At 42.8% G+C, this 144,179-nt stretch overlaps 2 protein-coding genes across 3 annotated transcripts; both read right to left on the bottom strand.

Annotated features, from left to right (window-relative positions):
* Window positions 1-24,580: 24,580 nt before the first annotated feature.
* Window positions 24,581-57,920, bottom strand: EDEM1 (ER degradation enhancing alpha-mannosidase like protein 1). 2 transcript variants are annotated; one of them, XM_058437194.1, is made up of 13 exons: window positions 57,856-57,920; window positions 57,226-57,359; window positions 49,963-50,035; window positions 45,420-45,523; window positions 42,900-43,071; window positions 41,676-41,859; window positions 39,602-39,776; window positions 37,541-37,661; window positions 36,547-36,717; window positions 34,235-34,308; window positions 33,284-33,380; window positions 30,993-31,196; window positions 24,581-28,689 (listed from the first exon to the last, which is right to left on the bottom strand). In XM_058437194.1, the coding sequence occupies exons 2-13, from the start codon at window positions 57,345-57,347 to the stop codon at window positions 28,600-28,602; spliced, it is 1,587 nt and encodes a 528-aa protein (XP_058293177.1). In that variant the 5' UTR covers window positions 57,348-57,359; window positions 57,856-57,920; the 3' UTR covers window positions 24,581-28,599. The 2 variants fall into 2 exon arrangements, with proteins under 2 accessions (XP_058293177.1, XP_032005447.1); XM_032149556.2 differs by lacking the exon at window positions 57,856-57,920 and having other exon boundaries at window positions 57,226-57,834.
* A 5,826-nt stretch (window positions 57,921-63,746) lies between these two features.
* On the bottom strand, window positions 63,747-124,285 carry ARL8B (ADP ribosylation factor like GTPase 8B). The gene is given in 8 exon segments (XM_032149555.2): window positions 63,747-66,902; window positions 71,002-71,072; window positions 71,330-71,397; window positions 72,665-72,758; window positions 73,188-73,261; window positions 74,825-74,905; window positions 123,991-124,164; window positions 124,166-124,285. Coding segments are annotated over 8 exon segments (732 nt in total). The 3' UTR covers window positions 63,747-66,852.
* Between the last annotated feature and the right edge of the window lie 19,894 nt (window positions 124,286-144,179).

The raw sequence follows: 144,179 nt of genomic DNA, 5'->3' as shown, positions 1-144,179 counted from the left end.
ATTACCTAGGTTTTCTTCTAGGGTTTTTATGGTTTTAGGTGTTATGTTTAAGTTTTTAATCCATTTTGAGTTAATTTTTGTATAAGGTGTAAGGAAGGGGTCCAGTTTCAGTTTTCTACACATGGCTAAACAGTTTTCCCAACACCAGTAATTAAATTGGGAATCCTTTCCCCACTGCTTATTTTTGTCAGGTTTGTCAAAGATCACATGGTTGTAGATGTGTGGCGTTATTTCTGAGGCCTCTGTTCTGTTCCATTGGTCCATGTATCTGTTTTGGTACCAGTACCATGCTGTTTTGGTTACTGTAGCTTTATAGTGTAGCTTGAAGTCAGGTAACGTGATGCCTTCAGCTTTGTTCGTTTTGCTTAGGATTGTCTTGGCTATATGTAGGCCAGCACAACTTTCTTAAGCCTTATTTGGGATAAAAAAAGATAAGCTCTCCCTGCTATGCAGGAGAACATGTAACAGGAGCAAGTGTGATTTTTAAATCAAGAAGTGTTCAGTAGAGGGTTTGCAAACATTACGTATACTCTCCCTTTATACAGACAGATATGCAGCCCATCTCTGGGAAAAGACACAGAAACCTTTGGGAGACCCCATGAAAGGACTGTTAGAAAATGACCATAGTCCATTAATTCCATCAACTGCCCATGAAATGAAAAAGTAATTACATAGTCAGCCAGGTAGGTTGGCTCATACCTGTAGTCCTAATTACTTGGAGGCTGAGAGGGGAGGATTGCCTGAGTCCAGTAGTTCAAATTCAGCGTGGGCAACATAGCAAGACCCCATCTCTAAAAGTAATTTTTTTAATTGTAAATAATTCCGTAATGTTGTCAGGGGTCTCAAGGTAAGGGGTTTTTCTGAGGGGAACCCCATGAAATTTGCAGATAGTTTATATAAGCCCTTGATAGGATCCAAGAGGATGCCAGAAATCACCTCTATACCTTTACAGGACTCACAATTCAAGACGCCCATTGTAGTCAAAACTGGAATAGCCAGGATCAGTGAAAACATGCTAGATCAATGGAAGAGGCTGTGCACTACTATTCAGGAACAATGATAACGGCACCACTCATTTTTCATAGTGACATCGGTAAGGACAACAAAGACTTTTTACCTAGACCCCTTGCTGGCAACAAAACATGAACTGGAAGGATCTGCTACAATGGTCCTGAGACTTCACATCAGGCAGTCCACTTATATTATCTGCCTGGAAGGGATGGTATTAACCCAATGTCTCTTGTGAAAAGGAATGACATCCAAGGTACTTCCAAGTTTCCAAACAATAATAAATGATACAATCTGCTGGCTCAAGCACTTGCCTCAGACAGCTTTGAATCCCAGCATAATACTATCCTACAAGACCCTAAGAAAGTCATGTTGACCTCTTTGAAACTCATTTTTAATAATCTGTAAAATGAGGAGTCTGGACAAACATAAAATGTATTTCTTAGAATACCAGAATCCCCTGAGAGTTAATTCCAGCACATACCTAATTTCTTATAAGACACTTCATAGATCAGACCAGAAAAAGGGAAAAATCCTGTGATCAAATAAATTTGGAACATGCTACATATTGAATCACCCTTTAGAAGAATCACAAGATGTATTGACATATAAAGATTCTGATAAGTCCTGCATTAAAGAAGCTTGTTTCACTTTGTTTAACTCAGCATTTCCAAAACACGGTTGATGACAAAATTCATTAGTACTCCAGGAATGGTTCCATAAAACCCATTTCTGGAAATGCTGGGTTTTGTTCATTTATTCATTCACTAACACCTATTCTCTTAGTCTTACCAAATTCCAGAATTCTTTCATTCAACCTTAGTTTCCTTGTTTGAATGGAACATCTGCCAAGGGATTTATAAGGGAACAAATGGAGTCAGAACTAGATCAGAGACACAACATGCTTTCTGCTAAATTTGACTGTGGGACAGCCCCAGGTCTTATCAATAGGACTGTGGTTGCAAAAATATTGGCCAATGAGTTCTCCAGGAAAAAAAAAAAAGCTTGGGCCAGGCATGGTGGTTCACACTTGTAATCCCAGCGCTTTGGGAGACTGAGGTGGGCAAATCACCTGAGGTCAGGAGTTTGAGACCAGCCTAGCCAACACGGTGAAACCCCGTCTCTACTGAAAATACAAAAATTAGCCAGGCATGGTCATGTCCACTTGTAATCCCAGCTACTCGGGAGGCTGAGGCAGGAGAATCACTTGAACCCGGGAAGCAGAGGTTGCAGTGAGCCAAGATCACACCATTGCACTCCAGCCTGGGCAACAGAGCAAGACTCTGTCTCAAAAAAAGGAAAAGAAAGGCTAACAGAAGCACTGAGAAATAGTTTTATCATCATGCTGATGGTTCCTATCTTTCCTGTTATGATGTACTACCATGATTCAGTCACTGCCTGGTTCACCAAGGTAAACCATTCTTCCTTAATAGCCCCCCAAAATAGCAATAATGTTCTTCTCTTTCCCAGAAGTAGACAACTCTGAACAATTTTCTATTGCTTTCCTGTGAACTGAATATTTACCTTGCTGCACTCCAGATAAAATGACTAATCCAAAGAGAGCAACTAGGTTTCAGACCTACTCTCTCAGTTTCTTGGACTTCAGGGGGGAGACGGACGCTGAGGCTACATCCAGAGTCATCAGCCAAGAGCACCGTGATTGATTAATGATGTCTGCCAAGGATCAGGGGGCAAAGACAAAAGCCTCTGATTTGTGGCCCTGGCTCTGAACTAAGATAAGGTGAAAGCCAGCATCTGGAAACAGAAACAACAGTACAATTACAAATATCACCACAAAACTCAGTCATATATTAACAGGGGAAATTTAAACAGATGCTCTGTGTGTGTGTGTGTGTGTGTGTGTGTGCTGTGTGTGTTTACTATTGCTCTCTTTACACCACTAGCACTCAAGAAAAAAATTTGTGAAAAACAAGTTCGTTTTATTACACTCCCAGATTCTGCTACTGATTCTAGTGGGACTGGAGTTAATAAACCTCTGAGATGGAAGATTGAATTGTGGTTGCTACAATCCCCATTTTATTTCATTACAGAAAATATGTACTCGCCAAAAGTAACTTTATTATTCTTCTGACATCTTTTATCTAATTCAGAAATGGGCAATTTCAGCCATGAAATGAGCATGCCACATGCCAACATTTTCAGAAGTTGGGCAAAGCCCTGAGAGCTGGTGTGTGTGGAGGAGCCATACTTTGCCCCACTGGATGGAAATATACTCCCGGTGGCTGTGAGATCAAGTTCACAGGAGTGTGTTAGTGACAGCTGCTTCCAATGTTCAGTCACTACCTCGTGTTGAAGGGGGCAGGATTAATTGAGCTGCTCTGGTCCCTGCTTGATTTTATAGCGTTTGGGGAGCACCTTGAGATCAAGCAGTGAACAATTACTGACTTCTGCCCCTCAGTGCTCAGAATCTCCAAACTGAGTTACAGCATCAGGGAATCTAGCCATACATAAGGCAAGAAATTTCAGGAGACCTAGGTTCTAGACCAGCGCTGTCCAAGAGTTGTTTCTGCCACAGTGGAAATTATTCCCTAAACTGCAGTGTCCAATATGGTAACCAGATGTGTCTACTAAACACTCCTAATGTGGCTGATGCCACTGAGAAGAGGGAATTCCTAATTTTGTGTAGTCTTAATTAACATAAATTTAAATAGCCACTATGTGACTTTGGTCAATTTACTTAATTTCTCCAGCGTTCAGTTTTACTTCCTACAGACCTCCCAAATCCATCCACTTCTTTCCATGCTTCTGCTGGCACCATCGTTCTCCAATTCCAGCGACACAGGCTTTCTGTAGCCTGGATAGCCAGAGCGATCTCCTCATTAATTCTTTTTCCTGACTGTGAATGGTGATCACTTGATAAAACTAAAATTGGGTTTTAAAAGTCTGTCATTGGCTTCCCAGTGCTCTCCAGAGAAAGGCCACAATCGTTTACATGGCCCATTGATGAGGCTCCGTGTGAGTGGTCTGGTCCCTCCTGTCTCCCCAGCCTGAACTCTCACTGTGATGCCCTCACTCTCTGGGCTCCAGCCACTCTGGCGTTTCCCTGTTCCATGAAGTCCATGTTCCTTTCTTCCCCAGGATCTTTGTACATTCCTCCTTTCCCATTCTGTCCCCTCCCTTATCCTATTCTCTCCCTTTGCACATATTAACTCTTTTACAACCTTTAGAACTCAACTTGGCTGCGGCAGGTCACGGTGGCTCATGCCTGTAATCCCAGTACTTTGGGATGCTGAGCGGGGCAGATCACAAGGTCAGTAGATCAAGACCATCCTGGCTAACACGGTGAAACCCTGTCTCTACTAAAACATACTAAAAATTAGCCAGGCGTGGTGACAGGCGCCTGTAGTCCCAGCTACTCAGGAGGCTGAGGCAGGAGAATGGCATGAACCCGGGAGGCGGAGCTTGCAGTGAACTGAGATCGCACCACTGCACTCCAGCCTGGGCAACAGAGTGAGATTCCATCTCAAAAAAAAAAAAAAAAAAAAAAAAAGAACTCAACTTGGCCGGGTGTGGTGGCTCATGCCTGTAATCTCAGCACTTTGGGAGGCCGAGACAGGTAGATCACCTGAGTTCAGCAGTTGAAGACCAGCCTGGCCAACATGGTGAAACCCCGTCTCTACTAAAAATACAAAAATCAGCCAGGTGTGGTGGCACATGCCTGTAATCCCAGCTACTCGGGAGGCTGAGGCAAGAGAATTGCATGAACCCAGAGGCAGAGGTTGCAGTAAGCTGAGATTGTGCCACTGCACTCCAGCCTGGGTGATGGAGTGAGACTCCATCTCTAAATACATACATACATACATAGAACTCAGCTCAAGCATTCTTCCTCTCCAAGGAAACTTCCAGTTTTGGTCTCTACTGTCTGTCATACAATTTCTTAGAGTTGTAGTCCACCCCTTCACAGACCATCATCTGCCAACTTTAAGTTCATTGCTCCAGTGATAAGAAAAAGCACAACCTTGTCAGAATCTCAGTAGCATCTCAGAGTGGAAGGGCAAAGTTGGAATATTTAGGAGATTCGGGGGACTGGTTTAAGGAATTTCCTTCAACACAAGGTCTGATCGGGTTTAGGCAAAGTTCATAACATAACTGTTTCAAATTTGTGGACACAGCAAGGCAAGGCTCTTGAAGCTGTCTTGAAAAGTCATTTGATAAGCCTAGTTAAGGGAGCTGTTGCCTTGAGAAAGGGTTAGTTACCCTAATGAGAGCTAGTTGAGAAGTCTCTAATATGGATACATGGATTTTCTATATATCTATTTGCAACTTCAGCTTCCAGGACAAGAGTTTCTTGGAATGACAAGTCATGTTAATATGGACAGTCAACAGGAAAGTTTTGTTAAAGAAGAGATGAGCTGGGTGTTTGTAGATGGCACTAGTTCTCAATACCTATGAGAATTTGTAATTTTACAGTTTGGTGATTATTGTATTTGCAGTACATCTCTCTCTCTCTTTCTCTCTCTCTCTGTCGGCTACAAACTCCATGAGAGCAGGGACTCTCTGCTTTTTGAGTCACCATTGTATCCCAACACTTGATCCAGGCATGATGTCTAGCAATAAATATTTAACAACTAAATAAATAAAGAAACATAAGGAAGGAGCGGACCAGTGAGATTTTCTATAGGATAAGAAAGTTAATTATGAAAAAAATGCTGGGAGGAGAAAGAGGTGATTATTTAAGGGGTAGAGGGAAGCGGCACAAAACAAAGACCATGCTGCTTGACTATCAGGTGTGTTTCTGGCTACAGAGACTCTCAAAACCCAGAGTTGCTTGGCTTTCTGCCTTCAGCATCCACAGCTGCCTATCTCCGTCCCTCACTCTCTCTTCCTGGGTATCTCCACCCCCATAGTATCCCCCTCCCACCTCGCCCCTTCCTGTATCAAAACCTTAGATTGATCACATCCCATCCATCCCCATAAACCAACGTCGTAATAGCCTTTCTCCCAGAGGCTTCTTCATCTGCAGCTTCATTTCCTTTTGGAGAAGCAAAGCCTTTTCCCCTAATAAAGGGACCTCAGGCTGCCTCTTTCCCCAGCCTCAAGTAAGCAGAGGATCATTCCATAGACCTGCACTAAACCTCTTCTGTGTGTACAAGTACTCCTTGAGCAAGCCTGAGGCACAGAACTGGGCTGATGACACTTCTGGCCATCTGCAGAGATCTCTGCTGACAGGCATCCAAGTGGTGAAAGGCCTTATAAGCAATATTGCAGTCCTTCCTGTGCTAGAGGGTTCGCTTGTTGGTCTCAGCACCTGTGCTAGCAGATTATAGTTAGAATCCCCACAAGTTTACAAAGAGACATCTATGAGTGCATTGCTGCTAACGTCCACATTCGCATCCTCCAGGTCTAATAAGAATCCTGAATTAGGCCTCTTCCCTTTGTAAAAGACAGAAACCCAACTCAAACAAGCTTAAGCAAAAGACGAGACTCTTGGTGCCCATTTCTAGGAAGTCCATGTATGACTGGATCTGGGGCTGAAACTCGTCCGGAGGAGACTGTTTCTCCATTTCCCTGGCTTCGTTAACTTCGTTCTCAGCCAATCTCTGGGCTTATTTGATCCTGTCTATTCTCAAGCTCCAAAGGGAAATTTTCTTTATCATTCTGTGTCTACCTTAATCACTCCAAATACACTCTGAATGTCCCTACCCAAGTTATATGCTGACCTGTGCACCACTCATCTATCTGACCAACCTGTGCAGCAGTGTTTGGGCACCCTTGGTTGGCAGCCCCACCCAGACTACAGAGGGTGAGGAGGAGGCGGTGCTCCAAGAGAATGAAGAAGAAAAGACCAAAGAGTGACAGATGTCCACTGCTCTGGTGCTTCCACAGTGTGGCCTAAAGACCAGCAGCAATGGCATCCTTAGGGTGCTCGTTAGAAATGCAGACTCCCAGGCCCCACCCCAGACCTGCTGATTCTGAATCCCTGGGAATGGAGTCCAGAATCTGCATCTGAACAAGGCTCCCAGGTGATTCCGATGCATGCTGAGGTCTGAGTGCACAGTTCTACTCACTGTTCAGAAGTCACAGGCTGAAGAGGAGCAGTTGTCCAATGGGCAGTCGCTCCTGGAAGCACACATCAGAAGTCTTGAAACAAGGCCCATCCAGCATTTCCATAGGCTTTTCCATCATCTAGTAATCACTAAATGGGCCCTATTACGTGTCAGGCCCTGAGCTAGAGTCTACAGATCCAGAGACAGATATGAACCCATCTTAGTGATCTAGAACCAAAGGTTTTCAGTCTAGAACGAGCTTTTTTTTTTTTTTTTTTGAGATGGAGTCTCCCTCTGTCACCCAGGCTGGAGTGCAGTGGTGCGATCTCAGCTCACTGCAACATCTGCCTCCTAGGCTCAAGTGGGTCTCCTGCCTCAGCCTCTCGAGTAGCTGGGATTACAGACATGTGCCACCATGCCCGGCTAATTTTTGTATTTTTAGTAGAGATGCAGTTTCACCATATTGGCCAGGCAGATCTCAAATGCCTGACCTCAAGCGATCCACCTCCTCAGCCACCCAAAGTGCTGGAATTACAGGCATGAGCCACCATGCCTGGCCTAGAAGAAGCTTCCTTTATTAATTAATTTTTTTTTTTTTTTTTGAGACGGAGTCTCCCTCTGTCACCCAGGCTGGAGTGCAGTGGCACGATCACTGCTCACTGCAGGCTCTGCCTCCCAGGTTCACGCCATTCTCCTGCCTCAGCCTCCCAAGTAGCTGGCACTACAGGCGCTCCCCACCACACCTGGCTAATTTTTTATATTTTTAGTAGAGATGGGGTTTCACCATGTTAGCCAGGATGGTCTCAATCTCCTGACCTCGTGATCTGCCCGCCTCGGCTTCCTAAAGTGCTGGGATTACAGGCGTGAGCCACCGTGCCTGGCCTGGATCAGTTTATATACAAATCTTGGTAGCATTATTCATCACAGAAAATAATGACGGCAATCAGGATAGCCAATCATAGGAGAATAGCTAAATAAATTATGATTCATTTGTGAAAAATCATATTTATGACTAGTTTTTAATGGCCTGGGAAAATGATTTCCATATAATAGTAAGTTTTACAGAAGCACAATACAGGCTTTGTCTGTTTCCACCTCCCAGAACTCTTTGTGCTAGTTATCCACTGCAGTGCAGCAAATTACCCACGAACCTCGCAGCTTAGAACAGCACCACTGATTATGTCACAGTTGCTGTGTGTTAGGAATTCAGGAGCAACTTGTTTGGATTCCCTGGCTGCGGTTCTCTGACAAGGTTGCAATCATCTTAAGAATCAACTAGGCTGAGGTGGGTGGATCACTTCAGGTCAGGAGTTTGAGAACAGCCTAGCCAACATGGTGAAATCCCGTCTTTACTAAAAATACAAAAATTAGCCAGGCATGGTGGTGCACGCCTGTAGTCCCAGCTATTCAGGAGGCTGAGGCAGGAGAATCACTTGGGCCCAGAAAGCAGAGGTTGCAGTGAGCCAAGATCACGCCACTGCACTCCAGCTCTGTCTCAAAAAAAAAAAAAAATCAACTAAGGCAGGATCAGCTTCCAGGCTCATGCTGGTGGTTGATGACAGGATGCAAGTACTCACCAGAGGCCTCCTTCCGTTCCTCACCACGTGGACCTCTCCACAGGGCAGTTCACACCATGACAGCTTGCGTCATCACAGCAAGCAAGCAAGAGGGCAAGAAAGAGCGTCAGCAAGACAGAAGTCACAGTCTTGGATCCTGAACTTGGAAGGGACATGCCATCACTCCTGCCAAATTCTGTTCATTAGAAGCACCTGCTCATAAGGGTTCATCCTGTGAAAGTCCTTGCAGGCAGCGTCGCGGTTCCTTCCTGTGCTTCTGGGTTAGCCCATTGACCTCAGGAGTCACGCTAGCAGTTTTGTACTTAGGGTTCACATGAGCTTACAGAGAGCGCCTGAGATCCAGCCCACACAACAGAAGAGGGGATTCTACAAGGCCATGAATACCAGTAAAAGGAATCGCTGGAGCTATTGCAGAAACAGCCTGCTTCACCTTCAACTGTCAGCCAGAGGCTGCCACCAGCAGGAAGCTCTCCTGGTCTTTCCCATGACCTTTGGTAATGCTTAGAGAACAAAGCAGGTTTTCAGCACCTGGTGGTCTTCACTGAGCCAGAGGCCTGAGCACACGGAAGCAGCAGATGCAAACAGTGAGAAAAGAATTAAACATTTAGAAAGCTTGCCTCATGTAAACACAGACTGAAGCTCACCAATATTAGAGAAGCACAGATTAAGCAGCCAGAGGAAATTCTGGTCCCTAACTTGAGATTAAACGTCCCCAGAACCAGGGGCTCAGCCAGGACCAAAAGTGACTTTTTCACAGATCGCCAAAAGGAAACAAAATAGATACTCAGAAAGGTGATGCTGGGAGGCTCTGAGCCCCACCCAGATCTGCTTTCCTGGGAGGGCACCCATGCTTCCCCATCCCCACGCTGCCCACTAGGAGTGTTGGCCACTAATGGTGTACAGTGGCCCCTTGTCCTCAAATGTCAGAAACCCACTCTCCCAGAAAGTTGCATACACACCCCCACCTGGGGTGACACCCTGCCTGGCAAGGAGATGGTGCTGTAGTTCAAGGTGAGACCACCCACATCCGCATCATTGCATAGCTCCCTGCCCTTAACTATCCTGCTCCCTCACTCTTTCACGGGCTTTTTTCCCCGCCAGAAATCACATACATCCAAGTCCCTGTCTCCAGCTCTGTTTCTAGGAAACTGAACTAAGGTAGCGATAAAAGATAGAAGATGCAAGGCAGTATTGAAAGAGCTGGTCCTCCAGGATGTATGCCAAGAGCTAGAATATTTGATTAATCATAGCTGGTAAAGGCCAATTGTAACAGAGGTCAGTGTCGGGAAGTGCAAAGAGCGGTCCTATAAGGAGTATTTGTTATTGTTAAGTGAACTGGCGTTACAAACTCAGGGAGAGAAACATTGGAAGAGAGCTGCTCAAGAATCGTGCTGCCATTCTTCTTATGAGTCTCAAGGTGGTAGATTGATCCCAGGCCATCCCTGAGGGGTTACAGCTAGTGGCTGCCAAGAGGATCATGTCAACAAGGATTCTGACCCTCATCTTCAGATCAGTTAAAAAAGAAAAAGAAAAAGCAGGATCAGGCCAGGCATGGTGGCTCACGCCTGTAATCCCAACACTTTGGGAGGCTGAGGCGGGTGGGTCACCTGAGGTCAGGAGTTTGAGACCAGACTGGCAAACATGGTGAAACCCCATCTCTACTCAAAATACAAAAATTAGCCAGGCATGGTGGTGGGCACCTGTAATCTCATCTACTCAGGAGGCTGAGGCAGGAGAATCGCTTGAACCTGGGAGGCAGAGGTTGCGGTGAGCCAAGACTGCACCATTGCACTCCAGACTGGGCGACAAAGTGAAACTCCGTCTCAAAAAGCAGGATCAATTAGCAATAGTTAACCTCAATGCAGGAGTGAAGTGCCAAGCCTGCAGGCTTTGAACAAGCCATCTCTGGACTGTAGATGGGAGAACTAGGCTTTGGAGTCTGGGAGGTCTATGTTAAAATTCTAGAACAACTACTTCCTAGCCCTAGGGCCTCAGGCAAATATTCACCTTCTCTGTGTCTCCTGTATTCGTTTCCTACAGCTGCTGTAATAAATTACTAGAATTTTATTTTTGAGACAGGGTCTTGCTCTGTTGCCCAGGCTGGAGTGCAGTGGCACAATCTTGGCTCACTGCAACCTCCACTTCCTGGGCTCAGGTGATCCTCCCACCTCAGCCTCTCGAGTAGCTGGGACTATAGGTGTGCATCACCACACCGAACTAATTTTTGTATTTTTTATAGAGACAGTGTCTTGCCATGTTGCCCAGGCTGTTCTCAGATTCCTGGGCTCAAGCAATCCTCCTGCCTCAGCCTCCCAAAGTGCTGTAACAAATTACCATAAATTTGGTAGCTTAAAACAACACACATGTATTCTCTTACAGTTCTGAAGGCCAGAAGTCCAGAAACAGGTAGATCAGGTTAAAGTCAAGGTGTCGGCAGGGCTGGTTCCTTCAGACGACTTGGAAAGAATTCTTTGTTTAAGATGAGGTGCGGCACACCAGATCTTAGGGTGGAGGTGGCTATACCTGACATTCATGGGGTGGGGGCTGGCCACACCAGAAAGGACCAACCCTGTGATTAGGGTGGGGCCTTTGGCCAAGCTGTATCAGTTGACCTAAAGTCTGAGTTCAACCACGTAGGCCAGGAGTCCCCAACCCCTGGACCACAGACCAGTACCAGTTTGTGGCCTGTTAGGAGCTGGGCCGCACAGCAGGAGGTGAGCCTTGGGTGAGCGAGCATTACCACCTGAGCTCCACCTGCTGTCAGATCAGCAGGGGCATTAGATTCTCACAGGAGATCAAACCCTATTGTGAACTGTGCACGCGAGGAATCTAGGTTGAATGCTCCTTATGAAAACCTGACGCCTGATGACCTGAGGTCAAACAGTTTCATCCTGAAACCATCCCCCCAACCCCACCTGTGAAAAAACTGTCTTCCATGAAACTGACTCCTGGTGCCAAAAAGGTTGGGGACTGTTAAGGTAGGCAATCAATCAATCAATAAATCAATTATGCTTACATAATTATGCCCTGATAAAAACTCTAGTCACCAAAGCTTAGGTGAGGATTCCTTGATTGGCAATCACACATCAATGCCAGGAGGGCAAAATAGAAGAAAACAATATAATTTTTGCATTTGCAACTCTTCCAGACTCTGGTCCATGCTTCTCTTCTTTTGCCTAATTAATCTTTATCTGTTTCTGGGTATAAGCTGTAATCATGAGCACACTAGCTTTCAATGAGTTCCACGAGTCCCTCTAGCAAGTTAGCAAACCTGAGGGTGATTTGGGGAGAGGATTTCTCCAACTTTGTAGCTGGCTGAAATTCCTTGTGTTTTGTGTCAGAAGTGAGGGAGGTCTTGTGTAGAAACTGTTCTCTCAATCTTTGCATTTTGGTTAACTCCAGGCAACTACTTACTAGCTCTGTCTGTGACTTTGGACAAGTCATTTCTCTGTGCATCAATGCCCCAACTTTGAAATGGGGAAATCTGATGGGGTCGTGGTGAGTATTAAATGAGTTGTTATAAGTAAGCACTCAGAGGACTGACTGTTGCCATGCAGATTAAGCACTAAATCATGTATCCTTAATGGGATGACATCACCAAAGGGACAAAAATGGTTCTTGGAGGCAAAAAAAAAGAAATATTATTTTTCTGTACTAAACGTGGATCTACATACAGTACATAAACAAGTATATAGTATATCTGTTGTATTAAAATTTGCCAGGTGCAGTGGTGCACACAAGAAGTCCCAGCTACTTGAGAGGCTGAGATGAGAGGATCACTTGAGCCTGGGAGTCCAAAGCCAACCTGAGCAGTATAGTGAGACTCAGTCTCTAAGAAAATTAATTTTTAATTTGGTGGGAGATTAGAAGGGATTAGGAAAAAAAAAACTATAAAAAAGCCTCCCAGAGGGCGGTCAATAAAAAAAAAAAAAAAGATTAAAAAGCACGGTGCAAGATGGATGCTAACAGTGAAGATGGTGGTGACAGATAGAGACCAACTGCTCCAAGTGGCTAAAATGCAGAAATGGGCTATTTCTGTTACTTGGGCAGATTCCCAGTCTAAGGACTGGTCAGTCTTGATTGCTTCTCCAGAGCCCTCACCCCATGGCACCCCCATCTCAGGCTGCCGAGGTTGAAATCTGGTTGGGCTGTTCTCAGCTGGAGGAAGTGCTGCCTGCCTCCTCCATCTGAAGCTCATTTATGCACGGCCAAGCCTGGCAGCTCTGCTCCCTCATCTCCACCCCTGTTTTGCATATTATTAAAAGCAAATCATTTGGATGTCTGCACTGAGAGAATTTTACTTCTGTCATCATATAAATCTGTTCTGAAATTGATGGATGTGGAAAAAAAAAACCACAAGCAATGTAAATTGGCCCCAGAATGACTGACTTTTCTGTAATTCTGAGACGAGAGAAAGTGCTGCCCTAAGAAGGTGTCATCTATTTGCACACAATTTAGGTTAGAAAGAGAAAATCCTTATCAGTACCTTATTATACATCTCTCAAGCCAGCCACAGAAAACACAGTGATTTGAGACAATGAATATCATCAATGCTGTGAATTCGATGTAATTGTATTTCATTGAGAAAAAGAAAAATGTCTCTACTCGGCACACTTGTGCACTGTACCATCTGGAGTATCAGAATAGAGAGAAAAAATAGACCAGCCACTCATTCTGTCATTGGGAACTCAGTCACGTGTTTCCTAAACACAAAACGTGAACACCATGAGGCTAAGGTAACAAAAATCAGCTTGACAGCTTATTATTTTCCGGAATCCAGCCACTGGTTCCTGAACACCCACTGCTGGCCACGGGCTGAGAGCCTCACAGGTTCTCTCACTTTCCTGCATCCTCTCAATCAGCCCTTCTTGCAGGGGAGGCAATTGACACCCTGAAAGAGGCAGACACAGGTGTTGAATTGCATGTTCCCTGGGTTTAGTATTATGACCCTTTGAGTTTCAAAGGACTGAAACACATTCTGCCGAAAATGTAATGTATGGGCTCAAGAAACTAAAAACTCCAGGAGTAAGTGCTTCAGGCATGCCTGGATCTAGTGCAGCAGTCCCCAGCCTTTTTGGCACCAGGGCCAGTTCCGTGGAAGATAATTTTTCCACAGACCCAGGGGTTGGGGGTAGGCGGGTGTGGTTTTGAGATGATTCGAGCACATAACATCTATAGTGCACTTTATTTCTATTATTATTACATTGGAATATACAACGAAATAACTATACAACTTGCCATAATGTAGAATCAGTGGGATCCCGGAGCTTGTCTTCCCGCAACTAGACAGTCCCATCTGGGGGTGATGGGAGACAGTGACAGATCATCAGGCATTAGATTCTTATAAGGGGTACACAATGTAGATCCCTCGTGTGCACAGTTCACAATAGGATTCGTGCTCCTATGAGAATCTAATGCTGCCACTGATCTGACAGGAGGCAGAGCTCAGGGGGTAATGTGAGCAAAGGGGAGTGGCTGTTAATATAGATGAGGCTTCACTTGCTCACCTGCTGCTCACCTCCTGCTGTGCAGCCCGGTTCCTAACAGGCTAGGGACCGTGACTTACCAGTCTGTGGCCCAGGAGTTGAGGACCCTGATCTAGTGGGGTCTGTAATGAGGACTCTCCCTTCCTCTCAGCCTCACTTTCTCTAGGTAGCCTTTGTTTCTCAGGGAGCCTCCTCCCTCTCCGTAGTCCCCAGAAACCCCAAGCCCCAAGCCTCACAGCCCAGTGACATCAGCAGTTATGAAGGAAGGTTTTTCATTTCTCTCTTTCCAGTAGTGTCTAGGAAAAGCCCCAGGATTGAATCTCCTTTAGGCAACTCGTGCCCAGTACAGAAGCATTCACTGCTAGAGGCAGAGAGATGAATGCTTTGATTGGCCAGAAATGGGCCATATGCCTATCCCTAAAACTGTAGGGGTAAGGAGGGTGGAAACTTTTGAATTGACAGGGTGGGAAGAAAATCAAGGTGCTTTTCTCAGAGCAAGGATTAAAGGGCAAACAGAGATTCATGCTTTATATCATCCAAGAAAAAGCAAGTGGCCCCCTCTTCTCTTTGCACGTTCCCCTCTCCCACACCAAACATTATATCCTCTGATTCTGCTTTGCCCTCAAAGCTATTGCCACTCTGGCATTATAGCAGGTATTTATTTTTTCATTCATTTCTTCATGTATTTATTCAGTCACATCTGCATGTATTCATTCATTTCTGCATGCATTTATTCATTTATTTATTTCTGCATGTATTTATTTCTGTGAAGGCATAACTCATCACTATATCCCCAGTACCCAGAATACCTGGCACATAATACCGTTTAGTATTAGTTGAATAAAAGAATGAATGAATCAGAAACACTGCATTAGGTCATTCTGGGACTGCTATAAATAAATACCTGAGGCTGAGTAATTTATAAAGAAAAGAAGTTTAATTGGCTCACCGTTCCACAGGCTGCACAGGAAGCATGGTGGCCTCTGCTCAGCTTCTAGGGAGGCCTCAGGAAACTTACAATCATGGCGGAAGGCGAAGGGGAAGCCAGCACTTCGCATGACCTGAGCAGGAGGAAGGGAAAGTTGGGGGAGGTGCCACACACTTTCAAACAACCAGATCTCACTAGAACTCACTCATTATCACAATGACAGCACCAAGAGGGACGGTGTTAAACCGTGAGAAACCACCCCATTATCCTTTCACCTCCCACCAGGCCCCTCCTCCAACACTAGGGATTACAATTCTACGTGAGATGTGGGCGGGAACACAGATCCAAACCATATCAAACACCAATCTACCTCTCAACTATAAATATATGGTTTAGTTGACAGGGCAAGATGGATGGGACAATGAGTGATCAGCGGTCAGCACATCTAGTAGGTGCTTAATAAAGGTTCACCACCTGCACACTCAGAAGAGTGGAGCACAACCCCCCCCCCCCACCCTTATCCCTACCAGCGTAAGGTTGGAAGAGACTAGATTCCAAGATCTGTCAGGGTTAGGAGGGTTTCTGCCACTGGCCCGAGGAATCACCTGGAGTGCTCGTTACAGCACAGGTTGCTGGGTCCCATCTCAGAATTTCCCATTCAATGTTGGGTGGGGCCTAAGGGTTGCCACCACTGCTGTTGTAGCTCCAGGAACCATAGTTTGAGAACCGAGCCTCCCTGCTGTCAAATACAGCATTTCCTAATAGTTATTCCCAAGGTGATGCAGCACCTACTGAATGGCAGAGAGTCCTTAGGAAGGTGCAGCAGGGAGCCACCTAGAGGAGCCAGATTTGCAAACTAAATTAAATTAAAGTGTGATTAAATCTGTCCCCGAAGATAAGCCTTTGGTGCAGTTTCCCCTAGCAAACTCCCAAGGCTGTGGTTCTCAAATTGTGATCCTTTGACCACTCACTTCAGAACCCCCATCCCTCACCCCTGGGAGACAATTCAATGTAGATTCTGTCCAAGCCATCCAGCAATTGTTTAGCAATCATGCCAACCACTGCCCCCAAGGACCATAGGGTTGTGCCAGAACCCTATAGGTCAGAAACAAGTGTTCTGTGAAGTGCTGTCAGAACCAGGCATAATGACAACAGAGGCAGCTGATCAGAGGGCAAAGGAGGAAGAAAGGGAAAAAGGATTTGCTCAGCAGACCCATCCACCACATGCCAGGCCCTTGATACACATAGTTGCTTGAATCTCCCACAAAACCCTGTGAAATAGCTAGAATTAGCCCCATTTACAGATGAGGAAACTGAGACTCAGAGAGGTTTACTAATTCACCCAGCTAATGAGCACAGTCCAGATTTAAATCTAAAACATTGACTCCAAATCCTGCCTTCTGTCTGCCAAATGGGTTAATGGAAACTGCAAGCAGGGCGGGAACTAGTAAGAGGCTCTAGGAGATGAGGCGCCACCGGACCAGAAGCTGCCAACACCCAGAGTAGAAGCTAGTGATGAGAGGCTGCAGGGAGGAGAGGCTGCAGGAGCGTTCGTCTCGGGAAACTCCTAATTGTGCAAAATTCTGTGAGTGCTGAGAGACGCTGGGAATCTTCCCAAGCTGTGTCTTCAACCTGATTTCATATCAGGCTGAAAGCAGCTTCGTGGGATGAAAATTAAACCACTCAATGCCGAGGAAGGTGCTCTTCCCAAATAATAGGTCTCCATTTCTCCCTCTCCTCACTCATTCTTGGTACTGAAATATTACCACCCAGCTACGCAATTTGTGGCATTTCCCTAAAGCTCAGTTTTATTCTCTGGAAAATGAGAATACTGAGACATCACAGTATTGTGAGTCTTTTTTGTTTGCTTGTTTTGTTTTGTTTTAGAGACAGGGGCTCACTCTGTCTCCCAGGCTGCAGTGCAGTGGCATGATCACAGCTCACTGCAGTCTCAAACTCCTGGGCTCAAACAATCCTCCTGCCTCAGCCTCCCAAAATGCTGGGATTACAGGTGTAAGCCACCATGCCTGGCCAATTGTGTTAACTGTATAATACATACGAAAGAGCTATGATCTTCGGACTAAGACCCTATAGAGATACACAATGTCATCATTGTGGTCATCACTATTACTCATGTTTCAATTAGCAGCACAAACCAAGATTTAGAAACAAGATCTTGAGGACCATGAAATTACGTTTGTGCACACTGTCTTTAAAACATACAACACGGCCGGGCGTGGTGGCTCACTCCTATAATCCCAGCACTTTGGGAGGTCGAGGTGGGCGGATTACCTGAAGTCAGGAGTTCGAGACCATCCTGGCCAACATGGTGAAACTCCATCTGTACTAAAAATACAAAAATTAGCTGGGCATTGTGGCGGGCGCCTGTTATCCCAGCTACTCGGGAAGCTGAGGCAGAATCACTTGAACCCAGGAGGCAGAAGTTGCAAGTGAGCCGAGATTGCCATTGCACTCCAGCCTTGGTGACAAGAGTGAAACTCCATCTCAAAATAAAACAAAACAAAAAGAAAACATACAACACTATTTTCTTTTTCTGTACCACTGGGTTTGTCAAACTGTATTTTTTAAAGGCACCATTAGAAAAAGTGAGCAATAGTGGTCTCTTGTGGAAGTGAGCAGTATTGCAACCATTTTTTATAACCTAAATGGCAAAGGACTTTTTAAATTGACAATAATTGTACATATTCATGGGGTATATAGTGATGTTTTGATGCACATAATGTATAGTAATCAGATCAGGGTAATCGGCATATCCATCATCTCAAACATTTGCCGTTTCTTTGTGTTGGGAGAGCTCAATAGCTTCCATCCAGCTATGGGACTCTATACATTATTGTTAACTGCAGTCATCCCACGGGATATTTTTGATGCCCATTGGTGGAAAACGGCCCATTTTCAGAGTGGATGGCTTATGAAAATGCATGCATAAAATCTTAGCCTATATTTAAGAGCCTTTCCTTGGGAGCAGGAAAAGTTTTGTTTTTCCTGTTGGCCGGCAGCCTTCCTACTCTGTGCTCTCCAAGCCACCCAGGTGAGCCTGAGCGTGTTCAGGACATAGTCTTTGAGATTCGGGGGTCCAGCAAGTCTCGCTGGCATTGCGTGGTGCACATCATTGTGTTTTCATTAAACGCTACTGTTGGGGCTCTGAAAACAATACCCCAAAAATGAAGGCCTCAGAAGCAAAACTTTTTCTCTGACCTTCTCTTGCCCTCCTTTCTCTCAGTTCCACCGCCCTTGCCAAGGCTAGCCATAGAAACTAGAATCCCTCTTTTCCAAGGCAGGCCATAGAAAGAACCCTTTTTCCCCAAAGTCACCCATAAAACTTAAAAATATTACTCTAACTTTCCCTCCGCCTTTCTGTGTAAAAACCAGCCATAAAGAAATTATCGGGGCCAGGCGCGGTGGCTCATGCCTGTAATCCCGGCATTTTGGGAAGCTGAGGCAGGAGGATTGCTTGAGCCTAGGAGTTCAAGACCACCCTGGGCAACACAGTGAGATCCCATCTCTAAATAAACTTTTAAAATATATATTTTTAAAAAAACAAATAAAAAAATTATCTGGCTGGCTGCACTGGCTAACCCCGTAATCCCAGAGTTTTGGGAGGCCAAGACGGGAGGATTGCTTGAGGCCAAGAGTTTGAGATTAGCGTGGATAACATAGTGAGACCCTGTCTCTACAAATAATAATAATAATAATAATAAATATGTTTTAAAAAATTACCTGACCTACCTTCTTTGACTGCAGGTCCTAAGACCCCTATTCCAGAGAGGGTCCTGTCCCACACCCAGAAGGAAAGCAATGATGCACAGAGAAGCCAAGAAGAATCTAGACAGACAGGCCTTGCTGGGCTCCTCCACTCAGTCTATTAGCATTAGCTCAGAACTTTTTTATCTTTATTTCAACAAATAAGGCTGATAGGGTTGATTGGCTGGAAAACAAGGACTGGCTTAGCCAATTAAGTTATAAGATGCATACATTCTCTAAATTGAATGAGCTAGAGCTACAGCTCTAAGGTTTTGTTGCAAATATGGTTAAAGGAGGTGACAAGATAAAGGCACTTTAAAAAACTATTCTCAGAGATGTGTTGAAGTCAATAGTACAGTAGACCCTTGTACAGCATGGGTTTGAACTGTGTGGGCCCACTTAATACACAGATCTTTTCAATAACTACATTGGAAAATTTGGGGGGATTTTTGACAATTTGAAAAAGACAAATCATGTAGGCTAGAAATATTGAAAACATTTAAGAAGTATATATGTCGTAAATGCATAAAATATATGTAGCTACTAGTCTATTTTATCATTTATTACCATAAAACACATGTGAATTTATTATAGTTAAAATGTATTAAAACTTACATGAACACACTGTACATTTATGTAATTAAATCTAAAGATGCAGTATTAAACCATAACTGCATAAATTAACTGTAGTATATGCTGAACTACTGTAATAATTTTATAGCCACCTCCTTTTGCTAATGTGGTGGGTTCAAGTGTTGCATATATCTGCTTAAAATACTGGTAGGCTGGGCGTGGTGGCTCACACCTGTAATTCCAGCAATTTTGGAGGCCAAGGCAGGAGGATCACTTAAGCCCAGGAGGCAGAGGTTACCATGAGCCAAGATGGCACCACTGTACTCCAGCCTTGGGAACAGTGGGAGACCCTGGCTAAACACACCCATGCACACACACACACACACACACACAGTGTGATCCCTTCCACCTCTGCCACTCCTGAGACAGCAAGGCCAACCCCTCCACTTCCTCCCTCTTCTCAGCCTATTCAACGTGAAGATGAGGGTGAAGACCTTTATGATGATCCATTTCCACTTATGAATAGTACATATTCTTTCTCTTCCTTATGATTTTTAAAATACTACTTCCTTTTCTCTAGCTTACTTTATCGTATAAATACAATATATAATATATACGACATACAAAATATGTACTAGCTGACTGTTTCATTATTGGTAAGGCTTCCAGTCAACAGTAGGCTATTAGTGATTAAGTTGAGTCAAAAGTTAACACGAATTTTCCACTGAGCAGGGGTTGGCATCCCTAAGTGTTGCTCAAGGGTCAACTGTATTTTTAAATTTCCCAGCACATTCTGAGTGTTTCAGGTTACGTGGGTCTCTCTAAATAAAACAACACGTACAATGAATAATCATTTGGTATGTTTTGGAGGGCCTTTCTGGAATATGTTCCAGAAACTACAAAAATGAATGACTCTAATAGCTGAATAACTACCTTTTTGCAAGTCAGTGTTTTCCAAGTCTGCTTACAACAAAATTGAAAGAGAGCCTAATTTATCAGCACAGAATTCTTAAAAAATAGGTTCTTATGATAAAGTATTATGTAAATTTTGACATTATTCAGACATACAATTAAGATATTTATATCTATGTATAGATAGATATCCATATGTAATATCTATAATAAAAACTCTATTTCCGTGCACTTATTTGTATGAATACATTACATCCATAAAATAAAAAATAAGGGCCAGGCACAGTGGCTTATGCCTGTAATCCCAGTACTTTGGAGGCCTGAGGCAGGAGGATCGCTTGAGCCCAGGAGTTTGAGATCAGCCTGGGCAACATGGCAAGCCCCTATCCCTACAAAAAACACAAAAATTAGCCGGGCATGGTGGTGCACACCTGTAGTCCCAGCTACTTGGGAGGCTGAGGCAGAAGGATTGCTTGAGCCCAGGAGTTCAAGGCTGCAGTGAGCTATGGTTGCTCCACTGCACTCTAGCCTGGGCAACAAAGGAAGACCCTGTCTCAAAAAAAAAAAAAAAAAGGAATATAATTCATGCTGAAACCCATCTCATTCCAACAGTAAGCAGTATTCATCCATAGCCATACAATTCAATTAAAGAGGTGGAAAAAAAAAACTCTGTCATTTAACAAAAGGAAACTTTTCTAATAAATTTTTATTTTGTTAATAACTATCAAAATATATATGTTGTTTATATAACTAATTGTAATGTTAGCTCAATTCTAAAGATTTTTTTAATACTTAGAAACTTATGAACATAGAAAATTGTTAAGGATTTTCTAGAATTGTAATATATTAAATCAGTATAAAATTCTGTAGGGATGAAGAAATGTAAATACTAATTCAAGCAGAAAAAGAAACAATCTAAAATTCCCAATAAATAAATTGGAACATATTCTTTAATAGGTGATAGTGGGTAAAGAATTACGATGGTTTATAGATTTCAATGGTTATATTTAAATGGGTTAAAGTTTTTAAAATGTCAGTATTTACCCCCAAAATCAGTTTAGGGTCGTCCAGATGGGTTTTCTAAAAATGGCACCTGGCTGTCGTTCTTTTTTGGTGCCTTATAAGCAGGCATTAAGCTTTTCAAATGATCAGGTCATTTTCTTCGAGAATTTGACCAGCCCATCATTGAAGGGCACCCAGCCGTGGAGCAGAGCTTCTTCAAAGCACCCCACGATGAGAGACTCTACCTTGAAAAGGTGGATGTTTGAGAACCAAGCTCTTTAAAGAGGAGCTCTCTGTGGAGCGGGGCAGTGTAGGTCCCCAAAAGTAGCCTTCTTCCTACTCCCCGACACAGGCAGAGAGAATATTCTGAATTGTGGAGAAAGGGCATTCACAGTGTGCCTTCTGGGGTCTTCATCCCTTGCAGCTGCAGAGGGCCTGGTGCTGGGTTCCTGGCAAGCCAGAATCAGGTGCGCAGCCCAGTCCCAGACTCATCCCTCCAGCACTGGGGAGGGGCTATCTGGGTCTCCCGCCAAAGGTTGAGCTACTCCCTCTGAGGAGAGACAGCGACATGCCTTCTCTTCATACGGGGGTAGAACCAAACCATTCACAATGGCACCATGAAAATAAGTAATTCAAATTTAAGCTGTTGGAACTTTTAAATATTTCAAGCCTTAAGGAAATGTGATTATGGGACCTGAGTTCAGGCATCTGTAACCTTTATTTTTCTGACTATAGATTACCCTTCTTCCTTACCTACATTGTTTTGTAGGAAGTGACTAAATGGCACCAGGGAAGACTCCTTCCCTCTTCACTGTTGATCTTCACTATAGATTACCTTCCCTCTTACCATTCTCACACAAAGACTTCATGACTATCACACTGTCTTAAGAAGGAATGTTAAATGGACTCTTAAATTGGAAAGGACATGAAAATAAGCTGTACAGAAAAGAAACAAAACTGTAACAAATTAAAACTGTTGTAACTCGTAAACCATCCTTGTACGGAATATGTTTTAATCCTACTAGATATCTTTGTCTTCTACCTATGGAAGCAAGACCTTAACTTCTAACTTGGGAGCACTGACCCCATTTTTCTGGAGTCTGTGTTCCCTGGATAACTGGTTATTCCCGACTTTGGGCTCTAATAAACTCTTAATCATATATCTAATATACTTAATCATAGTTTCTGAATTTCGCCATTTAAGGTTGACAGCATGTAAAAGAGAACCTCAGGCTGTTGCTTCCAGCTGGTTCAGCTGTGACAGGAAGCAGATTGTTTACTTTCCAGTGTCCTCTGCTGGAGAAATGGAATCATAGCATTTACTGCTCAGGACTTGAGTGAGGTTTGAATGTAACAGGATTTTAAACCATATACACATGCACATGAGTGCACACAAGCACACAGACACACACACACACACACACACAGAGCCAGAGCGGGGAGGGACTGTTCATTCTATAGGCCACTGACTGCTTAGCAGACTGTGCCAGACACTTAAGCACAAAGACCAGGGGTACTGGGGCACAGGTACCACCACACCCAACCACTCTGCACCTCCTGGTCTGGATTTCTGAGTTAGGGAGACATTAGCATACTTCCTTGATTAAACTTTAAGAAGAAAAAAAGAAAACTTTAAGGGACAAAGAGACATAACCTTTAAACATTTTAGCAGCTGCCACCTCACACGCTGACAAATGTAGCTTCTAATTCATTTTGCCATCACAGGAACCCTAGGAGTTGATGCGCTATCATCTCTGATTTTAAAAGTGAGGAAACTGTGTGAAGGTGAGTGCCTTGACCCAAGCCACACATCCAGGACAAAGCTAGGAGGCCTGCCCAGCCTCCCCATGTCCAGTCCATGTTCTCACTCTTCCTCCAGCATCCCTGTTTCAGCCCTAGGTCTGATCCTGGATGTCAAATCCAACTGGACCATAATTATAGGAAACACGTTAAGTGCCTTACACATATTAATCTACCCAGTCCTCACAACTATCCTATGAGTATGGGCTATTATTATCAACCCATTTACTAGATAGGAAAACTGAGGCCATCAAGTCTGTAACTTGCCCAAGGCACACAGCTAAGTTAGGGGTAGAGGTGGGATTGTACCCAGCACGGTGTGGCCCAGAGTCCCCCTACTCTAGCAGACACTGACTACGGCGTTCACACAGGACTGCTGGGCTCCACTTGCTCCACAGATGGCAAGAGCCTGGTGCTCCCACTACTGAGCCAGCCTGGAGCGGGAAAGGCAGGAAGGCAAGAGCCCTGTGGCTCTTGATTTGGTCCCTTGGCCCACTGGACTTGCTTGGTTTTGTCAAGATCACAAACCCACGAGACTTCACAAACACAACCCCACCACCCCTCACAATAGTAGAGCTCAATGTGAGCAAGGTTCCTCCAGCCTTGAGAGTCTCTCCTTCGCCCTATCATGCTTCGTGTCCTTTAAAAAGGCCCATCAGGTGTGGTGGCTCACACCTGTAACCCCAGCACTTTGGGAGGCCAAGATGGGCGGATCACCTGAGGTGAGGCGTTTGAGACCAGCCTGGCCAACATGGTGAAACCCCATCGCTACTAAAAATACAAAAATAAGCCTGGGGTCGCAACATGTGCCTGTAGTCCCAGCTACTCAGGGAGGCTGAGGCAGGACAATCAGTTGAACCCAGGAGGCAGAGGTTGCAGTGAGTCGAGATCCTGCCACTGCACTGCAGCCTGGGTGACAGAGTGAGACTGTCTCAAAAAAAAAAAAAAAAAAAAAAACCATCAGAATTGTCTGTGACCAAACCTGGGACACAGATGTCACAGAGCAGGAGCAGGTCTCTTCCTCAAGATCCCACCATGGTCCCCGGTGGCAACACAGGGAGAGAGGCCAGCCCTCCAGAACCCTCCACCCACACGCTTCCCATGGGCCACTACACCCACACAGATCGTGAAGTGCCACTGCTCTCAGAGGTGAGGAGAAATGAAGCGCCTTGCTTAGATAACACAGAGAACTGGTTTTAGATCCCAGATACACTCAGCTAATTGGCAATAAGAATAGACAATGAACTCAGTGGCCGAGAGAAAGGAGGCTGATGCAGAGGGGAAGGCCAGGGCTGGGACAAAAGTCATGAAAAGCAGTTCTGACCCGCATGTGAGGGGCATTTAATGGAAGAGTGTGACATATAAAAATGTAGTGGAATTCCATGAGGGAGGTATTACTTAGGGCTTAGCTATAAAAAGCAAGGTTTTATTCATCTAGATGGCCACTTCCTTTAGAGATTTTTCTCCCATTTGTCTTGCATGTAATGTGTCTACATAAGAATGTAAAAGAGAAACAAGATGATAGCTCAAAAAAATATTTTAATAAAAATTACTCATAAAAATCCTAATAAATTTTAAAGAGCAAGATATTCCTTATTACATTTATAAAAGAACATTTGGTCCTTTTGCAAAAAGATCCCTTTTAATTTAAATACATTTCTTATTTACAGATTAAACATAAAATATCATCTACAGTCGCAAAGCGTATTGCACATTACAGAGAGAGAAGCATTTGTGTATTTCCGTAAGTTTTCCCAGTTCCCAACTCTATACTTTTTTTGTAAAAAGATTTGCCTTTCTTATGCAAAATAAATAAAAATGCAGCTTGTGTTTTGCTATTTAAAATTAAAACAAAATAACCTTTAAAAATACTATTCCTCTGCCTTGCAGAAAGAAGGAAGAGGGTATAGAATCAGGGAGTTCCACAGGTACTTGACATTTTTACCAGATTCACATCCAGATTCAAGCGGGAGCATAACCCTGAGCCCTGTGAATCCTGGGACAAAGCCCAGCCCGTCCCACCTCCTCGCTTTCCCAAGGGGTCCCTGCCCTGCAGGGAAGAGGCACTAGAATAGGAGCTGGATGCTGGGAATGGACAGGAAAGCTCAGGATTTTCTTCTAAAGTTCCTGCTCAGCCACCCTGTGGCTAAGGTAATCACTCAGCCCTACCTTTTTCACCAGCACTAAATTTGAAAAAAGATTTTTGTTTTTGTCAACAGACAAAAAAAATTTATCAAAGAGAAAGGCCTCTGGTGCCCTCCAGAAAGCAGAAAGGAATGTCTCATGTTGAGTCTACACAATCCAAAGAGGAATTACAGGTGGTAATCATTCAGTAAACTGAACTAAGAAATCATTAAGAGGGATATTTTTCTTTGGTGGGGAGAAGGGGGAAGGGGAGGAGGAGACAAGGCCCTCAGATTGCACAACTGCACTGACCAAACCAGGTACTTCCTACAGACGCTCCTCTAATAGTCATGTGCACAGACACCATCCTGGTGCATTTTTCTTTAAATACATAGAAAATTATTTAAGTGTCACGTGCACAGTCCATGATCTAAAACAAGAAAAGCCCTGAGGATTCAGTTACAATGAGTAAGTTCCGGCACAAGCGCTGCCAAAAAAAATTTTTTTTAAATGAAGAGAAGATATGGATACAGAAGCTGGTTTTTCACAATGGCCAGTGCAAATGGAGAGCTAGCAAACCCTTCCTTGCCACCTGTTCTTCTAGAAGGGATTCCCCGATCACATCAACTAAAGTAGCTTAGCGTCCCCTGTAATGATTTGAAAGTTTGTTATGAGAGAATTACACTTTGTCAAGCCATCTATAAGGCAGCTTTCTACAACAGTTCTGCAAAATGTTTCCACCACATTGAGCAAAGCTGACACTAGACACTAGCTACACGTGGGAACAGGAAGATGGGCCAGGCTCAGAGCTGCCGCAAAGGATGAAGTCCACTCAGATTTGAGGCAATCCTGGGGCAAAGCACTGAGCAAAGCAACTTCTCTGGTAATCTCCTCCTCAGCCATTCTCTATCCAGTATTTCAGAACACAGAACAGAAGAAACTGCAAAAGCCCTGCAGGATATATCACAGTTGTTAACATTCTGACTTTCAAAGAAAAAAAAAAAAAAAAAGTAACCTTTGAAACTGGCTCAAAGAACCTTCTGGCATCCAGCCCCACAAACCACTGACTACACAGCATCAAACTTTGGACTGGGTAGTCTGGAAGCTCAACAACCGGGATTAATATGTACTAACTCACTTACCCTCAGTCTCACCCACTGATATTAATTCCAGTACCCAGGAGTCAAGTGGGTTTGTGACTTAACATAAAACACGTTTCCTGACAGCCTGTGGCCCCTGGGAAGCACCTGCAGCATTCTGTAGTCTGCAAGCATGAGATACCTATTCCCTATTCCAGGAGCATGAGGAGGAAGGAACACCCAGGCTTGCTCGAGTGACAGGCAAAGCGCCTCATTAAGAGAACACTGGAATGCTTACCCACCACTGCCGCCACAGAAGCCAGAGCAGGAGAGGAGGGGAGCACCAAGAGAAATCACAGGCACGAAGAACTCACCTCCTTCTCTGAGATGCTCTATTTTCCCAAATGGGTCACTAACAGTCCCACCTGTCTGCCCAGAGACAAAGGTACAAGTATGCTCGTGTGTGTGCACGCATGCGTGTGTGTATTTAACATTTTAAATGAATCAGTGAAAACATTTGAAATACATATATTATTCTCAAAGTTTTCTATTCAGTAGATGGGACACTGTTAATAAACAGAATAATGCTTCTGAAATGAAAAAAGGTAAAATAGAAGCATTTTTTCTATTTTAAAACAATTGGTGTAACAAATGTTTAAGAGATAGAGATGGCACGTTTATTACTGAAAATACTCTTTTCAAAAATCTCAAAAGAACTGAACTATATATTTTTAAAACCATAACACTTAAAATTTTCAAGAAGGAATAAGATTTCTCCCTTTTGACTAAAAATGCAACATAAACTTAGACAGTGTTTATTTCTAGCTTTGAAAAGATGTACATGAAATCCTTAGAGGTGGGAAAACAGTGACAGGTAAGAACCATGGTACATGAGGCTGGAAGTTTTAGGGATTTCCTACCCTTTTTACTAGAATGCGTTTCCACCCATGACGCTTCATGGAAGCCAGACTAAGAGTCAACCCTGCTGCACTGTGTAAGAGTAGCAGGTGTGTATCAGTGTGAGTTCAAAGAGAGATGTTCTGGCTAAGAAAATAATAATAAAAAAAGAAAGAAGGTATTTTAGCACAACTTCCTCCTTCTACATGCTTACTTTTACAGGTTGAAAGGCAAAGACTGGCCAGGCAATTTCCATCCCCCTTTCACCACGGTCTCACCATGTGGCTAAACAGGCCTCCTCAAATCATAGCAGTAGCTGCGACATCCAGTGGCCCAAACCAAAACCAATATAAGGCACTAATCTAAAGCCTGTATTACAGAGAAATGGCTCAAGGATGCTAAAAGTCACGTGATCATTTCTTTCTCCCTGATTTAGCTAATTGGCACTAGACACAGGAAACAAAAACAAAACAGAACTCTAACCCAAATATGGTCAGAACTGAGAATCCTTGCTTAGGAAATATGAGAAAGATGGAAGCTCAGACAATCTTAGGCATTGTTCTCTCCCTAAAAGTCACCTGATTGTGGAACTATGGGAGTTCCTCAGGTAAGTTCATATTCAAAATGCAAAATACCATCCAAAAGATCTGTCAGTTAACCTCTTCGACCATAACATAATAACTTAAGAGACTATCTGTTAAGAATTCTGGTTAAAACCATTATTCTTAAGCAAATAATTTGTAACACTGTAAAGATTACTTGAGGCAAACATGAAAAACTGGATGATTTTTTTCTCCCATGTGATCCAAAATCATGGCTGGATATCAGGGGAAGAGCCCAATTATCTAACAACAGAAAGGATGACATTTTCAATGCAATTAAGTAGGGATACCAAATGAACCACAAGCCCTTTTGCAGAAATTTCATTCTCAATCCTCTAACAAAGTAGCTAGCCAGGTACAGTGGTGCCCACCTGTAATCCCAGCTACTCAGGAGGCTGAGGCGGAAGGATCACTTGAGCCCAGGTAACCCTGTCTCAAAAAAATAAAATATAATAAAAAAAATTTTTAAAGACATAGCAATACTCCAGTATAGCAGGTGCCAGCAAAGTGAAGAGACTTAGGTTCTAAAGTATAAAGCTGTGAACATCAATCCAAAGATGCCCCATGTATTGTGCTTATAACATCAACATGTCATAAGAGGCCAATTTCCATGTATCTTCTCTCTTCAAATTATATCCTTAACAGGGCATTTTATTGAACAGGAGAGAAACACTGAAGTGTGCAAGGATTAACCAGATGTGGTGAGGTGCTGCACAGAAATTCATACACCATCATGGACAGCAAGACTTCTGTCCCCTTCCATTTCAGGCTGGATTTTGGCATGGTCTGGCTTCGGTTGTTAAGGTCTGGTTCAAGATGAGGCCTCACAGAGAGCAGATCAAATCAAACCAACCATCTGGTCAATCTGTCGCATGTAGATGCTCTTTAAGGGCAGGGAGTACCTCCTCTCATCAGGTACACGATTGCACTAGAAAGACAAAAACGAGGGAAAATTAAAAACTCATATGTTGCTCTCTCAGGAAATGTGACTGGATGACTTAAGCCAGGGTTTCTCAGCCTGTGAACTACTGACGTTTGGAAGTAAGTAACTGTTGTGGAAGCTGCCTGTACACTGTAGGACGGGCAGCAGCACCCCTTGCCTCTCCCACTAGGTGCCAGTGGCAACTCCTATGCCTCAGTTGTGAAAATCAAAAACGTCTCCAGACACTGTTCCAATGTTCCCTGAGAGCAAAATCACCCTCAGGTGAAGACCACTGACATAATTTAATATCCTCACTCACTTTATAAAGAAATGGCAGATCCAGGGAGGCTAAAAGGCATCACAGCAACTGCTTAGTGGCCAGGACTGAAAGCCACATCCCTGGGGTCCTTAGTCCACCCAGAATTTCAGAAAACATTTCTGCTATTTGAAAATACTTTGTTTTTCTGAGCTATGTTTTTCTCATTCACAACTAAACGCTAAATGCTTAAGACTACTATTTTTTTTTAATTAAAACCCCCCCACCCCCACCACTTTTTTTCCTCAAAGGAGATGCACATCTTGAGAACTAACCAACTGTGACATCCCTGGAAGCAGTTGTCTAAATACATTCATTATCCACTTCATCTCCAAAGAAACATTTTCCCCATGCCCTATAGTTGAACTTACTATGCCCTGCTCCTCATCCCCGGCAAGATCAAGACTGGCAGGTCCTTCCATTGGTCCCAACTGCCCCCGCACAGCCCACATCTCTATGCTTCTGCAGGTGCTACTGCTTCTGCCTGAACATCCTTTCTGGGATACCCCTTTTCATCCTTCAAGGATCTCCAGCAAGTGACCTCCTAAGGGAATCCTGCCTTGATTTTCTCTGGAGATTACTCCCTACCCTCTGTGTTTCAACAGCACTACAGACAAACGCCTAGGATGGAAGTGGATTCCCCACTAGGCCATGCCCCTATCCAGAACTGGAAGCCCTTCTGAAGGCCTGAATCCCTGGTGCCTGGAAGCATGGGATCAGATCTATCAGTGAATGTGGCAGGTCAGAGATATCTCCTTCCTAAAAGAGATGACACTGCCTGGGTCCAAATCCTGGCTCCACCGTGGGACCTGAACCTCTCTGTGCCTCCCTTTCTTCATCTGTAAAATGGAGATGTTAAAAGTACCCACCCCTCACAGGGCTGTTGTTAGAAGTAAACGGATTAATGTATGTAAGCATTTAGAGTGGTGCAAAGGTTAACCCTGGTATGTGTTTGCAAGTGCTGGCTGTTATTAACTCTCCCCCCTCTCACTCTCCTTCCCCTTCCTCCCGATTATGCTTTGTCCACTCAATCAGCGCTCCATGACTGATGGAAATGGGGATGGGGGTGGTTATCTACACTCTGGCCTATCGATTTACTTCATAGACTGATGGTGAAGAGCTTCACTGGGGATTCATGGAAAAGCACTGAAGCACAGTCTGCGATGAAAGGGTGCCCCTAACGCCAAGGCAACCCATCTGTGGGGAGGCTGCCGAATTCCTGACCACCAAGGCCCTGGGGGATAACAAGATTTGAAATTTTGACTGATCTGCATTTCCCTATCCTCACTTCCAAATCATCCTATTTGATTCAAATCAACACAACTACCTGATACTTTCACTAGGGATGCAAGGACTTCCATTTCCAAATTTTTCCTGCCACTTCTCAGGACAATCTAGGCATGTGGAGTAAAGCCCTACTTTAAATGAATGTGGGTGTTTGCTGCACTTCGAAGTGCATCTTCATTGGGACCATCGTGACTACCACCGCTTTTTTTCCCTTCTGCTGCTGGTAAATGATTTTGCTGAATGTCTTCCATTCGCCCCTCCAGGTCCACTGATGGATCATATCAACAGGCTCCCTTGGCCTCCAGCTTCTGCCCCAGGCAGCCAAGATGCTCCAGCAGGCAACCAGGGGAGCGGGGAGGGGTCACATGTTGACTCTGCCGGCTCCCTCCAGACAAGGCCACGCAAGTCAGATCTGAGCGGTGGCTCCTGCTGAGTGGTCGCTCCTCCCACAAGACTCCCCCCTTCTAGGATCCTGTAGCCACTCTCTCCACTGGCACCTGCAGCCAGCAGGGATGATGCCGCCGCTGCTCCTGTGGTTTCCCCACACCCTGACAACATCTATGTAAATGGTGTCTTCAGGAGGTGTTTTCAAATCTCCCAATCCGTGTACACCATCAATTTTCTGTCAGGAAGTCTGAACAACTAAGGAATTCATAGTATTTTCTCTTCCTCTATATGCAAATCACCCCTGGAAAAAGCAACTCACGTTGGAGCTGGAGTTGATGACTTTTAACTCGTGAGGTCTCGGCCTGTGCACAGACTTTCCCCCTGGGTCCTGCCCTCCCTCTTCAGAGAAGAATTCCTTCCATGGCAATTCCCGAAGATGCTCATCCACAGATACAATGTGTCCCTCTGTTGTGAACATGTATCTGGTTCCAGACTTGTGTACTGGATTGTCTTCATCAAACAGCTAGAGGGAATAGAGAAAAAGATACAACCAATAATTGTAGCACACTTGGAACTGAATCATAGGGGCGTGTCCCAGCTACTCAGGGAGTAGAATTTGCTTGGGCCTCATGCTTCTCAGTGACAACTGGGTGAAAAGGAATTGACTGACAACTGTGGTGCCCAACCCAGGCTGCAAGGCAGAATCACCTGCTTCATCTAAACTCAGATACTTAGACCTGCCTCTACCCTACACATATCCTGCCCATACACAGAGACTCAGAAATTCCAAGGCTAAGGCCCAAGCACAGGTAGTCTATAAAAGTTCGCTGGATGATTCCCATGTGCTACCTAAGAGTTCTCCTGCTGGAATTCTAGAACTACACCCAACTTCACACACACCTAGACCCTGAACTGTAAATGCTGACAGGGAGGGACCAAGTTTTATCCACCGCCATATCCCCTGGGCCTAGCACATAGCCCAACACATCTGCCAACATTCACTTCACTTCTTGCACAACAAGGGTTGGGCTCTGAAGACGCAATGGTCACAAGGCACAATCCTTTCCCTCAATGGTGCATGTGACATGGAACGAAAAAGCATCTAGAAAGAACATCTAACCCAATATGGGATGCAACAGTGCAGGAGAAGGCAAGTGTTCTGTGAATGTTGAATGAATGAATACCTAGAAACTCTCTGAAACTTTATTGGTCACCTAAACTATTTCAAGATGAGGAAAAATGAGATTCAGTGCAGCTTGTCAATGTTTACACAGTAACAAGAGAAGAACAGGGCAGACCACAGGTTTTCCTCTCCCCAGACTCCAGGTTCTTTCACCTAGCACACCCTACAGGGTCATCTTCCTTTTACTCTAAAACTCGCCCTGTTAACGTCCTTCTGACACCATTGGCTGCTGGATGGAAATATGCAGCTAGGCTCTGACCAGCCTGATTTAGCAGAACTGAGCCACCTGCACGGAGAGCAAGAACCACTGCACACACAGGAATCGACAGCAGGACAGCTGTCTTCCCCCTGGACAGACCACACAGGCTGCTGGTGGACATACCTCTGCAGTCATCTGTGAAAAAGACACCAGACACAGAAGAGTATCGTCTTAACGGATTAGACCAGCAGCTCCAAAACCTGGCTCATGTGAAACCACTGGAGGCACTTGTCAAAATGACAGATTTCTGAGCCCGCTTATTCTAAAGATTCTGACTCAACATGGCTGTCACCTTAGCAAGGGCCCCAGGGTGATTTGGACCCAACTAGCCCCAGGCGTAGGAACCACGGAACTAGATAAACACAATTTATCACAGCTGCTTCTATCTCTGACCCTCTGCCCAAGTTCTCAGTTGCCATGCTATCTTCTAACCTGGAAATCCTGCCCTCTGTTTCTATGTGGCCATACTGAGGAAAGTGGCAGGGGGCATGAGAGCGGCTGTGTGCACGAGGCAGAGCGGTGAGGTGAAAAGAACACCAGACAGGGAGTCAGGACACAGTTCAGTTCACACTTCACCTCTGCCACAGCCACTGCCATACTTCGAGCAAGTCGCCTGACCTCTGCGTAGGCTGTAGTTCTCGTGAGGGAAATAATGAACATATGAACATTAGGTAATACCAAAGGTTTCATCCAGGTCCAGAAATTCTCTCTCTCTACACACACACACACACACACACACACACACACACACAATCATGTGCCTGAGGATGTGTGTATGGACAGAGACAAGGCTGAGCTGCAGGTCTTGGCCAAGATCACATACATCAAGAGAAGTGAAAAGCCATTATGAACACACCTCTCTTCCTCAGAGGCATCTTCCCCGACCACCGCACTAACGCTGGTTCTGTATCAATCGTTACCAGCATTTCCCACAGTTTGTAATCATAAGTTCAGTTCTTGGTTTACTTGACAAATGACTTTTCAACAAAGTTGGAAACCATGAAAGAAGACAGTAATACCCTTTGGTTCTGACAGCATTTGCATCCTGGGGATGCACAATGTCCAGCATGTAGCTGTGCCCAGTAAGTATCTGTCAGATGGAAGACTATGCGAATGCTTGCTCTAAGCAATACTAAATATTCCTGGGTTCATCTTGCAACACACATACCAGATACAAGTATTTACAGGTCTCACTGAGAAAGAAGCTCTCCATCCGGTCTTCTGTGGACTTGTCAATGACGTGATGCAGCGTGGCGTACCCACACCTACAAAACAATCATCCGGTCAGTCCTGCCTCTCTTCCTTCCCACCTGCTGATTCACTTAAAAAGCAGAAACATTCTCTTATCAGAATAATCAACCAGTCATCCAGCACCATTTGAAACTATGTTTACATTGAAGAGCTCTCCTTTTTTATAGCCTGGGTTGTTTGAAAATTTACTTAGCAAGTGCTTTTGGCTGCTAAATTATCAGGTGAGTTACAGGGTGTGGGCGTGGTGGCAGGGTGCTGGCCAGAAGTGTAACATGGCACCAAGAAAATGACTGGCAACAAATTTAAAAGGACTAATTTAAATTTCTAGTCCTAATACTCGTAGAATTGACTTATTATTGAGAATTGACTTATTATTTAAGATAGTACTTTAAAAAAAAATGATATAGTAGGTAAAAAAAAAGCATGTCACAAAATTGAAATATAGAGTATGTTTCTTATATATACATATATACACACATCATATATAAAATATATTTAAAAGATTATAAGTACATACATTTCAATACTGAGTACAGTTTTCTCTGTATGTGGAGATTACAGTGATAATATTCTACTGCTTTATATTTTCTGTACTCCCTAAACATTTTAGCGTATATGTTATTATATAACTAGAGGAAAGAAGTTAGAATGAACACCCATAATCTGCTAGAACCTCACAGAAAAAAAAGGGCAGTTCTCACTACAATGGAAAGGTTCTACTAGACCAAAAGGTAAGCAATTTCCCTGTAAATGTAACATTAATGACCTGGTTCTATAAATTAAAATGCAAACTAGGATATCTCCCCAAAACAATTTGAAATAAATTAAAAGTGGCTGACAGAAAAAGGTAGGAACTTAGAAAACTGACTTGACTTTTGTGTACTTTTCCAGACTCTGCAGAATATCCATTCCTACATGGAGGTAGAAGGGATTCTTGGTTGCCTAGAGAGAACACGAGAGAATGTGATCCAGCACGGGCTTGGAAGACATGCCATCGACAAACATCATGGTGACTGCGGGGCTTCCCCATGGAGACGAGTCGCCAGCCAAAGGAAGAAACAGGGCCCAGGTCATTTATCTTGCAGGGTCACAACGGTTAGAGGACTAAGGTATTCCGTCAGTTCACATCAAAGCGTACCTGTGACTTGTTTAACTTTAGCCAGGGGTAAGACCATCTGTTCCAGGGTAGAACAATAATCTACTTTGGTTGCCATCATGATTAGAAATAAAACAATGCCCACCCTGACAGCACCATTATCTGAGAACAAATCCAATTTCTATCTTGCCTCAGAACTCTCCAGAAACTTAAGACACAGGCACAGGAAAGAGGACCTTGCCACCATTCCAGTTATGGCACCATGAGGAAAGGCTGATGGGAACACGACTTTCCAAAGTGTAAAAGGAGGCCGCCACCCTTTCCTCTCTAATCACCCTGAGAAATCAGTCCTCAGTTGCCTACTGTTCTCACACATGCTCTTAGATGGTTTTACTAGAGAAAAAAACTTCTCTGGGAAGATAAGCCTTTATCCAACAAACAGTTTAAAAGTTGGAGATCTTTAATTCATGCCTAGTGCCAGATTGCAGCAACAAAGAAAACAAGGTTAGCAGTCTCCAGATTAAAAGTGCACAGGGTGTGGCTTCGGAGGGTAAAGCTGTAGAGTGCAAGACATCTCTGTCAACGTGAAGGAGAAGCTGAAAACATGAAAGAAGCAGTGACAGAAACAAAGAGGAGTAAGCTCACAGGCCACAGGACTAAGTTTAAGAGGAGAAATCAGCCAGTAACTGGCAGGCCATCCTCCGTGTACAGCCTTCCTACTGGGCTCAGACAGGCCAAACAGGTGGCTATTATCTTTTCCCTCTTTCGAGAGGTTACCTAAAACTCATGAGGTCCCTTTTTAGGCATGAGGACTACTACCGGTTTCACAGGATTTCTTTCCCCTTTTTTCATCTGAAGCAAATGGCAAGGATTTGGTATAAAAAAATTGTTGAATAAATAAATTCAAATCTTAGTGTTAGCTCCACTACCAGACTTTCTAAAACTCCCCACTATCAGAGTTTCTAAAACTCCCCACTATCAGAGTTTCTAAAACTCCCCACTATCAAAGTTTCTAAAACTCAGGCACTGCTTGCTAGGGCTGGCCGACGGTGGGCATCTGTTACAGGCCTACTGAATTTCACCAAGGCCAGTTTCTTGGTGAATTAACCACTCGTGCTGCTGTGCATGTGAATGGAGGAGGACTCTCAGTGTGTATATATGTATGGCATGCACAGAAGTATAAATATCTGGCTTCAACCGTCAGGAAGAAGACATTTCACAGTTAAAGTCACATTCCCTCTGCCACTGAAGTAATTTCACAAAGGATGAACACTATTACATATCTATATACACAAACATTAAAGAATAACAGGCATCCAGATGAATCCCAGATGATCTCCTTTATAACCAAGAAAATGAATGTTCTTTTTGTCTGAAGAGTTGTTACACAGACCGGGGCTCCACAGTACACTGATGCAGAACTGCATCCTAAAAACGAGTCTTCTGGTCAAATACATTTGGAAAACACCTTAGTACAAAATCTTCCTCATGAATACTTAAAGATGTGAGATATAAGTCCTATGGTAAAAACATGATTCAGCTTTGTAGAATATGAGGTTAAAGGCCGGGCGTGGTGGCTCACGCTTGTAATCCCAGCACTTTGGGTGGCCGAGGCGTGCGGATCACGAGGTCAGGAGATCGAGACCACGGTGAAACCCCGTATCTACTAAAAATACAAAAAAAAAACTAGCCGGGCGTGGTGGTGGGCGCCTGTAGTCCCAGCTACTCGGAGAGGCTGAGGCAGGAGAATGGCGTGAACCCGGGAGGCGGAGCTTGCAGTGAGCCGAGATTGCGCCACTGCACTCCAGCCTGGGCGACAGAGCGAGACTCCGTCTCAAAAAAAAAAAAAAAAAAAAAGAATATGAGGTTAAAAATATATTTGACTGCAGATGCCTTCTCTGTCCTGTGAAGTCACGAATGACACTGAACACTAACAAGACTACAGATAGGGGGTAACTCGATCAGAGTCACTATGAAACAACATAACCCTAAATCACTCAGCAAATGTTCATTAAGAACGAACTGCTGGGGTCAGAGGAGGCAGTGAAAGGAAAAAACAAAACAAAAACACACAACTCTAGTACCTGGTAGAGGAGATATGTAGATTCCACTAACTCTGGTCTCAGTGGGTAGAAGAGAACGTCAGGGGCCTGCAGCTGCCAGTTATACCTCTCAGGGAGGGCACCATATCGTTTCCATATGGCATAGTAGAAGGCATGAAGGCAGATGGCATCTTCCACATCTCCTATCAGCACCTAAGGAGAGGACACAGGTCATCAGGCTGAGATACCATTCCTAGAGTGACAAGACATGGTACAAAGGGCCTGCCTGGGCTCTCCTCTGCCCCCGAGTTCTTACTTGACCTACACATACGGTTAAAGACAAAACCAACCCAAAAGTGACAACCCAGACAAATAAATGCCCTCCCTATCTGGCCACTAATGCCAAATTGATGTGAACTGCACACAGAAAAAGAGATTACGTGTACTAATGAACAAGGAATAAACAACTGAGTGATGGATTATCCAAAAATCACACACAGCCCAGCACAGTGCCTCATGCCAGTAATCCCAGCACTTTGGGAGGCTGAGGTGGGCAGATTACCTAAGGCCTGGAGTTCGAGACCAGCCTGGACAACATGGTGAAACCCCGTCTCTACTAAAAGTACAAAAAATTAGCCAGGTGTGGTGGCAGGCGCCTGTAATCCCAGCTACTCTGGAGGCTGAGGCAGGAGAATCTCTTGAACCCGGGAGGCGGAGGTTGTAGTGAGCCAAGATTGCGCCACTGAACTCCAGCCTGGGAAACAGAGCAAGACTTCATCTCAAAACAAAAACAAACAAACAAAAACAAAAATCACACACAGTCACTTCTCAAGCATGGTTTTGCACTTGTGTGGAATGGCTCTGTTCAATATTCTGGAGACTAATTTCACTAACAGAGAGATGAAGACATATAGTGTTAGTGACCTCCCAAATCCAAAGGAGACAGAGAACGCTCAGGGTATTAAAAAAGAAAGAAAAGGAGGGAGAAGCCCTTTTTGGTGATTGGTTATTCTTAGGAAATCTGATGGCAAAATACCTGCAGTCCAGGGAAAAAGGCCTGCAGAGAGTCAATCCAGGTGTTCATCAGCTGCCCACTGAACATGTTCACGTTGACATAGAGTGGCGGGTCTCCTTCTCCTTCGTTGCAGGCTTCCCGCCTGCAAACCCAAGCAGCACATTCAATGGTGAAAAGAAAGCTCACTGACAGATCTCTCTACCTCTCCAGCAGCCGCTAGTAGTTTCATTTAAATGGAATTAACATTAATTTTTTCTCCTAACTCATTCCTTAAACCTTTGGAGACAGACTGCCTTTAACTATCTACATTAGACTCTAGCAGAAGATAATATTTACCACAGGATCAAAGTTCCTAATGCAGCCATTGTAATATGTCAGGATTTCACAGTATTCTGCAGAAAGCACTTTGAGCTTTGGGTCTAAGAGCCCTGCCACATAAGAGAATTCAGTATACCGTATGGGCCTATGCTGGATTTCACCTGAGCAGAAAAGCTTGGTTCTTTTGGTACAAAGAGTCTCTTCTCTATTAATGTCCTACAGCATGGGCCTGGAGAAATGCATCAGAGCAAGACCCTTGGGGAATACTGCTCAATTTAGTTTGTGGCTTTGAAAAGCAAAAATAAATAAATTCCACCCAAAAGGCCCCTTACTTAAACACAGCACATATAAGTGGTTCCTACAAAAGCAATGTAGAAATGGACCCAAGAAAATCCAAGCAGGAAGCTCAGCAGCTGTAACTTACACTAAAACTGGACACTTAACATAGAAATACATACAAAGAAAGACCTGGGGGCCAGGTGTGGTGGTTCACGCCTGTAATCCCAGCACTTTGGGAGGCCGAGGCGGGAGGATCACGAGGTCAGGAGTTTGAGACCAGCCTGACCAACATGGTGAAAGCTCATCTCTACTAAAAATACAAAAATCAGCCAGGCAAGGTGGCATGCAGCTGTAATCCCAGCTACTCAGGAGGCTGAGGCAGGAGAATCGCTTGAACCCAGGAGGCAGAGATGAATCGCTTGAACCCAGGAGGCAGAGGTTGCAGTGAGCCAAGATCGTACCACTGCACTCCAGCCTGGGCAACAGAGCAAGACTCTGACTCAAAAAAAAGAGAAAGATCTGGGAAAGAGAGTGACACTACATAGAAGCCACTGTAGCTTCAAATGGCTCTCTCTCTCCTGTCATCCTGGAGGCACAACAGAAAATGGTGAATAACGTTTTAAACAAACTCAGAGAGAAAAAAAAAATGTGGTAACTGTCTTTTCTATCACCAAGTATAAAGACCAATCCTAACAATTCTTTGGAAAGTAATAGAACCAAAACATTGTCCTGCATTGCAGATCTACCTGCAATTAAAGCCACAGTTAAACACTGGGATGTGTCAGCCCCTGTAGTAGCAGCAAGTCTCTAAGACGGCCCCCGAGAACCTCTATTCTTGCAAGTCACACCCTTGCATAGCCCCCTCCCACACTGAATGTATCATTTTGATCTGGGTGACTAATGGTCTGGCAGAAGTACTGGTATATCATTCCCAGATTAGCCATGAAAGCACTGTGGCTGCCATTTTGGCCTCTTTCTGTCTTTTTCTCTCAGATCACTCACTCTGGGGGAGGCCAGTGGCCATGAGCTACCTACAGAGAGGCACTCTGGCAAAGAACTGAGCCCTCCAGCCAACAGCCAATGAGGAACTGAAGCCTGCCAGCAACAGAAGTGAGCCTGGAAGGGGATCTCCCAGCACCATTGGGCCTTGGCATGGCTGTGGCCCTGGCCACCAACTTGACAAGAACCTCAGGAGAGATCCTGGGCCAGAGTGACTGGCTCAGCTGCTCCTGGATTACTGTCCCTAAGAAACTTCATGAGATGATGCTCGTTGTTTTAAGCCACTAGGTTCTAGAGTACTATGCTATGCAACGACAGAAAGCTAACAGCTCTTGGTGCCCCCAGATGACTGACAAACTAGGAGAGGTGGTAAGATGAGGGCAGAGATAAACAGACCCTGTGATTATATGTTAAAAAAATACAAATACTTCAGAATGCATTCTATTTGCTTTACAAGGCAACAGAGGAGATGTTAGGGAGACATACCCTCTTCTTAAGTAGTTCTGAATACTCTGATATGCAGCATTAAACATTTCTAGGTCTTCTTTTTCTCCAAAGAGAATGTAAGACTTCAAGAGGTATTCATAGAAGGAGTCCAGCCCGGCACCCAGGCCACTCTGCTTTCCAACCCAATGGCCCGTCTGAATGTTCACGACATTGCCTGCAAAAATAAACAAGGCTCTTGAGGTCCCAACTGCCTCATCAGAGAGGACATGGATGGAGACAGGCCACCTACTCCAACCACACTGCTCCTCAGCACCTTTATCCTTGCCATACAGGAGAAGGAGTGGCTGCTTGGACCTAACATTTTTATCAGTCTTATCACTAACTTAGCCTAGACATCTTTCTAAATATATAACGTTTACTGACACAAACACGGGGATAAACATTTAATGCAAAATAAAAATAGGTTTGTCATTGTGCTTTTCCAGATTGACAATGCATTTCAAAACCCAAGAGTTTTTCACAGACTTTAAACCCAGTACTGCCATTCTTGGGAATTTATCCAAAAAAATATTATTTTAAAAAGAAAAAGTGGCCAGGCATGATGGCTCACACTTACAATCCCAGCACTTTGGGAAGCTGAGGCAGGTGGATCGCTTGAGCTCAGGAGTTCGAGACCAGCCTGGGCAACATGGTGAAACTCTGTCTCTACCAAAAATACAAAAAATTTGCTGGGTGCAATGGCAGGTGCCTGTAGTGCCAGCTACTCAGGAGGCTGAGATGGGGGGTTCACTTGATCCCAGGGATCACTTGAGCCTGGGAGGCAGAGGTTGCAGTAGGCAGAGATTGTGACACAGCATCCAGCCTGGGTGACAGAGGGAGACCCTGTCTCAAAAGACCAAAAAAAAAAGAAAAGGGAAAAAATAATTTTTTTAATAATAAAAACAACAACAAAAGTGGTTATTATGAATGCAAGGCAACAACTTGGAAACAACTGATCTGCCAACTGTCAGGCAGAATCAAAATATTTGTTTATATTATAATGAAAAATATATAAAAGTTACAAAGGCCAGGCTGAAAGGGTCTATGGAAACCTAAAAAGTTGACAATCTGAAGTGATACTGGTCAACTATTTGGTGATAGGCTGACAATTTGAGTGAGTTATTTCTATTGCTGTTGTTAAATACAACAAATGTATACATAAATTTCAGAACTTAAGACAGTTACATGAGTTAAAATAACACCTAGGCCGGGCACAGTGGCTTACACCTGTAATTCCAGTACTTTGTGAGGCCAAGGTGGGAGAATTGCTTGCGCTCAGGAGTTTGAGACTAGTCAGGCAACGTAGTGAGACCCTGTCTCTACATAAAATAAACAAAAGTAGCTGGACATGGTGGCACATGCTGGTTGTCTCAGCTACTTGGGAGGCTGAGGCAGGAGGATCATTGAGCCCAGCAGGTGGAGGCTGCAGTGAGCCAAGATCACACCACTGAACTCCAGCCTGGGTGACACAGTGAGACCCTATCTCAAAATAAATAAATAAAATAACACCTTGAGTTAGCAAAATACTCATAATTAGTGAAGATAAATGATGAGTACACATGGGTCATTATTCATCATACTTTCTACTACGTTCTGAAATTTTCCATAATAATTTTTAAGTAACATCTTGACCAAACATTCTCAAGGGAAAAAAACCCCACCTCATACAGGTTTAATCTGGACTTTCAATCGACTACCATAGGCCCAGATTTTTTAAAAGGAAAAAGCTGCTCCATCAGTAACTCTAAATTCCTATATTTAGAACCTTATATTGAAGCAATAAAATCTGCCTCAGAGGCAGTTCTTTTTATGGCATTTCCATTAACAATAATTTTCAAGTGGAATATGCCAGGGGATCCAAATCAGAAGGGAGCCCTCAAACACAAAAGCTTTATTCTTTTCCATCAGACCATGCAGCCTCTCCGCAAAGCGTCACATAAAGAAATTAGATACAGCTGACACAATTCTTGCTGAGTTGTCAATTGAGTTGAAGAGTGAAAAGGGTGCAGAGCCCAGAGAAGATGAAAGGGGACCAAGCAGTGTGCAGTCCCAGTGGCAAGTAAAGGTGCCACACCTAGTAATCCTGTATCGTTGCTCCGGAGGTTCCAAAGGGCTTTCACTGCTCGTCTGGCCACCCACTCAAATGTGGAGTCCCCCAGGAGTCGACTCAGAATCCCGAATTCCACCAGGAGGGAACCGGCTCCCGCTGTGCATGTCTCATTATTGGTGTCAGGAGGAACTCCTGTCTTTAGATTCACCTGGGGATGGGAAGAGACAAGGACTGTGACAAAACTCAAGGAATCGACAAGGCTGAAAAGCCGGGTCTCAGAGACTACACTCAGCTGATAAACCAAGCTTACCACGGTGAGAGTCAGCTCTCTGCCTTCCAAGATACATCTGAGGTGAATACGGGAATTAAATTTAAAACACACAAACAAGACAGTAAGAACAGCAGAGCCTTGCTTTATCAATAAGAGCAAGTCTTCAGGGAATGGCTACACACTTCACTAAACCTTCTCTTTCCAGCAGGTTTTCTTCATGGTAACAAAGGCACCAGGCTTTAGGGTTAGAGACAAAGGCAAACTATAGAATTTCTTCTAAATTTTAAATGAACCACTATGAACTCACTCCTGCTCAGCACCTAAACAAACCTCAAACTGGGAGAGAAAGGAGGCACTACCAGAATATGACAGCCAGTTTCATCATGAAGACTCTGTGCTCTGGCAGTTCTCAGCCAGTTACCTAAAAGGCTGACTCAATTCCCAGAGGAGTTCTGGGCTTGGCACATCAGATGTCACAAATATATAATCTAATTCCAGATCCTGGCATTTAAATCAGCAGCTAACTTGCTGGTCTGTGTTGCCTTTATTTGAAAGATCCACGTGAAGCATTGAAAAGAACACTCACTGAGTTCCCACAATACCCATGTGAGGATCTCTGGGAAAACAGACCCAAGTCAGAGATGAAGACAAACTCCCCACACTGCTTTGTAGCAGAGAATGTAAATCACACATGTAAATGGACTTAAGAATACTGAACTTCACAGAACATCAACTCTTTAAGGGGAAGGAACAAGTCAGATATATCACTGTTTGCCTTTCATACAGTGGATGCTCAGTAAAGGCTGAATAAATTTTAAAGTATTTACATCATATTTAAGGCCAAATTCTTCTAAGGACACTGCTTTTCTCGTCTACCTCCATCCCATTCCTTCTCCCAAATAAATTAATAAACAAAGAATTTTAATTCAGGAAGATAGTGAATTGTCAAACACAAAGGGTCAAACCAGTCTACCCACCCGAGGATATGGAATCCCTGTCTTGGTGTTTTCAAAAGCAGGGAGGAGCCGCACTGCCAGGTCATGGGCCATGTATAACAACTCATTATCATAGTCTTTAATTGTCATGTCACCAAAGGGCTGCTTGGAGTCAGTTATTATTCTGTGAGCAGAAAGGAGGCTTCCCAGGACCCTAATAACAGGAAGAACAAAAAGATAATACAATCATGTTGCTTGTAAGTGCACATAATCCAATTCAGAAAGACAGAAGTATGTTCATATCCACATAGACTCAGAACTGCCTGACATCAGAGAGACCTGACTTAATGGCCTCTTGAATTCCTTTCTAGCTCTAAAAATACACGATTGATTTTTGTTAACCATATTACTAAAAGAGAGAAAGGGAATAATTTATCCGAGACTACCAAAAACAATACTATTTAAAATATTAACAGTTTTGGTAATCTAAATCTTAGGGCATTAAGAAAAGGGAGTTGGCTGAGTGCGGTGGCTCATGCCTGTAGTCCCAGCACTTTGCTAAGGGAGATGCATCTCTCGAGGCCAAGAGTACAAGACTAGCCTGGGCAACAAAGCAAGCCCCTGTCTCTATTAAAAATAAAAAAAAATTAGCCAGATGTAGTGGCACACACCAGTAGTCCCAGCTACTTGGGAGGCTGAGGCAGGACGATCTCTTGAACCTAGAAATTGAAGGCTGCTATGATCATGCCACTATACTTTATCCTGGGTTAACAGAGCAGTACCCTATCTCTTAAAAAAAAAAAAAAAAGGGGGTGTACTAATTGCTCTCAGAATAAATATTACCTATTAGTATTATTAAATTACTCTTGATTTATTTCACTTGGGGAAAACACTCATAAAAAAAACAGAAGCTGGGCATGGTGACATTTGCCTGTAGTCCCAGCTATTTGGAAGGCTGAGGTAGGAGGATTGCTTGAGCCCAGGAGTTCAAGGCTGCAGTGAGCCGTGATAGCACCACTGCACTTCAGCCTGGGCAACAGAGCAAGACCCTGCTCTAAAATGAAAAAAAATTTTTAATTTAATTCAAATTAAAAAAAAAAAAACAACAGAGAAAGGTAAGACAACAAATACTAAGTAATTTTTGTTGTTTTGGCTGCCAAGCAACTTCCTTAACACCGTAACATCTGGTAAAGAGGCAAGGTGAAGAGGAGGAGGAAAAAATGACCTACTAAGAGGCAGCAGGCTACCAGCTTATACCTACGTCCTTGTAGACCCATAAAGTCCCATTCTAAAGATCTGAAGTAGACTGTGACATATGTCAGAACAAAGGTTTTCACCAATTTAATTTTAAATAAGTATTACATCTGTGAACTGGAATGCTATGCAGTTAATACAATTTTCAAAAGATGTAAACAGGAAAATTACCACAATATATCAAAGAAAGCAATACACAATATACTAGGTATGCAGCATGATCCCAATCCATTAAACAGAGAGAGAAAAAGAGAGAGAAAGAGAGCGAAATACAAGTGAGAGATACACCTAACAAAGAAATATACTAAAATGGTAAGCGGTGATTTTCCGTGGGTGGTAAGATGGGAAACTCATTTCCTTCAGAAATATGTAGGGGTTGTCCTAGGACATGGTGAAAGAAGGAAATGAAATCAGACTATAAAGGGAAACCATGAAATTCTGTACTAGACAGACACCTATTTTACACCCCCGTTAAAACATAAATGTGGCCGGGTGCGGTGGCTCACGCTTGTAATCCCAGCACTTTGGGAGGCCGAGGCGGGCAGATCACGAGGTCAGGAGATCGAGACCACGGTGAAACCCCGTCTCTACCAAAAATACAAAAAAATTAGCCGGGCGTTGTGGCGGGCGCCTGTAGTCCCAGCTACTCGGAGAGGCTGAGGCAGGAGAATGGCGTGAACCCGGGAGGCGGAGCTTGCAGTGAGCCGAGACTGTGCCACTGCACTCCAGCCTGGCCGACAGAGCGAGACTCCGTCTCAAAAAAAAACCATAAATGTGCCCAGGCATGGTGGCTCACACCTGTTATCCCAACACTTTGGGAGGCCAAGGCAGGCGGATCACTTGAGGTCAGGAGTTCAAGACCAGCCTGGCCAACATGGTGAAATCTCATCTCTACTAAAAATACAAAACTTAGGTGTGGTGGTGAGTGCCTGTAATCCCAGCTACTCAGGGAGCTGAGACATGAGAATGCCTTGAACCTGGGAGGTGGAGATTGCAGTGAGCCAAGATTGCACCACTGCCCTCCAGCCTAGGTGGCAGAGACTCCATTTAAAAAAAAAAAAAAGAGTTTAATCTATAAAAACAAAACAAAATGCAAATGTGTCTTTCCCTTCAGTCTGGAATGTGATTACTTTGAAATAATTGTTCCAGTTTAGATAGATATGAACATGAAAAATGCACACTGCACCCATAAAGCCCATATGGACTCCCTGCCTGGATCTTGTGGCGAAAAGACCCTCACAGGTATTTTTTTCTTAAAACACATAAAAAGAAGTCTCCAATTCATTATATGAATATTCAGTATTTTACCTTATCGTGGCCTCAAAGACTTGGACGGTGGAATCTTTGTCAAATGAAACTGTGTTGATCACTAACTTGACTGCTTTCTGGAACTCGGATGAATTTCCCATTATCTTTAAAAAGAGGAACACAGGTCATTACAGCAACTTGAAATGAAACTGAGGCTATATCATCACAGCAGCCCAGTCACGTCACCTAAATGTCTGTATGTGGTTTTGTTACCATAGGAGTAGAAACACAAGAGATAGAAAAGCAGTTATTTCTTAGAATATATTCCCAGCACATGGCAGGCCCATTTCCTCCAACTCAAGAGTCCTATCTGCAAAGGACAAAACTGTGAAAGTAATTCCTTGTAAAATCATTGGCACTCCTCATCTTCCCAACTCCACTCTCCAGCAAACTTCACTATGATCTTATTTAACATGCCAGGCATTGTGGGTTCTAAAACTTCTGGCAGATATACAAATAAATCAGAAAACTGAAGAAACAAAACTATGTCTTTCTCTCTGCTCCTCAAATAAAGCAGCGGCTTGGGTGCTTTGCTCCCAGGAGACCAAAACATGTGGAAAATTGAATGAACTTGTTGCTTGTTATCCAGATGTCTAAACCCTTCAAGAAATAGTGGTAATATCTTTTGGAGCACAGGATAAAACCAGTGACTGATTTAAAGGAAACAAAACATATGAATAATCAGCTCTATGTCCTTTTTAAAAAGTGATCTAGAATTATGATTCCTATTTTGGGTATGTAGGTATGATGTCACACTAAGCTACTCTCTCCTATGTGAAGCACAGTTGGGCATCAAACTTTATAGATTAACCTGAATCAAAATTCTTTCACTCCACTCAAAATTTTATGACAACCTTGAGACTATAATGACATCATAAAGACACACTGTGAAAGAAAAATAAATTTCTGGGACCCCAAAATCACTAAACCAAAGGGAAAAGTCAAGCTGGGAACTGCATCAGGCAAACCTGCCTCCCATTTTATTCCTAAATAAGATAGCTACATAGATTTAAAAAAAAAAAAAAAAGCTATATATGTTCCTTACAATTTACCTACAAGGAAATTCCCTGTGGGCCTCAAGATCTTCCCCTCAAAACAATTCTGCTGAATTTCACCCTGGCAATGTAAATTGACAGTTTATCTTCACAGGTATGAACAAAGGACAGAACTCAGTCATCCCTCTGCTCACCCGAGAAAGATGCATATCTGATTGCTTCCTCTGCCCTAGTGTTTATGCAAAACTGCAGATTCACTAAGCCAGGCAAAGGCATAAGTGACTATTCCTCTACCTTTGTGACAGGTAAATTGTATATTCAGTGAAAGGCTAATCAGAGAGTCAACCAGCTGGACACGGTGGCTCAGGTCTGTAAGCCCATACTCAGGGATGCCAAGGCGAGCGGATCACTTGAGGCCAAGAGTTCAAAACCAGCCTGGCCAACATGGCAAAATCTCGTCTCTACTAAAAATATAAAAAATTAGCCAGGCATGGTGGCACATGCTTGTAATCCCAGCTACTTGGGAGGCTGAGGTACAAGAACTGCTTGAACCCCTGGGAAGGTGGAGGGTGCAGTGAGCCGAGATCTCACCACTGCACTCCAGCCTGGGCAACAGAGCAAGACTCTGTCTCAAAAAAACAAGAAAAAAGAAATGTAACCATTTGTCTTTTATCTGCCTATGACTTAGAAGTGCCCCCTCACCCCACCTCCACCACTTCAAGTTGTCCCACTTTTCTGGACTGAACCAATGTACATCTTACACATACTGATTGATGTCTCTTGTCTCCCTAAAATGTATAAAACCAAGCTGTGCCTAACTACCTTGGGCGATTTCATCAGGACCTCCTGAGGCTGTGTGATGGGTGTGTCCTTAACCTTGGCAAAATAAACTTTCTAAATTAACTGAGACACTACTTCTTTCTTCATCAGACATTACTACTTTCAAGTATGTCTTATTTCCTAATATTTACTCGTCTGTTACATTTTTTCCACCTCGTTATTTTGCTGTAACCTACAGAGTAAGTAGAGACATTTCTAGCTTTCAGTTCTTTCTTTTTAGAAGATGATGCAATAATGCTGCAAGTTGCATCCAATGGTCAGGGGACTGCTATCTTCACAATGTTTCCCTAGCACATCTGTTAAAGCCTATTTAAATGTTAGCAAAAGAAAAGGAAAACTTCAACAGAAGTTAACACCTGAAAAATAAGCCTGAAGCACTAAAGGCCGGATATTCTACAATGAAAACCACAGAGATGGGTCTGTTTCCTAACAGATGTTTACCAGCAACAATATCTGGTAAAGCTGCAGGTGCTGACATGAACTCAAATCAAGTGAGGATGGTGAAGGAGGTCAACAACTCTTACTTATTGTAGTTTATCATTATGGTCAGATAGCTACAGAACCCTGAGTAACTATGTTCTGAAATCACACACTCATGTTTGAAAATGGCTGAATGGGACAGGGGAGCTAAATGGGTTTGTTTGTTTGACTGTAGGACTTCTCAGAGTCTTTAAAATGCTGATGGGCACTGTGGCTCTCTAATAGTGGGACCAGACATACAGAATTTCTCAAGTTCATTTAGAAATAGAACTCTTCTTTCAGGGAGTAAGTATCTTTGGAATCTGTGTTGGGAAATGCTTCATTAGTCAGAATTCATTTTTTGAACACACATTTGCACTGCTACTATGCACCAGACACCATTAAGTGTGGGGGAAAGTATTATGAACAACAGAATAGCAGGCAAGGTAGAGGGATAAAAAAACAAAATGGGGCAAAAAAAAAAAAAAAAAAAAAAAAAGCTAGCTACTCGGGAGGCTGAGGCAGGCGAATCACTTGAACCCAGGAGGTGAAGGTTGAAGAGAGCCAAGATCACGCCACTGCACTCCAGCCTGGTGACAGAGCGAGGCTCTCTCAAAAAAAAAAGAAGAAGAAGAAGACAAAGCTCTCAGGGAGAAGGAGTAAGCTTTCATGAGCTATACGTGAGTCTTAGGACGTTTCCTTTAAGCAACACTTGTAGGCTGAGTCAGCCTCTGGTATCATCAACAAATTAGCTCTAAGGTCGAACATACTTGTCTGGGCACATTTTGATCAGTGATGGTAAATGACTGAAACAGAGCAGCAATAACTTCAGAAGGAGATATGGGGAAACTAAGTTGCTTTGTAATTTAAATTATACTAAATCAGTACCCCAGATTTCCTATTAGACCAAGGGCCTAGTCCTATTTCTACCACTTATTTATAAAATGAGGACGTAGAATGATCTCTCAAGCTCTTTTCAAGTTCTAGTAATTCTACTACTAGCAAGATACTAGACAATCATAATGCAAACTTGGCTAGCACATTACCCAATTCTTTTGTGTGTGTGTGTGTGTCTCCAGAGATGGAGTCTCACTTGTTGCCCAGGCTGGAGTGCAGTGGTGCAATCTCAGCTCACTGCAATCTCTGCCTCCTGGGTTCAGGCATTTCTTCTGCCTCAGCCTCTTGAATAGCTGGGACTACGGGCGCCCGCCACCATGCCCAGCTGGTTTTTGTACTTTTAGTAGAGAAGGGATTTCACCATGTTGGTCAGGCTGGTCTCAAACTCCTGACCTCAGGTGATCCTCCCACCTCAACCGCCCTAAGTGCTGGGATTACAGGCATAAGCCACTGCGCCCGCCCCCAATTCTAACTCCTAACAGACGGCTTTAAACTCTTCTATGGCATGTTAAAAGAAACAAGAACAAATAAAAGTACAACATTTGGGCTAGACTGCAATAAGAAATTTCGCATGGTAAAGACTTGCTGGACAATGAAGGAAAGCAAAGAGGTTGTAAAATCACCTTTACTAAGATTTTAAAACAACACTATGCTGGAATACAGTCCCCTGGAAACTGCTTTAACGGCAAAAGGTGAAGCAGATGAAGCACACAGACATGGCACCATGTACCGAGTGCCATACTGCCTTCAAGGTGCTTCTGCATATCTGCTCAAAGGTCTCTAGTTCTCCAGAGTCAATGAGCAAAACCACAGGACGAGGCGGTAATGCCAGCACCCACGTTCGCAGCTCAGACATGGAGTGTCCACAAAACAGGAAGTAGCAAATCAAAGAGAAGAGTTTCTAGGGAGCCCCACATAAGGACTGGCGCTAGGGCTCCAACTTGCTCTTGGGGGAGCCAGTGGCTAGATGATATTTCAGGGTACCTGCCAACCCTGAGATCTTCTCTCTTTTACTCCTGGAATACCAACTACTGTAATTATCAATATTAATGAGCTTCTCTATGGGTTCTTTTATGGAATAAGATAGAAACTGGTTAAAAAAAAAATAGGTTCCCTAAAATCAATCATATATTTCTTCTCCTTTTTTTAATGGAATCACATTTCTCCTCATTTAACCTTCAACACTTTTCTTGTTCTCCCCATTAAGGTCATTAAAATAAATAAAAGTTATCAAAGCTAACGATACATGTTGACTTATCAGGCTCCCTGGAATTCCATCTGCTGGAGGGAACTAGGGATAATCAAGTCCAAAACACCTTAATTAATTTTTTTTAAAAAAGGTGAACACTTACTGCAAGTGTATCCAATGCATCAACAAGAGTCAATGAGTAGTTCCCTAGTACATCATTGATGTTCAGATTTGAACTGAAAAAGAAAATTAAAATTAAACAAAAAGATTTTATTTCAAAAGAGAAGACAATAGAACTAAACACCCATCAGAAACTATAATTGCCAGCAACTCTTATTTATTCAGGAACTAATTATGGGTGAATTAATATGGCAAAGGTCTTTCTACCCCCAAAGCAACACTTTCTATGGTGTCCATAAGTAGAATCGAGTCACAGAACTGTGGAGACACACTTGTACCAGAATGGAAAGAATGCTCACAGGAAGTCAGGAGGCGGTGAGTCATCTCCTCTCTGAGATTCAGGTTTATCACCATAGACAATCTCTTTGGCCCTGTCCAACTTTAAAAAGCTCTGATTTCACAATCATTAGGAACTAAAGGAGAGCCCTTGTCATATGACCCACCTGTAATACTTTAATACAGAAATTAGACACCACAGCCTATATTACACACAAAAAGAAGTAAATAATTGACAGTGTCAATATTACTCATCTGCCCTATGGTTGGGGGTATAAATTAACTTCTTTACACCATTTCTTCATTAATAACTCATCCAAAGGGTCTCCATTGTTTCCATTAATTCTGAGATATCATTTAACATGAACCAAGGCAGGAATTAAGGCCTTTCTCCCTTCTTAACTGGAGCTACATAAACGTTTCTGCCACACACCTCTCACCCTCATAATCTACACCAATTTTCCATTCTGAAACAACCTTAAGAAACCAACTTCAGGATGACGAGGGTGAAGCTCCTCAGGCACTGTGGTATTTCTTTGTAAAAAAAAAAAAAAGGTCAACAACAAAAAAACTAATACATCTGGGAGAATAGGGATGAAGAACTAGTAAAATAAAGGACAGTTTGAGAAATTCTGGGAATTTCATTTATTTATTTGTCCCATTCCCCAAAATCCAGAAAATAAGGGCAGAAGCTTGGAAAAAATGATAGTAAGAGAAGACATAAGACAACTGTTTAAAGATTTTATTAGCAACCAAAGCAAAAAAGCTCCAGTTTTATTTCCAGCAAGATTTATTGATATCTGCAGTCTTCCATCATATCCCAAAGCACTTTATCTGCTCCTTGGATCACCCGAATGGGTCCTTATCTCACTTTCCAGTGAGAGAAGCTTCTGCTGCACAGCACCTCTCGTGTTGTGATGGCCTGCTATGCTCTCTGAAAGGCCTGTGCCTCAACTGGGGGAAATGGGGCTTACGAGAAAGAGGCATAACAGCTCCAATGTCTGATTTTATTTGAACCCTCCAGTTGCCTTGTTTTATGCTGTTATGCCACCTAATCTAAAGCAAAGAATTTATAGTAAAATTTTAGGCTGGGCACGGTGGCTCACACCTGTAATCCCAGCACTTTGGGAGGCGGAGGTGGGTGGATCATCCAAGGTCAGGAATTCAAGACCAGCCTGGCCAACATGGCAAGACCCTGTCTCTACTAAAAATACAAAAAGTAGGTGGGAATGGTGGCAGGCGCCTGTAATCCCAGCTACTAGGGAGGCTGAGACAGGACAATTACTTGAACTCAGGAGGCGGAGGTTGCGGTGAGCCGAGATCATGCCATTGCACTCCAGCCTGGGTGACAAGAGCGAAACTCCGTCTCAAAAAAAAAAAATTTTTTTAATACTTTTTTTGAAACAAGATATACATGGGGGCTATAGTCTAGGAACTAGGGCTATCTCATTTCCTATAAGCTGGGAAGTCAGAAAACTGCTTGGCTGGAAAATTGTACCTGTTTCTTCTATTTGTTGATTTTCTGGAAATAAACTTACACGATAGCAAAAGGTCCCCTCAAAGCGAGAGCTATGGATTCAAATACGCCTCTCAAGCGCAAGTGACAGCCAAAAAGGATACAAAAAGCGCAAGGGTTGCAGGAGGGTCTCAAAGGAGACAGGGAGATCCTTGTGCCCAATTCTGCCAACTCAAGAATGTTCTGCTGTGTGTAAATATTTCACTATGTTGCTCTGCTGCTTGGAAACAGAATGGGCTTTAACAGCCCACCTCATAAGAAAACAGCTCCCTCATCATGGAGCATCGAAGCTAGATGGTAATCAGGAGAATCACATGTAACTCCCCTCTCCTGAGTCACACCCAGATCTGCGGCATGTGTCACTCTCTCCACCTGCACAGGCCCATGGAAGGAAGGTACTCACTGTGAGCACTGAACTCCTTTCCATGTTTTATTGTGCTTTGCCTTCTAATCTGTAACTAAAATAGACCCAGTTTTAAAATATTCCTTTTACAATGCCCAGTCACTAAAAATTAATGAGTTGCCACAGTAAAAAAAAGAAAAAAAATTACTTGCAGTAACTGTGGGGTTCCTTCTCTCCACTCTAGTCAGACAAATCCTCTCCAAGATCTGGGGTATTCATTAGAACACTTTTAATTCTTTCTTTCCAAATAATTGTTACATCCTCTTTCAAAATGTGCCAAAATGAGAGGGAAGTGGGAGTGAGGATGAAGGAAAAAAAATAAACACCATAAAACTCTCCTGGCCTAACAGCATGAAATTATTATGACTCCATTTACGCCAGCCCACTATGCAGGTAAGACTCTGGATTTGTTCTTTGTAGATGTTCTTGTCCATGTCCAGCCTAACCTGATACCGTTAAGTACATCAAGCCAAGAACTCAGTACCTTTCCCTGTAACCAGCTGGCTGAACCGCATGACTAAATGCTCCACTTACTTCACCAGGTACAAATGTTCATGGCATTCACCCCACTGTAAATTTTTAAGGTTCACCTCAAAACATAAAAGATGGAGAAAACCATGGCCTTTGATAGAAAATTTTTGATTATGTAGCTAACAAAATCAAACATGTGTTTTTAAAAATTCCCACATATACTTAACCTGTAACAGCTGTTCAGAAATCTACCTGGTGTGGTGTAGGCACAGAGATAACATAAGAAAGTCCCTGCGTTCAAGGGATTGGTAATCTGGAGAGACAAGACAAAGGGAAATGCAGATGAATACACAACAGTACTCCATTCTCAAATAAGGTTAAAATGTGGAATCGCAGCTCAAAGGAAAGGAATCAAAAGGAGAACTGAGTAAATAAAGGAAAATCATCTTCAAACAGTTAGATGGCGTCACGGAAACAAAACGAGCCTGACTCTGAAAGAGGGCAGGACTTTCCAAAGAAAGAGGAATGCAGAGGAGGCCATCTTGAGCTAGGAGTACCTAAGCATTTGAGGGGCCGATATTTGTTTGGCTTAATTTGAGATTTGCTTTGTTGTTTTAATAGCAATACAGTTGAGAAACACTGAGAATGGTCACATGCCCAAAAGCCAGAACTATAGTTAACCTTTCACAGGATTACAAAAATATAATATCCACATTTACTCAAAGAAACTTTAAATTTGGATCCTCCAACCCAAATTGAGGATGTGAGAAGAACTGACTTTGCAGTTATCTGTAGACAGAAAGATCTGCTCTTTTTAGAGTGTTCAGGTTTTATTCACTTCATGTTAACTCCTTACCTGACACCTCCCCAAGAACAAGTCACATGTACTTGAGGCAAGATAAGTTTGGAGCACATATGACTACAGAGAAACGGTAAGAGTGTTTTGCACCGATATTTTCTATGTATACTTTTTATATAATACTCTAATGGCAAATTCACTCTTGTTGAATGAATCATTAGAATACATTTAGCTTTTTAAAATCTGAAAGATTTTTGGCTGGGCTTGGTGGCTCACACCTATAATCTCAGCACTTTGGGAGGCCAAGGCGGGAAGACTGCTTGAGGCCAGGGGTTTGAGACCATCCTGGGCAACAAAGTGAGACCCCACTTCTACAGAAAAATTTGTTTATAAAAATTAGCCAAGCATGGTGGGGCACACCTCTAGTCCCAGCTATTCAGGAAGCTGAAGCAGGAGAACTGCTTGAGCCCAGGAGTTCAAGGCTGCAGTGAGCTATGATTATGCCACTGCACTCCAGCCTGGATGACAGAACAAGACCCTGTCAATTAAACAAACAAAAAATACGAAAGATTTTTATTACAGATTATTTAGTTTGGGGATGTGAAGTACCCTCCTGTTTCAAAGCCAGCATGACAATACTCTGGTTCTAAACTTTCCTCAAGGCCTAGTATTCGACAGCGTAACAGGAGGACTACAGTCAATGATAATTTAATTGTACATTTTAAAATAACTAAAAGAGTATAATTGGATTGTTTGTAACACAAAAGAAAAATGCTTGAGGGGTTGGATACCCAATTTTCCATGATGTGATTATTACAAATTGCATGCCTGTGCAAAAATATCTCAAGTACCCTATAAATATATACACCCACTATGTACCCACAAAAATTAAAAATAAATTTTTAAAAAAATATTTTAAAAAAAATAGCAAAGCCTGGGAGGAGTTAAATTGAAGGAGAGTACAAAAAATTAACTTTTCCACTCTTTGTAAGTGGCAAGTGTGAGGCGTCTATGCAAGGCTTCTTTGGCCTCCTCAAAGACAACAAAGGTTTACCAACCAACAGGCCTACCCAGCTCAGGGCACAACCCTTCCCTAATGCCATCCCCACCTCCTCAATGCTTCTAACACCCTCTTTCCAATAACATATTTGTCTCAAAGCAACCTGACCTTAACTTATGCATAACCAAACCAATGCATAACCAAACCAAAACACTCATCAGCAGCCTTCATCCTGAAATAAAGGCCAACGGCATACCATACCACGAAGACCAGCAAGTTAAATCAACCACCACCTTACTTTGCTGGGAAGAAGGGATTCTTAAGGTTCTCCAGAAGCACTTTTAAGGTTCATTAAGAAAAACATTAAAATATCATGGGGCCGGGCGCGGTGGCTCACGCTTGTAATCCCAGCACTTTGGGAGGCCGAAGCGGGCGAATCACGAGGTCAGGAGATCGAGACCACGGTGAAACCCCGTCTCTACTAAAAATATAAAAAATTAGCCGGGCGTGGTGGCGGGCGCCTGTAGTCCCAGCTACTCGGAGAGGCTGAGGCAGGAGAATGGCGTGAACCCGGCAGGCGGAGCTTGCAGAGAGCCGAGATTGCGCCACTGAACTCCAGCCTGGGCGACAGAGCGAGACTTCGTATCAAAAAAAAAAAAAAAAAAGAAAAGAAAAACATTAAAATATCATCAACTCACTCTCCAAACCATCATATTCTCAAATGAAAGTGTTATCACAATTCCCCGTTAAACTGTTTTCAACTTCAGTCCACCTGATAAAAGGTAATCTGAGAAACAGTCTGTAAGCAAGAATAAAGGCATTTATTGAAAGTGCTCTTTCCCTTCTTGTAATACCAAGAGCACTAGTGGAAAAGCACAAATTAAGATCCAAAATATGTACACATACTATGATTGCAACTATGTAAAACATGCATAGACATATGAGCAGGAACTAGTGGCAAAGATAAATTTAAAATCACTGGTGGGATTTTACGATTTTTTTCAAACTTTAATGATGTTGATTTAAAAAGAGAAAACACCAAAGCATGATGTAGGCTGACAACAAAAAAAGACCACAATTTAATGAAGTTTATTCCCCCCCCCCAAAAAAAACTGAGATAGAAAGAAAATACATTTATAGGTATAAAGTCCCCTCTAGTTAAGTGATCCAAATAATTCATTCATTTCTTAAAATCTGGAAAGGCCATGGCCGGGAGCGGTGGCTCACGCCTGTAATGCCCGCACTTTGGGAGGCCCAGTCGGGTGGATCACGAGGTCAGGAGATGAGACCATCCTGGCTAATATGGTGAAACCCCATCTCTACTAAAAATACAAAAAATTAGCCGGGCGTGGTGGCACGAGCCTGTAGTCCCAGCTACTTGGGAGGCTGAGGTAGGAGAATCACTTTAACCCGGGAGGCAGAGGTTGCAGTGAGCGGAGATCGCGCCACTGCACTCTAGCCTGGGCAACAGAGCAAGATTCCGTCTCAAAAAAACAAAAAATCTGGAAAGGCCAAATCCTTTTTTTTCAAAATGTAGTATTTTTTCTCAAGAAAACTGAGATAGAAAATACACATACGTATAAACGCTATGGTTAAGCAAGAAAAACTCATTAGTTTCCTAGAATTTTGAAAAGGCTCAGTCCTTTGAATTTAGCCTGGGATGTGTCCCCTTGCTTAGGCAGAAATCATGCTCTCAAACTGCAATTTAAAACATAAATGTGCAGATAACCACATCATTTTGAAAACCCAAGTCCGTTTACTCTATAGGCTTCCTTATCAGAACCTAAGGACTGGACTCCACTGCTTTCCTCCAGGTGAAGGAAAATGCTTGCCCCAGACGGTGCCAAGACACTGAGCAAACCAACTCCTCCACTCCCATCCAGGGGAGGGGAGTCACCTATTTGGACTAACAGGGTCTATGGCAATGCACATTCCTTCCCTACAGGTAAGAGGTCCTTAGCTGGGTGTACTGCCCTCTTGGACTTTGATGTCAACAGTGGTGACCCTTGGAGCTCAGCCTTTGCAAACAAGGCTGGTGGACAGGGAGGACTGGCTGACCTTCCCTGACAACCACGCCACCAGAGGCGGGGGATGTATAGGACAGATTGTACAGGGCGATGACGTTGACAGTCAATTCGGCATCCAATGAATTTCACCTCAAGTATATGGACCCCAAAATTGGGCCACATAGCTTCCCTACCCACCACCTATCTTCAGCCTAAGAAGCAGCCCCTGTGAAGGAGAGGCTGTAACCCGTTCTGCCTCAAACTCAATGGACGGCTTTGGAGAAGTCAACTCTTGGCTTTTTACATAGAAAAGACGTGGGTGTGGCAATCTGATGGAGGTGGGGGTGCGGGGTAAAGGCTTGTTCTGAGGCTGCGTTTACACGGGGAGCATGGAGATTTCATTTAGAGTTTATGCCCACCCGGAGGAAGGGCTCGGATGGAAGTGGAAAGCCCTCCAAGCCAGCCCTTGGCACTGCCACTGTCCCTTCTGGTCCTGAACCTCAGTTTTCTCATGTGTAAGACACTGAGCTGGACAGCAGTTCTGAAGTTTGGAGACTCCGGGAGAATCAGGAGAGGAAGGCCACCGGCCCACCCCGCACCCTCAAGCTCGGGGGTCTTCACAGGGACTCAGGGGGGACACGGCGCGGGGGAGCTGCCCAGGACCCTAACGGCCCTGGCGCCCTCGGGGGCCCCGGAGGACAGACGGCTGCACCCCGGCGCAGAGGGCGGAAGGAAGCGCGTGGGCACGCGGCCCCGGGCGTCGGGGGCTACTCACGGGTCACCGCGGTCGGGCCCACGGCCGCGGCAGTGGATGGGGTTGAGCTCGTCCTGGGGGAAGGCGTGCGCCATGTAGTTGTCGTAGCCAAAGACGAACATGCCCCGTGCCAGGTCGCGCATCTGGGCACGCAGCTGCGGAGGGAAGGCGCCGCTGTAGCGCTTCTCGTACTCGTCCCGGCCGCGGCCCCGGCCGCCCAGCACATAGCCCCAGTGGGCTGGGCCGCACACCCCCGGCCCAGGACGCCGCGGAGCCTTGTGCGGGCTGTGCGCCGCCCCGGTCCCCGGCGGCTGCAGCCACGACGGCCCGGATAGCCCCCCAGGCCGGCCCACGGGCCCCGAGGCGGGCGACGCGGGGCCGTCGGGGCTCCTCAGACGCTGGAAGCCGAAGCTGAGCGGAAAGCGCTGGTAGAAGCCCATGCTGGGCCCCAGCCCGAAGACGAGCCACAATACTCCATGAAGGCCAAGCCGGAGGAGCACCAGCCCCAGGACGAGCGCTCGCCATTGCATGGTCGCGCGGGCGCCGCGGGCATTATTTTAAAGTGCGGGGGCCTCCCCGCCGACCACCGCACCCCGCGCTCGCCCCGTAGCCCGGCTCACTTCCTCTTTAAGGAACTCCCCCGTGACGCACCAGGAACTAGCCCATTGTCCCCAACCCCCAGGCTCTCCGGCGGGCCGGCCAGGGCCCTCGTTCGCCCGCCCGGTGGCCCGGGATTGGCCCGGCCTGGGCCCTGCCTCGCGGGGCGCGGCCCAGGACTCCCTCCCACGCCGTAGGCAGCCAGGGCGTCCGCGACGCCCGGAGGCCCCGCCCCTCACCCGGGCCCCGCCCAGACACCCAAGCCCCGCCCCCCCGGGCGGTCCGTAGCCCGACTGGCTGGCGTGGCGAGCAGGAGCCGCGCCGGCCCAGGCGAAGGAACTTCCAGCCAATAGGAGAGCTGCACGGCAGCGCGCGCCGGACGCTGGATACAGACTAGACCGCCTGGCGTTGGGTAGATCGGGTCTCTGGGCAGAGCGTGTGTCTGGCAGAGCTAGGACCGGAAAAAGCCACTCTAGGTCTAGGTTGGGAGTGATGACAGTTAAAAGATACATAAGGAAAAGAAGGAAAGGATCGTTTCTGTATAAAAGGAGCTATTTTTGCATGTCGAGCGCAGTTTTATAACTTAGGTGTCTGTTTATGGAGGGGGTGGGATACTATCTTTTAGTTCAAGGAGTGCACAAAACAGTATCATGAATTCTGCTCTTTTGATTTAAACACACAAATTTTAAGAATCGCTCATGGTGCTTGTGAAACACATATCCCCAGATCCCTCCCTAGACCTATCGAACTCCAACGGTCTCGGGAATGTGCGTGTAAGTACTCTTGGGCAGTTCTTAGAAACTGGCAGTTTCAGGAGTTATGTTATATTGCTTTTGTCTCGGAAATAGGATTTTTTTTTAAAGGGGGGGCGGGTTGGGGGTGGGAATGAAGGCTCCCACCACCACTAGATTATTTACCAGATATATCTAAACGTGTCTTCTCCTGTCCCTCCCATCCTACCATCTCTCCTGTGCACCCGCATTTAATGACCTAACCTTTGAGGTGTGGGGTAGATTCCCAGTTAAATCACTTTACCCCTCTGTATCTACTTCCTATAATAATTAAGAAGGTTGCAAATGTTAGCCCTAAAGGGCTATGGCTTTCACATAAAGATTCAATGGTTTAGGCGTTTATTTTGCTTGCTGCATTTGGAGTTGGCTGTAAGGTTTGCCCTCCCTAAGTTTAGACCCTATGCCTGTTTCATCAGGGTTTCTGAAAAGCTTGGGAAGCAAGACCTGACTAGACCCCCAAATCTGATATTGGCTGAGTGGCGGACCAAGGGAGTGCATAAGAAGATAAGTTGTCATGTGGCACTCTCATCACATTTTCAGGGTAGACGACTTTTTGATATACAGAGGAGGTATAAGGGGAACTAAGAAAACACTTGATTACAGCACATGGTAGCTGGCACATAGGAAGCTCCTTACTGTTGGCTGAGCCTTGTTCTTTCCCAACATTGAGACATCGAGAGCAGCCCAAGCAGCAAAAAGATTACGAAGACAGCTTGAGCCAGGGTCTTTAGACTACACAGCTTCTGCTTTTTCCCCTCTGTGAAGGATGCCTAGGGACTGTGCTGGCAGCCCAGCTCCAGCGCTTCATCCTGAACTTCTGCCTTCCTGGAACTTGCAAACTGAATGTGAATATTCAGTTGCATGTTGCATGTTTCCTTCCGGGGCTACTTTATTGCAGATTTTAACTTAAATTTGATCTGGTTAACTGCAGGCCACATTGAGGACAGCTCCTGTCTTGATGTTAGGGAAAAACTCTTACAAAAATAAATCTTTTAATAACCAGAGAAAACCATCCAACTCCTGAAAGATGCTTTTCATAGTAAAACTGATGGTTTTCAAAACACTTTGACATGTGTGCTCATTTAATCTTCATAGAAAACATTGTAAGGCTTATTCCACAAGCCATAATGGAAGAAATCAGGTTGGGGGCTCAATTCTCAGAGCCTGTTGGCTCTAGGAAGAAAGAGGGTTACTACACTTTAGGGCAATTTGCACTTCAAATAGCTGGCCCTTGAGCACACAGGTCCCTCTGCTCTTTCCAAGCCACCCAAAAGCAACAGTTTTGACATTAGTGCCCTGCAAGGCATAGCCTAGGCATTAGGGTCTAGGTTCAGAAAGTGTTTCCTTCTGGAATGAAACTGAAATAAAAAAAAAAAAAAAAAGGGGTTATTTTGTGCTAGTCCTTTCGATTAGGACTCTCCTTAAGGTAAATGTAACCGATAAGATTGGGACAACACCCATACCTAATCAGAAAACTCCCAGTCTTAAAAATCAACTCTTTAAGATAAACAGTTTGATTTGTGACAGGTTTTCCGGTAATCTCAAAAGAGCATCAGGGACTGATAAAAGAGGAAAGGACGCACTTTTTCAATGTAAAAATGGCTTTACTCTGGGGAATGCCAAAGAGATGACAACTAAGAACTCACATGCAGACGTCAGGTGTTCAAATCGTAGCTCTGCCCTAAGAATGACCTTGGGAAGTTACTTTTCTGGACTTGTTTCCTCATCCATAAAATGGGTGATGAGGACAATGTTTATCACAGTTGTGATTACATCATATATATATAAAGTACTTACAACCGTGCTACATAGTGAGCCCTATTGTTAATACTTTTCAACTCTGAAACTTTTAAAACTAGCACCCGGCTGGGCGTGGTGGCTCACACCTGTAATCCCAGAACTTTGGAAGGCCAAGGCAGGCAGATCACTTAAAGTCAGGAGTTCGAGACCAACCTGGCCAAAATGATGAAACCCCATCTCTACTAAAAATACAACAATTACCCGGGCGTGGTGGTGGGCGCCTGTAATCCCAGATACTCAGGAGGCTGAGGCACGAAAATCACTTGAATCCAGGAGGCAGAGTTTGCTGTGAGCTGATACAGCACCACCGCACTCCATCCTGGGCAACGGAGCGAGACTGCGGCTCAAAAAAAAAATATTTCAAAAGCAGGGGTTTTGCAAAGCTGAAGGCCTAAAAAAAAAAGTATATAATTACAGTTCAAACTTATTTGATGGGCAGAAATCCAAGTTTGTCAACATGCTCTGTTAGCAAGATACAGGGTACTCGAGAGGCTGAGGCAGGAAGATCCCTTGACCCAGTAGTTTGAAGCTGCGTTTCCTATGATCATGGCTGTAAACAGCCAATGCAATTACCTGGGTAACAGTGAGACTTCATCTCTTTTTTAAAAAGGCATAGGGGACAGGGATTGGTAAAAACAAAAACTAGTACTTCCCCTGTGAAGGGTCATTTGGCAATTCCTAGTGTCAGAAAAAATTACAACAAATTTACTTACAGATCTAACTGGGGTTTATTCATAAATTATGAATGGGGCAGCCTCCATTCTACAAAATAGAATGAAAGCTCCCAATGAGAAACAGCAGAATAGTGGGTTTTGTAAGATGAGAGCAAGGAAACAAAACAATGAAAAATAACTGATTGGTTAACATCGGGTTACTTTTTTTTAAGGGTTAAAGAAGAAGGGACTTCCTTATTATTCTGATTCAGACAGACTGGGATTTTCTGTTTCCAGGAAAAACTGGTCTGTAAAGTTTCCATTTAACTGTGTGGCATTTAATATATGTAACTACTTTGGTCTGCTAGGACCTAGTGCAGAAACTCAGTCCACAAAAAATGACCCCCCATAATTTTTGTTTAACATTACCACAAGTCACCAGGCGCGGTGGCTCAAGACTTTAATCCCAGCACTTTGGGAGGCCGAGGCGGGTGGATCACTTGAGATCAGAGTTCAAGACCAGCCTGGCCAACATGGTGAAACCCCATCTCTACTAAAAATACAAAAATCAGCTTGGCATGGTGGCACGTGACTGTAGTCCCAGCTACTTGGGAGGCTGAGGCAGGAGATTGCTTGAACCCAGGAGGCGGAGGTTGCAGCGAGTCGAGATTGTGCCACTTAACTCCAGCCTGATGACACAGCGAGACTATCTCAAAAAGGAAAAAAAGATTCCCTTCTAGCAGTTCTAATACCAAACCACTGAAACAAATACATGAACTATACATCAAAAATATTCATCATGCACATGCCCATATACCATGCTCTAGCCTTTAGGTTACTGATGCTTCCAGAGAATGTAGGAATTCTATAAATCCTTAACCCTTCTTTGAATGAGAGGGCTAGCACTTTCATAAATTAGCTAATAGTATGACAAATAACAGCAGTTTGAATTTTTCTTATAGAATAAAATATACAAATGGAAGAGTTATCTAATTCATGTATTGGGTAGTAGATAGAAATGGTGAATTCTCTTAAGCCACAGAAACAAGCTAGCACATTGTGTGATACACATTGTACAACACTGAGGACAGGCCACAGTTGTAGGTAAGAATTGGTTAAGGGAGATGCTATAATTAGCAAGTGGTTAATGTTCTACTTCCCATGTCCAAAAAGGGACACAATGGTTTTGTTGGTCCTCCAGCCCCTTTACTTTGAAGAGTAGTATTTTCTAACCATTCCAGGTTTCTCCAAAGCTCTAGATAAATTCTAGCAGAACCTAGCTGGCCAGGCGTGGTGGCTCACACCTGTAATCCCAGCACTCTGGGAGGCCGAAGTGGGTGGATCACAAGGTCAGGAGATTGAGACCATCCTGGCTAACATGGTGAAACCCCGTCTCTGCTAAAAATATAAAAAATTAGCCGGGTGTGGTTGCAGGCGCCTGTAGTCCCAGCTACTCGGGAGGCTGAGGCAGGAGAATGGCGTGAACCTGAGAGGCAGAGGTTGCAGTGAGCCGAGATCGCGCCACTGCACTCCAGCCTGGGCAACAGCGTAAGACTCCATCTCAAAAAAAAAACAAAACAAACAAACAAAAAAACCCAAAAACCTAGCAACACAGCAGTTATAAAGGATCAAACCTTAGCTCTAAACCACCTACCCTCAAACTGGTAGTAGGTATATACTTTTCCAGAGTGCATACCAAACATTTTCTGCAGTCTGGGGAAAATGTTCTAAAATTTGTAAATGCCTTTCAAAATATAAGCCTGTATATTTACAGAATTTCCTTCAAACAAAATAAATTTACTGTATCATTCTGTAAAATGTCTGCAACCTCCAGCTTTTGTGCTAAAATTTAAAGTTATAACATGTAAATATTTCTGTATTTTTGAATTACCTTCCATTGAAGGAACATGTAATATTAACATATTCACTAGGACAAATCGGTGTGTTTGTATCTCTTCTCTTTTTAACCACCAAGCAAATTTCTAGGCTGCTAGAATCAGCCGTTCAGTGTCAGAAGTTATGGTTAGAAATCCTCTCCTCTTCATTTTATAGATGGGAAAACTTGAGCCACGAGGAGGTTCTCAACTCACCAGTCACACAATCAGTTAATGGCCAAGGAAAGAACCCATTCTCCCAAATGCCAACCCAGTACTCTCCACAGAATTAAGCTATATTAGCATCGTAAGATAACAACTCTTTTTCTACATCCCTACTGTAAGCCCCAGTAAAATGAAGCTAAAGTACCTTTTCCCCCTCCTGATTCCTATTGGGAAATCTGCATTTCCTAAATGCCAGATGCCTTGGGATTTCAAAATAGAATTATCTTACTGAAGAGAGGGCTGGTTAATAGAATGGAATAATAAATGACTACTGCTGTGGCTTAGATTTTTAAAAAATGTCCCATTGCAGTCCGTCTAGCATGACAATGACCTGCTTTGGTTTCCCTAAGAACACCCAAGAGGAGCAATGACAAAAGTACACATTTTATTAATAGCTGAATTTTAAACAGCAAATGTGTGGAGGTTATTTACTAACCAACAGGAAACACCTGCAGCAGGCTGCATACTTACAGAGCAGCAAACTTAAGGGAAGTCTGTAAGGCTTTACTGTCTTCAAGCCTCTTCACTGCTATGCACACAGTTGAGGGCATAACCTTAAAACTTTGTAACATAACAGAAACATTTTAAACATCAAATATTGTGCTTTCCCCACTGTGGCACATTTTTAGAGTAAAGCATTTGGCCCACTGGATGTTACAGCATGATGCCCACTACATTATGTTTAAGCTTCCATTCCAGTTCTGAACCCACCAGACCCTTGGAGCAGCTGGAATTACCAAAAGAGGATATCAGTGTAACTCAATCCTACATGAAGCAAATAGACAAAGCAATTCGTTCCTCAAAACACCCAATTTACTCGACAGAATCAAAGACCAACTTTACAAGTTTATAAGTTTTTAAAAGCAGATACACATTTAGAATTAAGCTAAATGTGTATCCTCAATGTTCCCCCATCCTCATCCCCAACTCTCACACACTCCTCCTTTGGTAGGAGAATGGTAAGAAGTGGATGAAACTTGATGCTTGACTACATGGCTCCACTAACGCAGTGAGAAAAAAAAAAAAATACATAAACGTGATGTTCTAGGGAAATAAATGCTAAATCATACATCCAATTGGCCACTAAGGGTTGGCTATACAGAATTATAGTATGGATATGGAGAAAATGCCAATTGAACTTTTCTAAACAAATAAAAATATACAAAATTATTTCTCCAATAGCTTTGATAAGTATTGACTTATTTTATGGGCAGATGATACCAAACTAGCAAAAAGCTTTATGCTAAAAATGTGCCTTTGTGGGAAAACCAGCATGTTTGGTACTTAAAATATTTTCATTCTGAACTGAAGTCAGTAAATAGGCATGTCTTGCACCTTCATTTGCTTAGCAGGGTCTTGGTTTGATTTTTAAAAACTGGATCATAAAATGTTTTACTAGCGCTTGCCACTTAAAGTCCTAAATTTGGTGTATTGTGACTGTTGACAAGTAGTAGCATTTCCCCCGCCCCCAAAAAAACACAATATCAATTCTGTGGATATTTTAAAAGTTTATTTCTATTTTAACTAGCCCACAGACCCAATTCTTTGAGGGCTGAGCTGATTTCTGACAAATGGTCTATAGACCCTCCTCTTGGAAACTTTCTATCCCCTTCCAAAAAAGTCTGCACCTTCCATCATGATGCACATTTTAAGTTAAAATTGCCAATACAACCCTTAAAATGCAAGTTTATTGAATAAAGCTGAGAAGAGCAGTAAACAGACAAAAAATGCATCCACCTAAATAAAAAAATTCACATATTTACATAGTTCAGTAACTGTTAAAAGTTTTCACATGCAGAGGTTAATGCACAGGAAAAAGTTGGTAATAGCGTCTGGATGTCTTGAAATGCTGAAAGCAATGTATAGACACACAAACACATTAAGGTTTAGCTATAGATCAATTAACAAACCTATGCAATCCCCACAGTCACACATTCTAGTTCCAATTCCTCCTTTTAGGCACAAGCAAGTTGCCACATTCTTTGTAATGGTTCACACTGACCATTAATGGTGTCAAACAACAGTACCAAGTTTAAATATCCCTTCATTTACAGAACCATCCATCCCACCACGGAAGTATGCAACATGCTTCAAAGAATAAGAAGAGAAATTTAAAAGCCCAGATTCTACTCATAAAAACATGAATGGAGAAAAGCAAGTAGTGTCTGTGCAACACAGTGCAGTATATTGTACAGAATATTTTTAAGGCCATGGCAGTCTATAAATTAAAACTGGTATTCATTAAAAGAACTTACTGTTGACTACACGCTGGGTGCTCAACACATTTGGAAATGCAGTCTGCATAAGTGCTGCTTAACAAAAGAAACAAAATCACACACAGTGTGAGGCAACACATAAGCAGGTGTACCATAGAGTTTTATCTACTACAGTGGTCTATATGAATAATAATTTACAAATGAACCAGTATTAATATGTCCCTTTATGTATACGGAAGTCGCTAAACTACAAAACATGTCCATTTGAAGTTTTTAGACATCTCTGTATCATAGAAGCAAACAAACAGCATCGGTTCCTCAGTTCTCTGTGTGACTGATTATTAAACAACCTGTAGACGTCAAGCATGATTACATTAGATAAAGCAGGCAGGTCTAGAGTTGTCACAATAATCAAGATGTCTAATGGCACCAGTCAAAAGAGTGCCAAACCTTACATCAATAAGAGAGAAAAATAAAAATTTTTATTTGTTTGTAAGTATCTTTTGTGCTGAAAGTCAACTTCATGACTGGATATAAAAAGTCAGGAGTTAGAGTGTCATGCAGCAGCACTGATTTAATGACTGGAGATAGAACAAACAGAAGTTTGAACAAAGACTGACATTCTTAACAGGTTTTATTATATTGGGTGGAATGCTCTAAATTCATGAAAGCTTTTGGAAAATCTTCAATTCTCAACCCCTTAAAAAAGTATCCTGAACCAGGAAGAAAAAAACAAGAGATAGAAATAATGATCTGGACAGATACAAAACAGGATGCTTTAGTTCCTCCCATATCCCAACTGCCATCTGGTGATAAAGAGTTCTCAGAAAGCAGAATATCTTTAATATTCATCAGGTAGAATCTCACCAGTGTAAAGAACCAACATTGATCTGGTGCCTCCGCTCACTCTCTGCAGACCATTTTGGATTCCTAAGATGTAATTATACATTTCACATGCATTTGTGAGATAAAATAAACATTATGTTTACATATATCCCACGAGTCATTCACGTTTAAAAGTTTTCTAAATACTGTGTGTGGCACTAGAAACTTCATGCTGTATCAAGTCAGTGTCAGTATTAAGCTACTGGACTCTATAATGAAATATTATAGATAGACATTTACTGAAAACCAATATAAAAATCTGGCCCAGAAAGACCAGAATGGATATATGCAATTTTCTTGATTTAAGATGGTCAAAAGTATATGGGTTTTTTTGTTTTTGTTTTTTTTTCAAAAAGCTCTACACATGGTTTAAGACAGGTATGTGTAAGAAGCCTTTTTGTGTGTGCTGACTTTATCATGACAACTCTAGCTGATTCTTTATGAAGGATTAGGGATACTCATCTTCAGCAGTGCACATGAGAAACAAACTCTGAAAAAGGCAATTTCTTGGGTTTAGGAAGGACCGTATTCTGGGAATTACTTCAGAGGAACGGACAATAATTCTAGGATTATAGCCAAGAAGGACTGGAAGACTTCAGGAGATGCTTCAGCTTCTTCTAGATTTTGAATGCTGAATAAGCCACTGAAGTGTGATATCTAAAGATAGAGGGGAAAAGCGAAGACATTAAAGTTAAAAAACTGAACATCAAACAGAGACAATATTTAAAATGCAGCTAATTCAAGGCACATACTATGCCTGACCTCTTCTGCTTTTCTGCATCTGTATTACCATACTCCATTACCTGAACTTAAAGAGAATATGAGGAATTATCAGAGACTGAAGGGTTTTCTGATTTAAAAATTAAGTTGTGTATAGGACGGCTGGTGCCATCTTTCATGTGTTGCCCATACGATCGATCAGGTGTTGCACGCAAATAGCCAGGAAGGCAAAAAAAAAAAAAAGGAAGAACCCCTGTCTGCCCTCAAGGAGCTTTTAAGTATAATAAACAGAAAAGATGCAGTAATTATTGGGGCTTGGAAGCCACCCCACAAAACTCCAGGTTAAAAAAAAAAGAAAACAGCAAAAGAATTTTAAAAGGCATGAAACACTGTGGAGCTCTGGATGGACCGTGAATGATACAACGTGACTAAAGCAGAAGGATGGGAGAGGAGGCTCCAACTGCCAAGGCTAGTGCAGGGTTCACACCATGCCCTTTTGACATCTGGGGCTGGGTAATTCTTGTCCTCACTTCTTCAAAAGGGTACATGAGAGTCTATCAGAAGCACCACTCTATTCTCCAAGCCTGAAAGATGAGGGTAAATTCACTACCAGTTTCCCAGCTAACATGCATTAACGAAACAACACAGGGCTGAGCTATAACAAACGTAGGCTGTTCACCATTGTGGAAACAATGATTTAACCCAACTACTGAAGAAGCACCTCTGTACCTTAAAATGGGGATAACAGTGCACAATAAGAGCAAAGCCACACTCATTTGAACTGAATGGGAGAAAGGTAAATCTGAAGTGAAATAACCAAATTTAAATATTTAAGAAATTCATGGCCGGGCACGGTGGCTCACGCCTGTAATCCCAGCACTTTGGAAGGCCGAGGTGGGTGGATCACCTGAGGTCACATTTGACCACCTGGCCAAATGGTGAAACCCACTCTACCAAAATACAAAAATTAACAACTGATTTACAAAATACTTATTTCAAATCTTATTAGACTGGATCTTATTAGACTGGATCAGTTTCCTTGGGCTTGATAACATTTTAAGTGAGCCAGGAGTTCTAAAATTACTGAGCTATTTAGCAAACTATAAAGATCAGCCTCAAATAGCGAAAGAGGTCCTCACAGCTCTACTGTACTTCCATATATGAGCCCAAGAGATTTTTTTTTTTTCAGGAAAGTATCCAACTAGTTTATAACAATGGAAAAACAGAAAACATATAGGGACTAATGGATTTACAAAATAGCACAATGGACTAAAAATTACAGTTAGTGTAGAACAGGATTTCTCAACCTTGCCATAACTGACATTTTATGCTGGATAATTCTTTGCTGTGGAGTCTATAGTATGTTTAGCTACATTTCTGGTATCTACCCACTAAATGCCAGCATCACCCTCCTAGTTATGACAATCAAAAATGTCTCCAGACATTGTCAAAAGTCTCCTGGGGGAAAAGCTCCCCATTGAGAACCACTGATGTAGAAATAAATGCTCTCATGGGGCATATCTTAAATTTTAAAACAGTTTTCCCCGCCACATAGAGAAAAAAATTTTTAAATAAAGTCTAAGTAACCACAAGTGCTTGACGAGTCTGTTCTCAAATAAATGCTCCCAATGTAACAAGTGAATTATTCTATCCATTTATAAAGGAAAATTTGTGTCTATCAGCTGTTACTAAGGCTGAGACCGCCCTGGATGGTCTTTAAAGGAAGCCCAAAATTAGCCAGAACAACTATCCACACTTTGAACTGAATAAAGCATGTTTGTGACTAGGCATGGTGGCTCATGCCTGTAATCCAAGCACTTTGGGAGGCCAAGGAAGGTGCATCACCTGAGGTCAGGAGTTCAAGACCAGCATGGCCAACATGGTGAAACCCTGTCTCTACTAAAAATACAAAAATTAGCCAGGCGTGGTAGTGGGCAACTGTAATCCCAGCTACTCAGGAGGCTGAGGCACAAGAATCACTTGAACCCGGGAAGTGGAGGTTGCTGTGAGCTAAGATCTTGCCACTGCACTCCAAACACGGCGACAGAGTGAGACTCCGTCTTAAAAAAAAAAAATAAAGCCATGTTTGCAGGCAGGGTGGAAGGTGAGTTTGGGAAGGATAGACTGGAATACAAAAGCTAAAGAAAAAATATCAGCGTAAACTTTGTAAATATACTATTCTGGTACTACTTATTACATTTTGTTCCAAAACATTCATTTATCAAATCATCTCACACCAAGTTAAGTTAAGAAACTAAAGTTAAGCCATACATACTTATTCTGTAACGATACTGTGCTAGAATGTTTAATGTCCCCCTAAAAAGTCATGCCCATCCAGAACCTCAGAACGTGACTTTTACTGGAAATAGGGTCTCTGCAAGTTATTAGTTAAGATAAGGTCATACTGGATTAAGGTGGGCCCTAATCCAGTGACTTGCGTCCTTAGGAAAAGATAATACACTGACACAGAGACAACTACAGGGAGAAGCATGAATGTGAGGGAGAGGCTGGAGTGGTATATTTACAAGTGAAGGAATGCCAAGGATTGCTGGCAACCACCGCAAGCTAGAGAGAGGCAAGGAGGGATTTTCTAGTCTTCAGAGAGAACACGACCCTGCTGACAACCTGATTTTGGACTTCTAGCCTCTAGAATTTTGAATGACAAGTTTCTGCTGTTCTAAGCCACCTTGTTTGTGGTACTTTGTTATGGCAGTTCTAAGAAATATGGGCATTGAGTAAATGAAGGGTATTTTGGGCTTATAATTCCAATAGAGTGCTAACATATTCAGTAATATACTGGCTCAATAACTGAAAAATTGTTTAGTGCCTACAGACTAATTTTTGTAAAGTCTTATTTCAAAAATGCCATTTGTTATAAAGCACAGCTGGATACTAGCTCTGCAAAAATTAATACAATAAATTGGTATCACATAATCTTAGCCTCATTACTTTATTGCATTTACTTCTTTAAATAGTACAAAGAAGATTCAGGATGTTATACATTAAGTCCTCACTTAACATCATTGATAGGTTCTTGGAAACTGCCACTTTAAGTGAAATGGTGTATAACAAAACTATTTTTTTCTCATTAACGTAACACTGAACAAAATGAGGGCCTACTGTATGTCATTTCACTTAAAAGTGCAATTTCCTCTTTTTAAAAAATTTTTTGCTGTTCAAGAGTTTGATAACATATAGGCCGGGCTCACACCTGTAATCCCAACACTTTGGGGGGCCGAGGCAGTTGGATTATTTGAGGTCAGGAGTTCAAGACCAGCCTGGGCAACATGGTGAAACCCTGTTGCTACTGAAAATACAAAAATTAGCCGAGTGTGGTGGTGCACGTCTACAGTCCCAGCTACTCAAGAGGCTGAGGCACAAGAATCGCTTTAACCCAGGAGGCAAAGGTTGCAGTAAGCCGAGATTGCGCCACTGCACTCCAGCCTGGGTGAACGAGTGAGACTGTCTCAAAAAAAAAAAACATATATATATATATATAAAATATATATATATTTATCTTATATATATTTGTTATATATTTTGTAATACAATATATATTACATATATTATATGTAATACATGATATATATTATGTAATATGATATATATGTATTATATGTAATAATTATACATATTATATATGTAATATGCAATATAATATGCACTATATGTGTAGTATATATTATTATATATTTGTATATGTAATATATGCAATATATATTACATATATATTTTATATATTTATATGAGATAAAATGTAATATATGTAATATTACATATATTATATATTTTTATATATATATTTATATGAGAGAGAGAGAGATAAAATTGCAATTTCCAAGAAGCCATCAATGATGTTAAGTGAAGATTCACTATATGTTGTCAAAAGGTATGTCTATTCTTTTTTCTCAGGCAAAAGCAACAGTATTCTGTAAAGGAAGTCACTTAATGAGAAATCGAGATAATAAGCTGTAAGAAGCATAGACATTCCTTTCAATGATACGCATTTCTTCCAAAATTACCAGTCATTTCTTACCTATATTATCCTTTTCTTTGCAAGAAATTGAATAGCAGCAAATTTCTCTATCCTGAATAGCAGACAGATTCCTATAAGAAGAATTAAGAGGGTAAGTTTGTGCTTAGAACAGCTGTCATACTTATCGCTTTGTTTAATTTTACTCATTAGTTTTATTACTATACTGAAGAAATCATTGTAGCAATCCTAAATGTTAGGATTCACTTCTCTGACAGGCCAAGTTTATCTACCTAAAAAAGATGGCTATGATCATTAGGAATAACATAACAAGTGGGCAAAATATGGTAATTTAGAAGCAAATTATTAAAATAGCATATTCAAGACATACATTTTTTCAATTAGCTGTTTCTCATCCAAGGCATTAGGAAGATCTCTCTTGTTTCCAAGCACTAGCACCTTTAAAAAGAAAAGATATTAAGAGCACACTTTTATGTAAGAAAAAGTCACAGAAGTCTATCATCTTGATATGTGAAGACACAAAATTAAGATGTTAACACATTCCACAATATTAAGGCATATTTGTGTAACTGGTGGCCTATCTCATTCGTTTCACTGCTCACACTGGTATTCACTTAACTCCTACAATGTAGGTGCCCTTAATTCAGTATGTGGCTGCCAACTTCTATTTAAAATATTCTGAGTCTATGCTATGCATTCTGCTATTCTTTTTTTTCTGCTATTCTTTTTTTTTTTGAGACAGTCTCGCTCTGTTGCCCAGGCTGGAGTGCAGCAGCCACTGGGCTCACTGCAAGCTCCGCCTTCCGGGTTCATGCCATTCTCCTGCCGTAGCTGGAACTACAGGCCCCCGCCACCACGCCCAGCTAATTTTTTGTAGTAGAGATGGGGTTTCACCATGTTAGCCAGGACGGTCTCGATCTCCTGACCTGGTGATCCGCCTGTCTCGGCCTCCCAAAGTGCTGGGATTACAGGCGTGAGCCACTGCGCCCGGTGGCATTCTGCTATTCTTACTACAGGTTTACTATCCCTTATCCAAAATACCTGGGACCAGAAGTGTTCCGAATTTTGGAAATTTTTTGGATATGTATTATATACTTACTGGTTGAGCATTCCTAATCCAAACGCAAATTCCTAAATATATTCTAGAGACTGGCCTCTTCTCAGTTTCCCACTTCCTCCCACCCAAAGGCCTTTGCCTGGAACTCTCTTCCCCTCCAACTGTCATATACCTCACATTCGTATGTATCCCTCAGATCTCAGCTCAAGCATTACTTCCTCGTGAATCCCTCCTTCTTCCCTCAAACTACATCACATCTCCTCTCTAAATTACAACTCTCATATCCCCTTGCACCTTTCTTCCTAGCACTTAAAGCTGCATTATTCAAGTGTTTTCAGAGTATCTACCTTTCCCACTAAACCATAAGGTCCATGGCGGCAAGGAGTATGTTTCTACTGATTTCTGTTCATCACTATATCCCTGGGCCTAAGCACTGCTCCTGCTGCATAATAGTTTAGTAGATATCTGGTTATGAGATTCATATTTAGCACAATGCCCAGTATATGGAAAATACATGGTAAGCAAGTCTTCCAGATTTTTTAAAAATGAAGACATGTTACTGATTTCAAACATAATATCACTGCATAATTACCATAATTAATATAATTATATAATTACAATGTAAAATAACAAGTATTCCATACTTACTGGAATTCCTTGTAACTGTGGTTTATCTAGAAGATTATGTAGCTCATTTCGGGAAGCTTCTATCTTTTCACGATCTGCAGCATCTATCATGTAACTTAAAAAAATGAAGTGATCTCAACATACGTTCTCCATATGCCTTGATGATGACAACTAGTATTATTGATTTTTAATTTTCGTAAGATTTACATTATTGAAATTGTTAACCAAAATAAACTATGTCCTAAGGAAAGGCTCAGCACCCTTTAATACTTTTTAACTAGACTGTTTTTAGAGACAAATACACGATAGTAAAACATGTATACCCCTTAGCTCTTAGCTCCATAAACAAAAAACATAAAGATCTTATTCTATGATTAATATTTTTTTAAATCCCATGTTAATAGAATTACACTAGGATATTAGCTAAGAAAGATTTTCGTTGCCTGAGATAAAAATTGAGCCTCCGGAAATACTAAAATAAACTTTCTTCTTTGATGCCTAAATTGATTTAAAAGGAAACAAACAAACAAAAAAAACCACTTACACAATAGCATTGACTCCTCTGCAATACCGCTCCCACATGCTTCGAAATCGGGGTTGTCCTCCTATGTCCCAGATCTTTAAATCAAAATAAGGCAATTCTTAAGAAAGATATTTTAAATAAATGATTGAAAGAGGAAGTAACAGAAAAAGAGAAAGATCAGGAAGATGTATTTATTTCTACAATGTTAGAGGCAAAGTGCTCCTGAAAAACTTGACCTCAAGCTCTTAATATGGGAATTCTTGGGGCCACTTCTAAACTTGAAGTCCATATTTAATACATTTACAATACATCTAAAATTTTGCTTGAGCAAAGACTTAGTTTATGTGCAATAGTTTGCCTGTTAACTAATATACTTCTATTATTGAAAATATATGTCTTCATGATAGCAATTTAAAAGCTACAGGACCATGCACCATCCAGATTTGAATGCCAAGACAGAAAACAACAATTCAGAATCTATTAAGGCTTAATTGTCTGATTTGTTCTATATTAACGCCTAACCTTTTAAAATTATCCTGTAAATAAGTAGCCAACATTTCCACATAGGTGTTTTTCTTGTATAAAATTATTTTGGTCGGGTGTGGTGGCTCACACCTGTAATCCCAGCACTTTGGGAGGCCAAGGCGGGTGGATCACTTGGGGTCAGGAGTTCGAGACCAGTCTGGCCAACATTGTGAAACCTCATCTCTACTAAAAATACAAAAAATTAGCCAGGTGTGGTGGCAGGTGCCTGTAATACACTCGGGAGGCTGAGGCAGGAGAACCACTTGAACCTGGGAGTCAGAGGTTGCAGAGAGCTGAGATCACACCATTGCACTCCAGCCTAGGCAACAAGAGTGAAACTCCATCTCAAAAAAATAAAATAAAATTATTTTATCCAAATGAAAGCCACCACCCATGATCATTTTATTATTGTGTCTACTCCGTAGGGCATCACACTAGACACTGGGCTACATCAAAGTCTCAAGTCATGGTATTTATCTTCAAGAGGCTTCCAATTTAACAAAAGAACTGGTAACAAGCATAAAGAAACATGAACAAGACTAAATCTGGAACTTCATTAGATGAGCCACAGAGAAAGCGAACAGCTTCTGTGAACCACAATAATTGGGCAAAATGGACATTAAGGCTCAGGTCACAGATTTGACTTTTGAAAAACGAAATAGATTAAAAATCTATTCTTGGCCAGGCGTGGTGGCTCACGCCTGTAATCCCAGCACTTTGGGGAGGCCGTAGCAGGCAGACCATTTGAGGTTAGGAGTTGAGACGAGCCTAACCGACATGGTGAAACCCTGTCTCTACTACAAGTACAAAAAATTAGCTGGGCGTGGTGGCACAAGCCTATAATCTTAGCTATTCTGGAGGCTGAGGCAGGAGAATCACTTGAACCCGGGAAGGCAGAGGTTGCAGTGAGTGGAGATTGCGCCACTGCACTCCAGCCTGGGTGAAAGAGCAAAACTGTTTCCAAAAAAAAAAAAAAAAAAACACCAAAACAACAAAAAAACCTATTTTTGTGAAACATGCACATTCATTACTAAAAACCTGCAAATTTTCAGTAAAAACACAGAAATTAAACAGAAATATTTCTAGGGGTCTATGCTAACAATTTAAATTGCATATGGCAAGAAATAACTTACCTTTATTGTGACGTTACCTTTAGTTACCTTCCTCATGTTGAAGCCCACTGTGGGTATCATATCTTCACTGAATTGACCTGACTGAACAAAATAAAACATTTGAAGTTAGGCTAATCATTTATAATGACACTGCATAAACTTCTAATATCAACACATTGCATTTGTACCCTAAAATGGGCAAAATATTTACTGAAGTGTAAATATTTTTTACCATTGGTAACAATCTACTTTAAGAATATGTTCCTTATGGCCATAATTCTTGAAGAGATGCATTATTTTGTCCCAACAAAGATATATTCTCCCATCTAAAAAAGATATTTTTGAAACTAATGTAATTTTTTACATATTTCCTTATGCTAAAAAAGTTACAAATACATATGAAAATTTTTAAATGTGTTCACCTAGATGTACATTTTCACAAAGTAGATGAACTCAAAAATAAAACTTTCAGCATTTAAATTATTCTGACAGTAACTATTAAAATTCACTGCTAAATAGCATTTCCAAGTCTGTCTTTTAATAAGGCTTATAAAATATTTTGTCATACAGAAGTTTTTCCTTTTATGTAATCAATTTTGTTCTCTTTTTGGTTTCTTATCTCAATGTCATGAGTATTGTTTGCTATGGCCTTATGCTACCACATACACATGTATTCCAAAATTGTCTTAAATCTTGAGCACAATGAATTCCAACTGTACAAATAATTTCCTCTACAGAACTCGAATTCTGCCTCTTTTAACTGTTCAGTGGAGTTTTATTAATTTCAGAAAAAAAAGTTAACACAACCATAATCACTACTTTCACTTATATAAGACATAATTCTCAGGACTTTCACATATGTGATTATATGTGAAAATCTAGTCATTATATCAAAACTAAGCCATGATAAAAGATAAATGGCCAATAAACTCATGAAAAGATGTTCAACTCACTAATCACTAGGGAAATGCAAATCAAACCCACAAGGAGATACCACCTAACATCCAGTAGGATGGCTACTATTAAGATAAAAAAAAAAAAAAAGTAAGCACTGGAAAGAATGCAGAGAAATAGGAACTCTTGTATATTGCTGGCAGGACGATAAAATGGTATAGCTGTTATGAAAAATGGTATAGCAGTTCCTCAAAACCTAAAAATAGAATTATCATATGATCCAGCAATTCAACTTCTGAATATACACTCAAAAGAAATGAAGACATTTTGCTAAGTGAAATGAGCCAGAAGTCTCTCTCTCTCTCTCTCTCTCTCTCTCACACACACACACACACACACACACACATCCACAACACTGTATTTCACTTTATGAGGCACCTAAAGTAGTCAAATTCAGAAAGACAGAATATATTAATTTGCTTAATGGGTATGGAATTTCAGTTTGAAAAGAGAAAAAATTTCTGTAAGTGGACAGTGGTGATGGTTACACAATGTGAATGTACTTAACACTACTGAATTGCACACTTAAAAATGATTAAGATGATACATTGTGTTTTGTGTATTTTACCAAAATTTTTTAAAAACTAGTCATGATATAGGGAGGGACAATTATCATTACCATTTTATAGAACAGGTAGTAGAGTCCCAAGGCCACATGGCTAAATCATGATTATATTTTTCTTAAATATTTTCATTGTAATTATATTTATTGTGATAGGCTTTAATCTCTGAGGAGAGATCTATGTGAGATAATGCTCATTTATTTCATATCATTAAGTGTTTTACATAATGAAGAGGCAGGAAATAGTAGCTAAAATTTTTAGGTACCAAACTTTATAACTAGCTTGCATAGAAAGCTTTCTAAAAGGCAATACACACTTGGCTAACTTCCCATAAACAACCTATAGAACATGATTTAATGTGTTCTCAATGTTTCAGGGTCATTTTATCAATTGCAAAACAAGAAAACTAAATTAGATAACACTCAAGGGCCCTCCCTAGTGGAGGTAAAACTTTATGATTATGAACATCAACTACAGCACCACTTCATAACAAAATAATGTAGGGGGCTGCAGTATACTGCGCGGTATACTCTCTTTTCTTTACCTTGGCCAATGCTAACAACTTTCCTGTAATTCAGTTGCTACTGCTAACATGCAAAAACCAAAAATTAGCTAATCAAGTCCTTGAGTTTTTACTCCAAAATATCTTGAGTATAGCAAGATATTCAATAAATATTTGTTGAACAAAGTAAGAGTTATTAGGGCCGGGCACACTGGCTCGAGCTTGTAATTCCAACACTTTGGCAGGCTGAGACAGGCAGGTTGCTGCGGCCCAGGAGTTCAAGACTAGCCTGAGTGACACGGCAAAACCTTCTCTCTACAAATACAAAAATTAGCCATGCATGGTTATATGCACCTGTAGACCCAGCTACTAGGGAGGCTGAGGTGGGAGGATTGCTTGAGCCTGGGAGGTGGAGGTTGAGATCTTAAGAACAATATGACTTTAAGCCAAGATTGTGCCACTGTACTCCAGCCTAGACAACAGAATGAGAGTGTGTCTCAAAAAAAAAAAAAAAAACATAGGCCATGAAGGAGGAAAATGCTGGAACTTTTCTGCCAATAACGTGCTTAACTTTGATGCATGAATTTTGTGCAATAATTACTTTATGGACCTGGAAGTATTTTCTGCTTCTTTCCTAGTGTCCAATCTTAATCATCACTTTTCGAAGCTTGTGTTGAACAACTATAACCACTCAGTTGGCAGTTGGGCACTAGATAACCTGAGAATTTATGTCTGAGCTGTCAAGAAGCTACTTAATTAAGACTACAGGTTTGGGAAACAGATGTTTAGAAAATACTACTTAGTGGTATATCATTCTACTTATTTTAACAAATTTAACGAACACATAATACTAAGCATTTAATATTCACCAGCATAGTTTAATCCTTATAACAACCCAATGAAATGAGTAGCATTATCTCCATTCCTCAGATGAGAAAAACAAGGCAATGTCAGACTAAGTCACTTGCCTAAAGTCACATTGTTCTTAAGATCTGGACAGTTATCAGTTAATCTGACTTGGGGAGAAGAGTAGAGAAATAAAAATAAGTAGTCCCTCCTTATCCTTGGGGGATATGTTCCAAGAACCCCAGTGGATGCCTGACATCACAGATAGAACCTAACCCTATGTACACTATGTTTTTTCCAATACATACATACCTATGACAAAGCTTAATTTATAAATTAGGCACAGTACTCTTCTGCTTTAGAGTCATTATTATTTCAGAGGTTGATCATAGGTAACTGAAACTGGAAAGCAAAACCATGGATGAGAGGGACTACTGTATGCTTTCATGCCTGCCTTCTTAAATGCCATGATCACACATGGCACTTGCTGTGATTTTGTGATAGCAGATGGAGCTGTCACTGTCACAATGCCTACCCTTCTATAAGCCAAACTTGCAAGGCAGTGTACCTGGAATTTGGTTGAACCAAATAAATCTGAAGCAAAATGAGATGGTGAAAAGAAGACTGTTCTCAAAGTCAGGGAATCTTATTAACAATTATGCTACTTACTAACCAGATGCAAGTCATGTGACTTTGGGATTCAGCTTCCTTATCTAGAAAAAGGAAATCGGAAGAGTATCTCCAAAGTCACTTCCAGCCCTAACATTTACGGTTTTATGTTCTATTTATAAGCCATTCATTTAAAATACAGGTAAGCAAGGAGATGAGTGCTACAACAGCAGAAAAATGTGGCTTTTCCCAAATTCATTAGCATACCAAAGGCTGAAGCAGACCTTGTCCCAGAAAGTTCTATCAGTGCCAACTCCACTTTGCAGCACTTACCTACATTTTCTACTAGAGATCTCAGAAATGAGACAAATGCAAAATGGTGAAGAACGTACAGACAGCAACCAAAGTTAACAGCAGGAAGACTGAAGACATGAGGCAGTGAACCTCCCATAGTGAAAGGACACTTTACTAAAGATATCTTAAGACAGCCGGGCGCGGTGGCTCACGCCTGTAATCCCAGCACTTTGGGAGGCCAAGGCAGGTGGACTGCCTGAGCTCAGGAGTTCAAGACCAGTCTCGGCAACATGGTGAAACCCCACCTCTACGAAAATATAAAAAATTAGCCAGGCATGGTGGGGTGTGCCTGTAGTCCCAGCTACTCCAGAAGCTGAGGCAATCGCTTGAACCCAGGAGGCGGAGGTTGCAGTGAGCTGAGATGGCACCACTGCACTCCAGCCTGGGCCACAGAGCATTACCAAAAAAAAAAAAAAGATACCAGCCAGGCACGGTGGCTCATGCCTGTACTCCCAGCATTTTGGGAGGCCGAGGCAGGCGGATCATGAGGTCAAGAGATCGAGACCATCTGGGCCAACATAGTGAAACCCCGTCTACACTAAAAATACAAAAATTAGCTGGGTGTGGTGGCACGTGCCTGTAGTCCCAGCTACTTGGAAGGCTGAGGCAGGAGAATTGCTTGAACCCAGGAAGCGGAGGTTGCAGTGAGCCGAGATCACGCCACTGCACTCCAATCTGGTGACAGAGCAACCCTCCATCTCAAAAAAAAAAAAAAAAAAGATATCTTATGACAACAGAAATGGGTGAGGGGGCAGGTGCAACTATTCTTTGTAAACAGGTTAATATACCAGAGATGTACTATGCACTGACTGCTTGTAAACAGTGATATCTGACACTGGAAAGAACACAGTGAAATCCTCTTCATATGTTCTAGTGCTTTCAAAGTAGAGTAGTACTAAATGGATTAGGTTAGATTTTACAATTGCTCTTTTAAATGAAGACATGAAGCAAGCAAGCTATTAACAACAACATGGGAAATGAAGTTTCTCTTTGCTTGACCTGTCCATCTATGGCAGCGGTCCAATCCAATACAATAAACTTGAAAAGACAAATAGAAAAATGGACACAGGAAGGGGAACATCACACTCCGGGGACTGTCGTGGGGTGGGGGGAGGGGGGAGGGACAGCATTAGGAGATATACCTAATGCTAAATGACGAGTTAATGGGTGCAGCAAAACAACATGGCACATGGATACATATGTAACAAACCTGCACATTGGGCACATGTACCCTAAAACCTAAAGTATAATAATAAAAAATAAAAAAATTAAAAAAAAGAAAAAAGAAAAATACCTACTTTAACAAACTGTCATGGCTTTTTTTTTTTTCTCTAAGAATCATTTTTTAAGGGTGTGGTTATCAAGCCACTTTGTGAAGACAGAACGAAATATGGAGCATGACAAAGCCTCATATTAGATTTTTTCTTTTGGTACAGTACAGAAGAAGCTACTTTTCACATGCTAAGCAGAGTGGTCTTTTCTTTCTTTTTAAAACAAAACACACTAGGACTCAATTGTTTAATTCCAAAATTCACACACTGGGCAAGCGAGAGGATATGACCAACTAAATACCCAAATTAGTCATTTTTCCTTCTAAGAACTTTTAATTCATATATGAAGTCACTATAATTACCAATACTCATTTTTTCAAATTAGTATTATGCTTTCTATATTTCTGTAGTAAGCATTTTTTATTTCAATTTACATTAGTAAGAAAAAGAACTACAAACAATTTTTTTTTTTTTTTTTTCTAGCAAAGCATTTAAAAGGAAGGTAATAAGATACTCATCTAGGGGGAAATTTTGATGAAGAGCAAGAAGTTTCACAGTCTGAAAATATATCCCCACAAACTGATCATTAGTTGCAAGATGGGAAAAACTAGTATTATACAATGGAGAAATCAGGCAACACTTTGTGTGATCAAAATTCTCAATGATGCTCAGATTAACATCATGTGCCTACAGACACCATACCATTAGAAGGACACAATATCCCCTATATAGTATTCCAGCTGAGAATATATATATAACACAATCTAATCATCAGACAAACCCAAAATGAGGAACACTCTATTTAAAAGAAGGGTTATGTGTGAATTTTTCAAAAATGTCAATGCCAGGAAAAGAAAAGCTGTAGAAATGTTTCAGATTAACGGAGGCTAAAGAGACATGACAATTAAAAGCAGTATATGATCCTAGACTGCATCCAAAAGGTACCTGATCCTCGTTGGATCCTGTACTGAAGGACAAAAATGGCAACAAATGATATTATTATGTGAATTGACAAAAACGGAATAGATAAAATCTATGATGTATCAACTTTTAAATGTACTAAAGTTGGTAACTTAACTATACTCATGTAAAAGAGTATCCCTAATCTTAGAAACTACATACTTAGAAAACAAGGGCCTCACCCTCCAATGTTTCAGAAAACTGAATGCTGTAAGGTGATACAAATACACATCAGAAAGCAAATGAGATAAAATGTTAACCACAGTTTGATCCCAGAAAGGGGTATGAGTGCTGTTTGCAATGCATTTATTTACTCAACTTTTCTATAAATTTTAAATGATTTCCAAATAAAACAAATTTTAAATAGAAATAATCAAACACTACCTTATTCTTTATTATATCAAGTGCATCTGGAAATAGAAGATAAATTAGTCATGCCACTACCACCTATTACCTACTACAATAATAATAATAGTAAAATTTATGAACAGAATCAACCATAAGGAATTCTGACGATTAGTTCAGGAAAAGTAGAAGAGTTATAACTATAGTTAACCCTGGAACTACATAGGTTTGAAGTGCATATGGATCCAGTTACACATGGATTTTTTCCAACCAAATGCAGATCAAAAATACAGTATTCATGGGATTCAAACACCTAATATATGGGGGTGGGGAGCAACTTTTCATATGTGCAGGGCCGACTGCGGGACTTGAATACGTACAGATTTTGATATACAGAGGGGGTCCTGGAACCAATCCCCCGCATATACTGAGGGACAAAGTATAATCATATTCTATTCTTTATTTTCCTCTTCTTCACAGTAGTTATTGCAAACACATACATCATATTCAAATATCATATTCCCTTTACAGCACTCTTTTTTTTTCCTCCCAAGACAGAGTTTTGCTCCTGTCGCCCAGGCTGGAGTGCAATGGCACGATCTCGGCTCACTGCAACCTCTGCCGCCTGGGTTCAAGCAATTCTTCTGCCTCAGCCTCCCAAGTAGCTGGGATTACATGCGCGTGCCACCATGCCGAGCTAATTTTTGTATTTTTAGTAGAGACAGGGTTTCGCCATGTTGGCCAGGCTGGTCTCGAACTCCTGACCTCAGGTGATCCACCCACCTCGGCCTCCCAAAGTGCTGGGGTTACAGGCATGAGCCATGGCACCCAACAGCACTCTTTTTAAAGTGCTAGAAAATATGTTCATAATCATTCACTACAGTAACATTTCAAGAATCATATATACAATATTCATTTTCTCCCAATTTCAGAACACTATGGACAATCCCTAAATAATTTTGCAAAGATCAATAATTTGATCTGTTTTATATGCAAATTTGGATTTACTTCCAACCACAGACATAACTCCTTCCCAAAGGATTTTAGTTAAAAAGTACATGTTAAAAGATTCAGAGATATTAATACAGAAGCAGAAAACCAAAAACTGCATATTCTTCCTTGTAAGTGGGAGCTGGTCAGGCGTGGTGGCGCAAACCTGTAATCACAGCACTTTTCGTGCTGTGGGAGCTAAACACTGGGTACACACAGACATAAAGATAAGCCCAACAAACATGGGAGACTCCAAAAAGTGGGGAGAGAGTAAGGGCTGAAAAACTATCTATTGGGTACTCTGCTCACTATTTGGGTGGCAAGATCAGTAGAAGCCCAAACCTCAGCATCACACAATACACCCATGGAACAGACCTGCCCATGTTCCTCTGAATCCATAGTAAAAATAAAAGATTCATTTGGGCAGTTAAGTCTTATTACTAAAGAATAAAGTTTCTCAAAACTTCAATGGATTGGCCGGGCGCGGTGGCTCACGCTTGTAATCCCAGCACTTTGGGAGGCCGAGGCGGGCGGATCACGAGGTCAGGAGATCGAGACCACAGTGAAACCCCGTCTCTACTAAAAATACAAAAAATTAGCCGGGTGTGGTGGCGGGCGCCTGTAGTCCCAGCTACTCGGAGAGGCTGAGGCAGGAGAATGGCGTGAACCCGGGAGGCGGAGCTTGCAGTGAGCCGAGATCGCGCCACCGCACTCCAGCCTGGGCGACAGAGCAAGACTCTGTCTCAAAAAAAAAAAAAAAAAAACTTCAATGGATTTTTGTTTCTAAAGAAAGTGCTCTTCTGTAATTATCACAGTGAATTAAGTAGCAAGCAAAAATTTTAAAATACTTCAAAATTTCTTAGGGATATAATTAATTAAGGCTTCTTTTACCTGATGGCCCAAATTCTCCCCATGGGTCAACATCCCAGATAAACCAAAAACTCAAATTATTTTTCTGAAGAAAATCAAATAAAATCTTCTGCAAAGTCAAAACATTCCAAGATTATCATTTCAAAACTGACACAATGTACAACAGACTCAAGCAAATCTAACTCTTCCAAAAACACTAGCCAGAAAGATAAAGGCAACCTTAGATTCTTGCTAAGAACAGGCACCCTGTGTAGGCTGTGGCCTGGATGCCAATGTTTCATCTAGTTTACTAATCCAAATGGACTGACTGTGGCTCCAACCTGAGTTCAATGAGTGACATTCTCTTTCATCTGTGGCATCTGCATAGATGAAGAAGTGGCTATAGCTCTCATACTATGCATTTATGAACTCTGGCTCTAGTTGTTCTAAGATAGACAGGCCAATTGTAAAAGACTGCTAAACAAATGATCCAGTCCAGTGATTAGCAGCTGATTCACACAGCTGCATTTTGTGTACCTTGACAGCATACACAGATAACGAATCTATGCCAAACTGATTTATAAACACTTACTGCTGTTCACTTTTTCCTGTGGTCTTATAAACTCTTAAAGCTACTTTGTCTCTGCCTCTATGTATTCACTTAGCCGTCAGTAATTCAACAATAAAAAGAGAAATTAGGAAACAAACATACAAATATCACCCAATAAATACATGCTATGCAAAACAGAGGAGACTGTATGAGGTGATTGAGTATCCAAGAAGGCCTTTCTTGAAGTAGTGACTTTTAAGCCCCTAAGCACTAACTTAAATCAACACTAACAATAGGAATGTTTCCGTAGAGTGCCTACCCACTGTGCTACCTGAAAATTAGTCAAGAAATCTAAATTTCAGTCCTAGCTATGTCACTTTTGATTATATTAGATATAGAGAACTCTAAGCCCTCTTACTCAATCAGAATGCAAAGGTGTTGCCTCCTTTCTCCTTACTGCCACTTCTCCTAAGTGCCTATACTAGCTCAAACCTCAAATGTTTTACTGCCGGCTTTGCTTCTTTTCTTCTTTCCTGCTCCCGAACAGCTGGCCTTTAAATGAGGCCTTTGCCTCATCTATGAGACAAACAGACCTGCTCAAACCCTTAAGATGAAATACTTAACTCTTAACTGCTGTACTGTTTTTTTGCAAACCACTCAAACATTGCCTCTCTGATGTCAGTCGGGCTCTTGGATACACTTCGGACTGAGGACCACATCTTAAGGCAAGACTCCAAGTTTCAGTGTTAATATTGCTGGGTTTTTGTTTTGTCTTTTTTTGATGTTGAGTTTATGGTAATCTGGCAAGCAATCAGATTTGCCTTAGGGGACAGGGGCTGAATCATTTATTTTTTCAAGATAGCTAGTGGTAAAGGCCAGTGCAGTGCCTCATGCCTGTAATCCCAGCACTTTGGGAGGCCAAAGCGGGTGGATTGCTTGAAACCAGCCTGGGCAACAAAGCAAGACCCCGTCTCTACAAAAAATACAAAAATTTGCCAGGTGTGGTGGGGTGTGCCTGTGGTCCCAAGCTACTTGGAAGGCTGAGGTGGGAAGATGGCTTGAGCCTAGAAGGCAGAGGTTAGAGTGAGCTGAGATGGTGGCACTGCACTCTACCCTGGAGGACAGACACCTGGGGGACAAAGCCAGACCCTGTCTCAAAAAAAAAAAAAAAACACTAGTGACAAGTTTTATTTATCCTGTCAGGATATATAACATCCCAAATAGTAGCAACATGGATTTTTAAATAGTTCTTTTTGAATGGGAACAACGAAACTCAGTGAAAAACTCATTACGTTTTCTTCAGCATTATGCTATAAAAATTGAATATAGCGGATAAAAATTCTCTAGATAAATTTTTGTTTTTATTACAGGGGATCAACTGGTCATATCACATCTAGATAACTTTCTATAAACCATAATGGCATAGGAACTCTCCAACTACTAATTACATGCTGTCATTCCAATTCTAAAATTCTAACTCACTTGAAACAACTAACTCTACTGCCTGCTAATACAAAGGGAGCTACTCTGCAGCAACTTCCTTTACAAAGACAACTCTTCAGAGAGTCATTAAAATGTTCTCCAAACCACAATTTCAATTAGCAGCCTGAAAACTCATTCTTGCTCACCTCTATTCCTGAAAAATAGTCATTTTAAAAGGTCTCTGAAGATTGTTTCATATGATCACTATACCTTTCATTAACAGCATTCTAACAATGGTGCTACTAAATCCATATCCAAAAAACTGCTGAATAAAAATTCAACTTGCTTGTCTGTGATTAGTATCCTAGTGAGTATCCCTTGTCAACCACCCAGCAGTTTCACTCAAATATTCAGAAACATTGATGAGACAACAGCAATATAAAAATGGACACTAAAAGAAATCTTAAGTGCTAGAGAGCTCAAGCAAATAACACTATTTGTCAACTTGTAAAGTCACTAAAGTTATCTGGATATACTTCCCGTGAAAATCAAAGGTCCACCATAATCCTTAATAAACACCTGCATTTTTATATAAAAAGATGATTACCATTCACATGCAGGCTGCGTGGGGTTCTAAAGTAGGGAGCATGAGTGTTGAGGTTATTTAGTATACCAGTCACATTTTCAGGCCTTGATACATTGTCCTGGTTGGTCTCTAAACATTTGTACTACTTTTTGAATGTTTGCGTTTCTAACATAAAAACTTTTTAAAATTAAGAAAATAACTTTATTTAGAAGTTTATTTTCTTCTTTCATGGGAAAATTGGGTATTTTGGGAACTAAAATGAGAAAAAGACGTGTCACTGTATATGCCCTTCTATGAGTACAAATGCTGCTTGTTCAAAAAAATTGTAAAAAAGTTTCTTTCTAAATCTATTTCTAGGTTTCTATTACTGAACTTAAAAAGGGGGATTTCTAGAGCTACCCAAATGATCTAAGTTAGTAAGATATGTATGTAACAAAAATCCTTCAGTCTTTTTTCTTTTTCTCTCCCTCTTTTTTTTTGAGACGGAGTTTTGCTCTTGTTGCCCAGGCTAGAATGCAATGGCACAATCTCAGCTCACCCCAAACTCCGCCTCCCAGGTTCAAGGGATTCTCCTGCCTCAGCCTCCCAAGTAGCTGGAATTACAGGCATGCGCCACCACACCTGGCCAATTTTGTATTTTTAGTAGAGACAGGGTTTCTCCATATTAGTCAGGCTGGTCTTGAACTCCCGATCTCAGGTGATCCACCCGCCTTGGCCTCCCAAAGCGCTGGGATTACAGGCATGAGCCACCGCACCTGGCATTTTTTTTTTTTTTTTTTTTTTGAGACAGAGTCACTCTGTCACCCAGGCTGGAGTACACCGATGTGATCATGGCTCACTGCAGCCTCAACCTCCTGGGCTCAGGTGATCCTCCCTCCTCAGCCTCCCAAGTAACTGGGATTACAGGCACGCACTACCACGTTTGGCTCACTTTTGTATTTTGTACCAAAAATACGAAATTTGAGCCAGGTGTGGTGGTGCATGCCCACGGGTAGGGTTTTGCCATGTTGCCCAGGCTGGTCTCGAACTCCTGCGCTCAAGTGATCCTCCAGCCTTGGCCTCCCAAAGTGCTGGGGTTACAGGCATGAGCCACCATACGTTGTTGTCCTTCAGTTTTAGAAAACCAAATAAATCCCTTACAGAGGAAGACTTCAGCATATACTACAAATTTGTAAGCCATAAACAACAGAATGAATTTCATATTCATTAAAATTTAAAAAGCCTAATCTTTATCAAGACCTATTAAAGTAAGACAGAAGCAAAGGATTAATAAAATAAAATTTTAAATGTCATTTATAAAGCCTGCTAAAATAGTAGTCACATAACTGATAAACAACCATTTCAGTATAACATAAAGAGTTTCAGTGGCTCTTGAATTACCATAAGAGACCCTGTTCATTTTTTCAGGTAATAAATGTTAAAACACAATGATATACAAGCAGTGTTATTCTGGTGGTTATAATGGACCCTGGTGACAGTCACACTAGGTAACAACTCTGACGTTACCTCTTGCCTATCAGTGTGCCCTTCTTACACATTCCTTAACTTTGTAATGCCTTACTTTGCCCAAATATGAAATGGAGATAACCACAGTCTCTACCTCACAGAGCTGTTTAAAAGTAAAATGAATTAAAACACATACAGCATTTTGAACAATGCTTGGTACAGGGAAAGCATTCAATGTTTGCTACCATCACCCAGGATCCATGAAATGTGACATTACCTGTTCCTTCCACTGAATAAAACTGAAATCCTGGACAGAATGCATGCCCCAGGCTGGGTGTGGTGGCTCACACCTGTAATCCCAGCACTTTGGGAGGCTGAGGTGGGAAGATTACTTGAGGTTATAAGTTCGAGACCAGCCTGGCCAACATAGTGAAACCCCACCTCTACTAAAAATACAGAAATGAGCCGGGGGTGGTGGCAAAGTGGTGAGCACCTGTGATCCTAGCTACTTAGGAGGCTGAGGCAGGAGAATCATTTGAACCCAGGAGGCGGAAGTTGCAGTGAGCTGAGATCGCTCCGCTGCACTCCAGCCTAGGCGACAGGGCAAGATTCCATCTCAAAATACATAAAAAAAGCTATCTGAGGACTCTGAAAAGTAAATGGTAGCAGACAGATTTGAGAATGGAACTAGAACTTGAAGCACAATCAATCTGGTGCTCTTTCCTACTTTTGTTTTCTCCCAATCTTCCAGTCTGGATACAAAGGCAGCCCAATTGCTAGAAATGGACACCAGTCATAAAGAGATAAAGCTCCAAGAGATTTCTCTTTCTGGTGTAAGGTGTGTGTGTGTGTATACGGGGGGCGAGAAGGTTGGGAGTGTGAGGAATATAGTACAGAGTGGGAGAAATCCGTTATTTCCACCCTCTCTCTTGCCATCACACCCAGACAAAACTAAGCCTGGAAGCTGTGCACACTTAAGGCAGCTATGGACCAGCTGTACGTATAGAGAAGAAAATCCTCTCTGACCAGAAAACTGTGGTCTAAATAAAGTGCTTTGGGGAGGGGAGGGAGTAGAGTGGTATGGAGAAAGAACTTGTGTTGCTTTGGGGTTTTTTTTGTTTTGTTTGTTTTTTTGCAATTCCTTCTCCTACCTTGTGGCCCCTGAGACAGATTCAACTGAGGGAAAGGCACGAGCCTCAAGCTTTCCAGGCAGAGGACCAGGAAGTGGGAGATGGGAGACTAAGACAGTATCAAGGAAACTCAGAAGGGAAGTAACTAGAGTAATACATCTGATAAAGTTGTGTATGAACTCCTGGGCTCATCCCCAAGCTGTGACATATGGATCTGATCCCAAATAGCACATCAAAGGCTTTAAGAACTAAACTGTAAGGTAGACCACCACCCAAGTTCCTGGTTGACCCCTGTGTGGCACATAGACAGAAATGACCCAAATAGCACCAGCAAGGCTTTGAAAACTAACATCATTTTAGAACCAAAGCCCACAGAAGGTGGGTTGGATCTTGTGGCCTAAACTGAGTTAAGTGCCTGCTGTAACAAAACAAAATAACATATCAATATTCTCCACAGGATTTAAACAAAACCTAGAGTGTCGCAGTACTCAAAGTATCCAAAACAACTGAAAAATGAAGAAGAATAAAAGAAGAATCCAAAAGTATCCAAAATAACTGAACATATGAAGAATGATGGCTGGGCACAGTGGCTGGCTCATGTCTGTAATCCTAGCATTTTGGGAGGCTGGGGGCGGGGAGAGGGGAAAGGGATCACTTGAGGTCAGGATTTCAAGACCAGCCTGGCCAACATGGTAAAACCCCAGCTCTACTAAAAACACAAAAATTAGCTGGGCGTGGTAGTGCATGCCTGAAATCCCATTTGAGACCGGGCGTGGTAGCTTAGGCCTGTAATACCAGCACTTTGGGAGGCCAAGGTAGGTGGATCACTTGAGGTCAAGAGTTGGAGACCAGCATGGCCAACATGGCAAAACCCCAACTCTACTGAAAATACAAAAATTCACTGGGCATGGTGGTGTGCGCCTGTAATCCCAGCTACTGGGAGGCTGAGGCAAGAGAATCCCTTGAACTTGGGAGGCAGAGGTTGCAGTGAGATGAGATCGTGCCACTGCACTCCAACCTGGGTGACAGAGTGAGACTCCATCTCAAAAAAAAAAAAAAAAAAAAAAACACACAAAAAAAAACAAAAAAATAAAAAAAAAAAAAAAAAAAAAGGCAGTAAATTCTGGGGAAGGGGGAGAGTTTGATTTCCAGGGTTACCACATTATTAGATTCAAATTTCCAGTTTTCAACATATTAGATTCAAATTTCCAGTTTTCAACAAAAAAAAATCACAAAGCATAAAAGAGACAGGGAAGTATGGTCCATTCAAAGGAAAAAAAATTAACCAACAGAAACTGACCCTGAGGAAGACCAGTAAACAATTATCTTAGGCCAAGTGCAGGGGCTGACGCCTATAATCCCAGCACTTTGGGAGGCTGAGGCAGGCGGATCACTTGAGGTCAGGAGTTTGAGACCAGCCTGGCTAACATAGTGAAACCCCATCTCTAACAAAAATACAAAAATTAGATGGGCGTGGTGGTGTGCACCTGTAGTCTCAGCTACTCGGGGTGCTAAGGCTCAAGAATTGCTTGAACCTAGGAGGCGGAGGTTACAGTGAGCTGAGATCGCGCCACTGCACTCCAGCCTAGGTGACAGAGCAAGACCCTGTCTCAAAAACAAAAACGAAAAACACACACACAAAAAATTACCTTAAAGGTACTCAAAGAACAACAACAACAACAAAAAAGAGAAAAATGCAAGAAAACCATGTACGAACAAAATAGAAATACCAAAAAAGAGGCAGAAAACTGAAAAAGATACCAAAACCAAAGTGTTTAGAGTTGAAGAGTACAATAACGCAAATGAAAAATTCACTGGAGGAACACAAAGGCTGATTAGACCAGGCGGGGCGGGGGAGGCGGGGATGGGGCACACGGAGAATCAACAAACCTGAGGATAGGACAAATGGAACTATTCAGTCTGAGTCAGAGAAAGAAAAAAAAACGAAGAAAAGTGAACAGAGCCCAAGGGACCTATGGGATACCATCAAGAAAGCCAACATGCACACTGTGGAAGTCTTAAAAGAAGACAGATAATAGGAGGCAGAGACATAATTTGAAGAAATAATGACCCAAAACTCCCCAAATTTGGTGAAAGACATGAACATAAACATCCAAGAAGCTCATCAAACTCCAAGTAGGATGAACTTAAAGAGATCTATACCAAGACAAATTATAAACAAGCTATTAAAAGACAAAGATATAATCTTGAAAGCAGCAAGAGAGGCAACTCATCAAATATAAATAATCAATAGTAGCAGCAGATTTCTTATCAGAAACTTCAGAATTCAGAAGGCAGTGGACTAATATATTCAAAGTGCTAAATGAAAAAACAAAAACTGTTAACCAAGAATCCTATTTCCAGCTAAAATGTCCTTCAAAAGTTGGAGAAAAATTAAGACATTCCCAGACAAACAAAAGCTGAGGAAATTACTACTAGACCTGACCTGTAAGATATGATAAAGGGAATTCTACAGGTTGAAATGAAAGGACAGTAACTTGGGCCAAGCACAGTAGCTCATGCCTGTAATCCCAGCACTTTGGGAGGCTGAAGTGGGCGGATCACTTGAGGTCAGGAGTTCAAGACCAGCCTGGCTGACATGGTGAAAACACAAGTCTACTTAGAAAAAAAACAACAACAACAACAAAAACAACCACAAAAATCCACCGGGCATGATGGCATGCCCCTGTAATCCCAGCTACTCAGAAGGCTGAGACAGGGCCAGGCGCGGTGGCTCACGCTTGTAATCCCAGCACTTTGGGAGGCCGAGGCGGGCGGATCACAAGGTCAGGAGATCGAGACCACGGTAAAACCCCGTCTCTACTAAAAATACAAAAAAATTAGCCGGGCGTAGTGGCGGGCACCTGTAGTCCCAGCTACTTGGAGAGGCTGGGGCAGGAGAATGGCGTGAACCCGGGAGGCGGAGCTTGCAGTGAGCCGAGATTGCGCCACTGCACTCCAGCCTGGGCGACAGAGCGAGACTCCGTCTCCAAAAAAAAAAAAAAAAGAAGGCTGAGACAGGAGAATCAGGTGAACCCAGGAGGCACAGGTACCAGTGAGCCAAGATTGCGCCACTGCACTCCAGCCTGGGCAACACAGCAAGACTAATCAGAGACAGAATGTAGAATAGTGGTTGCTAGGGTGGCCCTGGGGTGAATGAGGACTTACTGTTTAATGGGTACAGAGTTTCAGTTCTACAGGATAAAAAGAGTTCCTGGAGATGGACAGCAGTAATGGTTGCATTCAATATGAAGGTACTTAACAACACTGAACACTTAAAAATGTTGAAGACACAACCTGGCCAACATAGTGAAACCCCATCTCTACCAAAAAACACAAAAATTAGCTGGGCATGGTAGTGGGCGCCTATAGTCCCAGCTGCTCGGGAGGCTGAGGCACGAGAATCACTTGAACCTGGAAGGCAGAGGTTGCACTGAGCCAAGATCGTACAACTGCACTCCAGACTGAGCAACACAGTGAGACGCTGTCTCAAAAAAAAAAAAAAAAAAGTTATTTTACCACAATAAAAATTTTTTTTAAAAAAATGAACAAAACTGTGAAATGAACAGTATCTGTGGGACAATATAAAAAGGACTAACAGTCATGTCAAAGTCCTGGAATAAGAGTCGTTCAGGAAAAAATACTTGAAAAAAATGACCGAAAATTTCCAAAATTTCCAAAGACAAAATTACAGTCAAGAAGTACAACAAACACTAAGCAGCATAAGCAGAAAGAAATCCACATCCAGATATAACACAGTTAAACTGCTATAACCAAAGACAAGAAAATATCTTGAAAACAGCCAAAGAGAAACGATGCATGACATTAGAGAATAACAATTTAAATGACTACAAATTTCCCATCAGAAACAATCAAAGCCTCTTCTGAAGTGCTGGAGGGGAAAAAAAAAAAAGACTATCAGTCTGAAATTCTATATTCAGCAAAATTATCTGTTAGGAATTAAGGTCATAAAGACATTCTCAGATGAAGGAAAACTAAACTAAAATCTGTAGCCAGCAGACGTGCTCTAAAAGTTAAAGGAAGTTCTCCAGGCATAAGAGAAACTACCAGAGGGAAAGATGGGATTTCAAAAATGAAGAGAAATCAAAAGAAATGGTAAATACCTGGGTAAATATAATGAACTCTTCTCCCCTTAAATACTTTAAAATGTTTGATGGCTGAAAGGAAAAAAAATTTTTTTCAAAGAAAAGGTAAAATCCGACATTGGTGTGGTTTTCAATTTATGTAGTGTAGGTATTAGTCCATTTTCACACTGCTGATAAAGACATATCCAAGACTGGGCAATTTATAAAAGAAAGAGGTTTAATGGACTTAACAGTTCCACGTGGCTGAGGAAGCCTCACAATCATGGTGGAAGGCAAGCAGGAGCAAGTCACGTCTTACATGGACGGCAGCAGGCAAAAAGAGAGCTTGTGTAGAGAAACTCCCATTTTTAAAACCATCAGATCTCATAAGATTCATTCACTTTCAGGAGAACAGCGTGGGAAAGATCCACGCCATAATTTAATCACCTCCCACCGGGTTCCTTCCATGACACATGGGAATTGTGGGACTTCAAAGACGAGATTTGGGTGGGGACACAGCCAAGCCCTATCAGTGTAATACTGATAATGACTACAATATAAAGGAGAGAAGGTAAGGGGACTCTATGTTGCTAAGGTTTCTACATTCTACATTAAGTGATATCAATTAAATTAAATATCAATAATTACATTAAACGGCAATGATCTAAACACATCAATGAAAAGACAGAAACTGTCAAAATGCATTTTTTAAAAAAGACCCAACTATTTGTTGTCTTCAATAAACCCAGATTTTGTCCAGGCACAGTGGCTCATGTCCGTAATCCCAGCACTTTCAGAGGCCTAGGAAGGAGGATCGCTTGAGCCTAGGAGTTCGAGACCAGCCTGAGCAACTTAGCAAGACTCTATCTCTACAAAAAATTTAAAAATTAGCTAGGTGTGGTGGCACACGCCCTTAGTCCCAAGCTACTCAAAAGGCTGAGGTGGGAGGATTGCTTCAGTCCAGGAGTTGGAGGCGGCAGTGAGCCTTGATCACATCACTGAATTCCGGCCTGGCAACAGAGCAAGAAGAAAGAAGAAAGAAAAGAGGAAAGAAGAGAAACCCACTTTAAGTATAACATAATTTAGGGAGAGGTAAGTTAGAAGTAAAAAGATAGACAAACACTGTGCAACCACTTATCACAGAAAGCTGAAGTAATTATTTTAATATCAGAAGAAAAAGCCGACTTCAGAGCAAGAAAATATACCAAGGATAAAGAGGGACATTACATAATAATCAAAGGATGAATTCACCAAGAACAAGGTATAACATCCTAAATGAGCATGCACCTAACAAAACTTCAAAACACATAAAGCAAAAATTGACAGAATTGAAATCAACCCACAATTACAATTAGAGATTTCAACATTCCTCTCATGTTAGATAGGGAGAAAACCAGCAAGGATATAGAACTTACCACAATAACCAACTGGATCTACTTCACAGTTATAGAACATTTCGTTAAAAAAGAATACACATTATTTTCAAATGCACATGGGAACGTTCACTCAACCATATTCTGAGCCACAAATCAAAGCTTTGGCTGGGCACAATGGCTCATGCCTGTAGTCTCGATACTTTGGGAGGCCAAGGTGGGAGGATGACTTAAGCCTAGGATTCAAGACCGGCCTACGTTACATGGCAAGACTCAGTCTCTACAAAAAAATTATAAAAATTAGCCAGACCTGATCGTGCGAGCCTGTGGTCCCAGGTACTCAGGAGGCTGAGGCTGAGGTGGGAGGACTGCTTGAGCCTGGGAGGTTGAGGGTGCAGTCAGCCGTGATCACACAGCACTGCAGTCCAGCCTGGAGGAAGAGAGCAAGACCCTATCTCCAAGAAGGGGGATGGGGGGAGAAAAGCTTCGCAAGTGTAAAAGGATTCAAGTCATACAAAAATCATACAAAGTATGTTCTTTCACCATAATGGAATTAAACTAGAAATAATTAATATAAAACTATCTGGAAATAACCAAATACTTGGCTATATAATCTATTAGTCACAGAAGGAAGCCTCAAGGGAAAATAAAAACATGTTGAACTAAATGAGAAACATGTCAAAATTTGTATAATGCAGCTAATCAGTGCTCAGAAGAAAATTTATAGACTCAAAGGCTTATATTATTTTAGAGACAGGGTCTTGCTCTGTCGCCCAGGCTGGAGGGCAGTGACATAATCATAGCTCACTGCAGCCTCAGGCTCCTGAGTTCAGGCAATTCTTCTGCCTCATCCTCCCAAGTAGCTGGGACTACAGGCACACGTCACTATGACCAGCTTTAAATGTTTATATTAGAAAAGAAGAAATGTCTCAAATTAACAATCTAAGCCCCCTATTTAAGAAATTAGAAAAAGAGCAAAATAAATCCAAAACAAGCAGAGGGAAATGGTAAGAGCAGTAAATAATACTGAACACGGAAAAACTCTGAAGCAAATCAATGAAACCAAAAGCTGATCCTCTAAAAAGATAATTAAAATTGATAAACAAAGGAAAATTAACAAAAATCACCAATATCAGTAAGGACATCACTACAGACTCCACAGACATTAAAAAGATAAATAAGAAAATACTATAAACACACTATGCTCATAAATTCAACAATTTTGATGAAATGAACCTATTTCTTGAAAATCACAAACTACCAAACACACTGGAAGAAAAAATAGCCCTCTCTCTACTGAAAAAATTGAATCACTAACTTGAAAGCTTCTTAAAAAGAAATTCCAGGACTAGAATTATTTTCCTGCTGAATTCTACCAAATTTTATTTTTTCATTTCATTTCATTTCACTTCATTATTTCATTTTTTGGAGAACAGAGTCTCGATCTATCACCCAGGCTGGAGTGCAGTGGCACAATCCTGGCTCACTGCAAGCTCCGCCTCCCAGGTTCAAGTGATTCTCCTGCCTCAGCCTCCTGAGTAGCTGGGATTACAGGCATGTGCCACCATACCCAGCTAATTTTTGTATTTTTAGTAGAGACAGGGTTTCACCATGTTGGCCAGGCTGGTCTTGAACTCCTGACCTCAAGTGATCTGCCCACCTTGGCCTACCACAGTGCTGGAATTACAGACGTGAGCCGCCATGCCTGGCTCCAAACTTTATTATTTATTTATTTTGACATGGAGTCTTGCTCTGTCGCCAAGGCTGGAGTGCAGTGGCGTGATCTCGGCTCACTGCAACCTCTGCCTGCTGGGTTCAAGCAATTCTCCTGCCTCAGCCTCCTGAGTAGCTGGGATTACAGGTGTGTTCCACCATGCCTAGCTAATTTTTGTATTTTTAGCAGAGATGGGGTTTCACCATGTTAGTCAGGCTGGTCTTGAACTCTCAACCTCAGGTGATCCCCCTGCCTCAGCCTCCGGAAGTGCTAGAATTACAACCGTAAGCCGCCGTGCCCAGCCCTAATTCTACCAAAAATTAAAGAATAACACGAATTCTACATAATCTCCAAAAACAGAAGAGGCACGAACATTTCCGAACTCATTTTATCAGCCCTGCATTACCCTCATACCAAAAAGTAGGTCACAATATTCAAAAGGATTGACATACTGTCCTAAAACAAGTACAATGATAGAAGACACTTAATAGCAAGCAAAAGGGATATATCACTGCAGCTAGAATATTCATGCCAATCCACAGCAAAGTTCTACAAGCTAAAGGATTTGTGCAATTGGGGTCAAGACCTTGACTAAGAGACATCTATCATTTGCTGAATGGTCTAAATTGTCAAGTTTGTCCAACCAAATGTGGTAGGGATTAGGGGTGTGAGAAAACATTTTAAATGGTCCATTTTCAAGTCATAATAAACCTAAGGACTGGCAGCCAGCCTGCGGATGTAACAAACTGCATGGCTCATGCACCTAGAAGATCATGATAAGTGAACAGAATGTAGAAGAGGGGTCAGCCCATAAAAGGAAAGAAAGTTTCATTATTGGGAAATCGAAACTTAAGTGGGTAAGGGAACCAGGGTATAACCTTCTAAGGGGGATAATAAAACTTACGCAACGTCTGGGAAGATTGTAACTCTGTAGTACTCAACCAATGAGGAACTGGGGGAGGGACTTGTGTGCTAGGAGATAAATTACCTGTCGTAACTGCCCCGGATGTGCCTGCCTACCACATACTGGATGGTGTCTCCGAGTCCATTCTTTGGGTTTGCACGGGTGAATGTGTGTTTCTCACAAACCTGGGGGCCCAGATGGGATCTCTGTGCCTGCATGGAGTGGAACTTCGGTCAAGGGGGAGACACATCCCATCGATTTAGGTGGCCTGCTCTGTCTGGGTATTCCGGCTCCCGGCAGAGGCCATAGACAAACCCAAGACAGTTATTGCGGACGCAGCAGAGACGACACAGGGAGAAAAGCAGGCACTGCAGCAACCACGCAACCTTGTGCACGCGCCCAGGTAGGAAAATTAGACTGTAAGTACTGCCTTGGTGGTTGGGCATTTTCAGAGGTCAAGTGTGTGCAACTGAGATGTATCTTAGATATGAAGCAAGTGCAGAGTCCCAATCCGCGGTTCCGTTCTCCTGCGAGGGAAACAGCCAGAGATGGACAAAGTGATTCTCAGGGTGTGCAAGAAACCTCTAGTAGCATGGGTTGAGTACACAGGGAAAAAAGCTCAGACACAGAGGCTGATCAAAAATGGGAAACAGAAATCCTAGATCTAGGGTACAAAGCAAAGAGGGAGCCAAAGAGACTCCCTCTGACATTCCCCCAGATAGTCCTTTGGGGGAGAATGCTGAAGGTTTGAAGGGACAACCCTTGAACCAGGGACAAGGAAAACCAAAAGATAAGGCATCGCTGTTTTATCTGGCCCAAAGACTCTATTCATAAGCCTTCAGTCTTTTTTGGCCTAAGTTTGGCTCAGATGAGGATTGGGTGTGCCAAGCTTTAATTCTCTATGTGAATGATAAAACTCCATCCTCACAAGAAGAGGTAGGTTACACTCTCTGCTGGATCAAAAAATTAGCCCCCATGTTCTCCCTCAAAGAGGAAGAAAAAGAACCTAATAAAAAGCCCTCACCCAGTGAAAGGCCCTGGAACTCCCTATCACGGGTGCCCCCTCCATACATCTCACAAAATAGTGGACAGAAAAATCAAGAGGCAGCAGGAAGGTTAAAGGAAGACAGATCTGGAGAGCCAAACCAACTGCTCCTTTAAATCCTTATCCAAATTTAAGAAAAGAATTACAACAGTGTAAGAGGGATACTGAGAACTTCCCTATCCCTTCCACACAGCAGGCATCTAGCAATGTTCCCTCTTAGGGAAGTTCCCACGGGGCAGGGAGAGATTGGCTTTGTAAATGCTCCTCTTACAAGTACTGAAGTTAGGAATTTCAAGAAGGAAATGAAATCACTCCTAGAAGATGCCCTCAGTTTAGCAGACCACTGGACCAATTCGTAGGACCCAGCTTTTACACCTGGGCTGAAATGATATCTATCATGAATAGCCTATTCACAGGAGAAGGAAGGGGAATGATTAGGAGAATGGCCATGACCATCTGAGAGAGGCAACACCCTCCTGGGCAAGAAGTCTTGCCAGCTGAACAAAAATTTCCCAATGTTGATCCCGAATGGGATAATAACAATCCCAGGGACCAAGCCCAAATGCAGGACCTCAGAGAATAATTAAAGGGATCAAAGAGTCCACTCCTAGGACACAAAATGTCTCAAAGGCATTCGAGATTCAACAAGAAAAAGAGAAAACTCCCTCTGCATTTCTGCAGAGGCTCAAAAATCACATGAGAAAATTAGATCCGGAGGACCTGGTAGGGCAAGGCCTTTTGAAGGTTAACTTTGTAACAGAGTTGGCCTGACATTATGAAAAAATTAGACAAGATTGATGGATAGAATAAAAAACTGATTAAGGAATTATTCAGCGAAGCTCAGAAGGTCTTTGTAAGGAGAAAGGAAGAGAAGCAGAAACAAAAAGCAAAAATCATGGTTTCCACTGTGGAAGAGGTAGTCAGAAAAATGTTAAATCAAAATCCCCCTCAAAGGAGAGAAGGGTATGATAGATTCCGACACAGAGAAAGAAGGGAAACGCAGGAAAAAACTCCTAAGAGTAAGTGTGGATGTTATGAGTGTGGAAAGCCAGGGCATTTTAAGAGAATGTCCTGAATAGAAAAAAGAAGAACACAATAGCAAAGACTTGGAACCAACCCAAATGTCCATCAATGATAGACTGGATTAAGAAAATGTGGCACATATACACCATGGAATACTATGCAGCCATGAAAAAGGATGAGTTCATGTCCTTTGTAGGGACATGGATGAAGCTGGAAACTATCATTCTGAGCAAACTATCGCCAAAGACAGAAAACTAAACACTGCACGTTCTAACTCATAGGTGGGAATTGAACAATGAGAACACTTGGACATAGGGTGGGGAACATCACATATGAGGGCCTGTCATGGGGTGGGGTGAGGGGGGGAAGGATAGCATTAGGAAATATACCTAATGTAAATGAGGAGTTAGTGGGTGCAGCACACCAACATGGCACATGTATACATATGTACCAAACCTGCATGTTGTGCACATGTACCCTAGAACTTCAACTATAAATTAAAAAAAAAAAAAAAGGAGAAAAGGTAATCCCCCTCATGACCATTAATGAAGACTAGTGGGGTCAGAGGTTCCTTCTGAGTAGGTCCCACTAGGAACCCTTGACAAATTTGAAGGTGGGACCTGAGGAAAAAGAAGGGACATTTTTGGTTGATACTGGGGTGGCTTGCTCCTCCCTAATTCACCAACCAAGGGGTACCGAACTAAGGAAAAATTGACAGTATCAGGGATTAAAGAAAGAGCAGAGATTTCAGGTTCCAATATTCAAGAAAATGTTAATTAGATTGGGACCAGAACAAATTGAGCGGTCACTAACCTCCTTGGTGGAGACCTGATTGTGAGATTGGGTTTAGAATTAGGAATACAGGCAGGACAAATAAAAGTAATAATGGGCCTCCTAACAGAGGAGGAAGAAAGACAAAATAATCCCCATGTGTCGGTTAAAAAAAGGCAACAGGGGAGGGTTAAAAATCACACCCTTACAGACTGAACTAAAACAACCAGGAGAAGTAGTTTGCAGAAAACAATATCCCATTTCTATTGAAGGGAGAAAAAGGCTCCAACCAGTAATAGACGGATTAATTAAAGATGGACTATTAGAACCCTGCATGTCACCATACAATAGTCCAATTCTCCCAGTCAAAAAGCCTGATGGGTCATATAGATTGGACTATAAATCAAATTGTCCAGAACTGCCACCCTGTGGTGCCTAACCCCTACATTCTCCTTAGTAAGATACCCTATGAACATAAATGGTTCAGTGTGGTGGATCTAAAAGATGCATTCTGGGCATGTCCCCTAGACCTTAGGAGTAGGGACCTCTTTGCCTTTGGGAAAATCCTATAACTGGGAGAAAATAACAATATCACTGTGCTGTGCTGCAAGAAGGCTTCACAGAAGCCCCAAACTTATTTGGTCAAGTCTTAGTAAAAGTCCTGAAGGAATTCCAACCTTCCAGGGGAACCCAGTTGTTACAATATGTAAACGATCTTTTAATTTCTGGGGAGAGGAGAGCCAAGGTATCAGAAAACACTATAACAATTTCCTAGAAGATGGGATTGCAAGTCTCTAAAAACAAATTGCAGTCTGTAGAAAAAGAAGTTAAATATTTAGGACACCTGATTAGTGAAGGAAAGAGAATAAACCCAGCAAGAATATCAGGAAGAGAGGGTCTACCTTTTCCTAAGACAAAGAGAGAACTCTGAAAATTTTTAGGTTTAACTGGCTACTGTAGGTTATAGATTAACTCATATGCTCAAAAGACAAAGATTCTGTATCTGAAACTACTAGAGGAGGAACCTGATTCCTTGCAATGGTCCCCAGAAGAAATTCAGGCAGTGAAAGAGCTAAAGCAGGCCCTCATTACAGCCCCGGCCCTAGTCCTCCCATCTTTAGAGAAACCATTCCATCTGTTGGTAACAGTAGACCAGGGCATGCCCCTTGCGGTGCTCACTCAAACCTGGGGAGGGAAGAGGCAACATATTGCTTTTGTCTCCAAGCTTCTTGATCCTGTCTCTCTCGGGGGTGGCCTGAATGTGTGCAAGCAGTAGCTGCCACAGCCCTGCTGGTAGAGGAGTCGAAAGTTATCCTTTGGTGGGGCCCTAAGTAAGCACCCCACACCAGGTCAGGAATATATTAAATCAAAAAGCCGGGAGATGGTTACTGGATTCTCAGGTTCTAAAATATAAAGCCATATTACTAGAAAAAAAAGATTTGGTCATAACAACAAATACTTGCCTGAATCCAGCCAGTTTCCTATACAAAGGAAAGGAGAACAAAGAGACATCAGTCCATAACTGCTTAGATATCACTGAATACCAAATCAAAGCTAAACCTGACCTTAGGGAAGCTCCACAACATGATGGGATAAGGCTGTTTGTGGATGGGTTGTCCCGAGTGATAGATGGCAAGAGACATAACGGTTATGCTGTCATTGATGGAAATAAACACTCCTTATGTGAGAAAGGTAGATTACCTAATGGTTGGTTGGCCCAAACCTGTGAATTATATGCTTTTAACCAGGCTCTAAAGCTCCTTGAAGGCCAAGAAGGCACTATATTTACTAATTCTAAATATGCCTATGGAGCGGTACACACTTTTGGAAAAATCTGGACAGCACAGGGCCTAATAAATAGCAGGGGAAAAGAATTGGTACATGGGGAACTAGTCAAACAGGTTTTAGAATGCCTCCAGCTTCCAGCAGAGGTTGCCATAGTTCACATAAATGGTCATCAGAAAGGTAACACTATATAAGCCATAGGAAACAGGCTTGCAGATAAAGCTGCTATGCAAGCCTCCCTGGAGGAAGAAATTAGACTATTTAGCCTGATCCCAGACATCCCTAAGGTAGTATTAAGGCCCCAGTTTACCAGAAAGGAGAAGGAAGAATTAAGATAGGGGTCACACAAACTGAAAATAGGAAATGGATACTTCCTGATGGGAGAGAAATAAGTAAACCCCTGATGAGAGAACTAACATCTGTATTACACAAAGGGAATCAATGGGGACCCCAGGCTCTGTGTAATACAATACATAGGAATGATGAGTGTATAGGGAGTTATACTTTTGCTGAACAAGTATGTAGAAGCTGTGTAACTTGTCAAAGGATAAACAAAAAGGTGATTAGAAAACAGGCCACAGGAGGAAGACCTCCCGGACTAAGACCATTTCAAAGCATTCAAGTAAATTTCACAGAAACGCCCAAAGTAGGAAAACTAAAGTATTTACTGCTGATCAGAGATCATCTTTCTGGTTAGGTGGAAGTCTTTCCACTCCCAACAGCCACTGCCAGGAAAGTGGTCAAAATAAACTTAGAACAGAATGTACCTAGATTTGGCCTGGTGGAAAATATTAATTCAGACAATGGGAGCCACTTTACCTCAAGGGTATTAAGGGGAATTATGGAAGGTTTACCAATTAGATGGGATTATCACACTCCTTGGTATCCCCCCCGCCTTCCTCTGGAAAGATAGAAAGAATGAATCAAACTCTCAAAAAGCATATCACCAAACTAATCTTAGAAACTAAAATGCCTTGAATGAAATGTCTCCCAATAGCACTCCTCAGAATTAGGACAGCCCCAAGAAAAGACTTGGGATTGTCCACCTACAAGTTATTATATGGGCTCCCATATTTGGGCAGAGCTACAGATCTTCCTACTTTGGAAACCAAGGATCAATTCTTAAGAAATTATATACTGGCCATATCCTCTACCCTGTCATCCCTTAGGTTAAAAGGACTTCTGACTCAAACTCTGCCTCTTGAGTTCACAGTTCACCACTTCCACCCTGGTGACTTGGTACTGATTAAGACTTGGAAAGAAGACAAGCTCTACCCAAGCTGAGAAGGTCCCTATGAAGTGCTCCTGACCACTAACATGGCCATGCAAACAGCTGAACAGGGGTGGACTCACTGTACTCAAGTCAAGGGACTGGTAAAAGAGACCTTGGAAGGGAAGGAAAAAGACCAGTGGAAAGTACACGGGTCACCGGAGGAACCCTTAAAGTTAACTCTGAGAAAAATCTAAAAAGAAAACATGGGCTGGCCCCATTTCTGGAAGTTAATATGGCTGAGATGGCCTACTACACAAAGAGCAGAAGGTCAAAATGGAAACTGGCAGGGGATTCCTCTCTACCCAATCAGGTTTGTAATCTATGTAACCAAGATGGTAGCACCCCAGACTGTAAGATTTGATGCCTGCCAGGTCTCACCTTGTGGGAATTTTGAAACTCAGAAATAGCTCTCACAGGTGAATAAACATCTTTGCCCTGAATCAGATACAGATTACAGTATGGCATTACCATGCCCCACCTGGGATGATGTATGGTGAACCACCCAATTCAGGGTTGGATAGTAAACATGGGGTGGGTAACTCCAAGCTGAAGACACTTAAAGAATAAACTACATCTGTCCAAGGGCTCCTTGCCAAATAACTGCCAAAATTTAGAACACAATCCTATACTCATTGCCATTAGCAATCCAGCCATTCTAGGCCAAGAACCAAAAGTAGCGTCTCAGGTATATATGTTAGGGGCAGACATCACAGGGAAAGACCTTGTAGGGTGATTTGTTCTCAAACTAATCAAAAACTCAACCTCCCATTTGCCTGGAACTGCTCCAACTCCAGATCCTAATAAACACTTTAGTCTGCCAAATAATAACCCTAAAAGGGTACAAATAATTAAGGTAAAGGATTTAAGGCAAATCTTACAAACTGAGACAGGGTACAGGGATATAAATGCCTGGGTCAAATGGATCAAATTTTCGGTACAAGCCTTCAACAAGAGAGACTGCTATGTGTCTGCTGTGGGAGGACCTCAGGCACAGGTGGCTCCATTTCCCCTAGGATGGGATACTGATGCTGAAGAAATAGATTGCATGTTGGCTCTATACCAGGACAAGGATGCATGGGGAAATAAGATTTGTAAGAGTGTGTCACTGCTCTTTCCCACACTGCAGAGGTCAGATCCCAAAGCAATGCCCTCATTCTCTCTAGGGAATATGAACCACTCCTCTTGCCTCTCTAGATAGGGGGCAGACTTCAGTAAGCCCATGGGAAAACTCTTAACTTGTACCCACATCCTAAACATCACTGGTAAGTCAGGCAATGGCAATCACTCAGCTCTCCATATACCCCAGGCTAACGTCTGGTGGTATTGTGGGAAAAGAAACCTCCACAACTTGTTACCATCCAACTGGACCAGGACTTGTGCTTTAGTCCAACTGGCCATTCCCTTCAACCTGGCATTCCATAAGATACCCAAAAACACATACGGCCACTGAAAGCAAGAGAGATTTGACAAACGCTTTTAATCCCAATATATATGTTGACTCAACAGGAGTCCCTAGGGGAGTGACGAATAAATTTAAGGCCCAAAACCAAATAGCTGCTGGGTTTGAGTCAGCACTCTTCTGTGGTCAACTATTAATAAGAATGTGAACTGATTAACTACATCTATTATAAGCAACAGAGATTCATCAGTTATACTCGGGACACCCTCAAAGGGATGGCTAGCCAGTTAGACGCCACCAGCCCAATGGCCTGGAAAAAGAAGCTTGCACTAGACATAGTATCAGAAAAAGGGGGTGTGAGTGTTATGCTGGGTGGGAAACATTATACTTTCATTCCCAACAATACTGCCCCAGATGGGACCATCACAAAAGCTTTACAAGGACTGACAACTCTCGCCAACGAACAGGCAGAAAATGCTGGAATTAATAACCCATTTACACGTTGGCTAAAAGGTTGGTTTGGAAAATGGAAAGGCATGGTGGCTTCAATCCTTACGTCTCTCATAATTGTAGCCGGAGTCTTAGCAGTGGGATGTAGTATTACCTTGTGTGTGAGGGGACTAGCACAGAGATTAACTAAAACAGCTATTAATAAACAAATGCCAATAAATTACCAGCAAAATAACCTGCTACTATTAGAAACCAAAATAAACTCACTCTCCTATAAGGAAGAAAGTAAACGACTTCTAAAGCAATTTGAGGACCAAAAGGGTTTAGATGAAAATGAGACCAAAGGAGTAAATGGAAAAGGACGGAAATTTGTGAGAAAACATTTTAAGTGGTCCATTTTCAAGGCATAATAAATCTAAGTACTGGAAGCCAGCCTGTGGATGTAACAAACTACACAGCTCATGCACCTAGAAGGTCATGATAAGCGAGCAGAATGTAGAGGAGGGGTCAGCCCCTAAAATGGGAGAAAGTTTCATTATTGGGAAATCGAAACTGAAGTAGGGAAAGGGACCAGGGTATAACCTTATAAGGGGGATAATAAAACTTAGGCAATGTCCAGGAAGATTGTAACCCCACAGTACTCAACCAATGAGGAGCTGGGGGAGGGACTTGCGTGCTAGGAGATAAATTACCTGTTGTAACTGCCCCCGGTGTGACCACCTACCAGACACCAGATCTTGCAAGACCGCCATTAAAAGTCTCGCTTCCGCTGTTCATGTCTCCAAGTCCATTCTTTGGGTTTGGATGGGTAAATGTGTGTTTCTCACAGGCGTGAACCAATATCCCACCGGAATGTTATTGGTGGTAACCCATCATGGTTTCTTTGAGCCCCAGGAACCATTATTATAGCCTAGAATCTTCAGATTACAACAAATCACAGCTCCATACATACGGCTGCACACGTACAGCCCCTCATGGCATATTTTCGCTATGGACTGTACCCCTAGTTCAGTTTTAAGCAATCTGGAAACTGCTGCAACATTCACTAGAGAGTTAAAGACTAATGTGTTGAAATTTTGCCAAAAAAAGAAAAAAAAAAACAAGAAGGTGTATTAGTCTGTTCTCATGCTGCTAATAAAGACATACCCCAGACTGGTAATTTCTAAAGGAAAGAGGTTTAATTGACTCACAGTTCCACATGGCTGGGGAGGCCTCACAATCATGGCACAAGATGAAGAAAGAGTAAAGGGGCTTCTTACATGGTGGTGGGCCAGAGAGAAGTGAGAGCCAAGCAAAAGGGGTTTCCCCTTACCACAAAACCATCAGATCTTGTGAGACTTATTCACTATCTCAAAAACAGTATGGTGAAAATCGCCCCCATGATTCAGTTATCTCCCACCGGCTCCCTCTCACAACATGTGGGAATTACGGGAGCTACAATTCAAGATGAGATTTGGGTGAGGACACAGCCAAACCATATCAGAAGGCTTTGTTCCCTATGAACCAACAGGAGAGTATTATTTTTAAACACTGCCACACATGCTCCCCAAAGTGAGGAACAAAAACTAATCACATCTTGGAGGCGGAGCTTGCAGCAAGTGGAGATCGCGCCACTGCACTCCAGCCTGGGCGACAGAGCGAGACTCTGTCTCAAAAAAAAAAAAAAACAAAACTAATCACATCTTGTGCAGTGAGAAGCTATCCCGACCACTGCTACCTCTGAAAGAATATAACAGAAAGACCCAGGAGCCCTGCAAGCCTTGCACTGCATACTGCCCTAATTTCTTTCAGACAGGATACCCTGCAGGAATTGAACTGACTCATTCAGAATTCCCAGGTCCAATATCATCCATTAACTACTTCTGCTTCCCGTTCAGCTCCATTTCTCTATGGAAAATTACACAGGAATTTTTCTGGGCCATGAAGAAGTACAGCTGATGACAAGCACTCTACAATATTCTGGGTCTGCCTCATTCTACTTCCAGGGAAATAAACTTCACTGCTTACTGAAACTGCAGCATCCATCAGTGGCCGTTTAGGTCTGCAACTAAACAAATGTCAAAGATGTTACTAAGAAGTTACCCAGAAACACTTGTCTGCAAGGCTCCTAATGACACTCAGATCCTTTGTATTAGAATAAAAAAACTTATAAATGTCACCAAGAATTATAGTATATAATGCCAGGTGACAACATCTCTATAACCCCTTATCAGCTCTTTTCTACCTGGAAGATAAATGAAGCCCCTAAAATTCTGTTCCACAGGTATATCATAAGATAAATAGGCAATCCTCCCTTTAAAGACTGCTAGCCTAGGCATAGCAGAGGCAAGAAAATGTTTACAAATACTGTTTTGCCCGTTAGACTCTGGAGGAAGCAAACCATGGCACCTGTCATTGGATACATTAAAGCCAAGATTTTAACTTCTTAGTCCTTTAGTGCCTACTTTTAACATTTTTCTGCCTCACAATTTTGCAGCTTCATCTCCCGAACTAATAGTATCATATGGATTGTCTTGTGTTCCCCTCCACTGTAAAAAATTCAGTAACACTTAACTTTTAAAAATATTAATAATTCCCTAAAATCATTTTAAACTACAGTGTATGGAATCTTTTAGCTGTTTGCTTATATATCAGTGGAGACATCTGTTTCCACCCTTCTCAGGCGATCCTGGAATACAGTGGTGTGGCTGCAGAGAATGCCATGGGCTGAATACATTCTTTCAATGGCTCTTCCACACTGCAGCTCTCGCTGGGTATTACTGAAGAAACAGTAAGCACTGTAAAGCCACTCCATTAGCCCAGTCAGTGCTTTCGACATTGTTTCACAGTGAAACTCAACTCTTAAAATGATGGACAGTCATAAAACACTGAGTCACTGTACACTTCCTAGGTTCCAAACTGCAGTGCCTTCCAGATAGTAAAATCATTATTTATTCAGTAGCTGCCTAAAATTCCACTTACTATCATCAGGGTGAGGAGTGTGGCAGGTGCAGTAAGAGCAGTAAGAAGTTGGAGTGACAAGAATGTTTTTCAATCACATGTGATGACTGCATCAACAATACATCCTTATTATTAGCTAAGCTATATGTAATTGGCTTATACTATTTAAAAATAATAATGATAATAGCTCAACATTACTCATTTTACTCTGGCCTTGTATTACAGTAAAGACAACTTGAGGTCAAGGTCACAAGGTCACATACACACAGCTAAATAGTCGCAAAACTAGAATTTGAACCTAAGTTTAAACTTAAAAGCCCTAAAAGTGATTTTCCACTTTAGTGTAATGCCTCAGGCATTTGGCAGTTGTTTGTTGGCAAATGAACGAGTGATTATTTGTACAAAAGCGTGAAGCCAATGTTAGACTGCTGAACAACAAAATACAAACTCCATGATAAATTGAGAGGTTGTAAATAGATGTTCTGCTAGTCTTCTACTCTGGTGAAAAAAAAAAAAAAGAAAAAAAAATACACAAACTTAAAGCAATCACTATCTCTTCCACCAAGCCAAAACTATTAACTACAACCAAATTTATCAGCAGAAGAAAAACCCAAATAAACCAGTAAATTTTTCACCAAGTTGCCCTTAACATCTGGCACATCTAGGATGGGTTATGGCAAAACAAAACAAACAAACAAGAAAACCTGTCATTTTAGTTTCTCTCTCAGAATGACAGAAAACCTTCAAGAATCAGAAACCATTAAAAAATAACAATAATAAGCAAAGAAAGAAGATTTAAAAAGAAGTCTCAGAATCAGAAACCAGGCTAGGCACAGTGGCTCATGCCTGTAATCCTAGCACTTTGGGAGGCTGAGGTGGGAGATCACTTGAGGCCAGGAGTTTGAACCAGCCTGGGCAACACAGTGAGATCCTGTCACCACAAAAAATAAAAAGTTTTTAAAAATTAAAAAAAGGGCTGGGCATGGTGGCTCATGCCTGTAATCCCAGCACTTTGGGAGGCCAAAGCGGGTGGATCATTTGAGTTCAGGAGTTGGAGACCAGTCTGACCAACACGGTGAAACCCTGTCTCTACTAAAAATACAAAAATTACCCAGGCCTGGTGGTGCACGCCTATAATCCCAGCTACTTGGGAGGCTGAGGCAGGAGAACTGCTTGAACTCAGGAAGCAGAGGTTGCAGTGAGCCAAGATCGCACCACTGTACTCCAGACTGGGTGACAGAGTGAGACTCTATCTCAAAACAAAAAAAAAAAAAAGAGAGAATTAAAAACTGGTCCCTTGTGCCCAGTACACTACTACTCTGAAACTCAGGAACCTTTCATTACCTTCTGAAATTGAATTTCTACTCAAGTGTCCACCTGAAAGGTGAGGGGGTTCTACTTCATCTAGCATCTAGTAGAGCACATGATCCTGCCCTAATCCCCAAATATCACATCAACCTACCTAAGGAGTACTCATTCTATGCCAGTCACTGCGCCAATTGCCTTACCTCACCATGAGCTCATGGGGCAACTATTCTCATGCCGAAATCACCAGTGAGGAAACTGAAGCTTTGAGGAGATCACAGAATCCTGGCATACCCAGAATTTAAATTTAGGCCTGCCTGATCCCACATACTTAAACATTACCCTATACTGCTTTACTCTATTTAAGTCAACAATTACAGAGCAGCAGGCACACTGCTTCATTTAAAGGCCATAAATATTGAAAGGGAGGTTGTACTCTGAAGGTAGAGACCAATGAACAGATAATTTGCACAAATAAATATAATTTTGATCAAATGCTGTGAGGAGAAGAATTAGGGCAAAGTTTTACAGACCTGGGACCTGAAAGATGCGTAAGACAGTGCCATCTAGGGGGAAAGGAGTACTAGCAGACAAAAACAAGTATCGTAGGCAAAGAAAATCAACTGATATCTTGGGCATCTCATTCTCCATCATTACCACAATCTAACATTTACTTCAAAGGCCTACTTCCTCTATCTTTCTGCCCACAGCCATTCTGCTGTAATTTTCACTAGCTAATTTAAATCCCCTTTCCAAATCCTGCCAGAATAAATACCAAAATTTGTAAGTGTTCCTAGGAAAGATAACATAGGGTAGTACTAAATAGCCAGTAGAGTAGACTTAAAACAATTGGCACAAAGAGCCAAAGAAAGCAAAAAATGCACATGGAACACCATAAAGTCATGCCCAGTTTCCAAACTAATTTCAGTGACAGGAGGCAGAAGAATTAGATTTATCAGAAGTCAAAGCAAGACCCTAAAGGATTTGTAAAAATGGAACCCAGATTCCTCATAACTCATCTGTTTTATGGAACAGGACACTTCAGGCTGAATTAGAATTGAATTTCAGACCCAAATGACAATTAACTGTGTCACTTAATCTTTATCTTACATAAATCAATAAATGTCTACTTAAAACAAGGGGCCAAAAGAATAATATAATGTCTTATGTGAAAACATTTTATAAAATAATCAAGTTCACTTGAATCCAGGAGGCAGAGGTTGCAGTGAGCCAAGATCACGCCCCTACACTCCAGCTTATGCAACAGAACAAGACCCCATCTCAAAAATATATGTAATAATAATAATAATAATAATACGCCAGGCATGATGGCTCATGCCTGTAATCCCAGCACTTTGGGAGGCTGAGGCGGGTGGATTGCCTGAGCTCAAGAGTTTGACATCAGCCTGGGCAACACGGTGAAACCCCGCCTCTACTAAAACACAAAAAAATTAGCCATGCGGGGCAGCGTGCACCTATAATCCCAGCTACTCGAGAGGCTGAGACAGGAGAATCGCGTGAACCTGGGAGGCGGAGGTTGCAGTGAGCCAACATTGCGCCACTGCACTCCAGCCTGGGCGACAGAGCGAGACCCTGTCTCAAAATAATAATAATAATAGTAATAGGCCGGGCATGGTGGCTCACGCCTGTAATCCTGACACTTTGGGAGGCTGAGGCAGGCAGATCACAGCGTCAGGAGTTTCAGACCAGCCTGGACAATATGGTGAAACTCTGTCTCTACTAAAAATGCAAAAATTAGCTGAGCATGGTGGCATGCACTGTAATCTCAGCTACTTGGGAGGCTGAGGCAGGAGAATCGTTTGAACCTGGGAGGTGGAGGTTGCAGTGGGCCGAGACTGCACCACTGCACTCCAGCCTGGGCGACAGAGTGAGAATCCGTCTCAAAAAAATAATAATAATAGTAATAATTAAGTGAGCCAGGCACAATGGCTCACACCTGCAATCTCAGAACTTAGGGAGGCTGAGGCAGAGAATTACTTGAACCCAGAAGGCAGAGGCCGCAGTTGAGCCAAGACTGCACCAGTGCACTCCAGTCTGAGCAACAGAGTGAGACTGTCTCAAAAAAAAAAAAAGATCAGATGTGTTTCATTAATTAAATCAAATAATTTTTATTGAATGTTCTTTGTATTGGAAATGGGAGGAAAGGATGATTACACAAAATAGGATGTCTAGGAACTAACTCTATGTTAACTAGCCTAAAGAATAACATAGTAGGCCAGGCGTGGTGGCTCATGGTTGTAATCCCAACACTTTGGGAGGCTGAGGTGGGCAGACCACCTGAGGTCAAGAGTTTGAAACCAGCCTGGCCAACATGGCAAAACCCCGTCTCTACCAAAAATACAAAGATTAGCCAGGCGTGGTGGTGCATGCCGGCAGTCCCAGCTACTCTGGGAGGTGAAGGCATGAAATCGCATGCACCTGGGAGGTGGAGGTTGCAGTGAGCTGAGATCACGCCACTGCGCTCCATCCTGAGAGACAGAGCCAGACTCCATCTCAACAAAAAGAATGACATAGTGAAGGTGCAACAGCCATTTCCCAACTTGTTTTATGGTAATGTCCACATGTTCCAAAATGAACTGCTATCTGTAAGCACTACAAATCCATTATCAGACTGCTCTAAATGAGTCTCTAAGCAGATATCAAAGAACCTAACTGGGCTATGAGGACCAAGGATCACACTTTGTCTTTTCAACCACACAGTAAAATGATCAGTACTGTAATCTGAGTAGAAGAAAAATGATATTCTAACACTATCTACATGTTTACCAGGCACCAAAGAAAAATCCCAACTTAAATGTCAATAAATCAAATATCCTTTAGGTTTAAAGCACACAAATCACACCTAGAAAATTTTCTCTTCATTAGAAAGTCACTATACAAACCTAAGCCAGGCACTTTCCAGAAATAGAAAAATTACTCTTCGAATTAGACAGCAAAGGCTTCCCAGCCTGCAAATGAATTTGACCCACTCTGAATATACAGCCTTCATCCCAGCTATTAAAGACCTCTTCTGGGCAGACTGCATTCTGGCCACAGATTAATGTACATAAATACCACAAATAAATCAAGATAGCCCAAAAGCAATCCTGAGGAGTGGAGAACATTCTGCCTAGTCCTTGTGTCCAAAACATTGGCAAAAGGAGTAATCAGCAGGGTACGGTAAGTGACAGCAATCAGTAGAAATAAAAGATCCTACAACTCACTCTTTAGAAGAGAAACTAGGAATGGATCTCAACTACTTCCTATATCTCTTACTACTCCTGAAGACAAAATTAGGAATTGGATGAAATGTTAATTCTCAGTTTTTGTGCCACTGAACTTAAACTACATTTAAGTAGCATTCATAGCCTGTCATTTCCATCCAGCAATCCCTTTATATCATTATGTAACACTTTTTTTTCCAGGGGGGTGGGGTGTGGTATGCAGTGCAGGGGAGACCTGGTCTCTGTCACCCAGGCTGGAATGCAGTGGCACCATCATGGCTCACTGCAGCTTCCTGGACTCAAGCCATCCCCTTACTACCTCAGCCTCCCCAGTACCTAGGACCACAGACACACAGCAGCACATCTAGCTAATTTTTTTTATTTTTTTATTTTTTGTAGAGACCAGTTTCACTGTTGCCCAAGCTGGCCTTGAACTCCTGGGCTCAAACGATCCACACCCTTCTCAGCCTCCCAAAGTGCTGGGGTTACTGGCATGAGCCACCACGCCCAGCCTACAATACAATTTATACTCAAATCATCCCTTTTTCTTCTAAACCCATTCTTTCTTCCCCACCCTATAACTGCTGTTTGCTGATGGTACAACCTTATTCCCCACCATTCAATCAAATCCTTAAAAGGGACTTGGCAAATTCCCCTTTGTCCTGTACCTCTGACTTAATTGCTAATTTGTACTCATCCTACTTCCATAATAATGTATACCTTTCCCCTCCTCCCCAACTGTCTCCCCCAATGTCTCTCAACCAGACCTCTGTAATAACCTTGTAACCAGTTTCCTTGTGGATGGTCTCTACACTGCTGCTAAATTAATCCTTCGGAAACACCGGTCTTATCTTATTCCTCTAAATAAAAACCTTCAGTGGCTCTCCATGCCTAATGTCACACTCACTCAAGGCCCTGTGGGAGCTGACTGAATCTACTTTTGCAGCCTTTGTTTCTTTTTCCTTCACTAAGGTTATGCCTAATCCAACAAAAAAAATTTATTTCCCTCAGCTGTGCCTTTGCTTTTCCCACTGTTCCTGCTTGAATATCCCTTTTTCCCTACATGATACCGGAAGTTCCACAAGGGCAAGAACATTGTCTGCTTTGCTCCCCATTATATTTATGCTGCCCAAAACACTGCTTGACATATTTGTTGAATAAATGAAATTCCTCTACTCTTACAACTCAGCTCAAAAGCCATTCCTGCTACTGTCCAACCAAAATTCAGCAAACAGCCTTACTAAATAAAACTCCTCCAATGTCTTAATGGGGTGGGTCGGGGAAGAATTCCAATAGCATTTTGTATCAATCTTAAGGCACTTAATATTCCTCTCCTATACATGGCACATACCCTACCATAAATGACCTTGTCTGGTACATTTATCAGTTATCTATCACAATGCCTTGCACACAGTTTAAGCATGCATAGAGTAGATATACTTTGCTGTTATCATTCATTCATTCATTCATTTATTCAGTATTTAAAGAGCTTGTCATGTGGCAGGGACTGTTCTTAGCACTGGGGTACAGCATTGTAAAATATGATAAAGCCTTGCCTCTGTGAAAAGGGACAAGGACTATTAGAAACAAGAGAACAAGATAATTTCTGATGGTTAAAAATAACGACAAGGGCCTGGCGCAGTGGCTCACGCCTGTAATCCCAGCACTTTGGGAGGCCGAGACTGGTGGATCACCTAAAGCGAGGAGTTCAAGGCCAGCCTGACCAACATAGTGAAACCCTATCTCTACTAAAAATACAAAAAAATTAGCCGGGCCTGGTGGGGGGAGCCTGAGGCTGAGGCAGGAGAATCGCTTGAACCAGGGAGGCGGAGGTTGCAGTGAGCCGAGATCGCGCCACTGCACTCCAGCCTGGGAGACAGAGTAAGACTCTGTCTCAAAAATAATAATAATAATAATGATAGGGAACATGATCAATCCTAACTTAGGACAATATCTACTACAGAAAGGATGGTAGGACTTATGCACAGTGGCTCATGCCTGTACTCCCAACACTGGGAGGCCAAAGAAGGAGGAAAACTTAAGCCCAGGAGTTCAAGATCAACCTGGGTCAACACAGCAAGATTCCATCTCTACAAAAAAACAAATTTTTTTAATTTGCTGGGCATGACGGCACATGCCTGTAGCCCCAGCTACTCAGGAAGCTGAGGCAGAGGACTGCTTGAACCCAAGAGGTTGAGGCAGCAGTGAGCCATGATTATGCCACTTTACTCCAGCCTGGGCGACAGGGTGAGACCCTGCCTCAAAAAAAGGAAAGGATGACAGAAAAATTCAAAGGTTAAAACTAGTCAAATCATTTCATTTCTGAAATTACTGGAACTCTGAAAAAAATTACAAAAACCAAAGTTAAACATTTCAGTCACTTAAGAGTAGAAAATAATGGCAGTAACCAAAATATTCATATAAAGGTTAATGAAAACCTGTAACGCCGATTTAATATTTTTAAGAAACGGGTAGGCTGGGTGCAGTGGCTCACGCCTGTAATCCCAACACTTTGGGAGGCCGAGGTGGGTGGATCACCTGAGGTCAGGAGTTCGAGACCAGTGTGGCCAACATCGTGAAACCCCACCTCTACTAAAAATACAAAAATTATCTGGGCATGGTGGCATGCGCCTGTAATCCCAGCTACTCAAGAGGCTGAGGCAGGAGAATCGCTTGAACTCAGGAGGCGGAGATTGCAGTGAGCCGACATCGCGCCATTGCACTCCAGCCTGGGTGACAGAGTGAGACTCTGTCTCAAAAAAAAAAAAAAAAAAAAAATTTATTTTTTTTTTTTTGAGATAAGATCGAAATAAGAAAGCCAAAAGCTAGAAACAAAATAGCTAAATTATGAAGGAGAGAAATGTAGGTTTCTTTTCTTTTCCTAGATTTTCCTCTGATAAGAACTATTTACAAATGATGAAGTCCATGTATTGGCATTAAAACATTCTCCGGACAAAATCAGCTTTCAAGAAAATAGTGGCCGGACACAGTGCTCACACCTGTAATCCCAGCACTTTGGGAAGTTAAGGCGGATGGATCACAGGAAATTGAGACCAGCCTGGCCCACATGGTGAAACCTCATCTCTACTAAAAATACAAAAATTAGCTGGGCGTGGTAGCGGGTGCCTGTAGTCCTAGCTACTCGTGAGGCTGAGGCAGGAGAATCACTTGAACCCCTGTGCCACTGCACTCCCAGCGTGGATGACAGAGTGAGACTCCGTCTCAAAAAAAAAAAAGAAAGAAAGAAAAAGAAAAGAGTGAAGAAAAGGCAGGCCTAACAATGTGTCTAACCTAGATTTTAAGCAACCTCATTCTTAACATTATGCTACATTTTGCATACTGAAGTAAGAATATAGGTTAATAGGCTGGGTGTGGTGGCTCATGCCTGGGCTGAGGCAGGCAGATCACTTGAGGTCAGAAGTTCAAGACCCACCTGGCCAACATAGCGAAACCCCATCTCTACTAAAAATACAAAAAATTAGCCAGGTGTGGTGGCACACGCCTGTAATCCCAGCTACTGGAGAGAGGCTAAGGCAGGAGAATCACCTGAACCCAGGAGGCAGAGGTTAGTCAGCCGAGATCACACCACTGCCCTTCAGCCTGGGCAACAGAGCAAGATTCCATCCCCCCCCACCAAAAAAAAAAGAAAGAAAGAAAACCCATGCAAGCAAGCAGCATCCCACCATAATAGGTCCAAGATTAGGTAAGGATTATACTGAAATATATCAGGGTTATGGAATATGCAATCTACCAATACTTCTTTTTTTTTTGAGACAGAGTCTCGCTCTGTCGCCCAGGCTGGAGTGCAGTGGCGCAATCTCTGCTCACTGCAAGCTCCGCCTCCTGGGTTCACGCCATTCTCCTGCCTCAGCCTCCCGAGTAGCTGGGACTACAGACGCCCGCCACGACGCCCGGCTAATTTTTTGTATTTTTAGTAGAGACAGGGTTTCACCGTGTTAGCCAGGATGGTCTCGATCTCCTGACCTCATGATCTGACCGCCTCAGCCTCCCAAAGTGCTGGGATTACAGGCGTGAGCCACCACGCCCGGCGCAATCTACCAATACTTCTAAAACAAAATAGCGGCATGATAAGTAAAGGGGATGAGCTGTATTTATATTTACATGGCTTGCCTTGGAAGGTCAACAAAAAAGAACTATGTTCTCGGGCAGGCGTGGTGGCTCCTGCCTGTAATCTCAGCACTTTGGGAGGCTGAGGCAGGAGAATCTTTTTTTTGAGACAGAGTCTCGCTCTGTCACCCAGGCTGGAGCGCAGTGGTGCAATCTTGGCTCACTGCAAGCTCTGCCTCCTGGGTTCACGCCATTCTCCTGCCTCAGCATCCCGAGTAGCTGGGACTACAGGCGCCCGTCACCACATCCAGCTCTTTTTTTTTGTATTTTTAGTAGAGACGGGGTTTCACCGTGTTAGCCAGGATGGTCTCGATCTCCCGACCTCATGATTCGCCCGCCTCGGCCTCCCAAAGTGCTGGGATTACAGGCATGAGCCACCGTGCCTGGCCTAGGAGAATCTCTTGAGCCCAGGAGTTCCGGGACCGGCCTGGGCAACATAGTGAGATCCAGTCTCTACAAAAAAAAACAATCTTTTTTTAAGAGAATATGGCCTTGGTCAGGTGCAGTGGCTCACGCCTATAATCCCAGTACTTTGGGAGGCCAAGGTAGGCACACCTATAATCCCAGTACTTTGGGAGGCCAAGGCAGGCAGATCACCTGAGGTCAGGAGTTCGAGGCCAGCCTTGCCAACACGGTGAAACCCTGTCTCTACTAAAAATACAAAAACTAGCTGGGTGAGGTGGCACGTGCCTGCAGTCCCAGCAACTTGGGAGGCTGAGGCAGGAGAATCACTTGAACCCAGGAGGCAGACGTTGCAGTGAGCCAAGATCATGCCACTATACTACAGCCTGGGTGACAGAGCAAGACTCCGTCTGAAAAAAAAAAGAGAGAGAGAGAATGTGGAGAACGTGACCTCACTATGTTGCCCAGGCTGGTCTTCAACTCCTGGCCTCAAGTAATCCTCCTGCCTCTGCCTCCCTAAATGCTGAAATTACAGGTGTGAACCACCACACCCAGCAGCAAAAATCTTTTTTTAAAAAATTAGCCAGGTGTAGTGACATATGCCTGTGGTCCCTACTACTTCGGAGGCTAAGGTGGGAGGATCTCTTGAGCCAGAGCCCAGGAGGTGGAGGCTGCAATAAGCCATGATCATGCCACTACACTCCAGCATGGGCAACAGAGCAAGAACTTGTCTCAGAAAGAATTATGTTCTCTATAGTTATCAGTCTTGGCAGTTGCTGAAATATAAAAAGGAACTCTTAAAATATATTAAACACAAACAGAGCAGTATCTAATAGGATAATTTTAAAATACCACTCTACTTCATCAACAAAACTATGTTTGTCCTAAAAAATACCAGAGGACAAAGTGCTTAACCAAAGTCCAACTTTATATATGAAATCTGTTCAGTATTAGCTGGGTGAGGTGGCAAACGCCTGTAATCCCAGCTACTCAGGAAGCTGAGGCAGGAGAATTGCTTGAACCTGGGAGGTGGAGGTTGCAGTGTGCCAAGATCGTGCCACTGCACTCCAGCCTGGGCAACAAGAGCGAGACTCTATCTAAAAAAAAAAAAAAAAAAAAAAACTGTTCAGACCTTCTCAGTGGGAGTGTACACTTTCTGGAAAGCAATTTGGCCATATGACATAAAATGCGTTTTTGACCCAGAAATACCAACTCTGGAACACATCCTCAGGAAATGCAGATCAAATTGATTACAAAAGGAAAACATAGGAAATCGCTCAAACGTCCAATGAGGGAATTACCAAATATGTTATGGTATATCTACAAGACATACCACAATAAAATAAACTATGAAGACATGAAAAATGTTTTAGATAGAAAAATGCATACACTGTAACAAACCAGAATATAAAGCATTATAAGTAATATTATCTCAGAACTTTTTAAAAGACATCTGGATATACACATTAAGAAGACAAAAACGAAATGCTTTTAATGTTGACGGTAGTTAATCTTAGATGGTAGAAGTAAGTGGCTTCTTCTAACTTATACTACTCTTTTCACATCTCTGCTAATGAGCCTGTATTGTTTCGATAACACAAAAAAATTTCAGAAAAAAATTTTTTTAATAATATTTGAGTAACTTTTTTATAGGTTCAATGTATTTTATATCCATGTTCAATAACCACTTACTATATCTTTGAAAAACTTAAAAAATCCATTAACTTGTGAAATATCTTCTAAGACAGTCATTTAGAACGCATTATTGCACTCTAACAGCTTCTTAATGAGAACATTTGGCTTTCAAGATTCTTGGTCTGCAAGGAAAAACAAATAATTGGAGAGGGGATGAAGGGTAGAAACTTTATGGAAGGTAGAGATGCTCCTTTGTAAGATGCCTCATTTTCCACAACTCAGAATCTATACTTGAAGACCACCTTATTGGAAGACTAGCTTCTCCAGTGAATTTTCATATGTGTAAAACATCTAGACTTGAACCACAGCCCATTTTCTTTAAAAATGGTTTTTGCCATTCTTATCTCCAAAGAAATTAAATAATAAGCAATGCAATCAAATACAAAATTATTTCTGCTTTTTTTTTTTTTGAGACAGATTTTCACTCTGTTGCCCACGCTGGAGTGCAGTAGCCCAATTTCAGCTCAACGCAACCTCCACTTCCCAGGTTCAAGCAATTCTCCTGCCTCAGCCTCCTGAGTAATGCCAGGTTAATTTTTGTATTTTTAGTACACATGGGGTTTCACCATGTTGGTCAGGCTGGTCTCAAATTCCTGACCTCATGATCCAGCCACCTCAGCCTCCCAAAGTGCTGGGATTACAGGCGTGAGCCATTGCGCCCGGCCCTCTGCTTTTTTTTTTTTTAAGAGACGAAGTCTCGCTCTGTCGCCCAGGCTGGAGTGCAGTGGCGCAATCTCGGCTCACTGCAAGCTCCACCTCCCAGGTTCACGCCATTCTCCTACCTCAGCCTCCCGAGTAGCTGGGACTACAGGCGCCCGCCACCACGCCCAGCTAATTTTTTGTATTTTTAGTAGAGACGGGGTTTCACCACGTTAGCAGGATGGTCTTGATCTCCCTCTGCTTTTTAAAGATATTAAAGGGGCCGGGCACGGTGGCTCACGCTTGTAATCCTAGCACTTTGGGAGGCCGAGGCGGGTGGATCACGAGGTCAGGAGATCAAGACCACGGTGAAACCCCGTCTCTACTAAAAATACAAAAAATTAGCCGGGCGTGGTGGCGGGCGCCTGTAGTCCCAGCTACTCGGAGAGGCTGAGGCAGGAGAATGGCGTGAACCCGGGAGGCGGAGCTTGCAGTGAGCCGAGATCGCGCCACTGCACTCCAGCCTGGGTGAGAGAGCGAGACTCCGTCTCAAAAAAAAAATAAATAAATAAATAAAATAAAATAAAATAAAGATATTAAAGGTAGTTCAACAACACAATAATGCCTGTTAGCCAGTTATTTAAATATCCAAACATAATATTCCACTCTTACTTTCTATAGATTACCATTCCTTCTCCTAATTCATGTTCATAGATAAATATATAGTCCTCAAATGTTAGTCAATATGGTTAAGATGCCTGGATTTAAAATGCTATCTCTAGAGTGACACATAGTACTCATAATTATGTCTGTATTTCTGATTCTATAAAGCAAACATTTTATATACAATACAAAAAGTGCAGCTGATTTTTTAAGTTAAATTAAATACAAAAAAGATGTTTAATGGATTAAGATCTCCCAGTCCACAGTTCTATGGTTCTAACCTCAGCTGGATCTAAAGAGGTGGGAAAAGTAGAAAGTACACTGGCCCCAGACTCTAATTCTATCTCTGCTACTAATTAGCTTTGTTGCCTCAGGAATTCCACGTAACCTCACTGGATCTGCTAGCCACATCTAAAAAATGAGGGTAAAATTAGACTACTTAATTAAGGTTTCTACAAACTCTTTAAAAAATGATTCCAGGTTCATATTTCTACAGTCTTCCCAAATATCTTCTTTTCCTAATTCTCAGCAGTAATAAACTTTTCCTTGGATTAACCTTTCAGGTATCAACAATGTGCAAAAGTGTAGACAAATTTTTATACTTCCATTTAAAAAATACACAATGTCCATAAGATTTATCCTGTATTATTTTGGTAAATCCTATTAGATATTTTTTAATAACTGTAACATATCTAGGAGCCCAGTTAAAAATAAAGATTACTCAATATACATTACACACATAGGCACATGACTTATTGTACAATAACTGCCAGAACAGTTAGCAATGGAAAATACTTCATTCCCTGACACTAGTCAGAAAAGTAAAGACTAGGGTGTTTCTTTTTTATAATGTTCAAAACAAAAGAGAACACTATGTATATCAAGTGTCTCTACATAAAATTGGATTAAATTAGGTATCATTTCAGTTTTAAATTCCTAAGGAAAGGCATTTTAAGTCTGGGCATTCTGCAACTAAGCTGCATTATCTTTTAGACTCAAACCAAACCTTACATGTAATAGTAATTCAGCTTCATGAACCTTTTGAGTAAGTTAAATGACATCTATCAAATCTTCCTTAATGTTTAAGGCACATGTAGTGACATTTTAATTTGTTTACAAAATGTTGATTTTTACAAAAAGAAAATTGGCTTCAGCTGAAGCTTTTCAAACCTGAGAAGTTGCTTCTTAAATTTGAATAAATAAATGGTCAACTTTCTAGAGTGACACATAGTACTCAATACATCTGTATTTCTGATTCTATAAAGCAAACATTTTATATACAATACAAAAAGTGCAGCTGACTTTTTAAAAGGCTAAACTTACTATTTTGGACTCGTTTCTACCTAAAAATCTGTAAAATCATCTTTAATCACTACCTTGGATTTTAATCACTACATCCTTAATGTATTCTATAAGAATCAGGGGTTACGTTAGAGCCTTGAGGTTAAAAAAAAAAAAAGTATGAAATTTACTGAGGTCCTCTTTCCAGCATCTTAAAAGCCACAGCCAATTACAGCCCAGATGTCTTTTTTCTTTTTTAAATTAGTATTACTTTTAATTGACAAATCATAATTGTATACATTTATGGAGTACAGCGAGATGTTCTGATACATGTTTACAGTGTGGAATGACTAAACCAAGCTAATTAACACATCCATCACCTTATCTTTGTGACTTTTTTTTTTAACTGAAGCTACCCACACCATTACCATTTTAAAAAGAATAGTCTAATGATAACAGTGGGCTGGGCACAGTGGCTCACGCCTGTAATCCCAGCACTTTGGAGACCAAGGCAGGCACATTACTTGAGACCGGGAGTTCGAGAACAGCCTGCCCAACATGGTGAAACCCCATCTCTACTAAAAATACAAAAATTAGCTGGGCATGGTGGCAGTCGCCTGTAGTCCCAGCTACTCAGGAGGCTGAGGCACAAGAATAGCTTGAACCCAGGAGACAGAGGTTGCAGTGAGCCAAGATCACACGCCAATGCACTCCAGCCTGGGCAACAGAGTGGGACTCCATCAAAAAAAAAAAAAAGAGATAATAGTGGAGCCACTGGTTCACTTTGACTTCAACAGCTTTGCAGAAGTTTTGTCGTTGTTAAACATAATAATCTAATGGTGGCGGGGGGGGGGGTAGAGGGAACACATGATGCGATTACCTTCCCCAATCCATAAATCCACTACTGCAGCCCACATCTGGATAGATACAATGATTCAAAGTAGAAAATGATACCAGTTGAGTCTCTTCTCAGTATTTTTCAAGCCATTGTTCCTGCATTAAACAGGTACGCCCAATTACAAATAATAACAACAGTTACCATTTACCTATCCCCTTCTGTGGGCCGATATGAGTGCTAGCCACTTAACATCTTTCATGTCATGTAATCCCTAGAGCAACTCTGTAAGAAACATATCATTACCTCCACTTAATAGATGGGGAAGTAAGGACTCAAAGAGGATATAAGGCTGCTAAGCGGCAGAGCCAGATTTCAAATCCAGGGTTGTCTGACTTCAAAGGTCATGCTCATTAAGCTACACTGTCTACTGAAAACAGAAGCATGAAAATCAGCAAGAAGTTTCCCAAAGATTTGCTCAGAGTTCCCATGCATAACAACTGCAACAAATACAACTGGCTGTATTAATACACCTATCTACATGATACATTAATTCAATGTTGTCAAAGGAACAAGATTTACAAGATGACTCCAATTCTCATCTCGAGGGGATATGAGAAAATTTACAGTTAACTGAGCTCAACTTCACTCAAGCTTATGCCTCATCTTTTCCATATTATATAAAAGTTTTAGCGGGCTTCTAATCCCAGTATGCTGGGAGGCCAAGGCAGGAAGACTGCTTGAGGCCAGGAGTTCAAGATCAGCCCTGGCAACACAGCAAGAGCCCAACTTTATTAAAAAAATAGTAATAATAAAAATAAATAGCGAGCCATGGTGGTGGCACATGCCTGTAGTCCCAGCTACCTGGGAGGCTGAGACAGGGAAGATCACATGAGCCCAGGAGTTGAAGGCTGCAGTGAGCTACGACTGCACCACTGCACTCCAGTCTGGGTAAAAGCGCAAGACTCTGTCTTCAAAAAAAAAAAAAAAAAAAAAAAAAAAAAATTCTAATATAAATATGTAACCCGAAGTTCATCTTTCCTCATTAATTTTAGTGGTATTAGGCCAGGAATGGTGGCTCATGACTGTAATGCCAGCACTTTGGGAGGCCAAGGCAGGAGACTCGCTTGAGCCCAGGAGTTCAAGGCTGACCTGGGCAACATAGAAAGATCTTGTCTCTACCAGAAAAAAAAAAAAAACAAAATTAGTGGTATTAGATACACATTCCACTCTTCTATTCCTGTGGAAAGATAGTCCAAGCGCAAAAAATCATAATATTACGATAGGAGGCCAGGCGCAGCGGCTCGCGCCTGTAATCCCAGCACTTTAAGAGGCCGAGTCGGGCGGATCGCAGGAGGTCAGGAGTTTGAGACCAGCCTGAGCAACAAAGCAAAACCCGTCTCCACTAAAAGTAATTAGCCGGGCGTGGTGGAGGACGTCTGTAATCCCAGCTACTCAGTAGGTGGAGGCAGGAAAATCGCTTGAACCTGGGAGGTGGAGGTTGCAGTGAGCTGAGATCTCGCCACTGCACTCCAGCCTGGGGGACAAAGCGAGACTCTGTCTCAAAAAAAAAAAAAAAAAAATTAATAATAACAATATTAGAAAAGGAGCCGAACAAGCAGGTAAATATTCCTTATACACATCATTCTTCAAAGGACGTTGGGGTTTCTGCTAATCTCTTTTTCTCCAAGACTTACTCCCTCCTGTTGCTTTATTACTGCAAGGACTAAGAATCACAAGTTACCTATTTTCTCAAACATGAAAGCTGTCTGTGTTTGAATCATTCTTGTGTAACCTAACCAGTCGGACAGCTAGTCTTCAGGATTTCAACAGTCATCGAAAAGGTGGAAGAACTGCTGCCATCTCTCTTCAGAACAGTTCTAAAACTCCCCTGGCGTGTACAAGCACTACCAGCTAAAACTGAGTCACAGCAACTCTTGGGCTTTAAATAAAGATCGAGGAGAAATCTTTCACTCCTATTTATTTCCCAACCAACCAAACAAGCAAAACGAAATAATCACCTTTCTACTCAATCATTGCTGAACAAACACCACATTCTATGTAAGTCCTCAGTGCAATTTTCCTTCCACCCATTCCCTGGGCCTGCTAAGCCTGGTTCCTGCCCAGTACCTTCTTTTCTCTTCAAGTGAAAAACACCATTTAAAGACCAACTCCTCTTTCGCAGGGTAGTTAACTTTACGCTGACTGCAGATCCATTTTACCCACTCGCTTAAAACAATGAACTCTTAGCTTAATAAATACTACGTATTGCGGGCTAGCTGGAGCTCAGCAATCAGCTTGGTCTCCGCGCCTGGGGGACGGGTGAAAACAAGTAACTGAATTAGATGGGACGAGCTGCCCACAGAATTCAGGAAGGCGCCCACACTGGTCTCCCGTTTTCACAATGGGGCTATTGGTCCAAAGTGGCAACTTAAGAGAGGCTCTTAATGCTTACGCTTTCTCATACGGCTGACGGATTTGTCAAATCCCACCCTTTGGGAAAGTGACAAACTGGACTTAACTCTTTGGCTGCCCCTACTGGGCAAACCCAAAGGAAACCCCAATCCCCAAGCGCTTTAAAAATGTGACGAGCTCAATTTAACTCTTTCCGAGCCCCCGCGGCGTTGAGGACACAGCCCTTGGAAAATGTCTACACTGACTTAACCCTTCCGCTACTGATCTCAGTGCTACTCCCCGCGCCGCCAACACGCGGGAAATTCCAAATCCTGGCCCTCGGGAGATGACAGGCCCAGCTTCGCACGCCCCCCGCCATCAGTCCCATCGCGCCGAGGGGAGCCCCAACTCAGGCCTTCGACAGGCGCCGGGCCGGACTCCCGGCTGCGGAGCCCCGGGTGAGTGAGTGGGCGGGCGCTCACCGCGATGACATTGACGAAGGTGGTCTTGCCCGAGTACTGCAGCCCCACGAGCGTCAGCTCCATCTCCTCCTTCCAGAAGAGTGAACGGAACCAGTCCAGCAGGCGGGAGATGAGCGCCAGCATGATGGCGGCTGGGAACGAGAACGGACGGAAGGACGGAAGAGCGGCGGCGTCGACGACTTCCACACTAGCGGGCCTCCGCCCGGACCCCCCAACGGCTCCTTGGTGCCCCGGCGCGACACGGGCGGACACCGGCGGGCGGCAGCAGCCAGACCCAGGAAGCCGAGCGGATCATATGACTCGCCCTACCCCCCACGTCCGTCCCGGCGCTGCCGTCGGCACCCACGGCAAGAGCGGCGCGGCCAGTCTGGCCAGGTCCGCCCGCCGCTGGCATCGCCACCTGGTGGGCATGCCCTGCAGCACAGCGTGCCCCCGGGCCCCCTTGAGGCTTTCTCTACATTCATTCATTGTTGGTTCATTCGTCATTCATCCACTTATTAATTCGTTAATTCATTCATTCATTTTTTTCTATAATTGTTCATTAACAATCTACCCTGCAGGAAGACTTCAAGACTCTGGAAGAGTTGGCGTGGAATAAAAATTCCTGTCCTACATTTTTGGTAGTAGCAAAAGATACTGTTAACTTAAAAATCACACCGTTTATAAATTTAGAAAGGAGAGCTTTATTTCTTAAGAAGGGGATTATAACCTGTAGGCAGGACGTGCAGCCTCAGGCTAAAAAAACAAAAGTAAGCACTTTGAGAGAGGGAAGGGTGCAACAAGAATTTATATTGAGAGGTTGGCCAAGTAAACATATTTAACTTATGGAAGGAGCTATTAATATGTATGAAGGTGGTCTTACATACGTAGTGAACAAATCTGTATGTTACATATAATCTGTGTTCATTTGGGGGTGGTGACTTAACATTTAAATGTATTATAATCAGGCAGGGCGCGGTGGCTCATGCCTGTAATCCCAGCACTTTGGGAGGTCAAGGCGGGCAGATCACCTGAGGTCAGGAGTTTGAGACCAGCCTGACCAACATAGTGAAGCCCCATCTCTACTAAAAATACAAAAATAGCCGAACGTGGTGGCATGCACCTGTAGCCTCAGCTGCTTGGGAAGCTGAGGTGGGAGAATTGTGTGAACCGAGGAGGCGAAGGTTGCAGTGAGCCGAGATCATGCCACTGCACTTCAGCCTGGGTGATAGAGTGAGACCCCCGTTTCAAAAAACAATTAATAAATAAATAAAGTAAAAGTATTATAATCAGGCCCTCCACGTCAGAAAGTGAATCAGGGACGGGAAAGGTATTCAAGTGCTTGGCCTCTATAAAACCAGCCAGAACTGGGCCAGGCACGGTGGCTCACGGCCTGTCATCCCAACACTTTGAGAGGCTGAGGCGGGTGGATCATGAGGTCAGTTTGAGACCAGCTTGGCCAACATGGTGAAACCCCGTTTCTACTAAAGATACAAAAAATTAGCCCAGGCCGGGGGCAGTGGCTCACGCCTGTAATCCCAGTACTTTGGGAGGCCAAGGTGGGCAGATCACCTCAGGTCGGGAGTCCAAGACCAGCCTGACCAACATGGTAAAACCCTGTCTCTACTAAAAATACAAAAATTAGCCAGGCATGGTGGCACACGCCTGTAATCCCAGCTATGCCGGAGGCTGAGGCAGGAGAATCGCTTGACTCCAGGAGGCGGAGGTTGCAGTGACCAAGATCATGCCACTGTACACCAGCCTGGGTGACAGAGCAAGACCCCATCTCAAAAAAAAAAAAAAAAAAAGCCAGCCAGAACCAATGCATGGATGCATGGTTAGTTGTCTCTTAATGGGAGAAATTTACAGAAATCAGTCTCTTGTCTAATCAAAGCCATAGTTAGGCTTGTGGAACAGGTCAGTTAGCCTGCATCTGGCAGAGAGCTGTAACTGTTTTAATTGTGTTTATCTCCAGGCCAGTGCTGGTTTAGGTGGTAGAGAGAAAGAAAAATCTTGCACATAGTAATTTAACCCTTGCCTAGTATGCCCTTAGGTCCTGTTTATAATTTGGTATCTAATTGTCACAAAGAGTCTGTTCTGTCAGTCTTATGATCTCTATTTTAACATTAATGTTGGTCATTTGTTGTTTCTTTTTTTTTTTGAGACGGAGTCTCGCTCTGTTGCCCAGACTGGGGTGCAGTGATGCGATCTTGGCTCACTGCAAGCTCCGCCTCCTGGGTTCAGGCCATTCTCCCGCCTCAGCCTCCTGAGTAGCTGGGATTACAGGCGCCCACCACCACGCCCAGCTAATTTTTTGTATTTTTAGTAGAGACGGGGTTTTCACCATGTTAGCCAGGATGGTCTCAATCTCCTGACCTCCTGATCCGCCCTCCTCGGCCTCCCAAAGTGCTGGGATTACAGGCCTCAGCCACCTCGCTTGGCCAGGCGTTGGTTATTTCTAAACGACGTAAGGGAGGAGGTATAACCAGGTGTGACTGACTTCCCATCTTGTCGACGGAAGGAACTCAGTTTTTAAGATATTCCTAGGATTGGCCGGGCACGGTGGCTCACGCATGTAATCCCAGCACTTTGGGAGGCTGAGGCGGGCAGATCATGAGGTCAGGAGATCGAGACCATCCTGGCTGACACGGTGAAACCCCATCTCTACTAAAAATACAAAAAAAAATAGCCAGGCGTGGTGGCGGGTGCCTGTTGTCCCAGCTACTCGGGAGGCTGAGGCAGGAGAACGGCGTGAACCCAGGAGGCGGAGCTTGCAGTGAGCCGAGATCGCGCAACTACACTCCAGCCTGGGCGACAGAGCAAGACTCTGTCTCAAGAAAAAAAAAATAATAAGATTTTCCTAGGATCTCTTTGTCTAGGAAGGATCTGTTTAGTCAGTTGAGGGGGCTTAGTTTTTTTGTTTGTTTATTTGATTTTGTGACAGAGTGGAGCACAATTGCCCAGGCTGGAGTGCAATGGTAGATCATAGCTCATTGCAGCCTTGAATTCTTGGGCTCAAGTCATCCTCCTGCTTCAGTCTCTCAAAGTGTTGGGATTACAGGCGTGAGCCACCATGCCCACACCCAGCCCAGGAATTTTTTTTTTTTTTTTTGAGACGAGTCTCCCTCTGTTGCCAGGCTGGAGTGCAGTGGTGCAATCTCGGCTCACTGCAACCTCCGCCTCCCGGGTTCAAGCAATTCTCCTCCCTCAGCCTCCCGAGTAGCTGGGACTACAGGCGCACCACCAAGCCCAGCTAATTTTTGTATTTTTAGTAGAGATGGGGTTTCACCATGTTGGCCAGGATGGTCTTGATCTCTTGACCTCGTGATCTGCCCGCCTTAGCCTCCCAAAGTACTGGGATTACAGGCGTGACCCACCGGGCCCAGCCCAGGATTTTATTTTTAGATTACAATGGGAAGCAATTAGTGTCTATCAATAGGGAACTGATTAACCAGGATCTGTCCCCAAAAAGGAATACTATGCAGCTGTAAAAAAAATATGTAAGAAGAAGAAAGTTATCTGTAAACTGATAAGGAATGATGATGAGGAAATATTTTCAAGAAACAAAAAAATCAAGGTTCATGGCTGGGCACAGTGGCTCACACCTGTAGTTCCCAGCACTTTGGGAGGGCAGATCACTTGAGGCCAGGAGTTTGAGACCAGCCTAACCAACATGGCAAAACTCCGTCTCTACTAAAATTACAAAAATTAGCCAAGCGTGATGGTGCATGCGTGTAATCCCAGCTACTCATGAGGCTGAGGCAGGAGAATCCCTTGAACCCAGGAAGCAGAAGTTGCAATAAGCTGAGATTGCACCACTGCATTCCCGCCTGGGTGACAGATTAAGACTGTCTCAAAGCCGGGCGTGGTGGCTCATGCCTGTAATCCCAGCACTTTGGGAGGCCGAGGCAGGCAGATCACAAGGTCAGGAGATCGAGACCATCTAACACGGTGAAAACCCATCTCTACTAAAAATACAAAAAATTAGCTGGGCGTGGTGGAGGACGCCTGTAGTCCCAGCTACTCAGGAGGCTGAGGCAGGACAATGGCATGAACCCGAGAGGCGGAGCTTGCAGTGAGCTGAGATGGCGCCACTGCACTCCAGCCTGGGCGACAGAGTGAGACTCCCTCTCCAAAAAAATAAAGACTGTCTCAAAAAAAAAAATCAGGGTTCAGACTGTGTACATAATATTTGGAATGTAAGATGAGAAAATAATAATGCATATGCTTATACATATATATACATATATGAGCATATGTGTATGGTATCTGCATAAAGAAATACTGGGAAACTAACAAACATTATTTCCTATGGGGGTAGGATAAACTGGATGTCTGGTGGCAGAAATGGAAATGAGACTTGTCTAGATAACTTTTATACCACTTTGACTTTTCTGTTTTTCTTTTATTTATGTATCCTATTTTATTTTATTGTTTTTTTTTTTTTTTTGGAGACAGAGTCTCATTCTGTTGCCCAGACTGGAGTGCAGTGGCACAATCTCAGCTCACTGCAACCTCCACCTCCAGGGTTCAAGCGATTCTCTTGCTTCAGCCTCACAAGTAGCTGGGATTACAGGCACGTGCCACCACATCTGGCTAATTTTTTTGTATTTTTAGTAGAGATGGGGTTTCACCATGTTGGCCAGTCTGGTCTCCAACTCCTGACCTCAAGTGATCCGCCCACCTGGGCCTCCCAAAGTGCTGGGAATACGGGCGTGAGCCACTGTGCTCAGCCTATTTTAGTTATTCTACAACATACCCCTAGAGGCAAACTTTGACTTTTCAAACATATAAATGGATTGTCTGTTCAAAATACAATTTACTTTTTGTTTTTTTGAGATAGAATCTTGCTCTGTCACCCAGGCTAGAGTGCAGTGGTGAGATCTCAGCTCACTGCAATCTCTGCCTCCCAGGTTCAAGTGATTCTCTTGCCTCAGCCCACTGAGTAGCTGGAAGTATAGGCACATGCCGGCACACCCAGCTAATTTTTGTATTTTTAGTAGAGACAGGGTTTCACCATGTTGGCCAGGCTGGTCTCGAACTCCTGCCCTCAAGTAATCTGCCCACCTCGGCCTCCCAAAGTGCTGGGATTACAGGCATGAGCCACCGTGCCTGGTCACAATATAATTTACTGTAACGGTAATTAAAAATATCTTTAAGGCTTTAAAATTAAAAAAAAAATTCCTTCCCTCATGGAGCCTACAATCCAGTGGGGGAGACATATACTATAATAAACAAATTAAGAAATGAGGGCTGGTAGCTCACTCCTATAATCCCAGCCCTTTGGGAGGCTGAGGCAGGGAGATCACCTGAGCCCAGGAGTTCAAGACCAGCCTGGACAAGAGGAGACCCTGTCTCTACCAAAAAATTTTAAAACTTAGCCAGGTGTGGTGCACATGCCTGTAGTCCCAGCTTCTTGGGAAGCTGAGGCAGGAGGATCACCTGAGCCGAGGGATCAGAGGCTTCAGTGAGCCATGACTGTGCTCCAGCCTGGGTAACAAAGTGAGGCCCTATCTCAAAAAAATAAAATAAACAAATAAATCTGAGACATAATAGCATGTAGTACTGAACATTGTAAAGAAAGCTGAACAAGAGAAGGAACAGGAGAGGACTCTGTTCTACTTCAGGTCAGGTGGCCCTGGGTGGGAAGGCTTAGAGGAAGTGAGGAAGAGATCCAGGCAGACATCTGGTGGGAGCACATTCCAGGCAGAAGGAACAGCAAACACCCAGTTTGGGCGAAGGAGTTCAGAATGCTCTGGGCAGAGAAAGACAGTCGGCGTGGCTGGCACAGATGAGTAAAGCGGGGAGTTGGAACAGATGTGGATGGAGAAGGAGGAAGGGAGTAGATTGAAAGTTGGCATGGTGGGCCTACCTTGGATTTTACTCAGTGTGATGGGAAGCCAGGAGAGTGATCCAACTGATATTTTTAGTTCGTTTTTCTGTGTCTGTTGATTATTTAAAAAGAAAAAAGCAGCAGCAGCAGCAGCTCACTATGGCACAACTGTGGCAAATTGACTGTAAGGAGGTTTTAGGGGTTGAATTGTGCCCCCTCCCTCCTTAAAAAAAAGACATATTGAAGTCCGGATGTGGTAGCTCGTGCCTGTAATCCTTGCAGGATTTGGGAGACCGAGGTGGGAGATTGCTTGCACTCAAGAGTTCAAGACCAGCCAGGGCAACAAAGTGAGACCCTGTCTCTAATTAAAAAATAGAAAGGGAAGGGAAGGGGAAAGGGAAGAGGAAGGGGAAGGAGAGGAGGAGGGGGAGGGGGGAAGAGGAGAAAGATGGGCGTGTGGTGGCTCACGCCTATAATCCCAGCACTTTGGGAGGCCAAGGCAAGTGGATCACCATAGGTCAGGAGAGAGAGGGAGAGGGAGAGGGAAAGGGAGAGAGAGAGGGAGGGAGGAAGGAAGGGAGGAAGGGAGGAAGGGAGGGAGGGAGGGAAAATAAAGAGAGAAAGGCAGGAGGGGAGGGGAGATTTTGAAATCCTAACTCCCAGTACTTCAGCATGTGACCTTGTTTGAAACAGGGTCACTACAGATGTAATTAGTTAAGATGAGATCATACTGGAATAGGGTGGGTCCTCCATCCACTTGATTGGCATCCTTTTAAGAAGAGGAGAAGAAATACCGACACATGAGAGAGAATATCATGGATGACCGAGGCAGAGATTGAGTTGTTACAGCTGCAAGTCAGAGACACTGAGGATTGCCAGCAAACCACCAGAAGCCAGAAGAGGAGAGGACGGATTTTCCCCAAGAGCTTCCGAAAGAGCATGGCTCTGGGGCACTGTGATTTTAAACTTCTAAGCCTCAGAACTGTAAGACAGTTTCTGCGGTTTTAAGGCACCCAATTAGTGGTACTTCATTACAGCAGCCCTAGCAAACAAATACAAAGGGGTAAAAAGTTTTTGTTTCTTTGTTTTTTTTTGTTTTTTTTCTTGTTTTTTTTTGTTTTGCGACAGGGTCTTGCTCTGTCACCCCATGCTGGAGTGCAGTGGCGTCATCACGGCTCACTGCAGCCTTGACCTCCTGGGCCCATGTCATCCTCCCCTCTCAGCCTCCTGAGTAGCCAGGACCACAGGTGTGCACCACCATACCCAGCTAATTTCTTAATTTTGTGGAGGGAGAGCTTCTTGCTATGTTGCCCAGGCTTCTATTTCTTTATGATTTTTTTTTTTTTTTTTTTGAGACAAAGTCTCACTCTGTAACCTAGGCTGGAGTGCAGTGGCACGATCTCAGCTCACTACAACTCCTGCCTCCAGGGTTCAGGCAATTCGTGTGCCTCAGCCTCCTGAGTACCTGGGATTACAGGCACCTGCCACCACACCTGGCTAATTTTTGTATTTTTAGTAGAGATGAGGTTTTACCATGTTGGCCAGGCTGGTCTTGAACTCCTGACCTCATGATCTGCCGGCATTGGCCTCCCAAAGTACTGAGATTATAGGCGTGAGCCACCGCGCCTGGCCATTATTTCTTCATGATTTTGTTTAAAGATGGGGTCTATATTAGGCTATATTGCCTAAACTGCACTAAAACTCCTGAACTTAAGGGATTCTCCTGCCTAAGCCTCCCAAGTTACTGGGACCTACCACCATGCCCAGGGAGAGTTTCTCTTATTTACAAAAATGAGAACATGTAAGCATTACTCAATAGCTCCCTTTATTCACTTAACGTACAGTTAAATACATTTTATTAAAAATAAAGGCAGGCCAGGCACCTGTATTCCCAGCACTTTGGAAGGTGGAGGTGGGCGGATCACCCGAGGTCAGGAATTCGAGATTAGCCTGGACAACGTGGCGAAATCCCATCTCTACTAAAAGTACAAAAATTAGCTGGGCATGGGGGCCGGTGCATGTAATTCCAGCTACTCAGGAGGCTGAGGCAGGAGAATCATTTGAACCCAGGAGGCAGAGGTTGCAGTGAGCCAAGACCACTGCCATTGCACTCCAGCTTGGGTGACAAGAGCAAAGCTCTGTCTCAAAAAAAAATAATAATAATAAATAAAAATAGGCTGGGCGCGGTGGCTCACGCTTATAATCCCAGCACTTTGGGAAGCCGAGGTGAGCAGATCACCTGATGTCAGGAGTTGCAGACCAGCCTGCACATGGTAAAACTCTGTCTCTACTAAAAATACAAAAATTAGCTGGGTGTGGTGGCAGGTGCCTGTAAACCCAGCTACTCGGGAGGCTGAGGCAGGAGAATTGCTTGACTCTGGGAGGCAGAGGTTGCAGTGAGCTGAGATCACGCCACTGCATTCCAACCTGAGTGACAGAGCGAGACTCTGTCTCAAAAAATAAATAAATAAAAATAAAAAATAAAAATAAAGGCAGCCAGGAGCAGTGGCTCACGCCTGTAATCCCAGCACTTTGGGAGGCCAAGGTGGGAGGATTGCTTAAGCTGGGAGTTCAAGACCAGCCTGGGCAACATAGGAAGACCAGTCTCTAAAATAAATAAGTATATACAGGCAATAAATACTAAAAACTCATCATTTCCTAGTTATTTTGCTGTAGCTTGCTATTATCAATGTTCCTGTAGCTATTTATGGGTAGTGCATCTGTATAATGGAAATGTCATGTAATGGAGAGCTACTGAACATCTCAACTCTGTGTTCACTGATGTCACATTGGTAGCTTGAAATTGGCCACAGTGGAAATATTTACACCACAGAAATTGGCAAACACTACAAATCAGTATTTCCTGTCCCCTGGAGAGTTGATTGTTAGATATTTACCACCCCACTACTGATAATACCTAATATACTGTTAGAACGAGGAGTAAATAAAATAAAATTATAATTCCAGCCATGCCAGCAGTTTTTTAAAAATTACATTAAAAAAAGGATGATAAAATTATCCTGAATATGGTCTACATAGTTAAAATGACTGATTTTCATACCAGCTTTTCTTTTCTTTCTTTTTTTTTTTTTTTTTTTTTTTGAGACAGAGTCTTCCTCTTCCCTCCTGGCTGGAGTTCAGTGGCATGATCTCAGCTCACTACAACCTCTGCCTCCCTGGTTCAAGCAGTTCTTATGCCTCAGCGTCCAAAGTAGCTGGGACTACAGAGGCACATGCCACCATGTCTGGCTAATTTTTTGTGTTTTTAGTAGAGACCGGGTTTTGCTATGTTGGCCAGGCTGGTCTTGAACTCCTGGCCCCAAGTAATCCACCTGCCTCAGCATCCCAAAGTGCTGGGATTACAGTCATGAGCCACCGCGCCCGGCCTTATACCAGCTTTTCTACCCAGCAGCTGTATGAACTGTGCAAGTTGCTTAACCTCTCTCTGCCTCCATTTACTATAAAGGGAGAAAACATTGTTATCTGCCTCATAGAATTATTGTGAAGAGTAAATGAATGAGTTCACATCAAGCTCTTAGAACATAGCCTACCACAGGCCGGGCTCGGTGGCTCATGCCTGTAATCTCAGCACTTTTGGAGGCCCAGGTGGGTGGATCACTTGAGGTCAGTAGTTCAAGACCAGCCTGGCCAACATGGTGAAACCGCATCTCTACTAAAAATACAAAAATTAGTAGCTGGGCATGGTGGTACATACATGTAGTCCTAGCTACCTCAGGAGACCGAGGCAGGAGAATCGCTTAAACCTGGGAGGTTGAGGTTGCAGTGAGCCAACATTGCACCACTGCACTCCAGCCTGGGCTACAGAGTGAGACTCCATCGAGGGTGAGTCTCACTCTATTGTCCAGGCTGGAGTGCAGTTGTGCAATGTTGGCTCACTGCAACCTCAACCTCCCGGGTTCAAGCAATTATCCTGCCTCAGCCTCCCGAGTAGCTGGGATTACCTGTGCCCACCCCCATGTCTGGCTAATTTTTGTATTTTTAGTAGAGACAGGATTTCGTCATGTTGTCCATGCTGGTCTCAAACTCCTGACCTCAAGTAATCCACCCGCCTCAGCCTCCCAAAGTGCTGGGATTACAGGCACGAGCCACTGTGCCCGGCCAAGACTCCATCTAAACAAACAAACAACAACAACAACAACAAAAAAACAGCCCTAACACAGCATTAACATTCTCTAAATCCTAGTCATTATTTCTGGAACATAGTGACTTAGGACATATGATCAACAATTCAGGGGCTTAGCTTCTTATCTGTAAAATATGGGTAAGGTTACCACCCTTATCTGATGTTTTAGCTGAGGAAGTATTTTCTGCTGAAGTCGCTGGAATAGTGTACGAAGTCATGTGGGTGGCTATTCCCTTTGAACTTTGCCTAGAATTAAGTTACAGGAATGGGAACTGAGGATCACGTGCTGAGACACATGGACCCATTCATGCATCCTTTATAAGGTCAGGAATCCCAGAGCCCTGGGAATGTGGTTGGGGAAGGACAAGGGCGAGAGATAAGATTGACTCATGTATCTGCTTTGTGGCTATTATGTAAGAAAGGCAAAATTTTATGGCATCACAGCTGAATGAATCCTTCAAGACCATTCTAGTTTTACTTATTGAAAAGCTGAGGCACAGAGAAGGGACATATCACAGTTAGAGATGTGAGTTTAAGTCATAATCTTTATTTATTTATGTATTTATTTAGCGACAGAGTCTCACTCTGTCACCCAGGCTGGAGTGCAGTGGCGTGATCTCAGCTCGCCACAATCTCCATCTCCCAGATTCAAGCGATTCTCCTGCCTCAGCCTCCCAAGTAGCTGGGATTACAGGCGCGTGCCACCACACCCGGCTAATTTTTTGTGGTTTTAGTAGAGATGGAGTTTCACCGTGTTAGCCAGGATGGTCTCAGTCTCCTGACCTTGTGATCCACCCACCTCGGCCTCCCAAAGTGCTGCGATTACAGGTGTGAGCCACCGCACCCAGCTAAGTCATTATCTTCTTAAGGACAGTAACCATTTCTACTTAAATTACTAAAATCATTTCAAATGAGTGAGCCAGCATGGGGAACCTGAAATCTCATCTCTCAGGCATTTGTTTTATTACCTTTGCATTTGTCTCAGGTGATCATTGTTTTGACTCCAAAGAATGAAATGAGTGTGACACATTGCATAGGTTCCCACTGGCCTGATTACCAACCTAGTAGCATCTGAAAGTGACAGCACCTGAGCCTTATCTACAGGACATTTCTGCATTGGGCCAAGTCAATTAGAGAGCCAGAATTTTTCATTAGCCATGGATGTCACTACAGGTGCTCCCCAAAATCTGCAAGGAGCAGAATGTCAGTTCCATCTTTTAAAGGAAGAGTTTTGGCCTTCAGGAAAAGGGAAGCAAGACTCTATTAGGACATTCTCTTTAGAAGGAACATTCATCATTCTTTCTTTCTTTTTTATTTTGAGACAGAGTCTCACTCAATCACCCAGGCTGGAGTGCAGTGGTGCAATCTCAGCTCACTGCAACCTCCACCTCCCGGGTTCAGGTGATTCGCATGCCTCAGCCTCCCAAGTAGCTAGGATTATGAGACGCGCCCCACCAGTCCCAGATAATTTTTGTATTTTTAGTAGAGACATGTTAGGCTGGTCTTGAACTCCTGGCCTCAAGTGATCTGCCCACCTTGGCCTCCCAAAGTGCTGGGATTACAGGCATGAGAAACTGTGCCCCGCCCATTATTTTATTTTTATTTATTTTATTTTGCTTTTTAGAGACAGAGTCTTGCTCTGTTGCCCAGGCTTGAGTGCAGTGGTGCAATCATAGCTTGTTGCAACCTCAAACCCCTAGGCTCAAGTGATCCCAGGCATGAGCCATGAGGCCCCACCTCTTTATTATTTAAAAATTGAGCTAGTCACCCCCATTTTAAGAACAACCAATCATATGAGAATTCCATAGGTGGAAAACAGATACTCAGTGCAAAGTAGAGTGGTGCGAAGAGTCCTGTGCAGGAAATAAAAAGACCACGCTGCTGGAAGAAAAGCCGTGTCTTGAATTAAAGAGTTCTTAGGTTGGGTGCAATGATTCATGCCTGTAATCCCAGCACTTTTGGAGGCTGAGGTGGGTGGATCACCTGAGGTCAGGGAGTCAGGAGTTTGAGACTAGCCTGGCCAACATTGTGAAACCTCATCTCTCCAAAAAATCAAAACTTAGCCAGGCATGGTGGCATGCGCCTGTAATCCCAGCTACTCAAGAGGCTGAGGCAGGAGAATCGCTTGTGCTCAGGACGCAGAGTTTGCAGTGAGCCAGGATCACACCACTGCACTCCAGCCTGGGTGACAGGGCAAGACTTTGTCTCAAAAAAAATTCTTAGCTTTGAAAACTAAACGGCTGTGTGACTTTCAGCAAGTCACTTTCTTTCTCTGAGCTTCAGTTTATTTATGAACTGAAGAGTTTGGATAAGATAAAATTTAAGAACCTTTTATCTCTAAAACCTTCCCATTTCATAGCAACCTGACTGAAATGAGATAAGATGAAGGGATTCCTGCATGGTAGAGATGAGAATTCTCTCTTTATAATAGCCTTTATAGGCTGGGCACGGTGGCTCATGCCTGTAATTCTAGCACTTTGGGGGCTGAGGCAGGTGGATTACCTGAGGTCAGGAGTTCAAGATCAGCCTGGCCAACATGTCGAAACTCCAGTTCTACCAAAAATACAAAAATTAGCTTGGTGTTGTGGCATGTGCATATAATCCCAGCTATTCAAGAGGCTAAAGCAGGAGAATCGCTTGAACCCAGAACGTGGAGGCTGCAGTGAGCCGAGATTGCACCACTGCACTTCAGCCTGGGTGACAGAGAAAGACTCTGTCTCAAAAAATAAAAATAAAAAAAAATACCCTTTATAAGTTGGGCATGGTGGTTCACGCCTGTCATACCAGCACTTTGGGAGGCTGAGGTGTGCAGATCACCTGAGGTCAGGAGTTCAAGATCAGCTTGGGCAACATGGTGAAGCCCTGTCTCTACTAAAAATATAAAAATTAGCCAGGCATGGTGGCACATGCCTATAATCCCAGCTACTCGGGAGGCTGAGGCAGGAGAATTGCTTGAACCTGGCAGGCGGAGGTTGCAGCGAGCCAAGATCGTGCCACTGCACTCCAGCCTGGGTGACAGAGTGAGACTCTGTCTAAAAAAAAAAAAAAAAATTAGCTGGGCGTGTGTTGATGAATGCCTGTAATCCCAGCTACTCAGGAGGCTGAGGCAGGAGAATCGCTTGAAGCCAGGAGGCAGAGGTTACTGGGAGCCAAGATTGTGTCACTGCACTCCAGCCTGGGCAACAGAGTGAGACTCCATCTCAAAACTGAAATAAAATAAAATAAAATAAAATAAAATAAAATAGCCTTTATATTTTTTAGAGAGGTTTCGGGTTTATACAAAATTGAGCAGACAGTACTGATGATTCCATTGTACTCTTCCTCTCACCCCCATAGTTTCCCAAATTACCTTTGTTTTAACTGAGGAACCAATATTGCTACCTTATTATTAACTAAAGTCTATAGTTTACAATGGGGTTCAGCCTCAGCATTGTATATTTGATGAGTTTGGACGAATGTATAACGTTATGTATCAACAATTACAGTGTCATAAAGAATTGCTTCATCTAAAAATTCCCTGTGTTCCACCTACTCATCTCTGTTATTTTTAATTTAATTTAATTGTTTTAATGACGAGGTGGGTGGATCGCTTGAGGACAGAAGTTCAAAATCAGACAGGGTCTTGCTGTGTCACCCAGGCTGGAGTGCAGTGACACAACCACAGCTCACTGCAGCCTTGACTTCCCAGGCTCAAGCAATCCTCCCACCTCAGCTTCCTAAGTAGCTGGGACTGCAGGCGTGTGCCATGACACCCAGCTCCTTTTTTGACTTTTTTGTAGAGATAAGGTCTCATTATGTTGCCCAGGCTGGTCTTCAACTCCTGGGCTCAAGTGATCCTCCCACCTCAGTTTCTCAAAGTACTGGGATTATATAGTAACCACTGTGCCTGGCTGCACCCACACATCTCTGAGATAACTCTCTTTCAATTTTGATAGTCTATGGTTTTGAATATCTATAGGAAACAAAGGAACATCAAGTGGCATAAACACTAAGACAAGGATCATCATTGTAACTAGAAACACCTGTGGGACCATTTAGCAGTGGAGAAAGGTTTCTGGTGTTATTTTGGTGGAGCACCCTGACTGATCTGGACCTGAAGCTGTTCTGAATTTTTCATTTAAATGACTCCATTGGCTGGGCGCAGTGGCTCACGCCTATAATCCCAGCACGTTGGGAGGCCGAGGTGGGTGGATCGCTTGAGAACAGAAGTTCAAAATCAGCCTGGCCAACACGGTGAAACCCCGTCTCCATGAAAAATACAAAAAACAGTCGGGCATGTTGGCGCATGCCTGTAATCCCAGCTACTCAGGAGGCGGAGGCAGGAGAATCCCTTGAAACCTGCGGGGGGCGGAGGTTGCAGTGAGCCGAGATTGCACCACTGCACTCCAGTCTGGATGACAGAGGGATACTCCATCAAAAAAAAAAAAAAAAAAAAAAGATACCATCAATCTCCCTCTCTAGTTATTTGGATCTGGGTTCCTGTCAAGTGCACTGGTAAGGATCTTATCTAAAATAGATCTAAGTAATCAAAACACAAACAAGTCTATCTATGAAAGAAACAAAGTTAGGAAAGTGAAAGAAAATGCAACAAAGTACAGAGAACAATAGAAAAAAGGAAAATAGAAGTACAGGATAGAAACTTTTTTTCAAGTGGGCAGCTTCATCAAGGTCATGGTTGCTTCTTGCTGGATCTGATTACTGGTCAGTTGTGTAGGGTTTTTTTGTTTGTTTGTTTTGTTTTTGTTTGTTTGTTTTGAGACAGGGTCTCGCTCTGTCACCCAAGCTGGAGTGCAGTGGTATGATCTTGGCTCTTTACAGCCTCCACCTCCCAGGCTCAAGAGATGTCCCACCTCAGCCTCCCAAGTAGCCAGGACTACAGGTGAGAGCCACCATACCTACTAATACATACATACTAAAATTAGTACATACAAAATTAGTACATACATACTAATTTGTTTATTTTTTGTAGAGACGGGGGCGGGAGGCGGGTCTCACTATGTTGCCCAGGCTTGTCTCGAACTCCTGGGCTCAAGCAATCTTCCACCTCATCCTCCCAGACTACTGGGATTACAGGTATGAGCTGCTGCACCCAGCCATCAGTGGTGTAGTTTGATGGGTAAAAGCAAGCATGCATGCATTTTTGACATCAAGCAGGTGTGCGTTTTCATCTCAATTCTCCCACTTCTGACCTTTGATATATTGCTTCACCTCCCTGAGCCTAAAATGGGAATACCAATATCTACCTCTCAGAGAGTCAAATGCAGCAACCAACAAAATCTCCCAGCACAGTACTCTGCCCATAGAAGGGGCTGTGTAAATGATACTGTTCTTTCCCCTCGCATCTGAGATTCCAATGCCTAATGCATAAGCTTCCTTTCTGTGTTCCCTTGACAGGCATGCTACCCAGAAAACGACCTACATAATCCCCTCTTTCTGAGAGTTTACAGCCTACAGCAATAGGCCCTGGGAATCCACCCTGAGCCCTTCTCACCCAAAGTTAAGTGGTGCTTCATGTGCATCCTGCGATTAAAATGTCAAGGTCAGGTTTTCTGAACCTGGCACTATTGGCATTTGGGGCCGGGCAATTATGTGTTGCTGGGAGCCATCCTGTGCACTGCAGAATGCTGAGCAACATCCCTGGCTTGTATCCACTAGGTGCTGGTAGCACCCCATCCCACTCCTAGTTGGGACAAATAAAAATATATCCAGACATTGCTAGATACCCCCAGCACAGGGAGAGGGGATGGTAGGATGGGGCAAAATAACCACCAGTTGAAAACCGCTAGATTAGACCATAGTTTTTAAAATCTTTTTCTATTTTCCACTGCCATGTCCTTTAAACGCTCTCTGGGGCAATGGTGTACCAAAGAGGTAGGGAGTGGTGGGAGCAGCACCCCCGGCAGAGAGGAATGTGTTATCACTGACAGTGTTCAATATTGCTAGCATAGTGGTGATAAAAAGTAGACCTGGAGGCTGGGCACAGTGGCTCATGCTAGTAATCCCAGAACATTGGGAGGCTGAGGCAGGATAGCTTGAGGTCAGGAGTTTAAGATCAGCCTGGCCAACATGGTGAAACCCCATCTCTACTAAAAATACAAAAATTAGGGCTGTGGGGCTCACACCTGTAATCCTAGCACTTTGGGAGGCCGAGGTGGGTGGATCATGAGGTCAGGAGTTCGAGACCAGCCTGGCCAACATAGTGAAACCCCAGCTCTACTAAAAATACAAAAATTAGCTGGGCATGGTGGTGCATGCCTCAAATCCCAGCTACTCGAGAGGCTGAGGCAGGAGAATCACTTGAACCCGGGAGGTGGAGGTTGGAGTGAGCCGAGGTCACACCATTGCATTCCAGCCTGAGCGACAGGGCAAGAATCTGTCTCAAAGAAAAAATAAAAAAGAAAAAAAATACAAAATTTAGCCTGGCATGGTGGCTCGTGCCTGTAATATCAGCTACTAGGGAGGTTGAAGCAGGAGAATTGTTTGAACTCAGGAGGCAGAGGTCGCAGTGAGTCGAGATTGCGCCACTGCACTCCAGCCTGGGCCATAGGGCTAGACTCTGTCTCAAAAAAAAAGTAGACCTGGCTGGGTGTGGCAGCTCATGCCTGTAATCCTAGCACTTTAGGAGGCTGAGGTGGGAGGATCGCTTGAGGCCAGAAGTTCAAAACCAGCCTGGTCAACATAGTGAGACCCCTGTCAAAGGAGGAAGAGGAGCAGGGGAGGAGGAGGTTGGGGGGGAAGAGGAGGAGAGGAAGTGGGGGGGGGGGGGAAGGAGGAGGAGAGGGGGGGGGGAGAGGGGAGGGGGGGGGGGGAGGAAGAAGGAAGAGGAGGTGGAAGAAGGGGGTAGGAGGGGGGAGGAGGGAGGAGGAGGAGGAGAAGGAGAAACATAAGAGAACTCAAGGTTGGAGGATGGAGGAAAAAATGCAGACTAACCTGTATTGGTTTATTGCTGTATTTAGCTTCTCTGCAGACAATACACTTATTTATTGCTGCACCCAGATTCCACTGCTCTCTGCGCACTGGTTCTTTCCTTCCTGCTGCCACTTTTTTTTTCTTTTTTTTCTCTTTAAGTCATTTATTTGTTTTTATTTACAATTTGTGTTCAATGCAAATCAATTCGATAATATGCAAAGTTACTTTGAATCGAAGCATAAACATACAAACTGGCTGGGTAAGGTGATTCATGCCTATAATCCCAGCATTTTGGGAGGCTGAGGCAGATGTATCATTGAGTCCAGGAATTCAAGACCAGCCTGGGCAACATGGCAAGACCCCATCTCTAAAAAATAGATAAAGAAAAACCACGATATACAACCCAAAATAGATGGACGACATTGTGAAAGTGGTCAGAATCAAAATGGTGTCAGCCAGGTGCAGTGGCTCATGCCTGTAATTACAGCACTTTGGAAGGCCGAGGCGGGCAGATCATCTGAGGTCAGGAGTTTGAGACTAGCCTGGCCAACATGGTGAAACCCCATCCCTACTAAAAATACAAAAATTAGCCAGGTTTGGTGGCAGGTGCCTGTAGTCTCAGCTACTCAGGAGGCTGAAGCAGGAGAATCAGTTGAACCACGGAGGCGGAGGTTGCAGTGAGCCGAGATGGCACCACTTCACTCCAGCCTGGGTGACAGAGCAATGTTAAGAAAACACTGACAGGCCGGGCGCAGTGGCTCACGCCTGTAATCCCAGCACTTTGGGAGGCCGAGGCGGGTGGATCACAAGGTCAGGAGATCGAGACCATCCTGGCTAACACGGTGAAACCCCGTCTCTACTAAAAATACAAAAAATTAGCCGGGCGCAGTGGCGGGTGCCTGTAATCCCAGCTACTCGGGAGGCTGAGGCCGGAGAATGGCCTGAACCCGGGAGGCAGAGCTTGCAGTGCCTCGGCAGAGCCGAGATCGTGCCACTGCACTCCAGCCTGGGCGACAGAGCGAAACTCCGTCTCAAAAAAAAAAAAAAGAGAAAAAGAAAACACTGACAAATAGAGCCAATAAAGACCATGAAGAGAGGGTTCTTATTCTTTTATGCCTGATAATAAAAGAGACTCTACAAAAACTACAGTCTCATACAAAGGCCATGTCAACCTGACACAAACAATACTCCTGCAAGGACATCTGCCCAGTAACTGCCTGTCCAACCTCAGACTGGCGCCAAGAATGGTTCTTTCAAAACAATTACGTAATCCTCTTCATTTCTTTCCTTTAAAAACCTTTTTCTTCCTTTACTTCTCTAAATACACACACAGTTTACTATGGTGTGTATATCTCCATCCCAGTGCTCTATTCCCAAATATCTTTTTCCTTTAGAGAGCCTCTCTCTGTTAGTTAGGTTGGCAGCATTCAGGTATGAAGCAAAAGGAGTATTCATTCACATACACAGTAGCTTCAGATCTGTTCGATCTCATCTCCATGTAGGTTCTGGAGATGGGAAAAAATGACATTGATTGTCAATACTACTGTGGCCATATTTATTACTGCAACATCTAAGCTTCTGTGCATGACCATGCACTCAAGACTTCAGAAGTGTCTATTTTTTAAGAGATTTCTGTGTGTAGAGGCAATTGTAAAATATTTACTGCAGAGTCAAGCTCACCTTTAGGCTTGGGACTAGGTTCTTCGTAAAAATACTGCCTGACAGCAAAACAATATGTTTTAAATGTGGCTGTTCTGATCCATTTTTAAAAGATATTTACAGAGTGAATATTAATGTCTTTCTGAATTTAATGCAAGACAACTTCCAGTTTTCACCTCCCAAATACTTGATTTACAGTTTTGGCTCCTTCACATTTTTCATTTTTGCCCTTTCTTTCTTTCTCTTTCCTTTCTTTCCTTCCTTCCTTCTTCCTTTCTTTTCTTTCTTTCTTTCCTTCTTTCTTTCTTTCGTTCTTTCGTTCTTTCTTTCACAGAGTCTTGCTCTGTCACCCAGGCTGGAGTGCAGTGGCACCATCTCAGCTCACTGCAAACTCCACCTCCCGGGCTCAAGTGATTCTCCTCCCTCAGCCTCCTGAGTAGCTGGGATTACAGGCATGCGCCACCATGCGCAGCTAATTTTTGTATTTTTAGTAGATATGCGGCTTTGCTGTGTTGTCCAGGCTGGTCTCGAACTCTTAACCTCCAGTGATCCACCTGCCTCGGCCTCCCAAAGTGCTGAGATTACAGGCGTGAACCACTGTGCCTGGCCTTCATTTTTGTGTCTTTAATATCAAGATTGGTTATTTTATGTTTTTTTTTTTTTTTTAATGGATTTTGTTTGTCACCCAGGTGAATCGATGGCTCGGCTCACTCAAATCTCCCTCAGGTGATCCACTTGGAATTACAGGCATGAGCCACTGCACCTGGCCAAAACAGATGATTTTTTAAATTATAAAATGTATTCAACATATGCAGAAATAGAAAGCAGCATTTTGAAATTATTTGAGGTCAACAAAATTCTACTCTTTGGATGCAGTTTAGCTAAATAAATTGGGTGCTCTTGCTGAATGAAAATAGATGATGGGAAATGCCTACCATTTGACTTTATGAGGATAAGCAAGAGTTACTCATGATGCTTGAACTTGGGGGTAAATTCTATTAATAATCCATGACTGCCCTGGCACATGTCAATTACTATATAGAAGGTCACATGCAATGTCAAATCCAAAGCTTTGGAGAAAAAAAAAGTGTTTAGTTCCCAAGAGAACAGTGATAGCTTAACAATGTAAAACATCTAGGTATAAAAGCATTAAGTTAGTACTGTGAAAACAATACACTGAGGACTTACAGTAATACCTGGAAGTTCCTTCTGATGTACACATAAACAGAATCACAGAAGAAGCTTTTCATTTTACCTGTTTTATGGCCTTATAGATTTCATGAACCAAATGGAAATTGAATCTCTATTCCACATCCCATCCTTTATCTCTGGATAAGACAAAATCAACACCTGTTTGTTTGTTTTTTGTTTTTTGTTTTTTTTTTGAGACAGAGTCTCATTCTGTCGCCCAGGCTGGAGTGGAGTGGCATGATCCCAGCTCACTGCAACCTCCGCCTCCCAGATTCAAACAATTCTCCTTCCTCAGCCTCCTGAGTAGCTGGGATTACAGAAATTCACCACCACACCCACCTAATTTTTGTATTTTTAGTAGAGAGGGGATTTCACCATGTTGGTCAGGCTGGTCTCCAACTCCTGGCCTCAAGTGATCTGCCCACCTCGGCCTCCCAAAGTGCTGGGATTACAGGCATGAGCCACCATGCCTGG

This window comes from Hylobates moloch, unplaced genomic scaffold (assembly GCF_009828535.3).
Source record: "Hylobates moloch isolate HMO894 unplaced genomic scaffold, HMol_V3 SCAFFOLD_4, whole genome shotgun sequence".
Lineage (NCBI taxonomy): Eukaryota > Metazoa > Chordata > Mammalia > Primates > Hylobatidae > Hylobates > Hylobates moloch.
The sequence above is the reverse complement of the archived record's forward strand: the minus strand, read 5'-3'. Positions and strand labels throughout refer to the sequence as shown.

Coding starts and splice junctions, on each gene's coding strand:
- EDEM1 (XM_032149556.2), bottom strand. CDS start 57,734: ATGCAATGGCGAGCGCTCGTCCTGGGGCTGGTGCTCCTCCGGCTTGGC. Junction 45,524..49,962: donor ATGCATTGGATACACTTGCA/GTAAGTGTTCAC, acceptor CTCTTTTTAAAG/ATAATGGGAAATTCATCCGA. Junction 41,860..42,899: donor CAGGGATTCCATATCCTCGG/GTGGGTAGACTG, acceptor TCCCATCCCCAG/GTGAATCTAAAGACAGGAGT.